Source organism: Canis lupus, chromosome 14, assembly GCF_048164855.1.
Source record: "Canis lupus baileyi chromosome 14, mCanLup2.hap1, whole genome shotgun sequence".
Classification (NCBI taxonomy): Eukaryota; Metazoa; Chordata; class Mammalia; order Carnivora; family Canidae; genus Canis; species Canis lupus.
In genome coordinates this window covers 53,628,029-53,772,207 of record NC_132851.1, presented here as the reverse complement: position 1 = coordinate 53,772,207, position 144,179 = coordinate 53,628,029, and the positions used below count along the sequence as shown (strand labels likewise).

Here is a 144,179-nt window from a genome sequence, read left to right as displayed (position 1 = left end):
AAGAAGGAAAAATAAAAAAGGAAACATTGCAAGGAGGAAGTAACAGACATATCTTTTCAACACAGAAGCAAAAGTCCCTAAGAAAATATTAGCAAACCCAAATATGTGATTTATTAAGTAATGAATGCCTGATGGCTGGCTTGCATTTATTCCAGAAATACAAATTTACCTGGCTATTTGAAAATTAATCAAAGTAATTTACTAAATTGACAGGATAAAAAGGAGGAAAGCATTTAAGCTTAAGATCTATGAATGTAAACAATTCTTTAACAAGTAAGAATAGACAGGACATTTCTTAATCTATTAAAAAATAGGAGGAAAAAAATCTCACTTCCCCTGGTTTGCAGTGCTTCAGAACCAAAAGCAGAGGCAAGCATCCAAGAGTAAATGGGAAGTAGTTTATTTACTTACTTGGTGTTTTAGTGAACACCAGTAAGAATGAGGGAGATCAATACAGGGAAGGAACTCCAGAAAGATATTTTTGAACTGGCTACTACATGGGTATTTGAAGCTTAATTCAACAGGGGAAACTCTGGGAAATGCTTCAAACACATGCCTCAGGGAAAAGGAGTATTTATATACCACTGTGATTCAGTAAGTGGTTAAGGGCTTCTTCCTTGAGGTGTTAATTTCCTGCATTTGGAAACCTACCAAATGGCAAGGCTTGGCAACTTTTAATAGAAAAACCCTCCCTATTAACTATACAGATATTGGCTGTTGGAATTCCAATGGACCACTATGCTAAGGTAAGGACTGTAGGACAAGGACAGAGTAATTCCAGTGTCGGTTACAATGTTTAGTGGCAAAACAAAACAAAACAAAACAAAAACAAAACCAGAAAACAGAAAACAAAAAACCACTAAACTTTCCTTCAAGATCAGAGACAAGAAAATCATCTTCACTATTGACATTTTAATTCAACCCTGAACAGTACAATTCATGGAAATAGAGCAAAAAATTAAAAAAAAAAAAAGTAAAACAAACAAACAAAAAAACGTTCAAGTGAAAACATTGCTTGCTGATAACATCATTATTTAATAAAAATATATTAAAATTACACATTCTTACAATAAATATGAGTCCTTAAGGTGGCAGAGTATATCAATATTTTCAAAATTAGCCATATTTCTATAGATAACCAATAAATAATATCCTTGGTTATAGCGTTTCAAATAATACATAAACAGCAAATACCTGAAAATGTAATTAAAAAAAAAAAAACAACAACAGGTGAACGACATCTACAAAAACAACCACAGAGCATTACTGAGAGATTTTAAATACCTAAATAAATAAAATTAATCCAAGTCCGTGGGTTGGAAAAATGAAATACTATAAAATGTTAATTATTCTCAAATTGATCTTTAGATTAACTGCAATCCCCAGCAAAACCCAAACAGTTTTTCTGTGGGTGATTGTAGAGAGAGGCAAATGTCCTGTGTTTGTGGAAATGCAGGAAGCTAAGAATACCCAGACTATCTTGAAAACAAACACATTTGGAAACTTTATACTAACAGAGATATTAAAATAAGTTATGTAATAGAATGTGGTCTTATCATAAGAATAGACAATATTTTAGTGGAACACAATAGAGAACCCAAGAATAAACTTACACATATATTGACAGGTGTTTTGCGACAAATATCCGTCATAAGTGAACTTAGGAAGAATACTGTTTTTAATAAATGGTGTTGGACTGATTAAATATTTATGGGGGTGGGGAATGACTCTTTACAAACAGTCCTAAAACCCTGATGATGGAAACATTCTACATCTCCTTGATATGGTACCTTTAGCCACATACTGTTGTTAAGTACTTCATATTTAGAAAAATTAGGCAGGAAGACTGAATGTTTAATTTTAATTAATTTTAATTTAAATAAATGTAGTGACTGTGGCTATCATATTCTATGCCTGTTCTACTTTGTACCATTGAGTACATATATATTAAATAGGTAGTACGTATAAATTGGAAAGAAAAAAAAACTGATAATAAAACATAGGTGCATGCATATCTTTATGTCCTTGAGAAGGCGAAGATTTCTGAAACAGGACAAGAGTATTGACTATAAAGAAAAAGAATGATCCATCGAAATATATTTAACCTATGATTTTTTTATCATTAAGTGTGAAAATGCAAATCAAAGAGTCACAATAATAGTTTCTAAAACATACATCTGACAAATGATTCAAATACAGAAAACATAAGAGACTACCACATATCAATATCAAAAGGAAAGCAAATCCAACAAAAATGGGGAAGAGGTTGACCAGGCACTTATATATTTGAAAAGATAATATTCAAATAGCCAAAAAAAAAATTCAAATGGCCAGTGAACATGTGATATTTTGTTCAACCACATCTGTTACCAGGGAAATGCAAATTAAAACCACATTGTATTGCTACCTAAAAGGAAGGGCTATAATTTTAAAAGGAAGCTTTGCCATTGTTATCAAAATGTAGAATAAATGGAATATTTATATACATCAAGTGTTAAAATTGACACAAACTGCTTTGTGTAGTTTCTTTATCTTTTTCTATTACACTAGATGTATGAATTCCCTATGACCCAATAAGTCCAATCTTAAACTAAAATCTGTGTGTGCATGTTTTAGAATGTTTATAATTGGATTACTCATATTAGCGTCAATCTAGATACAATGGAAAGAGACATTCAAAGTGAAATGAATAAACAAATTGTGTTATTGTTAGGCAATGCATACTATACAGAAATAAGAAAAAATGTTGCAACCTTTAATGATCTATATAAATCTTGCCAGGTAATATTAAATTGTTGAAATCAGACATAAAGTATGACATAACATAGGATTTCATTTATTTATAGTTCAAAAATATGTGAACTAATCCATGGTGATAAAAATCAGGCAAGTATTTACTTTTGTGTGTAGTAATAAGTCTCCAAAAAACACAAAGGTCTTCTTGAGGGCTGCCAACATTCAAATATTTTATCATAATGGTGGTTTCACTAGTGTGTTTATTTTATAAAAACTCACTGAAATTTGCACTTATAATTAGACTAAAGTAAAATACCATTAAATTTTACTTAGAAATGATAAGACAATCTTGAAAAACAGTTAGTGGAAGTACAATGAAAATGAATAACCGACACTAAAAGATGCATAGTGACACAGGTAATAAGTAATTTTCTGAAGACAGGTAACTTTGTTTCCTTTTACTGTATTCTCTAAAAACAGTGACTCACTGTGTTTTAGTATTTTGCTACCTCTTTTTTCCATGATGTCTGTACAATCAATGGAGAACTTAAAGATATATATATATATATATATATTTTTTTTTTTTTCTAGTTAGGAGAAAGAGTAGTACAGATGATGTCATTTCTTTGGAATATAGGATATATTTCAGGTTTAGGTGCATAAGACAAAATGAAGCACAGTACAAGTATCTCAAAAATTCAACAAAAATTGGCCAAAATATCTTAAGAAGCTAACATTTATGAGATAGTTATATTAGCAAAGAAAGTGTAGAAAAGTATGATGAAAGGTAACCATTTCCTTTCTGATTCTCATGTCTCTGAAGGGTTCAAAATCTCTGAAGCTCAAGATCTTCCCTTAGAGTTTCACAATACGTTGGATAATACTCAAATTGCCTTCAGAATTGAGTGTGAAATGGTTTTAAAGTACCGTACCACAGACATAGATGATACTGCATGCTGTGACAAATGATGTGTCACAAAATCTGTTTTTCTTGTTGATTGGAGATCTATTTAAACCTTCACAATGGAAGTTAGTAGCTCCCTTTAAATAATTATAGCCACATCATTAATTCCACTATTCTGCAAGTATTAATGTTTCCTTTATGTTATATGTGCTGCCTGTGTACTGAACATAGAGAAATAAATAAATTACCTCAGTAGTCAAGAGACTCATTCTCCTGAGAAGTCACATACATTGATGTGTATAGTAGAAAATGGGTGTTTTAACCATCCTGTGGGGAAAAAAAAAGTAGTATTAGAGGATTTCCTTTCAAAAGGTGAAGATTGGGTCTTGTAGATAATTGGAGAGTGACTGAATGAATTCTAGCAGGGGATTGACACGATCAGATTTGCATTTTTAATATCTTGCTCAGTCAACTGTAAAGACGATGAATTTTAGTGGAATAAGAGAGATACTGGGAATCCAGCTAGATTACAGTTGAAATGGAAGAAGTAAGAAACAAGAGTCTGAGAAGTGGAAAAGATAATGTCCCTAAAGTGAACAAACACATTCAGTATTTCTTTATGTGGATGTTTTGGTCAAATGAATCCCAAATGACACTTATCCTCCAACAGACTATTACATCAAAATAAAGACTTGGAGAATGAGCAACTATTTCCAAAAGGTGTGATATTGCAATGAGTGTCGTAGACTAATTATGATTTTTTTTCCTCAAGACTGGGTAAGATCTCGTCTTCTCTGAACTCATTTGTGCCTGACACCTGAGCAACACTAAGTTCCTGCAAGCTTAGAAATATGGACTAGGGAGGCCTGTGGTTAAAGTCACAAATAGTGTCTCCTATGGCACTGAAAAGTTAATAATTTCTTAAAATATTTTCCTAAACTATAAATAAACTCAATGTCATCTCAATGTTTGAGAAAATGTAACCATTTCTTATTTAGCTTTAACTTCTTTATACATTCATTACTTGGAATAAATTGAAATGGAATTAATTTTATGCATATAATGTAAATTCATTTTTATGCCCTTATTAGTCTTTAATATTAGTTTCTCAATTTTAAATTATATTTAAATTAATTTTTTCCTCCGTACATGACTTCTTTCTAATTAATGGCTTTCTCCCTATGTCAGAAGACTACACAGTCACTTTTTAGTTAAACAAAATAATTTGTATTCTTTATCTCAAATTACATATTTCTACCAGTCTAAGACTTCTACGATATCAAGCAAAAAAATATATTTTTATATTAGATTAAAAATTTCTGCAAACCAAGAATTCTTGAGATAGCAGAAAAATTTAAATAGTTAATGATATTTTCTTATTATTTTTAATGGATGTAGAAGACCAACATATAGAACTATGCTCATTCATTCTGTTTGTGCATTTGGTTTGTGTCAGTTTGCCTTGATGCCACTGTTATTGGAAAAAACTCCCACTTCAGTGAGCCATAAAACTGACAACTAACTGGAAATTCATGCTTGCAAGCCAAGAGTATGTTTAAAGAAAATGTTTCTGGTGAATCTAAAAGAAACTGATAATGAAAACTTAGTTAACATATGGCATACTTCATGGTCCATCCAAATATGTCCCCATTCCATTAAATTAAGATTATTTTACCCAATCACAATTAGGACACTAGTGTGTAGCATAGAGAGCTTTGCAGAATTTAAGCAACTCTGAGAACAGCTTCCATTTAATTTTGTACTTTCCTACCTCAAAGATTTTTTTTCACGTAGTACTAATTAAAACAATGACCTCCCGTTACTTTCCTTCATTTACTTTGAAGATACTTCCTCAATATTATCAGCAAATTGCTAATAAGATCAGCAGTTTCTAAATTTATGGAATACTACAGAGGCATTAGTTGGTTGTCTCATTTATTGACTGACAAAAATTATAATTGTCCCTGGGTCATATGTGTTTGCTGCTATACCAGAATGAACATCCAATACTTAAGTTATATCATTTTCTCTTGCTCCTGATATATGACTTCACTGTAAAGTTTGAGTATGGATAGTCATGTATGTGATTGTGTTTTCAAGATGTTGCAGATCATTTAACCTAAATATCCTGGTAAAGTAGGAGTTGAGCTATTTTTTAAAAATTCACTCAAGAAAAAAGAGTTAACATAAATTTTAAAAGTTTTATGACTCTTATGTGGTAACCTAATAATGTATTCATAGATAATAATTATTACATATACAACATAAATGATAAGAATTTTTAAACAACTAATTATGGCAAGTAAATAATATGAAAAGTGATATGGAAGGAGAAGAATATGGGGTTCTTTTCTTTTGTAAATTTATTTTTTATTGTGTTCAATTTGCCAACATACAGAATAACACCCAGTGCTCATCCCATCAAGTGCCCTCCTCAGTGCCCGTCACCCAGTCACCCCCACCCCCCGCCCACCTTCCCTTCCACCACCCCTAGTTCGTTTCCTAGAGTTAGGAGTCTCTCATGTTCTGTCTCCCTTTCTGATATTTCCCACTCATTTTTTCTCCTTTCCCCTTTAGAATATGGGGTTCTTATTTTCAAAGAAGTACTAAATATTTCAAAATTATGCTAAATATCCTTTCAAATTTTCCTGCAAAAAGACATTTGCACTGAAGTTAAAATACTTCTATAATGTAGATACTTTAACTTTATGCAGATAAAGGCAAAAATAAAAATTTGAAATTAGGGAAATTTGCTACATTCCATGTCTGATTTTATTACTCATAGTTTTGTTATCATATAAATATTTGAAGCACTGCTTGTCTGGCTTTCTCTGTGTTCTGACAGGGCCTATAAGGCTTGGAGGGGGAGTGTTTTTCCATCAACGTCTCTGGCTTTAATTATGTCATAGTATGGGCCACTGATTTATGGTATTCTTCCAAAAAGATATGTGATGTGCTGACGACTTAAGTCTGATACTGCTTACTTCATCCCAATAGTTATTCTTGCCATTTTCATTAGTCTTCTTATATCATATTCAATTTCCTTAATAATTATCGGGTCTTGACAAGCACTGGGCAATTCATTGTATTAGAGGCTATAAATAACTGTTTAAGATAATTCTGAAGTTTATACACAACATATTGACTTATTTTAATCTGCTTCTCAGGACTCAAGAGTGCTATAAGTTTTATTTGAGATATTCTTAGATACAACTATGGGGGAAAATGCATGCTCTGTTGAAAACAACACAGAAAATTATTATCTTTTTTCTAATAAATTTCAGTTCATTAATGAGTTGCATATGGCCATTCATTGCAGATACTCATAATTACACCATATATGAGTGCATTAAGCACCTAAAAAATATTGTATTTTTAGCCTATTTGCAGATGTTGTTAGCATTTTCAGAAATCCCAACCCCTCCCTATTTCCTTCCCCCAGCCCTCATTCCTGGCAGTCACACAATATGAAACTTTGGGCACAGCTCCAGTCCTTCTCTATCAGTTGCTATAACTGAATTTTTCATTTACTAGCCCATTTTGACTCAGATATAAATGCATTCTATCGTGGTTAGTATACTTAATTAGGTTAACATTTGTTTTACATATATTTTGATATTGGTTAAAGGACCACTGTTTGTGTCTCCTAATCATAGTAAATTATCAGATTATAATCACATTGGATATATGAGTAGCTCCCAGTCACTTTCTAACAGTAGATCTGAATGAATGGGTGAAATCAAACTTCATTTATTCACAGCAGGTCATCCATGTTCACAATTAGTCAAATGTTTATCAGTTTCTTGGGTAACGTGGCATTCTCATGTGTCATTCCTTATATAGGCGTAGTCATATTTTTTTAGGATGGGAAGGAGTTACTGCTATAACTAGGACTTTGAGAAAGTCCTCCCACATAGATACATTTGTAAAAGGAGAACATTTTACCTGGTCACTATACTTAAATTCTTGGACCTTTTTGGACAAACCACTGTAATATGTATGTATGTGTTCAGTGTATCCTTACTGTGTGAAAAAACCTGGGCCAGGTGAGTTTAATGGTAAATACTAAATGTAAGTAAATATTAGTAAATACTACATGTAAGTCTGGACTTATGTCTAATGAGAAATTACAGTTCTTTTCTTCATTGCTTTCTTGAAATTCTATTGCATTTATTTGACACAGATTTTTGGTCAATTTCAGAATAAACAAATATTTGGATTTTAGCTTATTTGAATGCAAATTAGCAGTTAAGTCTTTCTTGTTTGCCTACAGTTAGCACAAATAATGGCATTCAAAGAAGACTGGGATAAAAGCAAACAACATGACGTTTCCATCTTTCTAATATTGGCAAATAAAAGACGAAGAATGATTGCTTTCTATAAGTTGAGGAAATACATGAGCAACCAGAATGAGAAAAGAAATATTATAACCAAACAAAAAGCAATAAAGTTCTCTAGGGTTGTGGTAGATTCTAAAGAGTCATCTAGTATGTATTTTTAAGCTCATTTAAGAAAAACAACTCAAAGCCTTTTCAGTTATCTCTAAGGATGCTCTTTAGCAATGTTCCCACAGATTAGGATCCAAGGGAAATCATGTTTAAAATAAAGATTAAAGGATGAGCAGAAGTTAGACTAGTAGGGTTACCTATATACAAAATTTGGGAGCAGGTAGGATGTGATATGATGTGGATAAGTGTGGGGAGAATTCCAGGCTGAGGAAACAACATAAAAAACAGAATGGCACAGGTCATGCTGTGAACAAAGAGAAAACTTATTAGAATGCAAAAAGTCAGAGATGTACATTTTATATTTTGTCTTAAATCCCATAGAGTAAAATATAAGGATATGAAGTTCAGAAGTGTTTTGTGAATATTGACATTAAATAAATGATAATTACAATAGAAATTGCATTCTTAGGTGCTAACACAACTGAAAATTGCAAAGACCATCTCTGTATTTGACTTCCTGGGATATTTTAGATTGCTTTCCGGGCCAACTTCAGGAGCTATTCCTAGGACACTTCCGTTTCTCACACAAATAAAGACACTATCATAATAGAAGTTTAAAACAAAGAAGAAACTTTTAAAGCATATGTGTAGAACAAAAGGAAAATTCCCCCTACCCCAAATATCTAGCTGCTCATTCTTAACCTTTTTGTCCCATGAGACTCTTGAACTGTGGATATCTTGTTTGTACCTCCTCCTGGACCATCGTTAAACTGGATAAGTTCTGTGGTAGACAGCCACTAAGATGGCACCCAACGGTATCCCCTCCTGTTATATATATATATATAATATATGTTAATATATATATATTATATATATATAATATATAATACCTTCCACTGATATATATACCTTCCACTAAGTAAAAGATATATAATACCTTCCACTGAGTAAAAGTTTATTGACTGACTTTTATGAATATTATATAGCAGAAGAAATTGAATGTAATTTCTGAAATTAATTTATTTTTAAAAATGTGACTCCCATCCTAAGTACTCTCATTTTCTTTTGAAATCATTCACCCTAGGAGAACCCCAGTCCCATGTTGTAAGTCAATCTGTTGAGAAGGCCCTATAGCAAGTGACAAGGTCAGCAAACAGTTGTATGAATGAGTTTACAAGCATACTCTCTGGTCAACTCCTCACAGGGAACTGGAGCCTCAACTGAATGCTACTGCCTGAGAGGCCTTGAATCAAACATGCCCAATGAAGTTGTGCCCAGATTTCTAACCCATTTAAATTGTAAAATATGAATATTTGTAATTTTTTTGCCATGAAGTTTTGGAGTTTACTTAGAAATAGTTAACTGATACAAAGTTTGGTACCAAGATTGGAGTATTGTCATAATTAAAACTAAAATGTAGGTGTCTCCTTGCAACTGGGCAGCCATGTAAGAACAGGGTAAGTTGAAGACTAAAGTACCTTGAAAAAATTGTTACTAGAAGCCTCATAGTCTTTGATAAGGTGGCCAGTATGAGCTTACCAGAAGATAAAGAAAATCACCTTAAAAACTCCAGAAGGGTATCATTGCTAAAATAGTAGCAGAAATTTTAGCCATCTTCTTGCCTCCAGGAATTAATAAGGTAGAAAATGTGCCTTATTAACAGGGCAATCTGACTAAGGGTTTATTATTATTATTATTATTTGAGAAAAAGAGAATGAGCACAGGTATACAAGTAGGGGGAGAGGCAGAGGGAGAGGGAGAAGCATACTCCCTGCAGAGTGGGGAGCCAATGTGGGGTTCCATTCTAGGATGCAGAAATCATGATCTGAGCCCAAGGAAGACACTTAACCAGCTGATGCCCCTGACTAAATAGTTTTCTAAGCAGTGTTGAAGGTGTACTGCCTAGATTCTTTATGCTGCTTCTAGGAAAGTGTGAGATGAGAGAGATAAATTGAGAGAAAGACTGTTAAGCAGAGAGGAAACAGGACTTGATGGTTCTAAAAATTCTCAACCTCTACAGATGGCAAATGATGCTAAAAATAACAAATTGTTTTGAAGCAAAGATTAAATTCAAGACACTCTTTGAAAACTGTAGTTTAAAGATGAGATGAGGATGTGACTGTAAAATCCTTTGTTCAAATCTCAGAATGATCAAAGATGGTACCTTAGAGCATTGAAACAGAAAACACCCTTTAAAGGATTTTAAAGATATGCTTGATGGGTCTCTCAGTTAAACAATAGCTCTTCTAAGATGCTTAAGGGTGCTATCCTTCAGCTATCGAAGACAAAAGTTGATCTGTGGATGTGGGTTTGTCAAATGGAATGAATACCAGTAAGACTTCCAGAATACCTGAGAAGTTTTTAGAAGAATTATATCAGCAGAAACACCACGAGCCTGGACTGAAAGGCACAGATAGAAGGGCACAAATGGAAAAGGAGCTCTTGCAAGCCCTGAATTCTACTAGCATGTCAGAAAACTACCTCCATACATGTGCTATTTTTTAAGAAAATAAAAAGGATACATCCCTCTAGAATGTGAACTAACAGCCATGGAAAATAACTCCTGAGCTGAAGAATAATCGAGTTTTCATTAAGGAGTATCCAAAAGTTTCCTAGCTAGATTTCAAATCTGCTATGGATAAGTTATTCCTATATGCCTATCATTTTCTTCTTTTTTTTAGATAGGAATATTTCTGGAGAAAATCCTAGGCCTATTTTACTGTGATATGTTTGTGGTGTGTGTGTGTGTGTGTGTGTGTGTGTGTATGTGTGTGGTGTATTGTCTCCTTAGTTCCTAGGTTTACAAAATGAGAGGAAGTTTACCTAAAAAACTATACTTGAGAGACTATATCAAAAAAGCTACATTGGGCAGCCCCGGTGGCGCAGCGGTTTACCGCCGCCTGCAGCCCAGGGCATGATCCTGGAGACTGTGGATCGAGTCCCACGTCAGGCTCTCTGTATGATGCCTGCTTCTCCCTCTGCCTGTGTCTCTGCCTCTCTCTCTGTCTGTCTCTATGAATAAATAAATAAAATATTAAAGAAAAAAAAAAAACCAGAAAAGACAAAAAAGCTACATCTGACCCTTGACTTGATTTGATGACAGGATTCCGGGCATTGAATTGACCTTAAAATAGGATTACTCTCTTGTGGGACTTAGTATCAATGAAGAAGGATCATTGAGAAGCAGAGTATATTGTGGTATTAATTTTCATGATTATTTTCAATGATCCCCACCTCTATGTACTCATACTCTTGTGTATTCCTCTATCACATCATCCTATGGTTTGTCTGTAAAAATAATACAATGTAAAGATGTGATGTTATGTCACTTCTGAAATTAGGTTATAAAAGTCATTTTGGCTTTTGTCTTGGCAACTTGGTTTTTTTCTTTCTTGGATTACATTTCTGGGAGGAATCCATTTGTCACATTATGAGAAGTCCTTTTTTTTTTAAGATTTTTATTTATTTATTCATGAGAGACACAGAAAGAGAGGCAAAGACATAGGCAGAGGGAGAAGCAGGCTCCTCTCAGGGAACCTGATGTGGGGCTGGATCCCAGAACTCTGGGATCAAACCTAGAGTGGAAGGCAGACACTCAATCACTGAGCCACCAGGCATCCCACATTATGAGAAGTTCTATGGAAACTCCATATAGTAGGATACTGAAGCCTTTTATCAATAGCCATATGGTGAGTTTGGAATCAGTTGCCTAAGCCCCAAGCAAGCCTTTAAATAATTACAATCTCAGGGCACCTGGGTGACTCAGTCAGTTAAGCATCTGCCTTTGGCTTAGGTCTTCATCCCAGGGTCCTAGGATTGAGCTTCTGATCAGACTCCCTGAGTCTGCTTCTCCTTCTCCCTTTGCCCCTCCCCCTACTTGTGCACTTGAGCTTGCTCTCTCTCTCTCAAATAAATAAATAAATAAAATCTTTAGATAAATAACTACAATCTCAACTGACAATTTGACTCAGAGTCAAAGAGACCTGAAGAGAGATTTTGAGCCAGAAACAGCAAGCTAAACTGACTCTAGATTCCTGAGCTTCAGAAATCTATTGAGATAATAAATGTGTTTGTTGCCTACAGCTAATAAGTCTTGGAATAATTTGTTATACAGCAATAGACAGCTGTAATAACCCAGATAACCAGAACCAGAGAAATAAAACCAATAGTGATATATATATATATATATATATATATATATATATATATATATATATAAAAGAGATCTATTATGAGATTTGGCTCGTGCAATTATGGAGGCTGAGATATGCCATGATATGCCATCTACAAACTGGAGAATCAGGAAAACAGTTAATATAATTCAATCCAGCTGAAGACCTAGAAACCTGGGTGGGAAGTGAAGGAGGGGTGCTAGTGTCAGCTTTGGAATTTGAAGGCCCAAGAATCAGAAGCTCCAGTGTTTCAGGGCAGGAGAAGATGGATACTGCAGCTCAACAGGACAAAATTCACCCTTCCTCTGCCTTTTTGTTCTATTTTGGCCCTCATTAGATGGAATAAGTCTTCCCCCACCCCCAAACATTGGTGAAAGGGATCTTGTTTACATGGTTAACTGATTCAAATGCTGCTCTCTTCCAGAAATATGCTCACAAACACTCCAAGAAATAATTTTTTATAAGCTATCTGGGTATCTTTAGCCTAGTAAAGTTGACGCATAAAATGAACCATTATAATAACATTAGAGGTACTAATATGGCCAGTTACATGAAAGCCAGAGAAGTAGAATTGTCTTGATGTTACTCATGCATTTAACTTTCCTTACATTTTCTTCTCTTTTCTTCCTTTTTTCCTTCCTTTCTCTCTCCCTTCCCACTTCTTTCTCCCCTTTTACTCCTTTTTGCATGCCTTTTTTTTTTAATTTCTATCTCTCTGAAAGTATTTTTTGAGCTTCTTCCATGTGTCAGAAGCCAGAAATGCAGCAATTATCAAGGCAAAGATATCTTAAGCTGCTTGGATTCTGGTAGGAGGGATATATACAGAGTGCTTTCAACCTAGTAAATAAAATGGAAAATAAGTATGTACATACAGTAATAAATAATGTGAATTTAAAGAGCAATGCGTTATGAAAATCAATATAACATGAAATGTTAGTTGTGGTAGGACACCTAGAAAAGAAGTTGTAGAAATACCAATTTTAATGGGTAACAAATAAATCCATATCTGAGTAATACAGAGGAGGAAATGTGACAGCCTTGGGAAAAAGTGCTCAGGCAGTGGGATCTGTTTGTGCAAAATCTATGATTATAATTCTCTCTTTTTTATGTTGTTGTGGTCATCAACAACCTCTAGGCCTTCCTTCTGGTAAATGTTATTGGTTCAGGAGTAAAAAATATGACTTAGCTTGAATGATTTGGGATCTGTCTTCTTTTGGGCATGAACAAGAAAGCACATTACCTTATTTGTTGCTAGCAGTCTTCTTAAAATCCTGATAGAAGCCAGGCTGGGAACAAAGCCAGCCTGGTGGGCAGACATAGGCCATATAATACAGAAAAGCGGAGGAGAAAACTTCATGGTATTTTACCCTAATCCCACATAATTCAGAAACTTCTTTTTTTGGGAGATAACTGGTTGAATTATTTTCTAGAACACGTTTGCAGCATGTTTCTGTAATGTGGTCAAAGTATCTACCTGATTCATTTGGGGTTCATTTATTCCACTTCTATAAATTTGTCATATGAAAAGTATTATTTCTTGAAGTATATGATTATAAAGATATAAACAGAATACCAAGAAAAAATTTAAATATCTATATAGGTAAAATAAATAAATTATGAAAACAATCTAAATATGTTTAAAGTATAAATTATTTAACTAGGTAAAATTTATTATTATTATTTTAATTTTATTTTTTCAGAGAATTTTAAGATTCACAGGAAAATTGAAGAGAATGTAGAGAGACTTCTCATATACCCCTGGGTTCACACATGCTTGGCCTCTCTATTATCAACATTCTCACCAGAGTCATGCATTTGTATCACAACTGATGAAACTACATTGATATATCATAATCACCCAACGCCCATAGTTGCACAAGGGTTTACTCTTGGTGTTGTATATTTCATAGATTTGGGCAAATGGATAATAACATGTGTTCATCATTATGGTATCATATATTTTCACTCCTGTAATATAATTATATATATATTTTTAAATTTTTATTTATTTATTCATGAAAGACACAGAGAGAGGCAGAGACACAGGCAGAGGGAGAAGCAGGCTCCATGGAGCCTGATGTGGGATTTGATCCCGGGACTCCAAGATCACGCCCTGAGTCGAAGGCAGATGCCCAACTGCTGAGCCACCCAGATGTTCCTATAATTATATTTTCAAATAGTGTTTAAAGACAGGATATGATGCTCATAATCTAATGCTTAAAAGAAGTTGCAAAGTACTGTATATACACAGACATATACACATGCACACAAATACAAACACTGGGGAAAATATGCCAAAATATTTATTAAGATGATCCATAGGTTCTGATTAATTTTTATACTTGGTATATTTTCCATAGTGTCCACTTCTCCAATTAGCTCATATTACTTTATAATCAGAAAAATTCAATACTGTGCATAAATAGAGAATACTACATTCACTAAACCTAGCACAATGTTAACTTACTATTCAATTTAATTGCAAGTAGCTATTTGCTAATAGTAACAAGTAGGCTCATGTCTAATACTCTTGTAGTAAAAATAAAATTAACTTTGTTAATACCGACACTTACAAATGGTATTCATTTCATAATCCATCCTTTATTTCAATACTTATTTGATCACTTTGTATTTTATCTTGAATAAGTAAATATAGCCAAACTCTTATATAACTATTCTGAACATAGAAATAAGAGCGAACTGGATAGAGAAATAAGTGGAAGATGATTTTCAAGAATTTACTTAACATAGAAATATAAACCATGAAAAATTTTAACAAGCTAAGAGAAAATGAATCAGCACATTCTGAATATTATGCATATGTTTAGACCTCTCATCCTTTCCCTAATATTAAATTATGATTCTTTAATGCTTTAATTGTCTGAAAATTCCTCCTGGGGAATTTTTGTCCCAGTTTTCTAAAATGATTTGGGAGTATAAATTTATAATTACATATAATTTTGCATATTTCATGGATATAAAAGTAAACTAGATCAGAGCCTTGAAGTTAAAAAGATGAAGAAAATAAAGTCAAAGGATTAATATGTTAATAAGCAGAGGAGTAAAACAGAAACTTTTTTTTTTCCAAAATTCTGTAGCATTCCCTTTTGCACTGTTGGTGGGAATGTGAACTGGTGCAGCCACTCTGGAAAGCTGTGTAAAGGTTCCTCAGAGTTAAAAATAGATCTGCCCTATGACTCAGCAATTGCTTGCTGGGGATTTACCCTAAAGATACAGAGGCAGTGAAATGCCGGGACACCAGCACCCGGATGTTTATAGCAGCAATGTCCACAGTAGCCAAACTGTGGAAGGAGCCTCGGTGTCCATCGACAGATGAATGGATAAAGAAAAGGTGGTCTGTGTATACAATGGAATATTACTCAGCCGTTAGAAACGACAAATACCCACCATTTGCTTTGACGTGGAGGGACCTGGAGGGTATTATGCTGAGTGAAATAAGTCAATCAGAATAGAACAAACATTATATGGTCTCATTCATTTGGGGAATATAAAAATTAGTGAAAGAGAATAAAGGGAAAGGAGAGAAAATGAGTGGGTGGCTTTCATATGTTCATATATGACACAAATCTAGTAGAGGATCCAAATGGCACTGTGAGTCCTGTAATACTGTCAAATCAGTATCTTCACCTAATAATTTCTGAAAGATCTGAGTATTCTCTTTTTCCCTAATACCTGAGTAAATTTCCATAATTCCCTTTGTGGAAAGACAAAGGCAACAACTTCTCAATGCATATGTCACGGTATTGCAGGGTACTTCCTCAAAAGGGCCTGTTTAGTCCAAAGGGTTCCAGGTTGGAGAAATAACTCAGATCTAAAAACATAGCCAGAGACAGTGACTTTTCACTGGAGTTTTCAGTTTCCTGATCATTCATCCTTGATGTTTTTTCATTATATAAAGTAAACAGCCCTCTTGTTGGCTGCCCATCTGTCTTGCCTTGGGGGATTGCCATGTCCTTTTAATGATTTGATGTCTTTCTGCATGACAGCCCCCAATGGCTACCCTCTGATTTTGAGGTTTATTATAATATTTGTAACCATTTTGCTTCTGATAGATAAGTGCCACCACCTGCCTTCTGTTTTTTAGGGTCTTATCATTTCTTTGCTATCAGGACATCCTGTTTTATAAAAGCATCTCCTCTTATTAGCCATGGCCTCCAGAGAGGTACTCAATGATACTTATATATTCCTTACCATGGTGGTAAACAGATGGTCTTTTCCTTTCTCCTAGAGAGCTTTGACAGCTGATCATTTTCCCAGCCTTCCAGAGTGTACCTATTCTGGTATGCTCGCCTCTCTGACCTTTGGATTCCATCTTCTACCATCTACCACTACACTTAATATTTCCTCTTTACTTAGTATGTTCTATATTTTTTCCAAGTTCCAAAGATCTATCTTGTCATCTTGCAAACACTATTTGTCTTTGACAAAGCACCAAATCCTGCTCCATGGGATGATGTTCTCTTATCAATAAGCTCTTTCTTATCCATCTTGATTCCTCCCTACGTTTTGAGGCAGCAACATTAGGATCTAGCCCCATATATTATTTCTCTTCTCCTATTGGAATACTTGAGCAAGATCCTGCAGCTATCTCAAAAATTCAGTACATAACCCCACTTAGTAGGCCTGGTATAGCCTGAGAAAGGTATTGAAAGTATTTGAAACTTGCTATGATTCTGGTTTCCAGAAAAGGAAGTGGAAGTAGGTGCCAAGAAGTTAACAGAAATTTTCATATAATACCTTTTACTTATTTATGTCTTTCATTCGTTTCTAACAAAATTTTCTTGTGGTCCCCTAACTCATAACCTTTAAGTAGCAAGATATGTGTGTAGGGAAATACTACTATCTTTCAAAGGGATAGTAAGCCATATCTGCAGGCCTATCTGTTCCTGGGTAATCTGTGAGGTTAAGGTTCTCCTTTGGATATTAACAGATATCTCTAACTGAAGTTTAATGTTTCACCCCTTCTCTGTTAGATCCAGATTTTGACATCAGTGAACTGTCAGAACTGAGAATTCTTAATTCTCTAAAGATCTATTACATTTAGATTTTAATCCTGAGCCTAGCTTTCTTTTCTGCAGGAGATTGGGATTTCCTTTATGGCTGCCAATGGGCTCTTGTTCTTTCACATTTTGGCTTGAATTGGTGATAATTTCCAATAAATCTGTGTTGCTTGGCAACAATCACTTCATGTCAATTTTCCTTATAGGTAACATTTCCCCTGATGCCTATCAAGGGCTATTAACATTGTACCAATTGGTACATCTTTTTATGCTATTATCCCATCACCACTGATAAAAGTTTTAACAGTCGTTGGGTGTGATTTCTCCTCCACTTATCAAGATGAGATCCTCACTGCAAAATGGGGAGTTAGTGATCTATCTTAAAAATCCCATATTAGATTCTACTTCTCAGGACCATTCCAGGTTCCAAATGCATCAGACTAAATTCCCTGGGATTGAAGTTGTGCATAGGTGCTTCATTTAAGTGTGTCTTGGAACATATAAGTACAAGGAAGTGGGGAACGTAGGAGAAAGTGGAAAGAAGGAGAAGCTGAACCATAATGCAGTTGCCACTGAGGCTGAAGCCAATCTTATGTGGGGCTACAAATCTGGGAGGATCCTTTGGAATTGTCCAAACTAACACAAAGGGGCTAAGACTTTGTTTCCTTGCTTCATCCCAGTACTTGTCATCCATCAATTCATAAGAAGAAACATAAACTTCAGCAAGACAACTTCCTGTGTCTGAAGGCAATGCATACTGAAGAAAATATCTGTCAATTTTTAGAAGGTGCTGGATAATTTTGTTGTCCTTGAATAAGAGGACTGGTTGAAGCAGCACAGATATCCACTACAGCAAGGAATTAGAAAAACTAATGGAAAAGTTGGCTTCCTAACAAAATGATAGTAAATGAAATTAACACAAGAAATGGAAAACTTATTTAGGACAACCACTATCAAGGGATTTAGAAAGCTGATTTAAAATGTATCATTGAAAGATATCCAAATAGATGATCATAGGGCTATGTCCATGAACATTTAAAATTTTTTATGGAAAAATTTGTGATGAAGAGAACCACAAAAAGTGGAGAAAAAGAGGACAATGAAAGAGCCTGTTTAATCTGATTAAAATTCCATTTTTATAGAAAAGTCAAATATTTAGCATGTCAGCAGAACAAGCTAAGGAATTGAGAAATATATCTCAGAAAACTTGACATACATATGTATCCATATGTGTACGTATGTTATTTAATTCAATAGGCGGAGGATGGATTTGAGATAATTTGTGCTGGAACATTGATTAATCAGTTGGAAAATATCGATGTAAACCCACTTATAATAGAATTAAATTCTTGAGTATTAAATATAAATATGAAAAGAAAATTGGGGTACTTCTATTTGGACAAGTTATCTCAGAGTTAGACCCTGAATTTATAAAGTAAAAAGTATTCATCTATGACTAAAATTTAAAAAAAAAGTTTTATGTTTAAATATATAGCAAAGAAAATAAGCTATGATAGGATTGGAGAAATGTGTAATGTAGATAATAGAAAAAAAGAATTGCCATCTATAATATTAAAAAAAAATCATGTATTTTTAAGAAGAAGGCAAAACCAAAAAATTATAAGGATATTAATAGACAATTCACAGAAGTTCAAGTTAAAGCACATAAAATATGCAACCTCAAATTTGCACTTATTATTAGAGAAGTACAAACTAAAGCAGCAAAGATGTAATTTATACTCAACAAACTGTAAAAAATTAAGAGCCTGAATAATCTAATGATTTGGACTTCTTTTCTTTTCTTTTCTTTTCTTTTCTTTTCTTTTCTTTTCTTTTCTTTTCTTTTTTTCTTTTCTTTCTTCTTTTTTTTTTTTTTTTTTTTTTTACTCCTTATTCAAGTATCTATATGGAACCAGATGACTGTATGGTCTGATTTTGTCAAAAGAACTGGCCTTTTCAAAGATATCATTTAATCTGCCTCTTACTTGTCATGTCTCAGCTCTTCTGACCTGTATTTTAGTATTTTCCATGGCTTTTCACAACCTTTTGTGATCTCGTTTCAAAGGGAGGTAAGGGAAATAATTTAAGTTTCATGTCATTCTTAGCATACTAGACGATTTTATTCCATTCTTACTCTTCCACAGCCTAAAATTTGTGTATTGTATATTGTAAATGATTTTACCACACAGTCACCAATTTACAATTTTTCAAAAATAATGAAGGAGTTCTAGAAAGCAAGTAATTGTTTAGATTTTTTTTTCTGAACATGCAAAACAGGAAAACTTCTCAATATATTTCTAGTGTTTCACCACTATGTTTGCATTATCTTTCTATCTGAAAAGACTGATTTTATTCTCTTAAGAGTCAGAGAGGACAAACATCTACTCATTTAAATTGACTAATATTATTTGGAGCAGGAGCTGTAATTTTACATAGAATACAATTAGTTCATCAATTTAAGATGAACTAATTTAAGATGAACTATTCAAGAGGCAACTATTTCTCATCCATCATGTAGATAAAAGTTTGCTCTGCAGAGATCAAGGCTATACTTTCCTTATTTTGAATTCTCAGTAGAGAGAACATATGGCGTATAAGTGCTTGTAATATTAGTTACATATTTACATTTTTAGCACAACAGGATATTCAAGAGAGTTGTACACTAAGTCCATGATTGCCATCTATGGTTCATTATTAAGCCAATGGTAAAACAGGTATTCATTCATTAAGGAAAAAATCAATTACGATTAGTGTTATATTTATTATTTTTTGTTTCTATCTTGCTTCTTTAATTTCTTTCAGCTATGGCAATCTAATAGCTTGGACAATCTTCTTTAATAATTTGCTTAATCCTTCTTTTCTGCTTAATGTTAATGTCTAATTCCCTAACAAAACTGTCAATGCCTTGTAGCAATTTCCATTAAAACAGCATTTGTTTAAACCCTTGTATTTTTCAGCTTTATTGAGGTATAATTGACAATCCAATTGTAAGATATTTAAAGTGTATGTGATGATTTGATACACATATACAGTTTTTTAAGATTTCATTTATTCATTCATGAGATGCACAGAGAGAGGGAGAGAGAGACAGAGACACAGGCAGAGGGAGAAGCAGGCTCCATGCAGGGACCCCGATGTGGAACTTGATCCCAGGACTCCTGGATCATGCCCTGGGCCAAAGGCAGGTGCTAAGCTGCTGAGCCACCCAGGGATCCCCACACATATACATTATTAAAGGATTTATACATCTATAAATTCTAGAACTTTTTTGCCTGTGATGTATCTTATTTAAAAATGCATATATGATCAGGGTGCCTAAATGTCTCAGTTGGTTAAGTGTCCAATTATTGATTTTGGCTCAGTTGTGTTCTCAGGGGCATGAGAATGAGCCCTGCTTTGGGCTCTGTGCTGGGCACAGAGCCTGCTTAAGATTCTCTCTCTCCCTCTCTCTCTTTCTCTCTGACCATAAACCCTTCTCCCATTAAAAAGAAAAAAAAGCATATGTGATCATATCACCCAATGATTCAATCTTCTCTAAGGGTCCTTACTGCCTAATGAAGAATTCACAAACTTTTTAGCATGAGAGAAAAGATGCTCTAAAGGACTTGACATTTGTTGATGTTCCCATTGGCATTTCTCACCAATCCTCATACAGCAGAAGACCAAATCCAGTGCCAATTATCCAGTTTTTCTCTACACTTAAACCACTGCAGGTTTGCATCATTGTTCCACATTCAAATAACATCCAAACCCATACTTGCTTTCTGAGGCCTTTCATCCTCTGAGAAACCTTCCCTGATGACTCACTTCTCTTTCACTATTTCAGATCTTTCTACTCCATGGCCATGCCTTTCACATATATTTCTATCATAACGAGTATTGTAGTGCATTACAACATTTAGTTGACTTGTCTGCTTTCCCTATTAGACTTGGAATTTTTATTTTTATCTTAATAGTACTAGTGTATGGGCATAATAGCTAAAAATTGATAAGTACTCAGTATTTTGAGTAATAGGATGAAGGGAAGAAAACAGAATATTTAGTAAACCCTATAATTTCTTAAATGTGTACTTTATATTTATTCATTTTATTTTCTATGATTTTATTTATTTATCTGAGAGAGAGAGAGAGAGAGAGCAAGCAAGCCAGAGGGAGAGGGAGAAGTAGACTCTTTCCCAGGACCCTGAAATCATGACCTGAGTAGAAGGTAGATGCTTAACCAATTGAGCCACCAGGTGCCCCAATTAATTAATTTTCTTAGTCATTCTCTTATATATTTCATATGCCTATGAAGAATAAACAAGAGAAAATATTTAAAGGCTAAATATATTAATAATATTAGCTACCTTGATAATGTTGATTTTGAACTCTAAAAAGTTTTTACATCCTAATTGTTACTATTGACATTTTACAGATTAAAAAAAATGAAGTTCAGTGGTGTTAAATGCTTAGCATAGGGCTAACCATATACATCCATTCAGAGCAATTAAACTACTTTCCCATGGTCACACAAATACTTTGTGTTTCCACTGGAATTTGCTTTCACTAACTTTGAATCTATAGTCTAAGGTAAAATTTGGTAAAAGTAGCAAGTGAATTTTGTTTGGATGGAAAATGGGAAGAAAATTTTTATAAACAGAGTTCTGAGTTAGCTACACTTAATATCCTATCAGCTAACTTGGGGCTAAAATTTAAAGGTTTAATAATCAGAAATGATAGTTTTTTTTACATTTTGTCCATCATTTCTGTTTTAGGCATATGCTAAGGAATATTTTCCAGGCTGTATCATCAAAAGGGCAAATGATAAAGAAAGGATTCTCTCCATTTCTAAAGGATATACACTAGTAATTACATAGGTATTTGGATAAATGCATGAAGTATATGTGTATGCACACACACACACACACTGCACACACACAGAAACTTGTGAGCTTATACAACTCTCTGAGGCATACAGAGATCCACAACATTGTAAGTTTATCTGGAGAAGTTAAACTGGTTAAAACTTATCTCTCTCTCTTCCTCCAAAACCCAATCTTCTAGATTATAAGAATTCTTAGATTCTTAGATTCAAATTATATACTAGAATAAATATATTAGTTATCCACTTGACTTCTAGATGGAAAAGAATCTTTAATTTCTTTGTAAACTTCCTTTATAAGGGACATTAATATGATTTTTTAGTGGCTCTGAAACTAATAGAAAATAGAGGATCAAAATTAGAAAATTTAAAAACATATTTTTGAGAGTCAAAAAATCAATTACATTCAGGGATTATAAGAAAAAGTAATTCTCTGAACTTTCGATTTCACTGTATACTGCCAATCTCTTGATTATGTATAAAACTTAATTTCTTGTTTTAAGGATATATTATATTTTTATATTATTATTATTTTTAATATTAAGATTTCTTTTTTTTAAGATTTTATCTATTTATTCATAGACACACAGAGAGAGAGACAGAGACACAGGCAGAGGGAGAAGCAGGCTCCACGCAGGGAGCCCGATGTGGGACTAGATCCCGGGTCTCCAGGATCACACCCCAGGCTGCAGGCGGCACCAAACCGCTGTGCCACCGGGGCTACCCTTAAGGACATATTTTAATGGTACTTCTTATATTTTATTATTACTAATTATATCTGTCTTTCATTGATTCTGAACGCCTTTTCTTACATTTCATTGTGATGTGCCAATAGGATGGATGGAGATTAAGTATACTTACCCTAACTTGTCACTATGTTATCTTACTAACTCCTGTGTCATCATTTTTATACAAATTCACTATTAAGTTAGAAAGTTTGGGATGCCTGAGTAGCTCAGCAGTTGAGAGTCTGCCTTCAGCTCAGGGGTGATCCAAGGTCCAAGAATCAAGTCCCGCATCAGGTTCCTGAGGGGAGCCTGCTGCTGCCTCTGCCTGTGTCTCTGCCTCTCTTTCTCTGTGTCTCTCATGAATAAATAAATAAAATCTTAAAAAAAAATGTGTGATACACATATACATTTTTTTTTAAAGAAATGTATGTGTGTATCATATTCATGAGAGACACAGAGAGAGAGGCAGAGACACAGGCAGAGAAGCAGGTTCCATGCAGGGAGCCCGACGTGGGACTCAATCCCAGGACTCCAGGATCACGCCCTGGGCTGAAGGCAGGCGCCAAAACGCTGGGTCACCCAGGGATGCCCCCTCATTTTTTTTTTAAAGAAAGTTTAACTGATATTTAGATGGAAGAGGTCAACAAATTCCAGTTCAAGAAATCTTTAAAACGAAGGTTAAAATGACAGTAGATAAATTCATGTACTCATTATTTATTTTCTAAAAAAAAAAAAAAATTGTCAAGATTTTCCTGGTTATTGGTCAAATTGCAGTCTATGTTATCAATCAATAGATAATATTTTTAAGGTTCAAACACAAAATTAAGGTCAAAAGCAATATGTAAAGTAACTAGAGTATATTATATATTCTTTAGGTCACTAACGGACATTGAGATTAAGACTTCAATTTATTTTTTAGGCTTGCAGCATAGATACAATTAACTAAAGGACAGGAATATAGCTTCATTCTTCTTGAAGGTAAAACATCCCATAGAGTTAATATAAATCTCAAGTATTTAGAATGACATTCCAGTTCTCCCAGAACTCTTCACTATTTCCACTTTCCTAATTTTTACTGCAACCATATAGCTAAAATTTGTAATTATAGTAGTAGAATAGTTTTCAGATCAATATTTATTTACATATTTTAGATAATCATGTTCATGCAGGCAAAAATTTTTGTAGAATGTTAAAATGTTTTTTATGGTAAATCACACATATTAAAAGACACAAACATTGTAAGAGTATATACCTATGAATTTTTGAAAACTGAACACGTCCGTGTAATGTGTACACAGATAAAAAACAAAAATAACAAAATACCTAAAATTAAAGCAATACAGAATATTACTAGTATCCCAGAAGGTTACTCATGCCACTTTCTAGTCACAAACCTTCCCCCAAAGGTAACCAAACTCTAGACATATAATAAAAGCATAATTTTTCTTGTTTCTGAATTTTACACAGATTGAATCTCACAAGTTCCTCTTTGGCTTATTTCATTCTCACTTTGTTCTTAAGATTCATCTGTATTGTTGTGTGTAGATGTGATTTTTCATTGTCATTGGTGTATGTCCTTTAACTGTGAGATTATACCACAATTTATCTCAGTTTCACCGGTGGGAATTTGGGTAAACTCAAGATTGGGACTACTGTGAGTGCTGTTTGTGAACATTTTTATTCCAGTCTTCTGGTGATATTTGTTAGGTATATACCTAGAAGTAGAATTTCTGGGCATTACAGCTTGCCTATAGTGCCATTTTTAAAAACATCACCAACAGTTTTTTTTTTCAAAATGGCTGATGATTTTATAGTCCCTTTAGCAGTATACATGAGCCTTCTTTTTTCTTTTCTTTTTCTTTTTTTTGGGGGGCGGGGGGTCTTCTTTTTTCTACCTCATCTAAACTTGGTATTTTGAACCATAGTCTTGTGGATACGTACAATGCACAATAAAACTCAGTCCCAGCCCTCTTAGGATATCCTGGTTTATGAAATACCTATTCAAGTAGTTTGTCTATTCTTCTATTAGTTTGGCTGTTTTTTTCTTTTTTTCTTAGCTAAATTCGTAGTAGTTTTTTATATATTCAGGATAAAATCCTTTATCAGATGCATGGATTGCAAATATCATCTCCATGTCTATTACTTACCTTTTCATGGTCTTCATAGTGTTTTTTTTCACAGCTCAATATATAATTTTATAATCTCTATGGATAGTGTTTATTGCATAGTGTAATATATCTTTGCCTACTTTATGATTATGTAGATTTTCTCCAGTGCTTTCTTTTTTAAGCCTATTATTTTACTCTTACCCTGAGATCTGCAGTCTATGGAATATTACTCAGCCATTAGAAATGACAAATACCCACCATTTGCTTCAACGTGGATGGAACTGGAGGGTATTATGCTGAGTGAAGTAAGTCAATCGGAGAAGGACAAACATTGTATGTTCTCATTCATTTGGGGAATATAAATAATAGTGAAAGGGAATATAAGGAAAGGGAGAAGAAATGTGTGGGAAATATCAGAAAGGGAGACAGAACATAAAGACTCCTAACTCTGGGAAACAAACAAGGGGTGGTGGAAGGGGAGGAGGGCGGGGGGTGGGAGTGAATGGGTGACGGGCACTGGGGGTTATTCTGTATGTTGGTAAATTGAACACCAATAAAAAATAAATTTATTATAAAAAAACAAATTATTTGCTGTTTATATAATGAAGTAGAAGTGAAGGTGAAGACTGTTTTTTTTGTTTTGTTTTGTTTTTTTGTTTTTTTTTTTTTACATGAACACCTATTTGCTTTGTACCACTTACTAAAAAGTCAATCCATTCCGCATCCCAATGCATGGTCACCTTTGTCATAAATCCTATAATCACATTTTATAATTTAATATATATTGAACATCTGAGATGACTGATTCTCCATTATAGATGCTTGAGGGGAAAGTTATAGAGATAAAATAATAATAATCCTAATGAGAAAGTCATAGTAAGAAGTAAATTTAATACAAGACAGACTAATAAATGTTGCAAGAAAATCATTACAGAAGTGTTAAAGAAGCACCAAAGTTATTCCTAGTAAATTAAAAAAAAAGTCCTTTTGGTTCTCTTTGATGGATGAGATTGGGGAAAGGAATGAAGCTTGTTACCCGCTGCACCTTGATTAGGGTGCATGTCTAGCAGGAGGTAGAAGAGCCACAGGGAATGAAAGATTAACTATCATAGATAGCAGAGTATCAATGTGACGCCAAGTCTTCTAGGCTTGCTTTTTAAAGCTACCTTTGTAAACTTGTAGCTGTTGAGAATTATGTTTTAAGGGTATTTATAGTGGATAGTAGATTTCAGTGGATAGTAGTGGATAGTAGATTTTAGAAGGTAGTAGACACAGAGAGATCAGCTAGGAAGTTTTCCAACTGACAAGAGGAGCCAATTGGCCAGGACACATACGTAAAATATAGAAGAACAGGTATATTTTTAGAAGCCTTTTAAGGTCTTGAGGCGTTGGTGACTGATCAGTTGTGAGAATGGAAGTGATGGAATTTCTGGCTTGAGCATTTGGTAGATTTAATGTCATTAATAAGAGAGCACAGAATTAAGGAAAGTACAGAATCCCAGAAGGGTGGTGACAGGAGGACAGTGACAGTCTCAGTGTGACATTGGAATATGAATCAAACTTGGAAGAGAGCCTAGAGTATAAAATTTGAGATCATCTTCAGAGTTAATCCTAAAAAATTAGAATGAGAGCACAATGTAAGAGTGTGCATTTAATTAAAAAAAAAAAGAGTAAGCACTGCATCTTTTGTTACTTTTAACCACTAAGCTTTAGAGTGGTTTGTTCTGAAGCAATAAATAAACATAAGAGTTTGTTTCGAAGGAAAGTATATAAGTACATGTTTATAGAAGAAGGAGAAGGAAGGAGCTGAAATAGGGACAGTCTATATTCATCGGTGGAGAGTTGAGAGGAGACAGTTGTGATCTCACAAGTAGAATTCTTAGTATTCTTAGAATTCAAGTTATTTTCCTAAACATTTACTCCTTCTCTGTACAAAAATACATAAAATTTGTGGATAGGTCTCAACATGTTGAATTGGAATCTGCTGTCATTTCAGTCTAATGGGAATTTCTCATGCTGATTCATAGCAGTGATGGAGCAGGTGCTGCTGCTATCTGCACATTAACGGATAAAAGCCTGTCTCCAATTTAGTTATGACCTTTCATTTCCATTATAGAATGACACTTAATGGGCCTATATTCTTTCTGCAAGTGGATAAAATGCAAACTTAATTTTTTCAAAAAAATTAGCATTTGATCCAGTAGCTTTTGAAAGAGATGATATTTGAAATGTTCGGGATAATTATCTTTTTCTGCTTATCACTAATTATTTCATTCTGCTTATTACTGCTCTTTGCTCTTAAATCAGTAGTTCTTGTCAGTGTCACATGAGTAAATACTGTGAAGTGGAAGTTGAACTTGTGACTTTCTTAAGAAATTTGAGGAAGGGTTCGAAGAGATTTAAAAGGAAAACTGGCCTTTATCCAAGAGAACCTTACTTAAATCTGAATCATCTTTGGAACTATAAATTTGTAAGGCATTATTCTGATAAATAGGTTTTTCTGACACAAATTGTTGAACATCATGGTAATGCATTTGAGTCTATATATAGCTCACTTAAAACTAAGTTGTTTATTTTCTTTATTTTTCCCCAAGAGTAATTTTAAAGCAAGGTTTAAGTTATTTTATGCATTTAAATAAAATGTAACATAAATAAATAAATTAGAAGTGAGCATTAATCCCTTTCTTCTTCCTCTTCCCTTCCCTTCCCAACAATTCAATCCAAAAGAATTAGATGGAATAAAGTAAGCATTACTGCATGCAGGTATGGGGAGCAGAGGTGGTCCAAAGCTGAGTGTCAGAGTACAGGCAGGCTGAGAAAGGGTCTCTAAAGGGGATTTGAAGCACAGCTTGGCATGGGGTATCAGAGCATAAGTTAGTGTGCAAGCCTTCCCACACAAGAGGCAGCCTAGTAGGCAGTAGCAGAGTCTGTGCATCATGAAAAGATATTCATATAAGATGGCTGCCCAGCACAAGCAGCTAGATCTTGAATAGGATAAGAATAGCATCCAATATGCAAGGAAGAAGGGCTGGCAGAGAGTGTAAAAACCTGAGAAGGGTGATGAGGGTGACAATATGGGGACTGTCATGCAAGGTGTTGGAGCTTAATTGTGTCAAGGAGAATAATACATAAGAAAGGCAGCTGGCTTGGCTTGGGAGAGACAGAGAGAGAGAGAGAGAGAGAGAGAGAGAGAGCATCTGACTAGTAGGGTAGCTCAAAGTGGAGTGTCAGGGCCCAAGTGAGGGATGGGTGTCCCCATGGTAGAGAGTTGCCCCATAGGGGATCATGGAGTCCACGCATAGTGAGGAGAGCTTTCATGGATTAGGGGATAGCCAGATTCGGAGCATCAGAATCCAAGCAGAGTGAGTAGGGCTTCCATAGAGGGGATAGATTGCTGTGAAATGTCAAAACCTATTAAAGATTTTTAAAAACATCAATGCAGGGCATTAAGCCCAGGCAGGTAGCCAGGTTGACTTGGAGTGTTTGAAGTAGACCAGAATGGGGTAAAAAGGCAAATGTCATAAGAGAGGTGCCATTTCAGGAGCCAGAGACTGAGAGGTATAAGGTCATTCATACAGTGAGGCAGCCCAGCTAAGGGGTCTGAATCCAACTGAGGTGAAGAGGGCATTCACATGGGGTCAGCTACATGTGATGGGTCACAGTATGAGGGCTGTGAGGAGATTATCTATATAGGACAGTGGATGTTGGTACATAGTAGGGGAGAAGAAGGAAGAGCTTCACAGGAACCAAATTAGATGATCTAAGTCTCTTTAGTAACAAGAAAATTGAAGCAATGCCACCTGATAAGATGAAATAAGAAGTCTCTTCCTGCGAAAGGTGTATAACCTGTATCTAAACATGGGGAAACATTGGACAAACCCAGATTGAAGAACATTCTACAAAATAACTGGCCTATAATCTTCAAAAGGTGTCAAGGCTATTAAAATCAGTTATTTTTCCTGATTGATGGAATCTCAACATGATTAAATGCAACACACTAGTTAGAACTGAATTTTTGTGATAAAGGATATTGCCACAATTGGAGAGACATGAATGGAATTTTAAGATAAGGTGTTAGGAATGGATCACTGATATTTTCCTCATTTTGATGACTGAATTGTGGTTACATAGGAGAATGTACTTGTTTAAGGAAATCCACATGAAAAAACCCAAGGATGATACAGCATTATGTCAGCAAATTTTCTCAAATGGTTCAGAAAAAGAATACTCTGAATTGAATTCAATCTTTTGGTAATTTTGAAATTATTCCACAATAAAACAAATTAAGAGTAAGTAAGAAGCAAAGAGAAACTAAGGATAAAAATGAAATATTCTGTTAAGGGTAAAGATATTTTAAAAAACTCCATCACTTAATATGAGTAACTCTCAAATACAGTGTCATTGTTCTAGCCAGAACAAAGGATGAATCTGATTGTTTTATGTATATTCTAAGGTTTTTACAGTTCTCCTCAATCTGTCTTCGTGTTCACTAAAGTGCTGTGCGTTTGTGTGAGCAAATTATATCTAATTATTTTTTCAGGAATCTCTAAGCATATTGGTGTAATACACAGAGCAATAATTTATTCAGACTCTTGAATCATATTAAAGTGATATTCCTTATATTTCTGGATAATTAATTATATCTCAAGTATAATATTATAATGTAGGAGGGTCTCTATATGTCCATACACAATCCCTAGACTTAGTAATAATTGATTTAGACATTTTTTTCTTCACCTTCATTAAAAGTGATTTGTATATAAGAAATAGGAGAGATAATTCACATAGTTGAGAAAATACAATAGAATCATGAATGAAGATGGACAAAGTTTGAATCCCAATTCAGCTGGGGTTTTTATTATTTTTTTTAATTCTGTCTTTGGAAAAATATCTTATTGTCCTTAGCTTTCATTTCTTCCCTCATAAAATGGAAACAAACATATCCAACTAGCAGAACTTAAAGATAATTAGCTATGCAGAGACATACATATGGATCTATAAAAGATCCATATGTACAAAGATATTTGTATGGAGATATTAATATATGGAAATATTCATATATATATGCATATATATATAGAGAGAGAGAACCTGCGATGTGATATCCTAGGAGGTGGAGATAGATCTGTCTATCTCCCTGTACAGATATAGATACAGATAAATAGATGTATCTAACCCTTGGGTATATCACATCACAGACTTCCACAGCTCATAATAATTGTTGCAGTTTTTAAAGGCTTGAATTCTGAAAAAAATACTGAATGAGACCATTCAGAGTAGCAGACAATTCTGAGCTCTTATGAAAGCATAATAATTGTTAAAACATCTCCCTTAAGTTTGTGTACAGAAAGTCTTGTATACAGCAAGGTGTGATTGGAAAGACTAATCCTCTAGCAAGCTGCCCACCATGCCTTCCTGGGGACTGATGGACTATGTTGATTGGAAATTGATAGTTGGAATGACTCTCAGAGCTTATATGAAGCTAGTTGGCCAGGTAGACATCCTCTAAAAATCATTTTGACTTATACACAAATGAATGGTCAGAGTTGTGGATTCTGTGGATAAAAATAATACTGACATTTACTTAAATATATACTTCTCTTTGAATATGTATGTCTCATTTTAAGGTGAGTGTATTCTGCTAATAGATAGCATATTAGTCAATTTTTTGAAAATTAGCTTCTATTTTAAATTCTAACAAAGGAATTTGTTTTGAAAAAATCCCTTTGTTTAAAGTCAGTAATAATGTATTAAAGTATCCATTGCATAGTATAAATCCAGATGTTTATATTGAGTTCATTTAAAGTGATGCAAGCCAGGATCAATTCTGATGAAAAGCAATTATTTTCAGAAGATTAGATAGAATTAGATACTAATCAGATTATTCTTTTTACTATTAATGCATAATACAGCTATGAATTATAAAATACACAATTGTCCATTTTTATTTATTTCATATTCATGTATAAAATTAGATAATCTTTAATTATATTCCAGGACTTAGGGCCTTATGGTACAAAGAGAGACATCCTGGACTTCAAAAACTTTGCTATGTCCTAGAGAGACATTCCAGTAAACAGACATAGAAAATCAATATATGCACCATGAGAGAGATATGGAACATACATAAGGTGCAAGGACGAGCTATTAAAGATAATACCACTAACCAGGGAAATAGATAGAAGATTCCAGGGAGACATGGCATAGAAGCTTCTCCTGGAAAACCTGGTAAGAATCTCATGAAAAGGAGAGAGGCTTGCAAGGGTGAGCCACTGACGAGGGAGCCTGAAGGAAGGTGATCTATCTATGAACAAATACACAAAGTTGAGAGAAGATCTCACAGTTAGGCAATAGCAAGAAGTTTAGTTTAGCTGGATTGCTGGAAGGCAGAAGTAGTGATAGAAGAAGACATAGAAAATGAGTCTGAAGTATTAAGCAGGGTCAGTTCATCACAGGTCTTTTATGGCACAATATAATGATGCCATATGATTTTTCACCCCAATAAGGATACATCTTAAGAGTAAATGAGGCACGATTAATGATAATGCTGACATAATAAGCTTAAATCAAGACAATCTTTAGCAAACTAGACAAATGATCACACAACCTGTTAAGAAAGCGAGGCATTATCCTAATGAGAAATCTTCTAAAAGTTTTCACTGCGAATTGGATTTGTAAAAACTATCTTGCCTACTCTTGAGAACAGTTATGCTGGAAATATGTGCATAGATCTCAGACCTTTTACAAATTTGCAATAAACTGGGAAACACCTGGAGAATTTACGTGAGCAAAATCTCCTGCAGCTAAAAGGTTGATGGGACTTGTGCCTTCAAGAAGAAAGGCAGATATATGGGAAAGCTGCATAGCCTTTTAGGCCAGTAGAGTAGTATTGGGGAAATTACAGCACTGAGAGTTAATGCGTTTTTCAAACTTGTTTAAAGGGAATGCTTTGAGTAGTTGGATACTGAGAAAATCTGGCCTATCATCACTGTATCTGAAAAACACTCAGACTCTAGAAATTGAAATTGTGTGAATGAAATCGAAGAGCTCCTTGGTTTATACTAGAGTTGTCCTATCATCGCCTAATATTTTTTTCCGTTTTGACTGGTTAGTACTGAAAATTCACAAAGGGCAAACCACGGAGTCAGTTTTTCCTATGTTTCTGCCAATATTAACTGTAAATAGCTTTAAAGTTTTATTTTTAAAGGGAAAAGAGAATTTGACTTAAGAGGTTTTTGTTTTTTTTTTTTTTTTTCCTGGCAGCTTCATTAGTGCCCCATATAGACAGCTTCATAACTCACTGTGTGAATCTTGATTTTAACTTTAAGCAGTTAAACAGATTTTGGGTCTCTCCATGGTGTTATATGAGAAATCAGAGAATTCGGTATTGTTTTCCTACTTACTCTATAGGCACATTTGTTCTGGTTTTCAGATTCAGTCGGTAAATTGCTTGGCTTCCTAGCTAGACATTCTCCATAAAGAAGGTTGACAAATTTACTGAATATATGATCAGTGGGCGGTTTATAGATATGTCATATTCTATTTCACATATCAAGAATTGTCAGAATGGAAACTTTTCCAAAGGCTCTATGAGAAGAGAAACAGCTGGCAACCTAGAGTTTTATTTCCCTAACGCAAGTGTGAAGCAATTTGAAGAAGCTTCTTGAGATGTATGTTTTTAAAGAACCATGCTGCAGATAGTTGCCATTATAGGCTGTTAGAGAGACCCCATCGTGACTCGCAGGAGGAGCTGCTAAAAAACTTCTGGTAAGAGCTTCTGAGACCTGTGACCCCCCAGGGAGCAATGCCACCGACAGCTGTGGGAAATGTCAGGAGTAGCAGAAAAAAACTAGTAAGAGACCTCAGGAAATGTTGCAGAGAACAACTGACATGCTTGCTGGAAGCGAATAAAGGGGCTGATGAGAACTGCCATCACTGAAAGAAGAAATTGAGGTAATCAATTGCTTAAGAGACAATTTTGGTTAAACACTTCATAGAATCTAGTGAGGTATGAAACTAGACACTCTTGTTTGGGAACAAAAACAAAATAAAGTCACTTGACTCCTTTTAAACCCACACAAAGACAGTGAATTACATCTAAGCATTAGTTTATCAAAATGACTGCCCAGTTTAGGAAGTTTCTCCTATGTTGGCTTTGTTCAATCTAATTATGTCTATGAAATCAATTGTTAAACCATCAGGCATACCAAAGAGATTCACATGTGAAGGAAATAAATCATTATTTAAATAGTGTTGCAACTCAGTTTTACCTTCCAAAGATATAGCTTTAATAACTTCAGACAGATACACCATTAAATTTAATTTACAGTTATAGCAATAACAATTGTTATTCTAATATTCAAAAACCTTTTCTTCTTTCGTGACTTTTGTCATGATTCTTGTGTTGAGAGCATTCTTTTTCTTTATAGTACCTTTTTAATTCTCATTCATCTTTCGTGTGTCTGCTTAAATAACGCTTCTTCACTGAAGGTTTTCCTCAACATAATTATCACTTGGCACCTTTTATTTCCTCTCAAAGCACATATCAAAAATATGCAGTTACCTACTTATTTTACTTATATTTGCTTTCACTAACTTGTTAGCTACATTAGGCCAGGCCCATCTAGTTTTCTGTTTGGCAGGGTTTACTTAATACCTAGCAAAGTGTTTATCTGACTGGGTCCTGGATTAACATTTATTTGAAATATGAATAAAATATGTTTACAGAGATGCTGCAGAAATTAAAATTCATCTTCAGAGTTTGGGAAAAATATATATGAATGGTAAGAATATAGTGCTTCTTGGTGAAGTTGAACATCCTAGACCAAAGGACTGTGAGTAGGTGAAGCATGTTATAGAAAAATGCTGGACTCCTCAGTCCTCACATCCTTGATTTCAATAGCCAGCTGGTCTCCAAGAGAATTACCTCTAACTGAAAGAGAGAGAACTGCCAATAGCTGAGCTGGATCTTCCTATGAAGACTGACTCCATTACAAATATTTTACTCAAGCAACTATGGGATTTGGGGTGACATCAAAATTTTCCCTTACTAAAATCTCCTTATTCTAGATGAGAAAGAGATAGTTGGAGGGTTATATGGTTTGGTCCCTCACCTTCAACATCCTCCTCCAATATCCAAAATAAATACTACACGTGTAAAAAAAATCCAATCTTTACTGAATTAGTTTTTTGTATTTAATAGCATATTTAATAAAGAGCTGTCTTGGGAGAGGGTGAAACAAAACGTGGTATGGGAATCACCTCTACTAAAGGACCAGGAACTGTGAAGTTGTTTCTTTTCATGGGTTTTTACATTCTCTTACTTTTATTAGCACATATTTTCCCAGAAGAGCTTTGAGATTGAAACACTGAGTTGGATTTAGAACATTGAACAGCTGAATTATTACTGAGGAAATATGATTGCATTGAAACCACTAAAATAAATCATACATATAAAAGTATAAAAATGGATCTTTACATTTACATATTGGGGATGTGTCTGTGCCTGAAACCTGATCACAAAACAGTGAAGGTTAAAGAGAAGGAAGAGTGGTTTTTCTGTTTTGTATTATTTCATCCTGTACTAGAGTTGTTGATTAAGTAATATTTTGAGACTCATAAAAGTAGGAAAATGTATGTAAACCAACCTCAGTTTGATACTCTAGCCCTAATTTTTATGATACTTATTTTATCAAAATACTACCTTTGTCACCCAAACAAGCTCATCACTTTCATAAAAAGCAGCAAATAACACAAACTTCAAGATTTTCTTAAAACAAAACAAGACAACAACAACAAAAAAAACCCTCAACTCTTTTTAATTCTTTTTTTGACATTTTCTCTAATTGTAATTATAAAGAGGAGTAGAGAGATAATTCTAAATTATTTTGCATTTGCTCATAAGTATAAATGTCCATATAAATGAGGTTACTGAAGAGGTTCATAACAAATCTGAAAGTCATTAAAGCATATTAAATAAATACAATCAATACTGAAAATCATCTAATATACTAATTATCAAATTACACAATTATTGAGCCACTTGATAATATATAATTATAAATGGAAATTTGGAAATTCTGCATAAATTTCAGGAGGTTACTTAACTTAGCAACAATTCAGGAAAAAATGGCCTGTGTTTGTGGCTGGCTATAAGATTAATATAAGACATGAACATGATATAAATGGTACAAATCAAATGTACAATTAAGTTGCATTACTAGAAGTATGATGTGGAGATTATGGGAAATATATTTCCCATTATATTTGGTACTAATCAGCATACATATAGATTATTATATTTAATTTGAAAATCTACATTTAAAAATTTTTACTGTATAAAGATGAGAGCAGTATGGATGGTGAGGGTTAATACACTTGGTGGATTCAAGAATTATTAGCTTTTAAAAGAATAAGACTAAGGAGAGATTTTTTTTCATATAGCTGAAGGGCTGCCATATCAAAGTATGCAATAACTCATTGTCCATTGTTCTCAAAAACATCATAAAGATTGGCATATGAAAATAATTAGGAAGCAAATTTTGCTCAAATTAGGAAAAAAAATTAAAAACCTATGATAGATTTTTAACTTCTTGAACACAGAGCCATGTCTTAACACATCATTATGTCCTCTTTAGTACTTGGCATGTTGCCTTTCACATAAAGGTACCTCAAAAATGAATGTTGAATCAATAAATGTATTAAAGGACATGACTGACCAATAATGAAATAATTGGCAGTGCAAGAAAGTGAGCTTTCTACTCTAGAGAATATTGAAGCAAAGGCTAAATGACTATCAAATTGGAATGCAATGCAGGTTGTGGTTGTAAAATACGCTTGGTATCATTTGTGCCTTCTAATTTCCATCTAAAACCCATCTTATTATTGTATAGTGTATTATGTTGTAGACATTTCTATTAAGTGGGAAGTTGCCATATTTTGCTTTCCTGCACCTTAACATTGGAAGGTATATTGGTTATGAGCACAGATGTTGGCGTGAAGGTAGAGTTGGTTCCAAATTGGAATACCACATAAAGTTGTATAATCTGCAGTATGATTGTTTCTGTCTATAAATGTGGATTATAGCCATAGAAAACTTTCTAAGGTGTAGTGAAAATCAACTGAGATGAGATTTTTAAAGTCTCAGGCACAGAATAAGTTATTGGAATAGTCTATCTCTTACTAGTTACTTCCTGATTTTATGTGTATTTAAAATTGTTCCCTTGGTGATAATATATGCTTACTTTTGATTGTATTGTCATTATAAACCCATCTATTTAGATTGTCATTTCAAAGTGCTTAGTAAAAGTGCTGTGTACAAAGCAGGTGGTAATTATATGAAGGGATTCGTGGGCACTCAATACATGGGGTTTCCAGTACAACTTAATGTAGTATAGATCAACATCAACAAGGACACACTTAAGTGTCTCTTCTATGCCCCCGGACCTTAGCAAGGTCTGAAGGCTGAGTGGAGTCTTAATAAATATTTGTAACATCATAACCCCTTCTTTTGGCTTTGCTATTTTTAATTAGCTATTATGTGGGACAGACTAAAAAGATGAGAGGGTAAAGTAATGAAAAAATGGTGGGGTAGGTACAATTGCGTTAGAGATGAGGAGAGTTTTCTTAGAACTGGAGTCAGGGTTTAATACTGAAAGTGATAAGGCAAGAGAAGCGATGAGTGTCAGGTCAAATGATGGCACATTTAATGGGGGAGTACCTTAATTAAAAGAAGAAAAGGGGAGGGTAGTCTGAGTGGGAAAAAGAAATTTTAAAAAATGAGAAAGCTAAGGATTGGGGGGAAATATTTAGATCAGTGAGAGAAAATGTTGGATATTATATTTTCCTCCAAAAGCTATGATACCATTCGATGTGCTACCTAAAACTGTAGGAGGAAATGGAAGTACTTTGTAGATATATGATATTAACAATAACACTAGGAGTACTTAAGCAAAGCTGTTCGTATGCTTAATAATAAAGAACACCACATTCTATCTCACCACTGTGCTAGCTGAAAGTCACAAATATATATAATTATTAAGGTCTTTAAATTCAGTAAGTTCTTAGGCAATCATGTAAGTGTGTGTTGGTGGGCATGCTAAGCCCTGCTATCTGGAAACAATGGTACAACAGCTACATTTCCTTTATCATGCAAAATCAGTTACTGGAAATCACAAAAGAAAAGGAAATTAACTGCGTGTTTCTATTTTTTATATCATTAATAACTCTATGAGTAAAGTTTGTTTGAAAATAAAAGCACAAGTTTGAGAGACCGGAACTGAATGTGAACTCCTTCTGTTAAATATTGATTGAATTGATTGCTAATTTCCTGAATGATGATGAGTCAGAATTTACAGTTGGATTTTTTAAAATATAGCTTGCAGACGTTTCTGCTTAAACATCATAGTTTCAGATTTTCTACCGTTTGGGGAATTTAATTTACTTTTAGCCACTGGAAATGGTGTCAGTAAAAGATCAGTATAGAATTGCCTACATTAAGAGTATTCATAGTCCTTCTACAACCATGTATTTAAAATTCATTTCAAAGAAATGAAATACCCAATTAAAAAATGCTCTTCAAAAACACTCAGGTTTTAGAATAGAGGAGAAGAAGGATTGGGGCCCAACCGAGGATTCAGTTGAATTCAAAATGGCTTCAAATCTGAGAAAAAGCATCATTTATTGAAACTGCACCACTAAAGTATTTGCACTGAGACAGCATTCTCACTTGGTATGTAATGATAAAGACGTAAACTTTCAATTAGATAATTTTTTTCTAGCTCCTCTCATTGTCTAGATGAGGAAATTGATGATTCCAAACAACAAAACAGTGAGGAAAAAACTAGCACATGTGATTATAAAATAACCATTCCTCTACTGTCCAGCTACCTCTGAAACAAATTAGTTGTTTGAGAGGATCTCAACTATTCAATTTTCCCATCCTTTAGTCACAAATACAATACACAATAGTGAGATAATTGAAGTGAAGGGAAACCAAGTGAAGTTCAAAATGGGCTTGGAAATACCTAAGAAGTTACTTATGGTTACCACATTGAAATGGATGCCATTAAGCCACACATTTTCTTTATCACAGTGAACACAGTTATGCAGCAAAAATTGACTGCATGTACTTTCTCTTTGCAAATGCATAAAGATTTACAAGTCTTACAATGATGAAAATCTTACATAGTATTTCACTTGAACCCTACTTAATATAAACATAGAAAATATACTCATTTAAAAGAAAGCATGTGGTATAGTATGGTGATAGAACAGTTGTGCTTCATGTTTGTGGTAGTGGTCATATGAAAATATGAGTGACATAGCATCATAGAATTACACATATGCAGCTACATAAAACTAACATGATAAAATTTCATAGAGCTTCAAAATAGAGACAGATGTATGCACACACATACATACGAGTGCATAAAAAACATGCATGTGATACTTGAATAAGTTCTGTGGATTATATTAATGTCAGCTTCCTAGTTTTGACATTGTATTGTAATTTTGCAAGAGCCTAACATTGGGGCAAGCTTGGAGAAGGGTACATGTGTCCTCCCTGTACATTCTTTGCAATGTCCTTGAATCTATAATTATTTCAAAATATACTGCAAAAAAGAAGGAGAAATGCTTACCATAAGATGTACCACATGCAACATTTGAATTAGTATTTATGGATTATTTTATATAAAAGTATTTTAAAAGAACTAAAAGCATTTATATCTTAAAAATAAACATCAAAAAAAATGAACATTAATACCATAAAAGCAAATTAATCAATGTGAAGTTTTGACAATCACTCACATAATTTTATTTCTTTTCTTTTTTTCAAGTTAGTTTTAGTCAGGTTAAAACAAGGTCAATGTTTTGCTTCTGGTGGATAGTATCTTAAGTCTTTCTCCCCCATCTTTCTTGAAGTTAAATAGGTGATGATCGCCAGGTATTGTATGGAAGTGTTGAATCACTATATTGTACACCTGAAACTAATATTACACCATATGTCAACCAACTGGATTTTTTTACTTACTTACTTACTTACTTACTTATTTAGAGAGTGCATGACCTGGGAGGAGCAGAGGGAGAGTGAGAATCTTAAGCAGGCTCCACAACCAGCACAGAGCTGAACAGGGGCCTGTCTCTCACAACCCTGAGATCATGATCTGAGCCAAAGCCAAGGGCTGGACACTTAATCAACAGAGCCATCCAGATTCCCCACCCACTGGGATTTCAATAAAAACTATAAAGTTAAAAAAAAAAAAAAGCATTCTTTCCCTGGTATTAGAAGCTTAATTAAATTCTAAAACTCAACAGAGTAAAAACTCTAGCTCTTTATTTATTTGAAAATTCACCAAGGTTACCTCAAAAGTCAATTTCAGTCTAATTTGAGACTAATCAGATCCATGTTGATTCTCAACAAAACTCATGGCATTTTTTTTAATTAAAAAAAATTTATTGAAGTTCGAGCAATGGGTGTTATACTATTCATGACATTTCTTTTTTAAAGATTTTATTTATTTATTTATTCATGATAGACAGAGAGAGAGAGAGAGAGAGAGAAAAGTAGGCTCCATGCCGGGAGCCCAAGGTAGGACTCGATCCTGGGACTCGATCCTGGGACTTGATTCTGGGACTCTAGGATTGCGCCCTGGGCCAAAGGCAGGTGCTAAACCACTGACCTAACCAGGGATCCCCTATTTGTGATATTTCAAAGCATAACTTATTTGTGTGTTTGGGGCAGTTGGCAACAACTGAAGGATCTCTCTGTCTGTCTCTATCTCAGCTTTTGGCAGGTTTCTTCTACATTTTGTTTATAGGCTTGAAATTTGCTTTGGACATGGTTTACTTTTTTTAATTCAGTTGTTTACTATTACTATTAATTCAGCTGTTTACTATTACTACTAGAGTCTGATTTTTTTTTAAATTTTATTTATTCATTCATGAGAGACACAGAGAGAGAGAAGCAGAGACACAGGCAGAGGGAGAAGCAGGCTCCCTGCAGGGAGGCTGATGAGGGACTCGGTCCCAGGACTCTAGGATCACACCCTGAGCTGAAGGCAGAAGCTCAACCACTGAACCACCCAGGCGTTCTGGAGTCTAATTTTTAAATTGAAGCATTTGCATCATTCTTATTTAAATATAATCCATTTGTTGTTAATATTTTCCTTATAATTTTACAGTTTCTGAGGACTAAAGAAAATATTTCATATAAAATGTCTAGCCCAAGGTCTATAATAGTGTGTGTGTGTGTGTGTGTGTGTAAGGGCAATAAATTCCAGTGTACTGTGCAGAATCAGTTCTCACCTGTCTTGGATAATTAAAGTTAGATTTGTCAACACAGAACAGAAAGAACCAATGACTTAAAATAGGCAATCATTCCTATTGGCAAATATTATGGTTAATCTTATATGTCAGACGGACTGGACAAGAGATGCGCAGATAGCTGGTAAATGATTATGTCTAGGTGTGTCTATGAAGATGTTCCTGAGAGAGATGGCCATTTATATCTAAACCAAGTAAAAGAAGATAGATGTGAATGGGCATCATCTAATCTGTTGAGGGCCTGAATAGAACAAAAATCTGGAGGGAAGGAGAATTTGCTCTCTTTGCTTGCACTGTGAAATCCGTCTTCTGCCCCCATTGGGACACCTGGTTTTTAGGCCTTTAGACTCATACTGAATTATACCAACAATCTTCCTAAGCTTCTAGCTTATACGTGGCAGATCATGGGGCTTCTTGGTCTCCATCATCACAGGGGATGATTTACAGTAAATCTCCTCTTATTTATATCTCTATATAACCCTGTAATACAGCAGGGAATAGTAATAATGAGTGCAAACTTTGTATATTACTATGCCTTTGCTTGAAATACCAAAACAAAATAAACAACAACAAAAAAAGATATTATTGCTATGCTTGGAAGCTCTCAACAAAACATTCAGTAAGGGTAATTGATAAAACTAAAATCTTACAAGGAGTGAAAGTAAAGTCTGACCTTGCTTTTAGTCCATGAAAATGATATATGCATAAAATAAATAGCTATAGCAAGATGCTGTACCAGGACATATATTCTAGTACCTCATAAAATTAAACAAACACATCTTATACAGTTGAGAGTTTTAGGAAAACTTCACGCAAGAAATGGAATTTAAAGATATCTATGGGGAAAGAAATTACTCTTTCTTCATTCTCTTTTGATAAGAGGCCAATGTATACCACAATTGCCCTGTTTTTTTGGTTTTTGTTTTCCTTTTCGTTTCTGCTGTGATTGTACTCTATTTGCTTCAGGGAAGATGAAAATAACATTTTTTTCTATATGAACTACAATAGAGAACAAGTCATACTTGCTTTACTGGGGAAACATAAAGGACAAAAAATGATCAAAATAAGAAAAGTTAAAATGGACTTAGCAAACTAATTACAGCCATTGCCTTTAGCAGATAATATTCACATTTACAATGGATTAATCTATTTATCAATATAGCTATAGATTTTGGATGACCTATGTTATTTTAATATGAAAAGATATTATTCTCCATAAATATATTTATCACATTTCCTGCAATGTGATTTTTTTATTGATTTTTAAATAGGAAGAACTAAGCCTAATGCTTGTCAAGATATTTCGCTGTGATAGATTTTTCTCTGAATATCAGATGGATGTTGGACTATAAGATAGGCTATTTGGTGGATTTAGATAATTCTCAGGGATCTTTTTACCATAATTTCTATAAACATATTTTTTTAGGTGGGATATAAAGAGCTTCTGTTACGTATGAATGGATATCATTGATGCATTGTTTTTAACTTTTAAATGATTGGAATGATTAAGGAAATATATGAACTATGTTTCTTAGCACCATATTATGCATGAGTGATAGAGAAGCAGGCCATTGTCACTTTCTTCACAGAGCTTACACTTTAAATACAGAGACATAATTAATGTGCTTGGATCTCTATTTTCAAAGGACACCAATCCTACCTTGCCTTTCCTCCTGCTCCCCAGTGAACAAATAAAACTGTTTTATGACTCACAGAAAAATAAGATATTGGGCACTAAAGTCTTTAATTGTCAAACAGTGACCACTAATCTTCAATCTATATCCATAAGTCACTCTCACTTTTCCCTAATCTCAGTGGGAGAGGTATTTTCCTTATTTTACCAGCTTCTCAATGACCCTTGATGCTGTTTGAGTAAACTTCGTAAGCCTCCCCAAATATAAAAATATTTGTCATTTGCCCCTTCTAGATACAATATTATTCTCCTCTTTCAGATAAACTTCTTTTTTTTTTCAGATAAACTTCTTGAGAAAGGAGTCTATGCTTATGAATAGACTTCCATGACTTCCAAATCAATATGACTTTTTTCATAAATAAAGATTTTATTTATTTATTTTAGAGACAGAGAGAAAAAGAGAGAGCACGAATGATGGGAGGAGCAGAGGAGAGGGAGAAGCAGACTCCCTACTGAGCAGGGAGCCCAAAGGGCTTGATCTGAGGACACTGAGACCATGACCCGAGCCAAAAGTAGATTTTTAACTGACTGAGCCATCCAGGTGCCCCTAATCAATGTGAATCTGATAAATGGTTCCATCCCACTAATAAAATTGTTCTTACCAATGTCATTAATAAATCTGTATTGTTGAAATAAAAGGAAACTTTATAACTTAATAATTAATAACTTACTTGCACTTCTCATAATATTTAAATAGTTGACCATTCCTTTCTTGCAACTCCTCTGTATCCTTTCTTGGCCACTGTTATTGCCTTAATTTAAACCATTGTTAATATCATTGGATTTGTATCTGAAACCTCTTAGAGTATCTACACATTCTAGTCTTTTGTACACAACTTTCAGAATCTTTCTTCTAAGGTCAGATCTAATAATTTCATTTACTTTCTTGAAATTCTGTAAGGATTTCTCTGTAGTCTGAAGGGTAAAAACCAAATACCGTGCCAAAGAAAATATTTTGTGATCTGAACCATGTCTATCATTCCAGCTACATCTCCCAAGACTCCCTTACATTTACCTTCTTAGACTATGTTTCACAGCCAAAGACATCAAACTATATAACAACTTTATTTTATTCACTGGAGAGTTTTCATTTCTTTTAATTTTCTATCCATGATTTCCATTTGGACCTCATTAGAATCTGAGCCTCTCAATGACCAGATATAAAAATTAGATTTTTATATCTAATGCCTTACTTAGTCTGAGTTATACAGTACATTTAAAGTACATATAATATATAAATATATGTATATATGTTATTTACAATAGTATATGTATATTATATATAGTATTATATATATATAACATACTGCATATATATATAAATAATATTCCATTGACGTTAACGTACATCATCAATGGTATGCATAAAAATGAATTTTAATTCCTGATTTCTTTTTTTAAATGAACTGGTGGTAAGATTATTTTGTCTTATTGATAAAGTTGATGGAAAATTTATAGCTGTAAATTTATATATTAACATTACAGCAGTGAAATTGCTGAGTGAGTGTATGTGCATGTTTATGGACATTGACAAATTTCTCTCTTCCAAAGAGAAGGATGAACCAATATACCCTACATTCCTAACTATAATCTCTTTTCAAAAAACAAAATCTTGCAATTATTGTACATGACAATCTGATAGCAACATTTTCTTAGGCTCAGTTAAGATTTGTATTTCCCTATTAGAAACATATTATTTTTATTCTTTAGTATTTTCTTGGATTTTTTTAAATTTATTATTGATTTATAAAAGCTCTGTGAATAGGGCAATTCAGAACTTTTATCCTGTGAATGATTTTCTCACACAGTTGGTTATTTGTCTTCTGACCTTGATGTATTATTGTCATGTGGAAAATTGTGATATTCTTGAATTTATCAATATTGTCCTTTATTGTTTTTGAGATAGGTGTTCTAATTAAGGTTTATCATATAAATGAATAAATAAATAAATTAATTAATTACAGAGGTAGATAAGCACAGTATATTAATCAAGGTTCTCCAGAGAAACAGATCTAGCAGATCAATAGATAGAGACAGACAGAGAAACAAAGATACACAGAAAGAAAGACAAAAAGAGAGAAAAATTGGTTATACAGAATTAATGTAAGTTCTAGTTCAAAAGCTGGCAGGCCTACAATCCAAGAGGAGCCAATGTTTTAGTTCAAGTTCAAAGGCTAGAAAAGACTTATGACAGCAAAAAGTGTGGAGGCTGAGAAAAATCAAGGCCATTCCACCTCAAGTTTAGCTTTAGCACAAGTACAGCCATCTTAGGCCCCTGTGAATAAGAGCTGAACTTTACAGGAAAAACTGCAGAATGTCTCAGCAGGGAATCCCATATCAGAAAGACAACAGATCCCACGCCTGTGGTAGAAAGTCCCATATTAGAATGAGAACAGAGCTTAATGCCTTTGAAAGCCCCATATCAGAATGTAAATAGAACTTGAGAAATTCCTCCCCGCCTTCTGAAAATCCCCTAGACCACCCCATAAAAAAACCCAGCTGTAACCCACTTCAGAGTCCAAGTCCCTGCTCTGCTGTGTAGGGTATACTTGGACCCAAGCTCGAGCTTGCAAATAAACCCTTGTGTGCTTGCATCGGTGTTGGCTCCTTGGTGGTTTCTCGGATTTGCAATCTTGGGCACAACAAAAGCAGTCAAGCTGCAGAAGTTCCCTCTTAGCTTTTTTTGTTCTATTCATATCTTCAGTTGATTGGATAAGGCCCACCCATATTAGGGAGGGCAATCTGCTTTACTCAGTCCATAATTCAAATGTTAAACACATCCACAAATACCCTCACAAACATATTAAGAATGTTTTTCAAATGCCTGGGCACTTCATGAAATTAAATATTGTAAGGCTAACTTATAAATAGCAAGTGTATATTTCTATAACACAGTAAGTTCATAGTCTTTCTAGATTTAAATCTCAATTTCATATCACTTATGTTTTTATAATAGTTGATGTTATTTAATCTCCCTGGCCACAGCTTTTATATCTGCAACATAGAGATAATATGACTAATCATTATTCTACAGACTGTTATGAAAACCAGATGAATTAATTTGTGTCAAGTGCTTAAAGCCATACCTGCTTGACACATAAGTGATCAATAAATATTAGCAATTAATATGTTTTCTCACAGTGATATTGTAAATTACATGCAACAGTAACCTTTAGCAGATTATGAAAAGCTCAAAAGTTAATTGAATACAGCGATGACATGTAAAGAGCTTGGAATTGTCACTCATCTGTACAATAAGAAAAAAATAAGTTGAACAAATTAAAAATCAATGATTTCTCTTGACCCATCCGAGAATAGAGGTCACAAAATAAACCACTATTGGGAAATATGGAAAGACAGGTGAATCTAGAGATTATAGCCAAAATTTGCATACTTAAAGCAGAAGTTTCTGGAACCATAAGCTGGTCAGAACACTTTAATAGTATTTTTTTATAACCTACTGAAAGTTGAGTGTAGACAAGAGTGAGAGAGAGAGAAACTCCTGGAGTTATAGTCATAGTGGGTCCTCATACCTTCATGAGCTTTATTCCAAGATAAAGACGCTAACATGATGAACAGCTAAGACAGATACTCTCTTGCCTCTGGCAGTTCTAAGGAGTTCTTCATAACAAAGATCTACACTTCGAGGAAAAAAAATTCTACCAGAGTCTTATTCCATGTGTAGAAAGAGTATTTCTTCAATTAGAAAACTCCAGCCTAGAGACAGCTCTCCTAAGTGGAGGCTCTGGGGCTAAGCTAAGAGACAGTTGTCAAGGTCATAGCCTATTGACACAGGCCCAACTAAAAAACTGAAATTTAGTTATAAGAATGCTTTACAACACCATAGAACTATAGCATACTTCCCTTTTCCCAAGCTTTACCACATTAACAAGGATCTAGTATAATAACAATAGACTCCTTCCTCTTATAAGAGGGAGAATGTAGGGAAGTTGAATTTCAACAGAGGAGACAAAAATAAAGTTACAAGAGGGACTTGAAGCCTCTGGCACCTACAACTATAGCAAACACCAAGCACATCTAAATTAACCTCAGCTAGATTAACATATAACCTCATTCCAAAGGCTTATATACCTATTTTCCTGTACTTAATATATAACAATCAGCTTCAGAAAAGATTTTAAGATATAATAAAAGGCAAATCAATAAAAAAACTAGTTTTTTTTTAAACAATAAAATTGATAAAACTTTAGGCAGGATAATAATCTAAAAAGTGAAGAAGACATAAATTATATCAAAAAATGGTACAGGGATCTGTACTGGTGATCCCATGAATCAAAAATGGGTAATTAAAATATACTATGAATAACCCCTTGATAATGTACAGGAGGTGGATGAATTCTTCCAATACGTAAATTATAAAAATGCACCCAAAGAGATACAGAAAATCTGAAGATGCTCATATCTGTTAAAGAAATAGAATAAATAAAAATCTCCCAGAAAAGAAAGTACTAGACCCAGAAAAAATTTATTGGTGAATTCTATCAAACATTTAGGGAAGAAACGATACTAGTTCTCGAAAATCTATTCCAGAAAATAGAATTAAGAGGAACACTTTCTAACTTTAAGATCAGCATTATCCTATATCAAACACAGATAAAGCCATTACAGAAAGAAAGAAAGAAAAAGACAGAAAGAAAGAAAGAAAGAAAGAAAGAAAGAAAGAAAGAAAGGGAGAGAAAGAAAGAAAGAAAAAGAAAGAAAGAAAGAAAAAGAAAGAAAGAAAGAAAGAAAGAAAGAAAGAAAGAAAGAAAAAAGAAAGAAGAAAGAAAGAAAGAAAGAAAGAAAGAAAGAAAGAAAGAAAGAAAGAAAGAAATTAAGAAAGAAGAAAAAAGAAAACTAAGGCCAATATTTAAGATATTAATGGATGAAATCCTCAAAAAATATTAGAAAATAATTCCAACAATATACACAGAGAACTATACATCATTAGTAAGTGGTATTTATTCTGGGTGTGTAGGTCTGCTTCAACATTAAAAAAAACCAGTCAATGTAATCTATGACATAAGCTAAAGAAGAAATATAGTCAATTGGTCTTTGACACAGAAAAAAGACAATTTAAAGGAGAAAAGATAGTCATTTCAACAAATGTTGGAACATTTGGAAGTCCATGTGCAAAACTTAAGTCAAAATGGGGATAGACCTTTGCAAATATCTTCTCGCATTCTGTAGGTTGCCTTTGGGTTTTGTTGACTGTTTCCTCTGCTGTGCAAGTTTTTATCTTGATGAAGTACCAATAGTTCATTTTTGCCTTTTCCCCCTTGCCTTTGGAGATGTGTTTAGCAAGAAGTTGCTGTGGTTGAAGTCAAAGAGGTTGCTGCCTGTGTTCTCCTCTAGGATTTTGATGGATTCCTGTCTCACATTTAGGTCTTTCATCCATTTTGAGTCTATTTTTGTGTGTGGTGCGAGGAAATGGTCCAGTTTCATACTTCTGCACATGGCTGTCCAGTTTTCCCAACACTATTTGTTGAAAGACTGTCTGTTTTTCATTGGATATGAAATCTTTGTTGAGGATCCATTTCTAGGTTCTCTATTCTGTTCCATTGATCTATGTGTCTGTTTTTGTGCCAGTACATACTGTCTTACCGATTACAGTTTGTAATAGAGCTTGAAGTTTGGAGTTGAGGCTACCTGTTTTTGTTTTCTTTTTATTTCTTTTTCTTTTCCTTTTTCCTTTTTTTTTTTAAGACTTTATTTATTCATGAGATAGAGAGAGAGAGAGAGAGAGAAGCAGAGACATAGGCTGAGGGAGAAGCAGGCTCCCTGCAAGGAGCCTGATGTGGGACTCGATCCTGGATCCCAGAATTATGCCCTTGCCAAAGGTAGATGCTCAACCACTGAGCCACCCAGGTGTCCCACAGTTTTGGTTTTCTTTTCCAACAATCCATTGGCTATTCAGGATGTTTTCTGGTTCCATACAAATTTTAGTATTATTTATTCCAGCTCTGTGAAATAAATTTATGGTATTTTGATAAGAATTGCATTGACTATATAGATCACTCTATGTAGCATAGACACTTTAACGATATTTGTTCTCCCAACCCATGAACATGAAACATTTTTCCATTTCTTTGTATCTTCCTCATTTTTTTTTCATGAGTGTTCTACAGTTTTCTGAGTATAGATCTTTTACCTCTTTGGTTAGATTTATTCCTAGGGAAAAAAAAATAAATAAAAATAAAAAATAAAAAAAAAAGATTTATTCCTAGGTACTTTATGGTTTTGGGTACAATTGTAAATGGCATTGACTCCTTAATTTCTCTTTCTTCTGTCTCATTATTAGTGTATAGGAATGCAGCTGATTTTTGTGCACTGACTTTATATCCTGCCACTTTCCTGAATTCCTGTATGAGTCTGTTTGAGTCTTTCAGGTTTTTCATATAGAGCATCATATAATCTGCAAAGAGTGACAATTTGACTTATTTGCCCCTTTGGATGCCTTTTATTTCTCCTTGTTGTCTTATTGCTGAGGCTAGGACTTCTAGTACTATGTGGATCAGATAAAGGGCTAGTACCCAAAATCTATAAAGAACTTAACAAACTCAAACCCAAGAAACAAATAATACAATTAAGAAATAGGCAGAAGACATGAACAGACATTTCTCCAAAGAAAACATACACATGGACAATAGACATATGAAAAAAATACTCCTCAACATCACTCAGCATCAGGGAAATACAAATCAAAACCACAATGAGATACTACCTCACACTAGTCGGAATGGCTAAAATTAACAAGACAGAAAATGACAGATGTTGGTGAGGATGTGGAGAAAGAGGAAATTTCTTACACTGTTGGTGGGAATGCAAGCTCGTGTAGCTACTCTGAAAAACAGTATGAAAATTCCTCAAAAAGTTAAAAATAGAGCTACCTATGACCCAGCAATTGCACTGCTTGATATTTACTACAAAGATACAAATGTAGTGATCCAAAGGGGCACCTGCACCCCAATGTTTATAGGAGCAGTGTTCACAATAGCCAAACTATGGAAAGAGCCTAGATATCCATTGACAGGTGAATGAATATATATACAATGGACTTCTATTCAGCCATCAAAAAATAAAAATAAAAAGAAGAAATCTTGCCATTTGCAGTGGTGTGGATGGAACCAGAGGATATTGTGTTAACTGAAATAAGTCAATCGGAGAAAGATATTTATCATATGGTCTCACTCATGTGGAATTTAAGAAACAAAACAGAGGAGCATAGAAGAGAGGAGAAAAATAAAACAAGACAAAATCAGAAAGGGAGACAAAACATAAGAGACTTAACTATTGGAAACAAACTGAGGGGTGCTGGAGGGGAAGGGGGTGGGGGTTGGGGTAACTGCGTGATGGGCCTTAAGAAGGGCATGTGATATAATGAGCACCGGGTATTATATAAAACTGATGAATCAGTTACCTCTACCTCTGAAGCCAAAAATATATTATATGTTAATTAATTGAATTTAAATAAAATTTAAAAAATGGGTATAGACCTAAATGTGAAAACCAAAGTTATAAAATTTGGGTGAGAATATCTATGTGACTTTGAGTTTGATGGTAAGTTTTTAGGTACAAAAAGCATATGCCAAAAGTATAATCTATGAAATAATTTAAAAAATGAATTGAGCTGTATTAAAATTAAAAATGACTGCTCTCTGAAAAATGCTGTTAAGAGACTACAAGTAAGCCACAGACTGGGAGAAAATATTTGCAAAAACTCATGTAGTTAAAGTAATTTCATCCAAAACATATAAAGAACTTTTAAATATCCACCTTATGAAAACAATGCTATTAAAAAATCATTGAAAGGTGTGAAGAGATGCCTCATCCAAAAAGATGTAAAGATAGCAAAAAGTGTGAACATATTTCTATCTTATTTGAATGCTCACCAAAAAGTGATGTCAGCAGAGGAGGATTTTAATAATAAAGTGAGTAGGATGGCCTGTTCTGTGAATACGAGTTAGCCTCTTCCCTCAGGCACCATTGCTATTACCTAGTGGGCTCATGAATGAAGCAGCTATGGTGTCAGAGGTGGAGGTGATGCATGGAGTCAGCAGTATGGACCCGCTCTCATCAAGGCTGACCTGGCTATGGCTTTTTGCTGAGTATCCAATCTGCCAACAGCAGAGACCAATACTGAATCCCCAAGATGGTACCCTTCCCTGGGGTGACCAGTCAGCTACCTGATGGCAGGTTGATCACACTGGATGGTTTCCATCATGGAAAGGGCAGCCTTTTGTTCATCCTAGAATAGACCTTTAACTCTGGTTATGAATTTGACTTTTCACTATTATCATCCATAGGCTTACAGAAAGCCCTATCCATTGTCATAATATTCCATAGTGTATTGCTCTTTCTAGGAACTCACTTTACGGCAAAATAAATGAGACAATGGTTCCCTGCTCAAGCAATCACTGGTCTTACTATATTTTCCACCATCCTGAAGCAGCTAGCTTGATAAAATAATGGAATGGCTATAATTTTGAAGATTCACTTATAATGCCAATGAGGTGACAATACCTTGCAGGCTGGGAAATGTTTTCACAAGGCTGTATGTATACTGAATCAGCATCTAAAATGTGGTACTATTCTTTTCCATAGCCAGGATTCATGGACCTAAGAATCAAAACAGTGGAAATGGAAGTGGCACTGTTCATTATTACCCCTAGTAACCCATAAGCAAAAATGTTGCTTCCAGTTCCCATGACCTTATGCTCTGCTGGCCTAGATAGAGGTTTGAATTCCAAAGGGAGGAATGCTTCCACCAGGAGACAAAGCAATGACTTCACTGAATTGGAAGCTAAGATTCCCACCTGGCCACTGTGGGCTCCTGATACTTCTGAATCAAAAACAAAAAAGGAGTTATTGTGTTGGCTGGGATGATTGACCCTAACTGCAAAGGGGAATCTGGATAACTTACTACACAATGGAGGTAAGGGGAAGTATGTCTGCAATATAAGAGATCCCCTGTACTTTTCTTAGTTTTACCACACCCATGAAAAACTACAACTACAGCAACCCAATCCAGGCAGAACTTTTAAAGGCTCAGACCCTTCAGGAATGAAAGGTCTCCTCCAGACCTCAGGAGGAAAAGAACCATGAGAAGCCAAGGTGCTTACTGAAGGTAATGGGAGTACAGAATGGATAGTGGAGGAAGGTAGTTATAAAAATCAGCTACAGCCCCATGACTAGTTACAGAAATAAGGACTGCACTTGTCATAAATATTTTGTCCTTATTTTGTTATTAATGCATTTGTATGTGTGTATATATATTCAATATCTTTGTTTTTGTTTTTAAAGATTTTATTTGTTTATTCATGAGAGACACACAGGGAGAGGCAGAGACATAGGCAGAGGGAGAAGCAGGCTCCTTGCAGGGAGCCTGATGAGGGACAGGACTAGATCCAGGAACTCTGGGATCATGCCCTGAGCCAAAGAGGCAAACAGACACTCAACCGCTGAGCCCCCCAAGTGTCTCTCAATATCCTTGTCTTCTCTCCTTTTATTGTCTTATCATGTAACATAATATAGGTTGCCTTTTATGATAATATTTAAGTATTGTTAATTTTATATCATAATATTTAAATTATAGGATATCAAAGTGACATTATTTCCTTTTGAGGGGAAGTGGCAATTTTTGGCAGTAGGCAGAACAGATATTTCATGGTAGATGGAATCATGACCCTGTTATTGTCTTTAGGAGTTAAGTATGGCTTGAGATGTGTAGGAGTGCCAAGTTGATGAGATGTGGGCTTTTGGTGCTTAATTTCCCAAGTCAGCTTGACTAGGACATGAAGTGTCCAGATTAATATTATTTCTCAAGGTGTCCCTGAGGGTATTTAGCATTTGCAGTGGTGGACTGTGTAAAGCAGATGTTCTTCCCCATGTAGGCATCATCCCATCTTCTGAGGGCCTGAATAGAGTATAAAGACTAAGAAAGAGAGATTTCACTCTCTGCCTGAGGATATCACTCTTCTGCTCTCTACTAAGATTTATACCATTGGCCCTCTGGCTCTCAAATCTATGCTACTGGCTTTCCTGAGTCTCACCTTACAGAGGGCAAATCATAGGACTTCGCAGGTTCCATAGTCTCATGGGACACTTCCCTACAATAAATCTCTTATTCTGTAAAACTGTCTTATTGTTTCTGTTTATCTTTAGAAAACCCTGATGAATACAATAAACTTTTTCTTAAGAAGCAACCACTGAAAAATTATGGCACAAAGAGGCATATTACTATATATGTTCTACTCTCAAATAATTCAGAAAAAATGTACATGAATACATAAAAATGTGTGGATATGGACACACATATAAGTATAAATTTATATATTTGTAATATATTATATATTATATATAGTATACATGGTATATAATAACAATACATATTATATAATGAATTTTATATATGAGTGTTAAAATTGAGGAAATTGGTGAATCTGGGAATAGTTTAATATAATTATATGATAATTATATAATTATAACAAATATTATTCTTTGAATTAGACTTGTAACTTTCTATAAATTTGAAATTATTCCAAATTATATTTTAAAATTAAGTTGAATTATTTGGGGTTGTTTCCCAATTGGCAAATTGATTCAAAAACCAAACTTAATTCCTCATTTGGTTCTGATGCACTTTTAGTCACCCTCAAGTTTTCTGGTTGAATTTTCTACAACAGGAAAGACAATTTAGGCAACAAAAGGGGAAATGTTATTTTTAAAGAGGTTGATTTAGGACCAATCTCAAATTATCAAAATAGCATTTTTTAAAGATTTTATTTTCTTATTCATGAGAGACACAGAGAGAGAGGCAGAGACATAGGCAGAGGGATAAGTAGGCTCCCTCTGGGGAGCCTGATGTGGGACTAGATTCCAGGACCCATGACCTGAGCCAAAGGCAGATGCTCAACCACTGAGCCACCCAGGAGCCCCTCAAAATAATGTTTTAGTAGCAGTGGCAAGGAAGCCCCACTAGGCAAAATAGGATGAGATATAATTATATATATACACACATATATATATAGTGATGTCAACACAAAGGCAATCTTTTAAGGAGAAACATATTTGGTTAAATAATAAAAGTTATTACATTATTAAATTTGAGCTACTACACGGTTAGCAGCTGGGACTAAATGATTTACTACCTTAAAAATGCTTATCTCAGACCTCATATTTATCTTATATCTCATATTAGGTCTTAGGTGGTCATGGAAATGAATAGTGATTTGACCAAATAGTCTTAAGAGCATATTTTTTTTTAAATCTTTTTTAGAGATGTGTTTCTCCTTAAAAGATTGCCTTTGTGTTGACATCAGTATATATATAATTATATCTCATCCTATGGTAATTTGTTATAGCAGTTTCGGATGACGAAGACACTTTCCTTGTACATTTTGGGATTGTATTTATTAATATAATTTAGTTGATTTTCACAGCATTTATAGGAGTTAGACAAATATACAGTTCTATGCACTTACATTTAAGAAAGCTGAAATAGCATGGACTATATTCCCACATCTCACACAATCAATGCAGCAGACAATTCTTATTTTTAACTGAATCAGAATGCAGTGAAATCACCTGATGTGTGTGTGCATGCATGTGTGCACACATATGCACCCATGTGTGAAACTAGGTGTACAATGGAAAGGAAGATTGATAGAAAATTTAACCTTTTAGGGTATATATTATAACAAAGAGCCACATATGTACAATAAGAACATTGTAAGTGTCATTAAGAAAAGCAAAATGAATTGTTCTAAAGTAACTGGAAGTCTATTTATTTCGGGTGGCAACGGAAATTTTCTGTGAGGAGGCAATTTTAAATATTAGACACAAGGATTTCAGGGATAAGCCATGCAAGGGTCTGGGTGGTCAGGTGTGGAAAGGAGAGTATAATGTTTTATGAAGAGGGAACTGCTAAAGCTGAGGTCTTAAGACAAAAATGAATAAATTGAATAAAGTTAGGAGCTGTGCAAGATAAGGCTGATGAGATAGGCAAAAAAAAAAATGTGTAATACATCCTACTGAGGACTATAACCATTACATTATATTTTAGCCTCAGTATGATAGAAAACCTTTCAAGAGTTTTAGGAAATAGAATAATATTTACTTATTCAACAGATATTTATTGAATATTTACTATATACTATATAATAAAACTCATTCTATAAATTAAGAATATAGTAATGACCAAAGTCAGGTAAAACTTATAGTTTAATTTATATTTTAAAAAATTTCCCTGTCTGAGTTATGAAAAGTGGATTTTAAGAAGAATGAAAAAGGGGGGTAGTTGGAAGGCTTTAAAAAATATGCCAATGGAGGGTTACCTGAGTGGCTCAGTCAGTTAGGCATTGGACTCTTAATTTCCTTTTTTTTCTTTTTTTTTCCTCTTTGAGTCTGGGATATGGAAGTGCTTGAATCTTTAAATCTTAACTTTATTTTCAAACCTTTGCAGAGCCATCTTAATTTTTTAGTAGATTAGCAGTTATTTTCAAATTCTATGCATTAGTATTAGATTTAAGTCAATCCAATATTTTCCCCATTTAGCTTATACTCCCTAACCATCCCACACAAGTTCTGCAGCACACCCCTTCATAATCTATTCTAATTTCTAACAATTTCATCTCTAGTCTGGGCATAAACATTGTGTTTATGAATATTAGTTTTCACCGAAGAGATCCCCTTTCAGGACTGAAAGAATGTTCATCTAGTGTCTGGGAATGGTTTTGCTATAAGCCTTCAGTAGCAGTCCTCTCTTGAATTTTCCTTTGATTACACAGAGTTAATTTACCTTCTTGGGATAGCCTGCTTAAAATGCCTGATCTTTGTGGGGGTATATAGGCTTGGCCCCTTTACCATCTGAAATAACTCTGAGGGGCTATTTTAGGTTCACAAATTCTTGTGGGGTCACTTCATATACTTTCACTACATCGTAGCCCAAATTTTCTCTTTGCCTGATTTTGCTTTCTTTTCATACCCCTCAGGTGTTTTTTCTGAGACTATTTCTAGAAAAATCCACCTATTGAGGAACCCAAATAACTTAATGAAGGTTATACAATAGTTTAAGTAACTTTTTCTCTATTTATAAGCATCTCTGTGTAACACCTAAAGTGAAAACAGATCTATAAACTAAAATAGTTCCTAAATTCTGAACTGAGATAGCGCCTTTCCCAAATTACCTATAATTTTGAGTAAGAACCATCAGTCAAAGCAGTTGACTCAGAATATACAGACTTTTATAAAACAGAACCAGTAACCTAAGGGTTGGTGCAATCATTCCTGCCCTGTCGTTTCTGGTCTTCTGTTTCTCTCACATGTTCCCAATGTTGACTTGTTCATTGCTGGTTTGTGGTCTGCATGTTTGTTTTCTATTCTTCCAAAAAGATGACAATATTGGGAAAGTAAATTGTGTTCTTGCTTGAGACTACAACTATCCTCTTGTCATTTGATTCTAGGAAATGGATAAGGAAACTAGAGGGACAAGGCATCGAGTGAGTGCATTTTTTTCCTTTTTTAAAAAATGCAAGATTTCTTACCTTATTTTCTGTGCCTCAGTTTCTTGACTATTTTTTTAACAAGTTACATAAATAAAACATTTATTTTGTTAATGTTAAATATAATCCCAAAGTGATATAAATACAAGATATTCAACAGAAGATGTTTTTCTTAAGTTTTAACAGTTACCTTACTGAATGGACTTATTTTGTACTGTTTAAAATGAACTTATTTCACAAAAGTTTTCTTGAGAAATTGTCAAGTAGGAAGACTGAAGCATATGAGCATATCTGAATGTATTGTGAGGTTTTCTTCTTCTTAAAGGAAAAGATACCAAAATCAGGGTTTGCAGGAGGAGAGAGCTCTACATTTAAGGTTTAACATATACAGGGATATAACCTATGATTTGACTTTTGGAATGCTAATAAAGATATACCCAAGGTAAATTTGTGCCTGCAGAATATATAAGAATCAGTCTCTGTCCACAATATCCTTCTTCCCCTAAATATCTCTTCAGAAGAAAAAAATATATTAATAAATGTTAAATATTTAAGCTGTGGAGGGGGAAAGTGTCACTATACCTATGATATGAGGTTAGCTGTTTTATATTCCATGGCAATTGAGTTTAGTAGTAACCAGATTTGTAAGAAATTTGTGAAATGTTTCCTTGGACAAATTTCAGTTAAACAAATACCTAATTTGTTGCATAATTATAATCAGTTAAATAATGCCACTCAACTATCATGAATAATGCAGTGCATTTCATTCATATGCACTGCAATGAACTAATGTTCTGACTTCTCTCAGTAAACCCATTTTTGTCAGCTGAGAAAAGTTTCAAAAAGATTATCTAGATTTTAATTTAGAAATAAGAACGATGCCGAAAACAATTATATTATGAGGGGAAGGCTTTATTCATTATATCAGTTTTTAAATTTTGAGGAGTTCTTTCCATTTTCTCATTTTCATTCACCAATTTTATGTTCTAAAATTGAGTACGCTGATCATTTCTATGTGGCTGATCACCTCAATCACTTACAACTTGAGATCTGAGCACTGGATAAGTTTATGAAATGGGCAATTTGAGTCATGAGGTAATCAAAATAACTGGACTGTAAATGATTGGTCTGGTCATCCTAGCAACCAGATTGGATAAACCAATCAGCAATCAAATTTCTCTGCTCAACCACCCAAGCAATTGGGCAAAGCTAATCAAGGATCTCAATGACCAATTCCATGTGCTTCATAGGCACCCGCTGTGTTTCTAATCATGTACAGCAGTATTGCTTGTATTTCTCTTTCTATTCCTTGTTTTTCATGTGATTCATTTTTTCTACCCTATTTATTTTATGGTACTCTGATTATTTTGCTTAAATATGTAAAAGGATGCTTTAAAAAGTGAACCATTAGTTTAGTGTTTTAGCGTCTTCATATCATAGCTACTTATTTTACAACGTTCTGGGGAACATTTAGCATTCAGGATAATAAAGATGACACTTTGTATCTAGTTGAAATTTACCCACTTAAATAAGAAGCCCAACAAGGCTGATATCAGAACAAATACTCTGCTTGCTCAAGGGAGTGCACGGATGGTGATGCAACACTTTAGGGATCTCCGGCAACTTGATCTTTTCCCTTCATTCCCAGAAGCAAACACACTGACAACCTGAAGTGATAAACTGTTACCATCTCCACACTAGGGATTGTCAATGTGATTTATCCTCAAAAGGTTTTGCTCACTGCAACTTTCAGCACTGGCACGGAAAATGGAAATGCATCTTATGTTCAAACTATTTCTGGTCTGCTGAAAGTATTTTCTTTACTCTTTGTTTGTTTGTTTTTTTTTTTTTTTAATAGTTTATTTATTTATTCGAGAGAGAGAGAGAGAGAGAGAGAGGGGCAGAGACACAGGCAGAGGGAGAAGCAGGCTCCATGCAGGGAGCCTGATGTGGGACTTGATCTCAGTTCACCAGGACCACGCCCTGGGCTGAAGGCGGTGCTAAACCACTGAGCCACCCAGGTATCCCCTACTCTTTGTCTTTTTATTTTCACAGCATACAAAGAAAAATGGATAGCAAAAAGAAAACAGAAATAATTAGGTATAAGGTATGCATGTGAATATATATGCTCCAGTGGCCAGCTAAAAACCTTATAACCCAGTTGATTAGGTTAATATAAGAAAAAGTTAGAGTCACCAAGACAATGATGAGTAGTATTATCTTGTATTATTAGTTTCTCAGTGTTTACTTCCTAGGCTAATGTATGTATTTTTATATATGAATGCTACTCTCCCAGTAGAAAACTTTCTTAAGTACGGGCGCCTGGGTGGCTTAGGGGTTGAGCATCTGACTCTTGGTTTTGGCTTTGCGGTGATCTTGGGGTCCTGGGGTCAAACCCCACAATAAGCCCCACAACCAGCCCTGCATCCATACTCAGGGGGAAGTCTCCTTGGAATTCTTTTTCTTTCTCCTTCTCCCCTTGCTCTCTTTCTCTCTAAATTAAATAAATCTTTTAAATAGATTACATTTGTCACAAGTAGAGATCATTATTTTTAACATTTTGTGATTTTTCTTTTTTTTAAGATTCTATTTATTTATTCATGAGAGACACAGAGAGAGAGAAAGAGAGAGGCAGAGACACATGCAGAGGGAGGAGTAGGCTCCATACAGGAGCCCGATGTGGGACTCGATCCTGGGACGGCAGGGTCACGCCCTGAGCCAAAGGCAGATGCTCAACCACTGAGCCACCCAGGCATCCCATTTTGTACTTTTTCAATTTTGTGCTGTGTTGGATCCAATTTTCTGTGAAATGATCACACACACACACAAAAAATCACATTCACTGATAAATGTTTCAAGAAAGTTGTGAATAATGGAATACCATTTTTCTATTAAATGATTGTTTAGTGGCCTTTCATTAGTAATGAAAGTTAAAAACTGAATGTCATAATGGCTGACCCAATTGGTTCTAGAATTACTGTTGCTGTGGCTAAAGATTTAAAAAAAATCTATTTTTTGTTTGCTTGTTTGTTTCAAGTTCATATTTAAATTTTAGTTAGTTAACATATAGTGTAATATTGGTTTCAGGACTAGAATTTAGTGGTTCATCACTTACATATTGTACCCAGTGCTCATCACAACAAATGCCCTCCTTAATACTCATCACTTATTTAGCTCATTCCCACTCATTTCCCTTCCACCAAACATTAGTATGTTCTCTATAGTTGAGTCTCTTATGGTTTGCCTCCCTCTCTTTTCCCCCCTTTATGTTCATCTGTTTCTTAAATTCCACATATGAGTGAAATCTTAAGGTATTTGTCTTTCTCTGATTGACTTGTTCCATTTAGCATAACACACTCTAGCTTTATCTATTTTGAAATCCAGTGATTTACATATATTTTTTATTTTTGTCTGGTTTCTAAACTATATCTTTAAAATATGACAATAATATACAATAATATTATTAAAAAGAATACAAGGAACAAAAATGTTGCAAAAGCCGGAGATGAATTGAGGCTGGATGGGTTGTCATATTTATGTTCAAAATGGTTTACTGAAGCTTGCCTCAGAGATAACTACTTATGAAGGATTGTAATTCTGTGTATAGATGGAGAGGGATATTGTTTTTTTTGTTGTTGTTGTTTGTTTGTTTGTTTTGCCTATAAAGTCAGAGAATTGGTAAGGAAATAATTACCAAAATGATTAAAATAGTTTTTTAAAAGCATTTGCAGTTTGACTTCTCTTGAAAACAGAATTCCAAGGAATATCTTGAAAATAAAATTAAAAATAACCTTTAATAACTGATCTTTATTGATATTTAAAAAAGCTACTAAGTTGAACATCAATTTATCATTTCCACTATTCTTTCTCACCCATCCTTCCTCTGTCAAAACAGACAGATATACACACCCAACATGACTAAATGATCATTAATTTAAAAGTGATAATTTAAGTGTGGAAGATTAAAATAATCATAATGTCATAAATTCATGTCTTGAAAATTTGCATTCATTCTGTATATTTTGATCTCTTCAAATTTTCATATTTTAATCTGTTTTCATCATAGAACATTGTTAATGTATCTCAATGCCATAAATCATAATGAATTATTATTTAAAAGATTATTTATCTTAAAGAAAGAGAGGAGGGCACATGAGCTGGGCAGAGGGGCAGAGAGAGGAGAGAATCTCAAGCAGACTTCCCACTGAGTATGGAGACTTACGTGGGAATCAATCTCAGCACACTGAGAGTATGACTCTGAGATCACTACCTGAGCTGACATTAAGAGGCCCACACTCAACTGACTGAGCCACCTAGGCACCTGTAAAATGAATTCTTTTTATATAACAAGGACATAATAAAATTATTTTAATATCATCATGGTTGCCATAAACACTTTTGTAGATTAGCTATGAAAATGTAGTTATTATATTAACATAGTATCCACCAGTACTTAAAAAGTACAAGTTATTATGTATTAAATTATTAGATGCTCTGGAAAGAATTATTGAGTGCATAAAGGATAATTTGGCACTTGTTTATCACTATTTCAGGCATTTTATCTCTGGTCTGTTTTTTGTTTTTTTAGATAGTGAGGAGAGGCTGAGGGAGAAGAAGAGAAAGAATCTTAAGCAGGCTCCATGCCCATGTGGGCTCACTGGGGGCTCGATGCAGAGCTTGACTTCACAACCCTGAGATCATGACCTGTGATGAAGTCAAGAGTCAGATGCTTAACCGACTGAGCTGCCCAGTTTGCCTTGTTTCTGTTCTTTAAAGAAGACTTTTGGTAATATCTCTTGTTCCTTTAATATAAGGAACAAGAGATATTCTTGTTAATAATAAGATGCTTGCATGATTAAGTGTCTTTATTTTGTTGTGTATTGCAAGACACCAAAAACCTATTTTAAAAGAGGTAAGTGTATGATACATATATACTAAAACACATTTAAATGCATCCTAAAATTATGATAAAAACTCTAAGAATTAGAATAGTTTGTTGAATCATTTATGTTTTCCCAGAAAGACATTCTAGAAATGCAATTATACTATCTGGTAGAAATTAAGTGAGAAAATAAAATACATGAGGTGTGAGGATAATTAACATAAGTGCTTTCTTATTAAAATACTTTTTTTTTCTTAAAATATTATAATACTCTTTTATCTCTTCTCATGTAAAAGTATTAGTAAATATTTATGAATTTTATGTAGATTGCCCTCATCATTAATCTTGAAGCTTTTTCAATAAGATGTCCAAATAATATCAGGAACATCTAAGCACCCAATAGCAACAATAACATCATCTGATATTGCTATTATCAGATAACTTCTTTTGTCATTTCTTTCACATAAATTCAATCCATGGTCGAATCCATAGCACATAATTACAATCAAAGTTGTGGGATTGGATTCAGAAATTGTTTTCATAAGAGTACACAGAGAAATTGTTTTCATAAGAGTACACAGCCTATTCTATTTGGTTTTGTGTTGTGATTCTCAAACAAAAGAACAAATTCTTTGATGAGGGATGATTTATTTTTTCCTTTGTTAATGGAAAATTTAAAACATGTACTAAAGAAGAATAGTAAAATAAAACCTATATAAAATTTACAAAACTTCAGAAATTATAAACTCATAAGCAATATGCTTTCAAAGGTGAAAAGAAAAACAATATAATTTCCCATCTACCGCCAGCCACAAGCTGCCTATCAACATTACTGAAAATCAAATTTCAGAAATCATATTATTTTATCAAAAAGTGGCTATCATGTATTATAAATGGCAAAGATTCCATTTTGTACACATAACCCCAATGTTGTTTTTGTCCACATCACAAATCAGCAATGAAACAATAATTCTCCATTACCAGTTTTCACAATATTACCAATATTCACATTATTCAAATTGTTATATAAAAATTTTATTTTTGGGATGCCTGGATGGCTCAGCGGTTGAGCATCTGCCTTCAGCTCAGGGCATGATCCCACGGTCTCAGGACCGAGTCCCACATCAAGTCTCACATTGGGCTCCCTGTGTGGAACCTGCTTCTCCCTCTGCCTATGTCTCTGCCTGCCTCTCTCTCTGTGTCTCTCGTGAATAAATAAATAAAATCATTTAAAACAAATTTACTTTTGGTCCACATGTTAGGGTTAGGTATTATGTCTAAAAGTCTGTTTTAATCCTTCACATTCCCTTTTATTCTCCTTGCAGTTTTTAAAAATTGTTTTTGTTGAAAAAGCCAAATAGCTTTTCTTGTAAAGTTTCCCACAATTTGGATTTGCTTCCCTATCTAATGGGTTCACATAATTTTCTTTTGAAGTATATCCTAAAAATTAGTATTTAAATCCAAAGAAATGATTACTGAGTTTAAGGTTTTCGCAAAATTACTTTATAGATGTTATGTGTTTCCATTAGAAGGTATAAAATATATTATTTATTTTTATATTCTTAGCAGCCTTTGATAACCATTGTCCAGATTTAATCCATTATGTGATACAAAATTCTTTTTTTCAGATATGAGGGAGAATATTTTTATAAAGAGAAACTCCCTCTCTTCAACTACTTTGCTACACTTAGATAAAGTTCATAAAGGAAAACAAGATAAATGGTTCATCCTCTCCAATAATTTGTCAATTTTCCAAATAATGAATTGGTTTCCTAGTATATTACAAAAGTGATCAAGGAACGAATGTGTGTGTGTGTGTGTGTGTATGATTAGGAATGTGTGTGTTTAAGATATTTAATGCACTATAATCCATTATATTTGCAAACCTTATTGGTGATCAAAATGTTCTTCTTTAGTATAGGAACTGATTCCATTTGGGTTCAGAAAAGATTGAAAACATAAAGTTGGGAAAATAACATTTTGAAACTAAGTATTTGTCACAAAGATATGGCCTTAAAAACTCTTGGAATTTAAAGATAGCAAAAGAATGCCTTGGACCACTGTAAAGAAGAAGCTGACTATAATGAAGATAATATAGGGCAACCCTAGATTTCTTTTACATAGCATTATTCAGTGCTATATAACCTACAACGTCCTTAAGAAAAGGAAGTGACCCAAATACTATGTGCACATTCAGGCTATTATTCATGTAAGGGGCAATAGATACACATTTTTGCCATACATTAGTTGAGGATATAACTTTCCCAGGTGTTCTTGAAGAAATATCTAAAGTTCAAACTTCAAGCAACTCATTTGTTAAGAAGAGCACTGAAGCAAAAAGACTGAAGCTTACCCAAAATAAATGTAAATATATAGTATTAAATAAGAATTTAAGCCATATTAATAATATTGTTATACTTAAGAGAAGTTAATGTGTTAATTGAATAAGAAGATAAACTAAAAAGTATCAGGGGAAAAGAAGTGTAAGTATGAGATAATATGATTATTTCCCCAGTTATATTGCCAGAAAGGAAAGTAATTTCCCTATAATGTATATCAACTATGTTGCAGAAAATTAAAGATAAGAAAGCCAATATAACTAACTAAATTTGCATTTTTTCCCAGAGGAAAGTAATAGGAAGACAGTGGGAAAGAAAATATACTCATTATACCAATAGTCATGTAGGAGGTTGATAGATTCTGTCTAAAAAATAGAGGATTAAAAGGAAACATGAGAGGTGCCTGGGTGGTTCGGTGGATTAAGTGTCTGCCTTGGGCTCAGGTCATGATCCCAGAGTCCTGGGATCCAGCTTACATCCAGTTCCCTGATCCCAGGGGAGCCTGGTTCTCCCTCTCCCTCTGCCTGCTGCTCTCCCTGCTTGTGCTCTCTCTGTCAAATAAATAAATAAAATCTTTAAGAAAAATTTAAAAAAATTTAAAAAGGTAACATGAAGACTTAGTATTATGAAGTTAACTGCTAGTAAAACAAACAGTAGAAACCAAACAAATTAGTAGAATAAATATAAACATATTGAAACACAAAGGAAATAATTTTTGTGAATTTTTTAAAGCTTTCAGAGGGGAAATTATAATAAACCTATAAGACACAATAAAACAATGTCTATCAGTGAACATATGTAGTCTGAACCCACTTACTGAAAGTTAGCTTTCCATTTTCTATCTCAAGGCAAAATTTCAATTTTCCTCTGGTTATAATATTCTAAAAGTCCTTCAAAAATATTGAAAATGTAAGGATTGGGAAAAGTACAGCAGGCAAATATAAAAAAAGAAAACCAAAAAACAAACAAAACAGAAACCATTATTAATTACATTAAAATTGGACAAAAAATATACATGCTTTTTTAAAATGGCACTTTATAATAATATTTGAGGAATAATTTGTAATTGTACGAAACAGTCAAGGATATCTATGCAACATTCTATAAAACTTTAAATTCCATGAAAAAAAGCTAAAAATGTAAAAGAAACATATTACTAATATCTTTATAACTATCATGATCCTTAATAAAGAAGATAAAATGAATAAAATCTAAAGGACATAAGATAACGTAGTTAAAAGTGTTGACTTCATTAAAACATACTAACATATCATCTTGAGAAAAGAAATATGCTAGTACATTCCATCATATCAAAACAATGCACTCAACAAATAACAAAACTTTGAAATTAGGTAGACAGCATTTTTTGATGACAATGCAAGAATAATGATAATTATTAATTATCAGTTGTAGATCAGTTGTTGCCTATCTTTTTGTATTGGTTCAGTATCCTGAGTCCAGGAGATTTTTCCTGGCCCTCTTTTAGAGAAAACACACACACACACACACACACACACACACACATGAGAAGCAATGGATTTTTGTCCTGTTTCTTGGGACAGAATATATATACTTTTTTTTGTTGTTCAGATGGGCATGATATTCTTGAGATTACTATATCCTAAGCAAAAGGAAATCCAGAAGCAACTATATTCAGCTTTGTTTTGAAGAAATAGGAGACAGAAATAGTGCTGAAAATAGAGAATAGTTATGTAGTGAATTATTTTGGTTTGCACATTTTTCTTAGTATGCTATTCCTACATTTATTATTCATTCATTATGTAGTCATCCTATGGCGTCAGGATGACCCCACCATCCAAAATTTGGTTCAAGTGTCAATACTTAGACACCACGCATGCACAGGAGTATGAAAAAGCTTATTACTCATAAAATGAGGCTTTCTGAGGAAAGTAGAGAGGCTTTTAAGAAGGTTTGAGGGTGGCCCGAGAGAACAGGGAGAAAAGACTGACTTAGGTTTTATATCTTTATATCTTTCCAAACTTGGGCTGTGGTTTATGGTTTTTATTTGCTGACACCAATGGAGGGGTATGTGGCCTTTCTTAACAGCTTGTGCAGATATGGAGCAAGAGGTTTTGAATAAATTGTCTAGTCTTCTTGATATTAGCTTTTATTTTAATGTTTTTTTAAACTTAAACCAAAGAGCATTAAATAAATGACATCATAAGGCAGATCTTTATAAATACCTCCAAAAACTCCTACAAGAGCTACTAACAGTCTATTGTGATATTTATCAATCCATAAGAGAACTCAATCATTCTTCACAAGCATCTTAGGAACATCAGAACTATTCCAAATACATCTGTAAAATGTTATTGCTATATAGCACCTTAAGGGTTTTGTGGACGATTCCAGAATACTACAGGGATGACTGAAGTTTATGGAACACTCTGTGTACTCAACAATTTAGATGACCATCATAAATTCCCATGGGGGAATCTAAGTCCTAGTGTAACTCTGACTCATTTAGTTTACTGCCTGAGATACCTCCTGCCACTCTAACATGACAGAGTTTGATGGTTAGCTTTTTAGGTGTTTAAATATAGGAATATTACAGAGACATCAGTGGTAACATGCAAGTCCATCAACTGATTTACACTTATTCCACTTTTTAGATTTTACCATTGTTTCATTATCATATAAATGCATGTGGACCAAAAGCTTGAATAAATGAATTTACCAGTTGTCATAGAGAAATTACCTAAGTTTGCTTCTTCATGCTGCTCATAAGTAAAAATTACTTATTTATAATTTGTATTTTAATAGCATGGAAGAATTGAATAAGTATTTAACTTATAACCTTAGAATCACTTAAGTGTGCCCACATAAGTATAGCAACCACAGAAATCACTTGAAGATTAACTTCCTCTATTTCTCAGGCAGGAAGTTATATTAAGAAGTTCGATCAGATGGATCAAATGAAAAAGTATTGATTTCATCCATAGAGATACATATGAATACAGTTATGATTCATTATAATATTGTCCTAACATTTAGAAGTAAGTTTAGTAAAGGATTTTTTCTTTGCTAGACTATTTTTTGATGTAAACATTAGTATAACTTTGGATTTTTCCCAACTTCAGTATTGTTAATCTTGCTTAAGGTAAGTATATTCAATTCTATTACTATATGGAATTATAATTTATTTATCTACATTTTCATGGAACCACTTTATTTGAAAAAAAATTATATTAGACATCATATAAAACATATGTTTAGGAGTGCATAAACAACATGTATAATTTATAGATGGATAGTGTTTATCTTTTTAAATACACAGGGTGGGTTGTACCCTACCTGGTAAATGATAACACCTTCAGGGTATCTCAGTCTAACAAAAATAGGAATTTTTCTATTTGTCTTGTGGCCCTGATAAATGACATATTCCAGAATGTTTGTTATCATGTGTTTAATGTAAGTTTAAGAAATTGTCTTTTCAATGTCCCTCTGTTATAACGATTTCAATGCTACCCAACTATGAATAGATCTGATCATTTGTTTTGCCTTTTATTTGTTGAGTACTGCAGCATATTGTTGAAAATATCATAAAACTTTATGTATATAAATATAAATATATTTTATTGAAGTTCGATTTGCCAACATATAGTATAACACCCAGTGTTCATCCATCAAGTGCCCCCCTCAGTGCCCATCACCCAGTCACCCTATCCCCCCGCCCGCCTCCCCTTCCACTATCCTTTGTTTTTTTGTTTTTCCCAAAATAACCTTATACTTACTGAAATCAGCCACTTCTCCATCTCCCCCAAAGCGACTAGGCAGCCTTTTCTCAGTTGTTTATTTAACTCTTGGTCACATTTCCAATAGAATATATTTCTTCCTTTTTTTATTTTTTCCCCTTCCTCTTGGTACCTGTACTTAGCAAAAGTGTTGGTTATATTCTTTTTTTTTTTTTGGTTATATTCTGTATAAGATTGGCTGTGTGTGTGTGTGTGTGTGTTCATTCTGATCATCTTTTATTTACCATGATGGCATTGAAAAGGTCCCCACCCTAAAAGGTATGAGGTGACCTAATACACAACACCTTACACTTGACAAATGAGACTGGCAGCAGTTTTTTTAGTCACAAATATTGATAGTCTGGGGAATAAGGACATTGCATGGCAACAGAGGGGTTGTACTCAGGATGAGAGTGAATCAGCAAAGGTGCTGTAAGGCAAGCTTTTCAGTACCAAGGTGGTAAGGTGTCGTCTGGTTGCTGGGGGTGGGTGGGTGGGTGGATTTCATTGGCTTATTTGAATAACAGGGAGATAAAGCCCATCAGGGGGAGGACTTTATGAGATATAACTGGTCAGAAGAATGGAGGAAAGGGTCTGATAGCCTTTCACCCTGGGTGGGGAGCATATCCGGTGAGAACAGGGCAACTCAGTTAAGACGTTGGTGGCTCATGGAGAAGCTAAGATGGCAGAGTAGTAGGAGGACCCTAGGCTTGCCTCATCCCCCAAACACAGCTAGATAAATATTAAATCATTCTGAATACCCAAGAAACCGATCTGAGGTCTAACAGAACAAAGTGCACAACTAGGAGAGAGGAGGCCACATTGTGGAAGGTAGAAGTGTGTAGATGTGGTTTGGGGGAGAAATGGATCACAAGTGTTCCAGAGGGAGGAGCCCTGGTCAGAGAAAGGAGAGAGAGGACCACACAGGGAATCAAATAAGAACACTTCCCCAAAGGCATTGGCTGGGATAATGAGAGGGGCTGATTTTCATGAGTTTTTACAACCAGTAGGGCTCAAAGGCTGGAGAATCAAAACCAATTGGCTTTAATGACTTCAAGGATGGAAGAAGGAGAGAAATTAACAAGTGACATAGAATTATGAAAAATAATGAAGCTGATCAAAAGAGGGAAAGAAAAAAAAAGAGGGAAAGAAAAATATTGGATCAAAAAAAAAAAAAAAGAAAAATATTGGATCATGAGAGCTGACTTAGGGAATTCAGTGACTTCATGAAATGTAATGACATTCATATCATAAGAGTCCCACAAGAAAGAGAAAAGGAAGCAGGTTATTTGAGGAAATTATAGCTGAAAACTTTCTTAATCTGGGGAAGGAAACAGACTTTCAAATCCAGGAGGCACAGAGAACTCCCATCAAAATCAACAAAAGTAGAGCAACACCAAGACATACTGTAGTTAAATTTGCAAAATATAAAGAAAAAAATCCTAAAAGCAGCAGGACAAAATAAGCCCTTAACTTATATGGGAAGACAAATGAATTTAGAAGCAGATCTCTCCACAGAAACTTGGCAGGCCAGAAAAGAATGGATGGCATGGTATATCCATTGTGCTGAATAGGAAAAATCTGTAGCCAAGATACTCTATCCAGTAAGGCTATCATTCCAAATAGGAGGAGAGATAAGGAGTTTCCCTGACAAAAACTAAAGGCTTTCCTGACCACTAACCCAACCCTGTAAGAGATATTGAAGGCGACTCTTTAAATGGGAAAGACCAAAAGTGACAAAGACTAGAAAGGAACAGAGAAAATCTCCAGAAACAATGACAAAACAAGTAATAAAATGGCACTAAATTAAGGTCTACTGATAACTACTCTGAATGAATGTAAATGGACTAAATCCTCCAATCAAAAGATATAGGGTGTCAGGATGGATTAAAAAAACAAAAACAAAAACAAGACACATGGATATGCTGCCCAAGAGACTAATTTTAGATCTAAAGACACATGCAGATTGAAAGTGAGGGGATGGAAAACCATTTACTATGTAAATGGATGTCAAAAGAAAGCCAGAGAGCCATACATATATCAGACAAACTAGATATTAAAGCAAAGACTGTAACAAGTGATGAAGAAGAGCACTATATCATGATAAAGGAGTTTATCCAACAAGATCTAACAATTATAAATATTTATGTCCCAAATTAGAGCACCCAAATATACAAAAATAATTAACCTCAAGCATAAAGAAATTCATTGATAATAATACATCAATAGTAGGGGACTTTAATACTCCACTTATGTCAATGGATAGATCATCTAAGCAGAAAATCAAAACTAGTGCTTTGAATGACAAACTTGACCAATGGACTTCACAGATATTCAGAACATTTCATCCTAAAGCAGCAGAATACATATTCTTTTCCTGTGCATGTGGGATATTCTCCAGAGTAGATCACATACTAGGTTACAAATCACGCCTCAGCAAGTAAAGAGATTGAGAACATACCATGCATATTTTCTGACCACGACACTATGAACCTTGACATCAACCACAAGAAAAAGTTTGGAAAGACCACAAATACATGGAGACTACAGAAAATCCCTCTAAAGAATGAATGGGTCAACTTTGAAATTAAAGAAAAAATTAAAAAAAATACTTGGAAACAAATGAAAATGAAAACATGATGGTCCAATACCTTTGGGATGCAGCAAAAGTTGTCATAAGAGGGGAGTATAAAGCGATACAGGCCTACGTCAAGAAGCAAGAAAAAGTCTCAAATACACAACCTAACTTTACGCTACAGGAATAGAAAAAGAACAGCAAATGAAGCCTAAAGCCAGCAGTGGAAGGGAAATAATAAAGATTAGAGTAGAAATAAATGATATAGAAACAAACGAAAAATCAGTAGAACAGATCAATGAAACCAGCAGCTGTTCTTCGTTTGTTGTTGTTGTTTTTTTTTAAGATTTTATTTATTTATTCATGAGACACACACATGCCAACAAATTAAACAATCTGGAAGAAATGGATAAATTCCTAGAGACATATTAACTACCAAAATTGAGACAGGAAGAAATAGAAAACTTGAACACACTGATACCAGCAAAGAAATTGAATCAGTAATCAAAATCTTCTGAAAGAAAAGTCCACGGCCATATGGCTTCCCAAAGGAATTCTACCAAACATTTAAAGAAGAGTTAATATCTATTCTTTTCAAAATTACTCCAAAAAATAGAAATGGAGGGAAAACTTCCAAATTCATTCTATGAGGCCAGCATTACCCTGATAACAAAACGAGACAAGGGCGCCACTAAAAAAGTGAACTACAGGCCAATATCCCCAGTGAACATGACTGCAAAAATTCTAAACAAAATACTAGCAAATTGAATCCAACAGTATGTTAAAAGAACCATTCATCAAGATCAAGTGGGATTTATTCCTAGGTTGCAAGGGTGGTTTTATATTCACAAATCAATCAGTGTGATACATCACATCAATAAGAGAAAGGATAAGAACTATATGATCCTCTGAATAGATGCAGGAAAAAGTATTTGACAAAGCACCACATCTATTTATGATAAAAACCCTCAACAAAGTAGGCATCTATAGAGGGAACATACCTCAACCTCATAAAGGCCATATACAAAAAATCCACAGCTAATATCATCCTCAGTGGGGAACCTTAGAGCTTTTAATCTATGAACAGGAACGCAACAGGGATGGCCTCTGTCACCACTGTTATTTAACATAGTACTGGAAGTCCTAGCCTCAGCAATCAGATGGCAAAAATAAATAAGAGTCATGCAAATCAGCGACAAGGAAATCTACTTTTACCATTCACAGACGATGTGACACTTTATGTAGAAAACCTAAAAAATTCCATGAAAAAATTGCTAGAACTGATGCCCAAATTCAGTAAAGTTAGGAGGACTTAAAATCAATGTACAGAAAGTAGTTGTATTTGCATATACCAATGATGAAGCAGCAGAAAGAGGAATCAAGGAAGGAATTCCATTTACAATTGCACCAAAAGCCATAAGATACCTAAGAATAAACCTAACCAAAGAGATAAAATATCCATACCCTGAAAAATATGCAACCCTGATTAAAAAAACAACAACTGAACATGACACAAAGAAATGGAAAAACATTTCATGCTCATGGATCCGAGGAACAAATATTATTACAATATCTATCTTACCCAAAGCAATCTACACATTGATTGCAATTCCCATCAAAATACCATCAACTAGAACAAACAATCCTAAAATTTGTATGGAATCACAAAAGATCCTGAATAGACAAAGCAATCTTGAAAAGGGAAAGCAAAGCTAGAGGAATCACAATTCCGGACTTCAAGTTATATTACAAAGCTGTGGTGATCGACACAGTATGGTACTGGTGCAAAAAAAAAGACACATAGTCCAATAGAACAGAATAGAAAACCCAGAAATCAACCCACAACTATATAGTCAACTAATCTTCAACAAAGTAGGAAACAATATCTAATGAAAAAAAAAAAAGTCTCTTTGACAAATGGAGTTGGGAAAACTGGAAAAGCAGTATGCTAAAGAATGAAAGTGGACCACTTCTTATACCATACACAAAAAAGAAATTCAAAGTGGATGAAAGACATAAATGTGAAACAGAAAACTGTAAAAATCCTAGAGGAGAACACAGGCAGTAGCCTCTTCAACATAGTCAGTAGAAACTTCTTTTTATATATGTCTCCTGAGGCAAGGAAAACAAAAGTAAAAATGAATTTTGAGGACTTCATCAAAATAAAAGCATTCTGCACAGATCAGGAAACAATAAAACTAAAAGGCAACCTATGGAATGGGAGGTGATATTTACAAATGACATATCTGATAAAGGGTTAGCATCCAAAATCTATAAAGAATTTATCAAACTCAACACCCCCCAAAAACAAATAATCTAATTTAAAAATGGGCAGAAGATTTTTCTAGGGAACACATACAAACGGCTAACAGACACTTGAGAAGATGCTCAACATCACTCATCATCAGGAAATACAAATCAAAACTACAATGAGATATCCCTCACCTCTGTCAGAACGGTTAAAATTAACAACATAGGAAACAACAGATGTTGCTGAGGATACAGAGAAAGGGGAATCCTCTTAGACTGTTGATGGGAATGCAAACTGGTGTAGCCACTCTGGAAAACAGTATGGAGCTTCCTCAGAAAGTTAAAAATAGAACCATCCTACTACCCATCAACTGCACTATCAGGCATTTATACAAAAGATACAAAAATACTGACTTGAAGGGACACATGCATCCCAGCAAACTCACAGCAGCACACTATCCACAACAGCCAAACTATTGAAAGAGCCCAAATATCTATCAACTGATTACACACACACACACACACACACACACACATATACACACAATGGAGAGCACCTGGATGGCTCAGTTGGTTAAGTGTCCAACTCTTAAATTGCCTCAGGGTGATGAGACTGAGCCCTGCCTCAGGCTCCATGCTCAACCAGGAGTCTGCTTGAGATTCTCTCTCTCTCTCTCTCTCTCTCCCTCTGCCCCCTCCATGCTCACTCTCTCTCTCTAAAATTAATAAATACACACAAACACACACAATGGAATATTACAGCAACAATGTGAATAGAGCTAGACAGTATTTTGCTAAGCAAAATAAATCAGCCAGAGGAAGAAAAACACCATATAATTTCACTCATATGTGGAATTTAAGAAACAAAACAGATGAACATAGGGGAGAAAAAAGAGAGATGAGCCATAAAAGAGACTCTTAACTATAGAGAACAAACTGAGGGTTTCTTCAGGGAAAGTGGGTGGGGGATAGGTTAAATGAGTGATGGGTATTAAGGAAGGGAGTTGTGATGCACACTGGGTGTTGTATATAAGTGGTGAATCACTAAATTCTACTCCTGAAACTAATATTACACTGTATGTTAACTAATTGGAATTTATTTTTTAAAAGATTTTATTTATTTATTCATAGAGACGCACAGAGAGAGAGAGAAAGAGAGAGAGAGGCAGAGACACAGGCAGGCTCCACACAGGGAGCCCAATGTAGGACTGGATCCCGGGTCTCCAGGATCACACCCCGGGCTGAAGGCGGAGCTAAACCACTGCACCACTGGGGCTGCCCACTAATTGGAATTTAAATAAAACTTGAAACTCTCCCCCACCCCCAAAAGACCCTGAAGACATTGGAGGGTGAAAGATTTCAAGACAATAATTACAATTTCAGGCCTGATATAACATGTACATGTCTTCAATGATCCCTTCTTTCAGTTTCTGCACAGTTGAAAAGCATGGGATTTGAATTCAGAAGACAACTCTCATGAAGTAGCTCCACAAATGACTAGGTAGGTACATGACCTCATCTTTCATTTCTACCTTGGCAATTCCTCAGTATGGGTAACCTGTGCTACTGGAAGAACAACACAACTGGGAAACGTGGATAATTGCTTACCCTGAAGACAAACTCAGGTGTGATCTGATGACAGATCTTCTCCAAGCAGTGATCCAAAGGGCCTACACTCCCTCCATTTGTAATGGCTGATCCCAACATGTGGCCTACCATGTAGGATAAAGGAGAAAAATGAAAAAAGTGTCACGCCTTCTAAACCATCTCTGCCAGACAGTGACACATACCGCTTGTACTCCTGATCTATTTGTCCCAAATAGAAGCCTGATTCTAGCCTTACTAGAATGGAGGTTGTACCATGGGGAACACTGGACATATAGGGTGAGTGGTAACAGTGAGTGTGTTATTTTCTACTGTAAGTGCAACTCTAGAGATTACCACACCCATATAGATGTTGAGTTCTTCTTTAAAGATTTTATTTATTTATTTGAAGAGAGAGCACAAGCAGGGGGAGGGACAGAGGGAGAAGCAGGCTCCCTGTTGAGCAGGGAGCCCAACTCAGGGCTCAATCCCTGACCTGAGCCGAAGGCAGATGCTTAACCAACTGAGCCACCCAGACACCCCAGATGTTAACCTTTTATTTGCTTTTTATAACATCATATTTTCTAGAAGTTAGAAGAAGACATAGCATTGTATAAGATTTTTGAGAATTTTCCCAAAGAACTGAACTACACTCTTTTTTAAGCTAAGATAAACACAGTGGAAGCTATGGATCTAGTAAAGTCTTACTTCAATGGATGGTTTAACACAAATAAAGAATAATGCTTTTTCAAGGGAAAGCACGATTGACTTTCTTTTTAAATATTTTATTTTGTTTATTCATGAGAGACACAGAGAGAGAGGCAGAGACATAGGTAGAGGGAGAAGCAGGCTCCCTGTGGGGAGCCTGATGCAAGACTCGATCCCAGGACCCTGGGATCACAGCAAGAGTCAAAGGTAGATGCCCAACCACTGAGTCGCCCAGGTGCCCCAAAATATGATTGATTATAATGATGGTTGATTGCTTTCCTGGCCTAGAGATCACATGTTGGCTCATTTTACTTATTGTGATTAATTTTAATGTGGATATTGTAGAGGGATTTGAAGCAATATTTCTTCACACAAATGTCTTGATGGTCCGTAAATTCGAAGGAAAATATCGCAATGCTAAAAGAGCAAGCCCACAGTCACAAAATGGGATTGTTTTCATGAAGCAAAAAATCAGTACATTTCTTGTGTCTTGCTGAGAAAGCTTTGTTCCTCAAACTGATTTCAGAGTTACTTGTTTATCAATTTTCTTTAATTTACCACTGAGTCAAACATTGTGGTTTTAAAATATAGGTATTTGGAAGTGTTCCATTTTCATTATGGTTTGGGCAGAGAGAGAGCCTCAGGGGGCACATAAAATATCACCCAAATCTCATACTTAAGTACAACTCATCCTCATACAACATCGACAAACATTGTGCTAAGATAATCTAAAATAAATAAAAGTCTCCTGTCACTTGCTCAATTGCACATGCTGTTTGTAAGTGGACCAATGCAATTAAGTATCCCAAATCATCAGGGTTTCAGCACACCATTGAATGAATAAAACATAACTCTTAGTGAAGTGATTCTTTTGATGAAACTGGAAAATTTTCCAAATATAAATCGTGTTGCTGGGTCAATTACAGCATGCTCATGTTTTCACTCAGTTGCGATGCTCACTGTTTTCCAGATTAATTGCTTTATTCATTCTAATTAGGTACAACAAAGCAAATTATGTTTTTCTTCCCCAATTTCTTACAATTGTATACATCATTTTATACAAAATGATTTGCATTTTTCTTGCCTTGAAATGGACAAGTTAAAATGTGCGCCATCAAATTTGGCTAATATAGAATATTCACTCTTTTTTTTTTTTAAAGATTTTATTTATTTATTTATGAGAGACACACAGAGAGAGAGAGAGGCAGAGACACAGACATGGGGAGACGCAGGCTCCGTGCAGGAACCCGATGTGGGACTTGATTCCCGGACCTAGGATCACACCCTGAGCAGAAGGCAGACGCTCAACTGCTAAGCTACTCAGATGTCCCATGAATATTCACTCTTAATAAAAAAACTGATGGATTTCTAGTTGTTTTTTTTTTTCCTTTGAAGTTCACAGTCAATTATTTTAGCCATGATAATACTTTAAAACATCTATTAGAACAAATAACAGTGGTTTCAACACTATTCAGTTTGGCTTTTTTTGTAATATAAACAATCAGATCATTCAACATGTACTGAGTTACTGTGTTGGCTTTATCCTATTTTCTGGAAGCCCACCATGTACCATTAGTCCAAGTGAAATAGAGACCTGTTGAATAAGTGGTTCACTTCATTTACTTAATAAACCTTTTAGGGATACACATTTTTTAAGATGCTTTGCTAGGAACTGAAAATTCCAGATATGTATGGCATATGTTCAGTAGCCTCAAAAATTTCACCATTTAGTGTAAGATACCCTCTGTGAGCAAATAATTGCAATAGAGTGTGGTAAGTCCTATAATAGCATTCAGAATAAGCATTTATGATAAGACAAAGAGTGGACATGGAAACTGTGACACTTGAGGTGACACTGGAATTTCATTTAAAGGAGAGAGAGGAGGAGTTGACCATCCTGACGAAGTGAAAAGATGTTCTGCTCAGGAAGAAAGTACATATGAGAGATCATAAAAGAGTACCGCAGCATGAGTGTAAGGATGGAGACTTATTGAAAATGTGTGTTTTGTCATTATTAGTTGATTTCATTGCCTCAGAAGCACCGTAATTTTTCATCCATGTTTTAGAAAAAAAAAAAAAGTAACTGAACTTGAGAGATCTCGTAAGTAGCCTTGCTAAGATTGCATGTGCTGCAATTGTATGTGTTGGTTGGGTACTTATGGTGCTCATTGTCTGACTGTAGAACTCCTGGTCTTTCCATGCATGCTTCCTTCCAGGGATGACTCTTTTTTTTTTTTTTTTTATTTTGGGAGGACTCATTTTTGTCCTAAATCCACAAAGCATGTACACAGTTGTTATCTCATCTAATGCTCTTAGCACACTACGAGGTAATCACTCATGTTTCCTCTTCCTCTGGGGCTGCTTGTCCTGCTTCTGAGGAAAGGCTACCAAATAGCCAGCAGGTTGGTGACTGTTATATTCAATGAGCCTCTGTAACATGATCTGAAATTTCTTCTATTCATGACACATATTTTCAAATTTAGGCCACATCACTCCTGCCATCTTAGGCTGCAACTTAAAACAGAAGTCCTCTGTTCAGCATCCTCTCATAAGCTCTGCCTTTGCTCTTGGCTATGGTTTGCTTGCACTATTTCTCTTTTATTCTGTTGCACTGTGCCATCTGGAACCTTCAATTCATTGATTTGTGAAATTCACTCTTTTAATAAATCCCATTCTTCTTACTCCACAGTACCATTCCTCTACCACTTGTACTTCATATAACTCCCCTCAAGAGTATTACATGTACTGTAGCTCTGAAAAGGCTAATTATTTTTCTTAGAAGCCCCTTAAGAATGGACCAAGTAGTTGCAACATTTTATTTTAACTCGCATTGTTACAACAAAGCTTTATTTTTTAAAATATTTTATTTATTCATTCATGAGAGACACAAAGAAAGAGAGGCAGAGACATAGGCAGAGGGAGAAGCAGGCTCCATGCAGGAAGCCCAATATGGGACTCAATTATGTGACCCTGGGATCATGCCCTGAGCCAAAGGCAGACACTCAACTGCTAAACCACCCAGGCATCCCACAACAAAGCTTTTTAAGAAGAAACATGCTACCTCTTGGATGTTAAGATCATCTTATTCTGGTTCATATTATCTATGTATTTTGTTGTTTCTCTGAACAATTAGAATAGTTAAATACATTGTATTTGTGATTCTTTATTGACCATCGTCCTCAATCACCTATCCTCCATTCATGCATACTCATTCATTTCCGACCCATTTAAACTATATCTTCCAAATATTGTGTAACTAAATCTCCCATTCACTGGATGATTTTCCACATTTGCATAAATACATTTTTAGCAGTCACATAAGAGTTGATACCATTCATAGGTATCCATGAGGTAGTTTAAAAAGAACAAGGAGAAAAAAAAAAAAGTGTGTATTTGACATTGTATGTACTACATTGCCCAGGAATACACCCTCCGTTTCAGGTAAATTTGTGTGTAATTTTAGTTTTTGTTTTCTCAAAGCAGTAGAAAATAAAAGAGATAACATAAAGATAATAAATCTTAATCTTAATTTTCGCAGAATTTTGACTATTGCAGTTGCTTTGTAATTCCTGGAAAAGGGATTTTTAAAAAAAACATATAGCTGACACATAGTGTTGCATTAGTTTTAGGTGTACAACATAGTGATTCAACAAATTTCTGACATTTTGCTGTGCTCACCACAAGTGTAGCTACCATCTGTCGCCATACAACATTATTACAATATCATTGACTATATTTCTTTTCCTGTGCTTTTTATTCCCATGATTCCATAACTGGAAACCTGAGTTTCCCATTCCTCTTCATTCACTGTGCCCATCCTTTGACCCCTCTTCCCTCTGGCAGCCATCAGTTTTTTCTCTGTATTTATAGGTCTGATTCTGCTTTATAATTGTTTGTTTATTCTTTTTTTTTTTTTTTAAGATTCAACATATGAGTGGAATTATATGGCATTTCCCTTTCTCTGTTTGACTTATTTCACCTAACAGAATACCCTCCGGGTCCATCCATGTTGTGGCAAATGGCAGGATCTCATCCACTGATGGACACTTGGGTTGCTTCCATATCTTGACTATTGTAAATAATGCCACAGTAAACATAGAGATATGTATTTTCTTTTGAATTAATATTTTGTTTTCTTTGGGCAAATACCCAGTAGTTGAATTTTTAGATCACATGTACTTCTATTTATAATGTTCTGAGGAACCTCCATGTTGTTTCCCATAGGAGATGTACCAAGTTACATTCCAAACAATAGTGTATGAGGGTTCCTTTTCTCCACATCCTTGCCAACAATTGTCATTTCTTGTCTTTTTTTTTTTTTTTTTAGCCATTCTGATAGGTATAAAGTGATATTGCATTGTGGTTTTGATTTGTATTTCCCTGATGATAACTGATGTTGTTGAGTAACTTTTTACATGTCTGTTTGCCATTTTTATGTCTTCTTTGAAAAAATGTCTTTTAAGTTCCCCTGCCCATTTTTCCAATCAGATAGTGTCTTCAATGAACTGTATGTAAAAGAATGTCACTATGTAAAAGAATAAAACTGGGCCACTTTCTAACACTATACACAAAAATAAACTCAAAATGGATCAAACACCTACATGTGAGACCTATACATAAAAATCCTAGAAGAGCACACAGGTAATAAATTCTCTGACATTGACTAAAGCAACATTTTTTTAACTATGCTTCCCAAGGCAAGGGAAACAAAGGCAAAAATAAACTACTGGGACTATATCAAAATAAAAAGCATCTGCACAGTGAGGGAAACCATCAATGACAACAAAAAAAGGCAACCTACTGAATGGGAGAATATATTTAATAATGATATATCTGAAAAGGGGTTAATATTAAAATATATAAAGAACTTATACAACTCAACACCCCCCCAAAAAAAATCTGATCACTTTTTTTAGTCTACTATAACTTAACTCCCATATTGCTATAGTTATATTGTATCTGGTAAGTTCTTTAGATAAAGACTAATTTCTTAAAAGACTTTATAAGTATCTCTTAATAAATGCATATATTTTAATTAAAATATGTTAGAACTCAATTATTTTAATTTCACTAAACCAGCAAGCCAAAAATTCTCTCTCAAAAAAAGTAAACTCTCCCACTTCTCTTAAAAGACTTAATAGCCTTGTGCTACTTAGAAGTCTTATATTCTGTCATTAATTTTATACACTATACTACAGGACATTAATTGGTATATTATGAAGTATTATCATAAATAATTAAGACTAATAAAAATAAATGAGCAAAACCTATTCTGTAATGGTGTTTCCTTCCTTAATTTTATTGCTTTTATCTTATTAATTCTGAGAATTCAGTATTTTTCCATAAGCTTCCCAGACATTAAAGAAAATTATTCAGATTCCATTGAATACTTAATTGTCTGATTTCAGCTCCTATTTCTTGCCACCTAAGCTCTTAATTTGTCTGCTGTTCAGTTTTCTGGCTTCCTTACTGGGCCAGATATGGTAATTTCCAAAATTCTCCACTACTTACGAGAGTTTGGGGGTGCTATATAAATGACCTAATATACACTAAAAATGTGCTTAGAGTCTGCCAGATAATAAGTTCTCAACAAACACTTTCTATTATAAATATGACTACATTTCAGTGAAAATAGTGACTCACAAAAGAAAATCGTTTTTTCAGGGATGAAGCTGGAAATTGACAGAGATGAGAATCAAATTCAGCTCTGATTCTTCCAAAGTCAGGTACTTTTAACTAATTCACAAATATTCACAGTCAATAGTGAATATAAATTGATTCCAAACTTAGGCCAATGTGGATTCATGCTTTTATTTGGTATTTATGATTTATCTATCCACAAATTATGCAAATGAGAATCAAGCAATCACTTTATGGATTTGATCAATGTCATTCCATATGACTCAAGATCCTATATGATTTCTCCATAAATAGTCCAGCTGACCCATTATTCTACTATGTTTGGTATATTTTAACATTTTGAGAATGCTTTTTAAAAAATTTTTAGGGCAGCCCTGGTGGCTCCCCGGTTTAGTGCCGTCTTCAGCCCAGGGCGTGATCCTGGAGACCAGGGATCAAGTCCCACATCAGGCTCCCCGCATGGAGCCTGCTTCTCCCTCTGCCTGTGTCTCTGCCTCTCTCACTTTGTGTCTCTCATGAATAACTAAATAAAATCTTAAAAAAAAAAAAGGTGCAGATTTTTTTTTTTAAATTTAGCTACTAGAACTATCATGTGCAATATTTTCACATTTCCAATAATGAGTTTAATTTGCTTGTTCAAAGTGATGAAAATAATTGTATTGGTGGAAATAGTGGTGTATAGAGATAATCCTTCTTGTTTATTTTCTCATTTATTCCAATAAACAGAATTCCTTCTAGTATGCTCTACCAGCCATTCCATCTCAAAGACAAATAGACTTGTTACATATGTAAAAGATACATAATCTAGACCCTCTCTCTAGAAATCTCAGTCAAGTTTTATTTATTTAAAGTACGTTTATATCAGGTTTGGATCATTCACTGTACAACTTAATGTAAATATAATTTAAAAATGAAGACTACTTTTGAACACATATTTTGGTTTTCAATTATTTAAGTGTTCTAAACCATTCAATGTCATATTTCTATGTACATGAGAATCTTATGAATAGAGGTTCAGAGTGGTTTCTGGCACAACATTCACATCATTTTTAATTTGATTTCTTTCTGTCTGGTGCAGCCCCACTGTAACTTGTCAGGAAGAGCAATTTGTAGACACCATCAGGTTATCTTTGCTATTAATGTGTACCTAATTTTTAATAGACTATTTGTTTCTCAGTCTCTTTAGGGCATCCAAATATAAATTTCAGTTTTCTCCTATTATAAACATCTATGCTTGTTCCATGAAAAAGAGCATTACTTTTGAAACTGGTTTGATATTTAAAGTTCCACTAGAGTCAGATAATTAGCAGCTGGCTTCCCTGATGCAATTGCATACCTGCTTGCCTGCCTGCCTGCCTGCCTGCCTGGAATCTAAATGATGCAGTTACTTGCCTTAGGTTGGCAACATTGAATGATAATTTAGCTTGTGGCTTGTTGTAAAAATAATGTGTGGACATTAATTTGCAAGTGATCTAATTTTGTTGTTTTTGTTTCTAGCACTTTAGATGCATTGGTTTCTGTAGAATCACTTTTAACCCAGTAAAAATGAATAATTTATGATTCTTTATACCCCAACCCGATATTTCAAATAATAGCAAACATTTACTGAGCACTTAATTTTGTGTCTGACTTCAACTTGAGTTGTCTAGTTGTTGTTGTTTTTTTATATAATAAGTCCATAAAAAGGTAATGTGATTCTTTTTAATTTATAGATTAAACATCTGGGAACTAAGAAGGTTAAGTAGTTCAGCCAATGTCACACAGCTAGAAATATTTAGAACTTGGATTACTATGCAGGCAGGCTAACATCAAAGTCCTCTTTCTTAATCATTTTGTTATATGGTTGTAAGTATATAGTTCTGGGTCCTAGCTGTATCCCGAGGTATGAGAGTGACGACATAATGGGTTTAGGAATAAGGCTTTGCATTCAATCTATGGGAGTTTAGTTTTATTGTGTAATCAATACTGTAAATTATCATGTGGCATGAACTACATGGGTTATATAATAACAAATATTTCAAAAAAAGCATTTATAAAAATAAAGTTTCTTAAGAAAGCCTGGTGTTGAATAAAGCACTGGTTTTTCAGTGGAATCGTGTCTTCTTTTTAATACACAAGTATTCATAGAAATATCAATGGTGACTTTATGAAGAAATGTTAGAGAGGTATTTTAGAAATGCTAAATGTCATTATTTGACTCACATTAGATTTGAGGCTATTGAAAGAGGAGGAAAACAAAGCTTACTTAGTTTATAATGAAAAAAATTTACAATACAAAGTATTAGATAAAGAAAAGCTTACATTTTATGTCTATTTAAATGAATGTCTAACTTGACCAAGGAATATTTGTCTGAAAGCAAGCTGCCATCATCAAAGCTATTTTGAATTCAATTTAATGGCCACTTACACTCTAACCTTGACATTGAACAAAAGCCAAGAAAAGACTGTTGCTCCTCTTCTTTTTTCTTTTCTCAACATTCTGTCCTATTAGTTAGTTCCACAATTCTAAAATTGTAGAAATTCAATACATGCTACAGCTTTCCGACTTCTATGTTTTTAACCAATTCTTAAATAAGCCTTGGGAGACAGACAAATGGTGATAAGCTGTCAATCATCATTTTGATCATTTCATTGGGGAATAAAGCTTGTGTTTCCAAAAGGACTGCCTACCATTACTGAGGCATCTCCCGGCTCAGTCAGTAGAGCATGTGACTCCTGATATCAGGGTCATGAGTTCAAGTCCCCATGTTGGGAGTGGAGCCTGCTTAGAACAATATAAAGCAAAGCAAAAACAGCAACAACAGAGAGACTGCCTACCATTACCAATTCTCAGGCCTCATCTCAAACTAGACCTAGGGAGAGTTCACCCAGACATAAGCTTTTATCAGCAAGGTGAAACATGTAACCATGATCACTTCCTCATGGCATTCAATGTAAAGGAAAGAAGAAACTAGTGAATTTCTCAGAGGTTGGCTTCTTAATATTTTAACTCCATTCTAATTGGAAGTCACCTAAAAAAAATGGGGGAAAAAAAAAAGGAAATAATGGAGGAAGGAAAACAACTCTTTCCCTTAAAAGCACAAGGCTTATACTCAACAGAGTAAGAAGTTGGTAAGGGGTGCCTGGGTGGTTCAGTTGGTCAAAAGTCTGCCTTCAGCACAGGCCCTAACTTCAGAGTTCTAGGATTGAACCCCACGTTGGGCAGCCTGCTCAGTGAGGAGTCTGCTTCTCCCTCTCCTCAGCCGCTGTCCTTCTCCTCCTTTCCCATTTGTGCTCTCTCTCTCTCTCAAATAATATAAATAATATCTTAAAAAAAAAAAGGAGTTGGTACAATATTATCCACCACATGGTTGAGTGTGCTATGGTAACAGAGAGGGGATTTAATTTTGTTGAATTACTTCTCTAATGGGTAACAAATGGGTAGATGTCAGATTGAACTTTTTTAAGTATAGAAAGGTGAGTGAAAACTAAATTATTCCTCATCTCATCTATTTTTATTCAGAAAACAGAAAAAGTAGGTATTTAACATAAGAACAAGTTAGTGACTTACAGAACTGTTTAAATTTTGATAATCTTGCCAAGTTTGAAATATTTGAGCCTTCACCATATTTTAACACAACTCTTATATTGACACCTGGTTGTGGGTTGTAATATAATTCATTATTATTATAATTGTCTAAAATAAATATTTTCTTTGTAATTAAATTTTATCCTTTATTTTTTTTTTCAAAAGATCCCCAAATCATCTCATGGTATACTGTATTAAAAAATTTTGAGTAGGAGTTAGATGAATAGGCCAAAGTAGGTCATCCATTTTGGTAAGCAATTTTCCATCTGTGAATTTAGTTCAGTATTATGTTCTACCTGGAAGTTTCATTTATTATAAAAGTGAGAAGCAAAAATAATATAAAAAGATATTCTGGAAAAAAATACATTTTAAAAAGGTGAAAAAAATCTTTGAACTTAGAGAATGCTTTGTAGGCCAACTGAAAATTAGAATATCATGGAGAAATTCTACATAATACACTAGTATTAAGAGTTTCAGTCATTAAATCAAGTGGCAGACATTTTAAGCATTGTTAGATGTCAGACACTGAAAATTAAAAGAAGAAAGTTCTCTGTGAAAAAGTTAAATATCTAGGAGGACAAATAATAGATGGAGAGGGAACAATAGAAATCAGTGAAGAGGGCAGCCCGGGTGGCTCAGAGGTTTAGCACCGCCTTCAGCCCAGGGCCTGGTCCTGGAGACCCGTGATCGAGTACCACATCTGGCTCCCCCCATGGAGCCTGCTTCTCCCTCTGCCTGTGTCTCTGCCTCTCTCTCTGTGTGTGTGTGTGTGTATCTCTCATGAATAAATAAAATAGAATTAAAAAAAAAAAGAAATCAGTGAAGACTACAGGTTTCTGGTCTGAAAACTGAATAGATAGTGGCCCCACTATAGACAATAAACATGAGGACATACATATTTGGAAGGGGAAAAAATATTCAATTCAAGTTTGGAAATGGCAATCCCACTGTAGATATCCAGTAGGGAGGCTTGAAATTCAAGATAAAGAAGATATCATCTCTATCTTGGAGTCATCAACATGACAGTTACAAAAGTAAGAGAGAATGTGAATACCTGGGAATAAGAAGTGAAAAAGAATCTGTATAAATACTAAACTTTAGAAGAAAGCATTAAAAATTAAACATTAAGAAAAAAATGATAAGAAAACCAAGGAGAATGGTGTCATGGACGTTTAAAGAAATAGTTTCAGAGAGGAAGGGTCAAGATCTTCAAGTTTAAAGAGAGGTCAACTAAGAAAAAGATTGGAGAAAATGTCTATTATGTTGGTCAATTAGTTAATTCTTGGCATTGACAGTTAGGATTTGGAATTACGGAAAGTCTGTCACACTATGGTTACTCACCAACACAGGATGTTAATCACTACTGTGGTTTTCTGTGGAAGTAAGCCCAGTTTGTTTCTGTATCCAAAATAGACAACAGAATGTTTTATATTGGAAATAAAACAGAAAACACTTTCCTTTTTTTTTTTTTTTTTTTTTTTTAATGATAGGCACACAGTGAAAGAGAGAGAGAGAGAGAGGCAGAGACACAGGCAGAGGGAGAAGCAGGCTCCATGCACCGGGAGCCCGACGTGGGATGCGATCCCGGGTCTCCAGGATCGCGCCCTGGGCCAAAGGCAGGCGCCAAACCGCTGCGCCACCCGGGATCCCCAGAAAACACTTTCCAACCATTTTGTAAAACTGCTGGATTAGCATTTAGAATAATGTGAAGTTTTTCTAATAATGGCACTTCGATATAATCTTTCAAATAATAATGCAATTTATTCCATCCTAGCTTCTTCTTCTTACTTATCAAATAGTTATGATATCTGTTCTTCCTGTTTTCCAAGGGTATCAAAAAGAGTTTTAAAAATAATAATGCAACTAGAGAATGGTTTTCAAAGAACAACTAAAATAATTTGCAGTCTCAGTGGTTAAGACCGTGAGTGATCATTTCAGGAGACAGTAAAGGAACTCACCCATTCTATTTGAAAGGTAAAGGTAAAGTCTGATAATTGACATGAGCAAAATGTCTGAAAACATAAAAATATACAATATGCAATGTATTCATTTACATGGCAGATTATAGATATGAAATTTGGTACTTTAAGAGGTGTATTTGACAGAAATTATGAGAGGAAACCACGTCCATTTTATAGTGTCCACTTGTTCCTTGGAGTTTTGTATTATGTCTGTCACCTAGCCGATTGTTAATTATTATTTGTTGAATGAAATGGATAATATATTAACCATCCAATGAGAATATAGCAAAATATGTCTTTTCTGTGAAAATCTGGATTAACTTTGTTATGTTCTTTACCCCTATTTGTAGCAGTTTTTGTGAGATGCCTAGGACTCCCAGGTCATTCTTCATCACCTGTATTCTTATCCCCATAAGACCCCTTCTTCCTTCCTTCCTTCCTTCCTTCCTTCCTTCCTTCCTTCCTTCCTTCCTTCCTTCATCTAGCTATCTAGTTATCTAGCTAGCATCTATCATCTAGTTAGTTAATTAGTTAAATAATCTCAACTCACCCTTCACTCACCCTTCTCTTAAGTTCTTTTTTTTTTTTTTAAAGATTTTATTTATTTATTCATGAGAGAGAGAGAGAGAGAGAGGGAGAAGCAGACTCTTCCCAGGGAGCCGAAATTGGGACTTGATCCCTGACCCCGGGATCATGCCCTGAGCCAAAGACAGACACTCAACCCCTGAGCCACCTAGGCATCCCACCCTTCTCTTAAATTCAAAAAATGATTCTACCATGACATGTTTAACCCAGTTGATTTTTCAGATAAATATCCTATCTCTCCCTGAAGATTGTCTTTATCTTATTATTCCAACTGAAACATGGCTCTGCCTTGAGGACATGACTTCCCATGCAATCCTTTCCAGGAATGGACATTTGTTTTCTCAACATCTTATTCTACTGGCTGCCATTGCCAGTTCTAAAATCTGAAACATTCTCTCTCTTTCTCTCTCTCTCTCTTTTCCCCCTAAAAATGTCCCAGCTTTGAATTTCATATCACCAGACTACACCACTCCTTACCCATTAGTATAAAGACTAATCATCTCTTGTCACCTTGGCCATTCCTCCTCATCTCTAGCTCACTTTGCCTTTCTCTAATGCTGTGTGCTCTTCCTTCACTCTTCCTCAGCCCTTCATTTCTGGTCAAGAGCTATATATAGGTCCTTAATTAATAGTAGTTAATTCCTTAGTTACACTAGCCACATATCAATGATTCAGTAGCCACATTTATTAGTGGTTATTGTGGCTCTATGAACTTTCTAATCATCACATAAATTTTTACTGGGCAGCACTTCTCTAAACCTTCTTATTCCCAGTAACTATATTGTCCCCCTACCCTCAAATTCAAAGGCCCAACTCTCCAGTTACTAACTTGTTTTGATCTTATTTCTTGTAGCAACATGATTTCTATGACATACATCAAATATTTCATTATAACATACATCATATCCTCATTTTCTTGATGACCTATAATTTATCATTATAATCATACCCTTGCAAGCACCATCAAATTATGCTTCTCTAGTATGGTCCATCTCAGCTGGCAAAATTCAAAGACAAATGCAGACTTCTAGCAGGACGTATGCAGCTCAACATGATTGGGTGGCAAACAAATTTATATGGAATAGCTTCACATTCTAATCATGACTATTAACCTCAAGTGGATCCTTCAAGCTGCTTGGAACGTCTATTATATTTTCCAAATCCTTTCAGTCTGCCACTTCCTGAGATGTCTATTTTATAACATTTCTCTCCCTTGTCTTCCCTCCTCTCATGTTAATTTGAATGACTGTTCATGTTTCCAGATGATGTCACCCCTCTATTTATGCACTATTTCCTCTCACCTAATCAAAGACATTGCTTCAGTGCTTCTCATCTTTCTGTCTCTAGAATAATGAATATTCCTAGGAGTATAAAAAAGCTGCAAACCCCCCCCCAAAAAAGATTCTGCTTTAAAACAAATAAATATAAAACCAGCAATAAATAAAGCCTTTCCTGACTTCATTTCTCTGGTCTCTTTTAACTTTGTACTCCTTAAAAATGTTAACTGCCCCTTTTATTCTTTAATATATATAATCAATTCTGACTACTAGTTTACCATTTCTAGTAACTTACTCTTCTCACCTTCTCATTACATTGATAAATACAATGGTCAAATTGCATTCGATCGTTTCTTAGCCTATCACCAACTTTTGCTTCAGTTCATCAACTGGAAGATTTGCATTATTTGGATTCTGGATCAAAATATCTTTTCCTATTTCACCCACTTCTCTTTCTCACCTTCCATTGGTGATTGCTCCTTTAGTTATCAAAACTTTGTGCTGTTCCAGTAGTCAGTCCTTGAAAAACTTTTCTTCTTTATTTTTATTGATCCCCTAATTGTTAACATATAGACGAATGGCTTTAAATAACATCCATTGGAGGAAAAGTTTGTTTTGTCCCTTTGTTTAGAAACATACCTGATATCTAATAAGTTCTCAATAAGTCAAATTTATGAATAACATAAGTGCAAATATTTGCTAAGAGAAACAGGAAGCTATATAACATTTCAAATTGGATATTAAAACAACACAAGAGAAACCCACATCCCTCAGCTTTATCTTTTGATTCCTTTTCCCTCAAAAAAGGATTAACTTCTGTATGCTTCATAATCCTAACTTGTGTTTCTAGAAAAAATAAAATTTCTCCCAAAAACATGATTGATGAGGAATGAGTTCCCAAATAATACAAAATAGTATATCATTCTCTTCACCTTCATGCCCTTAGCAGGTTAGCTTTAAGTTTCATTTAAAGAGACGTTAGTAATTAACAAACGCAATGAGGTGCAGATGTTTGCTAAAATTTTTTTCTTTCCTTACCTTTTAAACCTCTATTTCCATGTAAATACATAAATCCAAGTAGCAGTCCCCTGATCAAGGATTTATTAGACATTATTTTTAAAGATGCTTTGACAGATAAGGATGATATAAAACACATGTTATATAATATCTAATTTATTTAGTACATTGATACTTCAATGAATTCAAATAAAAGGAATATATAACTTATATAGTAACATACATATGTCATGTGTTTAACATCTAAGTAAAATTTTGGCTACTTTAGAATATATAAGCTAAAATATTTTTTTTGTATCTTTCCCCACTTTTATCCGTATAAATGCCAAATCCTTGCAACAAACAATAGCAAAATATTCTTTGTTTTCCAATTGTTTCATTTTTTATTGCTACTTTTCTGATTGAATACATTATATGATTTAAATCATTTCAGAATGTACCTATGAATTTCATGGCTTCATTACTTCTTAAAATTTTAACTTTTAAACTTTTCCCCTCAAACCTCACTATTGCTGTATTCTAGGAATCTAATAAAAAAAAATTGTATCTAAGGCTATTCATCTACACATATATGCATATGTAATCACATGCACAATTATAAGTGTTATATGTCAATATTGGATAGGAGCTTTATGAACTAAGATGGTAGATGCACGTTCCTTCTAAGAAGGAATATCTATATCTTATTGTTATACTATTGATTTGAGATTCATTTTATGTTTTTCATTAATATATATGTAGATTCTTCATGGTTCCCAGTTCTCACTTTTTTCAATTAATCCTTATATAAATTTACAACTAATTTTTATTCCTAAATTTTCTAAAAGCTGTAGGAGGACATTTGAAGATAAGAATCTTCTATTTATTATAATCCCTATGTCTTCAAAGTAATGAAAAAAGGAGAAGAATCCAATATACTAATCAGGAGATGAAAAGACTATTTAGTAAAATTAATAAGGACATCTTTAATGTAGTAATAATTCTGTGGCCTATTCTTTGTAAAAGAGTCATAACACTGTCTCTAATTCCAATATTCTTGCTTTCTTAATCATTAATTGTGTTTAATTCTTGCTCTGTCCAGGCTTACTATTTTTTTTTTTACTAATAACTAGAAAAATAAATGACTAAAAATCTGATGTCATAAGTTATAATTATAGCCAATTACTTTGGTGAGACAATGAATATTATGATAGCTGAAATAAAGTGAAATAATCCAGTCATAATTTGTTCATGTGATATCTTTGTAGAAATGAATAGTTACCATCTCCCCTCCTCCCATGGAATACATGTCATTGTTTGTGTGAAATTATCTATGAATATATTTATATGCATATATGCATGCATATGTGTCTTATAATTTTCTTCATTTTCACTTAGTTTATTCTTTCAGGTTTACTATGACAAGTCCCTCCTTCTGTTTACTTTAGATAAATGACAATGATATTGATTAATCCATCAAAAGTGGAGCATCACTAAAATATCATTCATATAGTGTAGTTATTCTGAAACTGACTCATCAGTTAAGTGCAACATAGAAGTTCATTTTAGAAGCAAATGCCACCTCTATTTACCTTACATACATACCGAATGGAGACTGGAGGTACAATCCAACAATATGTGAAAATCTGTATTTTAAAAACCTTTTCGGTTGGGAGATGCTGAGGCATGCTAGTTTGAGAACTAATATGTTACGGAACACACATTAAAAAAATCATTCCATTTGACTTGTTAACATTTCATTCTGGGGTATTTTCAATCCTGATTCTCCGTGTAACATATTTTTTCACAAATATCCTGACTCCAAAAGATTCTCTTTGTCTTTTTTTAAATTTACACCCTCTCTCTGGGAAATTTCATCTGCTCTTTTAGGGTCAATATTCAACCAATGTCTGTTTCCTGAGATACTTCTCCCTCTTCTTTCCTTCTTCTTTCATCTCTCTAATTGCCACTGACATTGTCTGGTTGTTAAAGCCAAAACTCAGGTAGCGAATCTTAACTCTTTTCCATCATCTCCCCCTTCTCTATTGCCTACATCTGAGAAGGAAACCATTTTTAATGATTTTCTATCTTTCAACCTTAATATATTTCTTCATTTACTCAGACCTAGAATATAGAGAAGGTATAAAAGAATGTCTAATCCCCACTGCCCTTAAAATGCAAAAACTGAATCAAAGGTTAAAAAAAAAGTGAAAGTGAAAGGCAAAATTTTAATTGTAAAATACAGCTAATCCTAACATTCTCAAGTATAGCACACTTCTGTCATTCCCTAGGAACTTCTCTTTTCCTCCTACCTAGTCATTCAGCTACACTCGTAGAGGCTACTGCTGTTCTTATTTTTTTCCTGTCAATTTATTTTAATGTTTCTATTCTACTTTACTTTATTTTTCTTCTTATGGTGAATTATTCTTAGTATTCATTTTTACCATTCTTTAATCATTATTTTTTCCCTATTGGCTATGCCATTTTTAAATTTCATTATTCACATTTTATATATCATGCTAAGCAAACTAGGTCAATCAGAGAAAGACAAATTCCATATTATCTCACTCATATGTGGAACTTAAGAAACAAAACAAATCAACATAAATGGGGGGAATAAAGAGAGGCAAACCAAGAAACACTCAACTATAGAGAACAAACTGATGAGACTACTGGTGTTCTGATATTTTATTTTTCACATCAAGTTAGTCTTATCCCTTTTAAAACTTTATATAACTAGAGTCATACAGTATATACTCTTTTGTTTTTGATACATACCTGCTTTAGCATGTATCAGGAATCTGTTCGTTTTATCTCGAAGAAGTACTCCCCTGTATGAGTGTGCCACAGCCTCTGCCTATATACTACAACCCCAAATAACTCCCAACCTTCCCTTTGGTTTGGTTTTCCCTTCTGCATGTATCTGTGACGTTCTGTTATTACTTCATCTGAGTAATTTAGTGTCCTTTTAACACATAGTGAAAGTCAGTATGACAAAATGGTTAAGTGAATTTATCTGGACTAAGGAAATCTGAGTTTAAATTCTAGTTCTCCAATTTAATTAATTTATTAATTAATTCAAAACTTTATTTATTTATTCCTGAGAGACGCAGTGAAGCAGAGACATAGACAGAGGGAGAAACAGACTCCTTGAAGGGAGCTTGATGCGGGACTCGATCTCTGGACTAGGATCACACCTTGAGCCAAAGGCAGATACTCAACCACTGAGCCACCCAGTGTCCCTAGTTCTCCAATTTAAACACTGCTGTTATCTTAGACAAGTCGTATGAGCTGTTTCTCAGATTTCTTAACTTTAAAGCTGGTATAATAATAAGTACTTCCTTATGTAATTAATCTCAAAGCTTATAAAACTTAAAAACATAAAGCAATTAAATAGTATGACACACATATATGGACTCAAAAGATAACTATATTGTATTTACTGTCTACTTGCTTGTCCAAAGCACTATTCTCTAAGCATCCTGCAGGTAGAGACCATTGTCATTACATAACTAGAATATGATAGGCACCAATATATATTTGTTCAAGGGCTGCATGGCAGAAATTATGGCAACTCAGCATGTATTGCTCATGTTCCACTTTTAAAAACAGAATTTATCTTAACTTATTGAGACAGATATTGCAATTCTCCCATTATTTGTTGTGGTTATAGAATCCCCTGAGGTTTCTCACATAGCACACGTTATCCATTTGACACTGCATTTCCTAATTTACTTTGCACCGGTTGAGGCTGTATGACTAGGTTATTACCAAAGGAATCGGATAGAATTGGAAATCACAACTTCTGTATGTCTTTTACACAAGGATATTTCTCCATATCTACTTTTGCTTTTCCAGTCTGGAATGCTGATAGGACCCTTATGAACCCCTTTAGCCAAACAGAGGTCAGTACCTTCAGGGAAGACAGAGCAACAGAAAGAAGGAAAACAGGTTCTCTCTGGAGGGGCATGCAGAGCAGATTTTTCTGGGCTATTTACCTACTTTTGGACTGTTCAGTGAGAGGGAAAGAGAAAATATTTATTATGGCTAACACACTGGAATTTTTCTTTCATTTTGAAAGCAGCTTAGGCTATACCCGAAATAATGCACTGGTTCAAGAAAGAAAGAAAGAAAAAAGAATGTAAATGGCCAGAAAAGTAAAGAAGATTTCTGAATAAATACACTACAGATACAGTTACCAGGATTGACTTGAGAATGATACCGCAGAATTGGACCACCAGAACATTACCGCCTTTTTTACTATCATAAAATTACCTGATTATTGAAAAGCTGTTACTACAACGGCTAGTTTCAGATTCACAAGCAGGTGCTATAATCAGGAACCATTCATGATCAGGAAGCTTTTACTATCAAGAAGTTGACAACAAAAAAATCAGATATCTTCATGTTGGACTTGCTAGCAGAAACTGATTAATCAGCAGAGCTTGGCCTCTTCGAGATTGCAGGGAATTTGGGAAATTGAGCGCTGATACACTCAATTTCTTGCAGAGGATGTGAGTCTTGCTTTTACAACAGCTTTTTAGGTTGTTTCCTTGGTTGTTTTTGTTTGTTTGTTTTTTATTTAAATTCAATTTGCTGCCATATAGTATAACACCCAGTGCTCATCCCATCAAGTGCCCTCCTCAGTGTCCTTCATGCAGTCACTCCATCTTCCCCCCCACCTCTCCTTCTGCAACCCTTTGTTTCCCAGAGTTAGGAGTCTCTCATGGTTTGTCTCCCTCTCTAATTTTTCCCACTCCTTTTCCCTCCTTTCCCCTATAATCCCTTTCACTATTTCTTATATTTCACGTATGAGTGAAACTGTGTGATGATTGTCCTTCTCCGATTGACTTATTTCACTCACTCTGTGAAACTTATAGCTAACAGTTTTGCCTAAAGTAACAGTTACCAATGGAACGAATGATTATTGCATATGACTAAGTTACATGAATGGTAGAATAATCAACAGGAGGCAGGGATTGTGAACACTGTTAAAAGGTATCTGTACTATATACATGAAATGGTATAGATTATTTGAAGATGAATTTAGATCGGTTAAAAATGTATATTGGAGAATCTTAACATCTAAAATAAATACCAAATGCCACTTTTATCAACATGAGAAGACATAATCTGTGTGATTTCAATTCTTTTAAATTTACTAAGACTAGTTTATAGCTCAGTTTATAGTTTATCTGGCTGGTCACTCCTCTTTCTTTAGAAAGAATTATTCTACAATTGTTGCTTATACTGATCTCTATTAATTAATTTGAATTCGTTGTAGGTCTTCTTGAAATTTTCTATATATTTGCTCAGTTTTCTATTTGTTCTGTGAAATATTGGACTATCCTGTAATTGTATTTCTGTCTCTTGGTTCTTTCAGTTGTTAGTTTATATTTCATATATTAAGTTTTGATATTAGGTGGTTCATCTATATTTAGGTTTGTAACATCATTTTTGTTGTTGTTGACTTGATTTTACTGTGGTGATTACTATGAAATATCTTTCTTTATCTCTGGTAATACTGCACACGTTGAAGGCTACCGTGTCAGCTATGAATATAATTGTCCAGATTTCTTATGATCTGTATTTTCATAAAAATCTTCTTTTCAATATTGTTTACTTTTAATGTATATATATCTTATTTTAAATATTTATCTCTTCTTAATGACACACGGTTTTATTTTGTTTTTTCTTCTTTAATTGAAGGATTTAGTCCACCCCTATTTAATATCATTTTTAAATGTTTGGAATTAAGTGTTTCATCTTGCTGTAGGTTTTCTATTTGCCACATCAGTTTTGTTTTTCCTTTATTTACTTTGATGGTTAAGTTTATGTGTCAACTGGGTCTTGGGGTGCTCAGATATTTGGTCAAACATTATTCTGGCTGCTTCTGTGAGGAAATTTTTGGATGAAATTAAAATTTAAATGGACAAAGCAGACTTTTTTCCCTAATGCACATGGGCCTCATCCTATCAGTTGAAGCCCTGAATTGAACAAAAAGCTGACCCTCCTCCAACAAAAAGCTTTACTCCCCTAAGTAAAATGAGACATTTTTTTTTCCCTGCCTTTGGACTCAAAATGTATGTGGGTGCTTCCTGGGTTTTGAGACTGCCAGCTTTCAGACTGCAGCTCCACCTTTGGCTTTCTCTTGGGTCTACAGTTTACCAACTCACTCTGCAGATCTTAGGACTTGTCAGTCTCCATAATCACATGAGCTAATTTGTTATAATAAATCTTTGCCTCTGTCAATCTTTCTCTCTCTCTTGTGTATTTATATATATGTAGTGTACATTATACACTATATATAGTGTATTTATATATAATATGTTTTTATTACATTTTAAATGTATATCTCTCCTTAATGACACATAATTTTGATTTTTCTCTTTTAATTGGAGTGTTTAGTCCATCTGTGTGTGTGTGTGTGTGTGTGTGTGTGTGTGTGTATAGTTGACCCTTGAACAACATGAGAGCTAGGGGCACCAACCTCCGTGCAGTAGAAAATCTATGTATAACTTTTGACTCTGCCAAATTTAATTATTAATAGTCTATTGTTGACTAGAAGCCTTGCCAATAATATAAACTGTCAATTAACATTCATTTTGTATGTTATGTGTATTATATACTGTGATCTTATAATAAAATAAGCTAGAGAAAATAAAATATTACTAAGAGAATTATAAAAAAACAGAAAACACATTACAGTATGGTACTACATTTATTAAAACATAGCCATGGATGACTGGACCTGCCAAGTTCAAGTGCATATTGTTCAAGGGCCAACTATATAGATAGATAGATGATAGATAGATAGATGTTCTGTTCATATATATATGTTCTGTTTCTCTAGAGAACCCTGGCCAATACCCCATCTTTCCTTACCTCATTTGTACTATTTGAGAGATGTTTTAGAATTCAAGTTCATGTCCTTTATAACTTTATTAGATTTACTATCTGTGTATCTATTTCTTTATATAGTTCTTTATTATGTATTTATTTATCTTAGTAGTTATATTGGTTCAAAACATGAATTTGGTGCATTCTGTGTATGTTACAAAAGCTTTTTGATTCTTCCCAGGTCCTTCTTTCTCTTCCTCAGTTTTAATCAATCTTTCTTAATAATCGTATTTCCTTCTCTTAACATTTTTGGATCACATGGAGTATTAGTCTAGCCTTTAATCCTTTGAGGAGCTGAGCCTTTGTCATTCCAGGCACCATACACATATAAGGTCATTATATCCAATTGAATATATATCTCCTTCTGGAAATTCATTATCATGATCATTTTTCAAATGTAAGCAAATCATTTGAAATTTTGACAATTCTACCTCTATTACGGTCCTCATATCCACCTACACATATGTTTAATTCCTTTACTAGTGTCCTAGTGTAAGCCTTAATTTCTACCTGGAATGTTGTATAATTCTGTCTCTAAATGTGCTTTTCATCACATAGAGACAGTTGTGATTTCAATAAAACAAAATGAATTAAATGGGCTCTTCACAATACATTTGTTGTTGTTTTAAACCTAATCAGAGATTCAATAGAGATTTCTGAAAGGTAAGTGCCATTTCAAATGACATTTCAAACTATAATACATGAGTTTTGAAACAGTTTTATGATAATACCCTCATTCACAAAATTTGAGTAACATGCACACACACATTATTTTTTTTCCTGTGGACAAACTGATTTTTAATACATTTCTAACTCCAATTTTATTTATTTTTATTTTTATTTTTTTTTTATCAAGACCTGAGCTGAAATCAAGAGTCAGATGCTTAACTGACTTAGCCACAAAGACCCCCAATATTAACTCTGTTTAATGTGAGGGGTCTCTGATGTCTTTTGTTTCTGCTTACTAATAACTGAGCACAGAAACTCTAATACTCTATTTCATGCTTTTACATATCAGTTTTCACTGACATCAAACCTACCATAATCTTCAATATGCTTTGTAGTCACATTAAGTAAAAAGGAATGACAGAAATTTGTAAGTGGAGAAGTCCGGAGTTAAGCAGACTTTATCATCCCATTCAATTTTATCTCCTCTGGGTACAGCTACTTCACCAAAGTGTTTTATTCCTCTGTGTCAGCCACAGGCTCTGCAGCTCTTTCTCTAGAATTTCTTTTTCTAAAACCAGTCTATATAATGTCGTCAGCATAATCTTCCAAAGTTTCAGAGCTGTTCGTGTCATTCTCCTACTCTATCTAAAATAGCCTATGACACATTTTTTGCCTGCAAAATAAAATTCTAACTTCTGGTTCTGACATTGAAGAATGTACACAATCTTGCCACTGACTCTGCAGTTTTTTGTTTTGTTTTGTTTTGTTTTGTTTTGTTTTTACTCTGATAACCTTTTTGTCCCTCTGCTGTATTCCGGGTAAACACCCATCTTAAGTGTGTTTCCCTGGACCATTTCCTCATCTCCCTTGTTTACTCTTCCTTTTTCCTTGGAATATCATGAACTTTCTCTGTATGTTGAAAGTTAATCTTACCTCCTTTCTGATGAAGCATTAGCCTGGTCTGGGCTCTTCATCATAAAACAAAAAATGATGTTTATAGAAAAAAAATCAGAAATACAAAATGGGGAGGAGGAAATCAAACAGTAAAAATAAACAATTTATCATGTCATACAATTAAAAAATATAGCAGTTTCTTTAGCTATCTGCCTACAGTTACAGAAATCATATTAGCAGATCAAACCTCTTTGGTCTTCCTCCTCTTCTTTTTCTCTTTCTACTCCTCCTCCTTCTTCTTTTCTAAACTGCTTTCACTTTCAGAGGAGTTTTGACCATGTGATGGATTTTGGAAATTCTAGGCTGATGGTCTCATCAATGAGAGGGTGCTTGTATTTTCCAGAGCCAGAATTCGGTCTCATTCATTTGACTTGAGCCATGTGCTCGTCTTAAAACAATGAATGTGCCCAAGGAAATATACACTGTTGATTGGTTTGGCCTTGGTCGTGGGTTTATTCCCAGAGCCAGAAAATGAGACCTGGGAAGGAGAGACTAAATCCTATTAAGACTGCATGACCTGAAAGTGGATTAGGGATGATTTCTTAAAAGAAAATCAGAGTGGTATTACTAGAAGGGAGAATAGACATGGGCAAAAGGCAAATTTCATTTTAGGTGACTTTTTGTATCATTCAGGAGAAATAATTTTTTTATATCTTGTAGGACGCATTCACCCAGGTAATGCATCCTATTCTACTGTGATTTCAGTATATTATACACACTTATGTTTTGTTCTAAAATGAAAGTTCCTTTTGGAACTTTGGCTTTATTTTTTAATTGTTCATAACACTGTAGTATTTTATTCAAACACTCAGTATATATTTAGTTATTATGTAATATTTTATTGAAGTTTATCTAATACTTTTGTTTAACAATGAAGAATCTTACCTGAAAATTATTGTATGAATGTATTCAAATTACTATTATAACAATGGAAAATAATAGCATGTTCACCTTCATATATTTTGTGTTAAGAAGCTTAAGGGAGGATATTATATGTAAATGATGAATCACTAGATTTTACTCTTGAAACTAATATTACACTATATCTTAACTAACTGGAATTTAAATAAATACTTGAAAAAAAAAAGCTTAAGAAATTGTACACTTCCTTCTTTACTAGCAAAAGGAAGTTGCTTCAAAGCTTTAAGGAAAAGCCAGCAATAATTATATGTTGAAGGAATGAGAGAAGGATTAACTTTACAATGAATGGCATATGCTTCATGTGGTATTTATTTAATATTAGGGTGAGGTGGGAGAGTAATGAATTGTGAAAATGTGAGACATTCAGAGAATGTTATGTTAAAATGATAGCTGATATCCGACATTGTAAAAAAATAATAATAGCTGACTTGTTTGCAAGGACTAGTGCAGGTTAATGGTAGAGGATCTACGTAGGGTATTTTTGGTTTGCCTTGGTGTAACTATAAACAATAATCCTGTAAGTCTCAAAAATGTTTGCAATGATAATTTATGATCAGTCTATTTAAGCAGCACTCCAGAATCCACAAGTCATAGAGACAGTATTTTTTCCAGAAGGCTCCACTTTTAAAGGATGAGTGTATTAGACCCATGTGTATTCGACCTACATGAACCTATATGAGCCAATTCTCTAGTTCATGTATGAGAATCCTGAGAATCTTTGTAAAACCATAAACTTTTACTTACTTAATTTTGAGCATTTTTTTGGATGGGCCATTTAATTGCTATTACTTAATATTGGGATTTAAAAACAAAAACACTCTTCGTATGTGATGCTGTAAATGAATTTCCAAAAAAGGGAATTTCTTTTTATTTTATATACTTATCTAAATCTCTGTCTCTTTGTATACATATTTTTCTTTATAAAACTTCCTTCTCTATTTTTCAAGTGAAATAATTGAGTCCACAAGCTGTTCATGTTAAGTGAGAACACTGATCTTGTGTCCCTAAACTTCATTTGCAAAATTTTAAATTTTAAAGGATGAAAGAGATTATTATTTTTGTGTAAGGTGATATGGTCTAAAGTTTTAATGTGAAAATGATTGTTCTAGATAATTAAAAGGCTTTATAAATTATCATGTTAGCTGACTCCTTTAAGGGGACTGAGGACAAAAAGAAGGCCTCATGGACATTGATATAGCATTCTGTAAGTTGTTCTTATCTATCCATGGCCAAATGAAGTGAAAGGATCCTTCTATTTGAAACTATTCAGAACAGACTATTTGTCACAGTATCTATTCAAAAGCCCGATCACAGGAATGTGAAATATAAAATGTGAAATGGGCTTGACTGAAAGATAAATTTGGAGATAAAAAATAGTGAAGTGGAAATTGTTTTTAAAATTTTAGCAAAGGCACACAAATTATTAAAGTCTGAGAATTAATTGAATCATTTCATAATCAATATAGCTGACTTGTGGAAGAGTTTTACCGATCATGTTGTTCATTATTATTAGGTATAAAATATAATAATTTACCAAAGTCTGTATATTGAAGCATAATCTAGTGATTCTGGACCCCAGGATTTTTAGAGTTTTTAATGAGAAGAAATGTTAAAAAAAAATTAGGCTGAGTTTTGTTGCAGCTGCAGCTGAACGGGGCTGCAAATGTCCTACATGTAGCTTTTTATTTAAACCTGCTTCACTGAGACTTGAGAAAAAAAGCAATGTTGGACTACATTCAGCTGGAGCCATAAGTCTACAGAATATTCCTACGTGTGGAAGAACAGATTTTCTGGAAGGGAAATTATCCTCCTCTTCTTAATTACTCTGGAAAGCCACCAATAATAGGCCAAGAAAACTAAGGTTTTAGACTAAATGTAAGAAAAACATTCTTTTAACTTTGAATTTGGAGACAGTTTGGCCTGGCTTGGAAAGTAAGGGAGACTGAAGTATATCTCTGACTGTAGATGAAGATCCCATGAGTCTGGGACTTAGGGAAGCATCAAGCCTGAGTGGATGAGGTACCTTTCGTGGGGCGGGGGGGGGGGGGGTGGCAGTTAGTTTTTATTATTCCCCATGTTACATTCCCTATCATTATTTCTGAACATTCATTAAAACTCATTATTAGTTACTATGGTATCACTACTGTGCTGTGGAAAAGGGTTTATCTCACACCTGGTTTGAAGAGAGAGGAAGTTCCTTTATACCTGCTCCAAATGATGCTGTGAGAGATTCCTGAGGGCAGGACTGTTCCTGCCAAAGAACAGAGATTTCCTGTGGGTCACGATGGCAGGTGACAAGGCCATAGCGATACCAACAGAGAAATCTGGGCCTCACTTTCTGTGGATGGCACCATGCAATTATCTCAGAAATGACTAAGAACCTCTCTGAGGAGTGCTATTCCTGAAAAAAAAAATTGAAAAATATAGAAAGAATGTGAACTTGTATTTGAAATAAAACATGTAAGCCTCATTCTAATCATAAATAATAAAATGAAGAAGGTAAATAATTTAAGTTTAAACAGTAGGCTGGTGCACATTTTTATCTTGGAGCTTCAGTCCTATCCTGATGTGTCTGGAAATATGCTCTCTAATGTAGTGTCCCTTAGCATTAAAAAAAGTGAGTTAAAATGTGGATGCATAATAAAGATGAAGCTCTTTCATCTCATTCAGAAGATCAGTGCAAAGCCAGTCCTTGGGTGCTCTCCCATCAGAAGGATAAAATGTGAGCTTCATCTGCCCAGATTCAAGCCTCTGGCTTGAATACCTGAAAAACAAAAACAAATACAAATCCCAAAATGAAAACAAAAAAACCCTTCACCACTACTGGGCTATTAGGAGTAATTCTCCGTAGGAAGCTTTACAAGGACACTATTCAGCCCTGACTTTACAGCAGCTTTATGCATTGTTAAAGGAACATAGGTATTAAAAGATTAAGCTAGTGTTGAAAAAAGCAAATTAAACGTCTGCCATGGAAATTCTGGGATTACAGGGATTCTGTTTCCTCCATGTGTAATATTTTCAGAAACATTTTCTCTCACCTATTGCAATGAGCATTTTATGTCCAGGTCCTATAGGGCTGTACTTGGGCATAAGGTGCTAAAACTGTTTCTTTCATAATGTTTAGTGTGGCATGTTCTAGAATTCTATGCTGTAAACACCTGGAGGAAACCACTGGTTGATAAAATAAGACCAAGTACCAAAACACTGTGAAGCAATGTTACCTGAAAGTTTAAAATTGTGATAGGCTAATTTGTTACATTTGTCATAGATACTTTTTTAAAAACCACAACAACTCTCATCCTTTAGTAGTTTAAGTAAAATGAAAGAATACGACATGTGATGAGGGTGGATATATTCTTTATTGTGATAACCACTCTATAAATAATTTTGTTATGATCTGTCCCTGATTTACATCTCCAGTCTTGATTTTTAACATTCCCTTCTTTGCAGTCGATCATATAGCCTCAGTACACTTCTTTAAGATCCTTGAATGACTTTTTTTTTCATCATTTAGACTTTTTAGTTGTTTCTTTTACATTTCCTTCAGTTAGATATATTTAAAAATCATACTTTAGATCTCTGACATTTCTTCCTAGAAACCTTTCCTCCTTACCCCCAACCCTAGATAAACTATTCCTTCTCTGTGATTTTTTAAAAAAAATTTTAAATATATATATATTTTTTTATTTGAGAGAGAGAAAATGAGAGACCACAAGAAGGGAGAGTGGCAGAGAGAGAAATGGAGAAGCAGGCTCCCTATGTGGAGCTCCATCCCAGGACCCTGGAATCATGATCCGAGCCAAAGGCAGATGCTTAATCAACTGAACCATCCAGGTACCCCAAACTTCTCTGTGCTTTTGTGGTTCTACGTGCTACCTTTCCCATCACATTTATTATTATTTTTATTTACTTGTTCAGCAAATAATTATGTGCTGTTTGTGTCATGTCAGGACTATTGAAAAATATAAGATCCCTATTCTTACTGAGATTACTCTTTGCAGATAAAACATTAATAAATAATATTAGCAAATAAAGAAGTAAATAAATAAATAGTAAGTAAATAAAGAAATAAGACTGTGTTGAAAGTACTAATTACAGTTAGTGGTTATTAATATTGGATGGGGAGAAAAGGCAATGAGAGCAATAGCAATTAGTATAATTTAGTTTAGGTGGTCAGGGAAAATGTTTCTAAAGAGCTAAAAACTGGATAAGGAAAAAGTCCCAACCATGAGAAAGATGCAACCATGCGAGAAGATGTGGTACCAGTACAAGGAATAGCAAATCACAGCATGTAAAGGTCCTACATTAAAAACAAGCTTGGTATAGTGACAGAAGGGAATAGAAAAAAAAAATTAGTTTGTATTGGTCTAAGTGGCAAAGGTAGAGGATGAAGTCAGAGAGGTGAGAAAATATAAAGCCTTCTAGGTCATGGTTAGGAGTTCGTATTTTATCGTAATTTTAATAAAAAACCATTTGAAGAATTGAAACAGAGGACTTATAGAGACAACTAATCATCTCTCTCTTTCTCTAGGTCTCTTTAATCTTTTGAAGGCAAAACCTCCACATTTTATTTTTATTTTTATTTTTTTATTTATTTATGATAGTCACAGAGAGAGAGAGAGAGGCAGAAACATAGGCAGAGGGAGAAGCAGGCTCCATGCACCGGGAGCCCGACGTGGGATTCGATCCCGGGTCTCCAGGATCACGCCCTGGGCCAAAGGCAGGCGCCAAACTGCTGCGCCACCCAGGGATCCCCCACATTTTAGTTGGGCATATGATTACTCAGATTTCCCAGCTTTTCTGGGAATGTCCAGCAGATTTCAACATTGAAGTTTGGTCCAATGGCTTAGAAAGAAATATCTATGCAGGTTCCAGATAAAGTTCAAGCTCTTCACTTTAAACTTTTTCTCCCCCTTTCATAGGCTGAACTGGTCAGTGGAGATAAGCTCATTTAACCATGCAGGTGAGAAAAACACCATAGTAAAGAACAGAACAACAAATGGAAGGAATCTGTATCTTTGAATGATTTTAATTGCAGAGTCTCTCCACCTACACCATGCCAATGACCTTTAACTTCTATTTTATATGTATTTTTGAGGGCTTCTTTCTTCCTTTCTTTTCTTTCTTTGTTTCTTTTTCTTTCTTTCTTTCTCTTTCTTTTTCCTTTAGAAACATAATTTATTTTATTGATCTTTTCAAAGAGCCATCTTTTGGTTTCATTGATTTTCTCTATTGATTTCCTGTTTCTAATTTTATTAAGTTCTGCTTTACTTCTTATTACTTATTTTCTTCTCTCTACTTTGGGTTTAATTTTCTCTTTTTTCTAGTTTCTTACAGTTTTTAAAATTTATTCATTTTGATAAACATTTCTCTTGTACAAAGGCATTTGCTTTTATTGTATTATAAAATACATAAAAATAAAGACAAAATGATCTGTTTATTGATTATTTATATTTGACTTTCAACATATCAGGTCTTTACAAAAATTCAGTATCACCTAAGGGCAAGATTAATGTTCCCGTGTATATTGATGAAGAAATGGAGGATCAGGGACAACGTATTTTAAGACCTATCAAGGATGTAGGCCTAAGATAATGATCTTTCTACTAGACTATACTGTCTCTCACAAGTAACAAGAGAAATGTCCCCTTAGATATATCTTTGGAGAGAATAATGAAGTTTAAAGAAAGAGAATATTCAACATATATGTCCTTGACATTTCAAATTACCTAAATAAAGAAGACTGATTTTCCCAACTTTCTATTAAAGGAAAAATCAAAGTAAGGTTAATATATATATATTTTTATTATATTATTATTATTATTATTATTATTATTATTATTTTACTTTCTTTTTTGGAACCACTTATTTTTCAAGGTCAGTTCACCCTAATGATTTTTAAAGAATTTTTTTTTTTTTTTGCTTCGTTTTGTTTGTTTTTGTTTTTTAAGAGAGAGGTGGGAAGGGGCAGAGGGAAAGGGAGGGAGAGAGAATCCAACACAGGCTCCACACTCAGTATGGAGGTCAAAGTGGGGCTCAATCTCACAACCCTGAGATCATGACCTGAGCCAAAATCAAGAGTTGGATGCATAACTCATTGAGCCACCCAGATGCCCCTAAACAAATTTTTTAATAAGCATTTATATTTTCTAGGGATTCCCTATGTCAGGCTGACTTGTGATATCCAATCTTTAGCAAACAATAAACTCCTTCTTTCTTTATATTTAAATTATTTTTTAAACCCTAGAATCTCCAAAAGGGACAATGTAGCATAAAGAAACATTGGTCAAATTGCTAAAGGTTAGTAAAAGACGTTTAAGTCTTGGGGTCCATTTAGAAATTTCTGTCTGAATGGAACCTGGAAATACCTTAATCCTTATTTATTTATTTATTTATTTATTTACTTACTTATATTTATTTTTGTTTTCTTTTTTTTTTCAAGATTTTGTTTAAATTCCAGTTAACATACAGTGTAATATTAGTTACAGGTGTACAATATAGTGATTCAACACTTACTGCTCATCACCTGGTGCTCATCAAACATGGGCTTTGAAATCAACATCACTAGAGACTTTGTTTAATATATAGAAAAAAAAATCAGGATGAAATAATGATACTCTGCTTGTGTTACTGAGGCATTTTCTAACCTTACTAATAAAAACTCTATAGCATCAAGGAAATGATTAACTATGTAGTAGAAAAACAAAAAAAATATAGTATCCAAAGTTCCTGGCTTAAAAAGTCATCCAAAAGTCTTACAATTTCTTGATAGCATGACCATTATCTGATAAGATAAACTCAATGTATTCCTTTAAAAGACAGTTCCCAATTTTAAAAATGCTGTTACTCAGAAAGTTTAACTCTTTGAAACAAACAAATAAATAAATAAATAAGGCCTTGTCTCTTAAAAATGATTCTTTGTCCTAGCTGACTTTCTTTTCTTATCCCATTAAAAGAAGAGTACCTTGGGGATATCCTTTGTTGTTACTGCCCATCACATTTGGGACATTGACATTCTCTTCCATGAAGTTGAAGTCTTCTTTTTACGAGTAGTTTTGTTTGACACATTCTAAAAGTGACTTATGTTTCATTTCTTTATCAGTTTCTAGTCTTTCACAAGGAAAGATGGGACTTACCTTTCTCTGTTTTCTTCTGCATAGTTCTATAAGGTCTTTTCACTGCCTAACTGGCTATAATGTCTTCTGTCTTTGCCAGATATGCTCCTCAGTTTTCCTATCTGAGTAGAAACTTCCAAGGGCCCAATTAACTTATCCTAGTCACTGCCGGGAAGTTGGGACCACTGCTGAAAGTGTGTCTCTTCCACCACTGACTCTGGAGAAACATTGCTGAAACTGTAGCGAAGGGAACATTTACAATCATTCACTAGTGGATATTTGTATCCCTGGCAGGAGCAGCAGCTTTTTCTTTGGAGGAATGCCAGCCTTTTCCATGGTAAGAAGATTTGAAGCCACCAGCATTGTTCTTGCTAATCCAAAGTAAGAGTTCAACTTAGTCATGAAGAATATCAGTAAGTACCTTGTTATTCATTTTAAATGCATAAAATCAAAGAATGTTAGAGCAGTAATTGACTGAAGAGTGAGGGTCTAATGTTCTGTTTTCATAGATAAGGAAACTAAGGCAAGTTTCATCTTATTCATCCTGTTAATAAGAATAAGCTGTTTTCTGCCACAGTATATTGCCTTCTCTCTGTAAAGTGGGCCTTTAAGGATTTTACCACATATCTTTGAGAAAAAAATTAAATATTTGAATATGTTTAATGACAAGAATTCAAATGAGCCTCGTTTAGGTCACTAAAAATTATTGAAAAATTAGCATGGTAGAAAAATCACAGGGTGGACATAGAGAGGAGAAAAAGAATTATACAGTTTTTGTGAGTCTATACTGTGTAGGAAGAAACATATTAAATAATATTTAGTGTGTTCACTTTGATTAGAACTCACTTAAAATTAAGATTCCAATTAATTTATGACTTCAACAGATGTTTATTTAGCAAGCTCTATATGTCAAGCCCTATCTGGCCCTCAGAATAAAAAGCCCAAGGAGCTTAGATTCTAAAAGGAAACACACACACATACACACACACACAAGTACACATGCATGCATGTGTGAACATGCATCCTTAAAAAAGTAAACAAGGATCCTAAGCTATTTTTTTTTTTTAATTTTTATTTATTTATGATAGTCACACAGAGAGAGAGAGAGAGAGACAGAGACACAGGCAGAGGGATAAGCAGGCTCCACGCAGGGAGCCCGACGTGGGATTCGATCCTGAGTCTCCAGGATCGTGCCCTGGGCCAAAGGCAGGCGCCAAACCACTGCGCCACCCAGGGATCCCAGGATCCTAAGCTATTTTATAGTTCTTTGCCATTTGCATAGTATTTAAGTATCCTGTATTGATACTTTTCTTGATTAAAGTATCTAGTGTCTAGATAGGAAGGCTCTGAAGGCTTTTACATAATCAGCCTAGCCTAAAATGATTAGAAAGTCACTATTTTTTATTTACTTTTCATTTTACAGTGTATTTTAAAATAATAAAAAAACTATCTTTTTTATTGAAATCAGTTAGATAGTATTCAGTATTTTATAGTTCACAATTTTATTTCCTTGGGCTTGAATAAAGATGTACACTGTCAATAAATATGATCTACAGGAAATATTACTATACTAAAATAAAACTAGGCAAATGCACAGACAACAATAAAAATATGTGAGTTTAAGATAAATACATGAATGAGATCATGTCAGAGGCTGACAGATTCTTTAACACAATAAATGAAAAGATGCAATAGAGAGATACTGGGGTGGGAAGAGTGCGGTTGGGCTGGTACATATGAGGGCTGAAATTTTAGATTTGATGAACCATGGTATCTATGAACTGGACATGTATTTTGAGACTGGAATGATGGAACTGATTCAGCAAAGCACAAACCTGGGTATCAGCATTCCAGGTGAAATATGAATTTCCAAGGCTCTAAGATGAACAAAAAGCATGCCTTGTTGGAGAAAAAATGTTACTGTGGATATCTCATTGCGAGTGATAGAAGAAGAGAGGGAGAGGGGAAGGTGGCTTGAGATGAGATTGGAGAGTTTGTCATAGGCCACAATACGTACAAACTAACTGGTTATGGTAAAATATTGGGCCAAGTGAAATGGAAAGCCGTAGGAGATGTGCGATCAGGAAAGTATTATTATCTAATACGTGCTTTTGAAAGATCACTCTGGCTGCATATGGACATTTTCACTTTTCTTTCATATGGTTGATATAAACTGGCAAATGCATTCCTATGAATGCAATCTTTCTCCTTTTTTCTCAATGTCTCTCTTATTGCATGTGTATGCATGTCTGGGTGTCTGGGCGTATGCTGTTTTCCTGAATAATCTTTGCAAATTCCAGTGGAATACTCAATAGGCACTGGATAGGCAATAGAGTAATGGAATATTATAAAAATTCTGTTCAGTTTCATTTCTCACTGATTCCAGAGACATTCAGTGAGGGGAAAATGGTATCTTCAATAAATGGTGCAGGAGAAATTTGACTTTCCTTTGGAAAAACATGAACATTAACCTTTTCCTCATTCTGGACCTCAACATTATTTTTAAAAGAATCATACATCTAAATGTGAAATGCAAAACAATAAAGCTTTGGAATTAATTAAATTATAGGAAAATATCTGTATGATCTTTGATGGAGGCAAAGATTTTTAAAACACAATTCAAAAAGCACAAGCATAAAAGAAACTTCATTGAACCTCAAACATTAAGAATATTGATTTATATGGAAAAATAAATGGAAAGATAGATGATAGATTTGACAAAGGACTCAAATACAGAATATATTAAGATTTCCTAAAAACCAGAGAAAGATAAAAGATAAAAGATCTGATTTTTTCAATGAGCAAAAAACTTAATACATCAAAAAAGAGGGTATTCAAATAGCCAATAAACATTGTAAACTGTGTGAGCATCATTACCCCTCAGTGAAATGCAAATCAATACCACAATGAGATTCTTTCACCCACTTACCCAATAGCTAAAAAAAGGACAAGACTATTGATACCAAGTGGTGGTGAATTTGTGAAGCAATTGGACTCATATGTATTGCTATTAGAGTGTTAAACGTATCAATACTTTGGGACACAGCTTGGCATTATTTACTGAATTTATTTGAGTGCTTACTCCATGACTAACAATTTCACTCTTAGGTTTATTAACAAGTAAAAACAGTGCATATGTTCAGCAAAGACATGAAAATAAGAATAATGATACAGTCTCTTTACACTTAAGACACAAAAATGAATAGCCTGAAATTCCATCAATAGAACAGTGGATAAATAAAATATGGTATATTCTAAAATGAAGCTATACTTAGAAATAAAATAAAACTCATCTACTGATTGGCACTACAGCACTGACAAATCTCAGACATTATTTTGAGCAAAAGAAGCCAGAAAATAATCAGTATGCTTTTATGTAGTTGAAGTTTAAGAACTGACAATTCTGATTGATAGTATTATAGTTCAGATTAGTGGTTAATTTGGGGGTAATATTGATTGGCAGAGGGTAAAGGAAAACTTATTAAGGGCTCTGATGTACTATATGAAGACTTAGCTAGGGCTTACATTAGTGCACGTATGTGTAAACATTCACTGAGAACATGCACTTATGATTAGTGCAGTTTTCTGTATGTATTCGATACTTCAATTAAAAATAAGCCAACCCATTTGAATCTTCACTTTCTCAAATTAGAACTCAACAGATCTTTTGAATAACCCTACCTGGATTTCATAGCTATGTAAGAGGGTGAGCTAATGGCTGAAAAACAAAATGGAACAACACCAGATCTATTTGTAGGCCAGTATATTCCAATTTATTGTCATCAAAACAAAACAGAAAAAAAAAAAAAGAAAGAAAAGGAAAGAAAGAAAGCAAAACAACTACAAAAAGCAAATAACCACAAGAATAAAACCCCTGCAAATTCTCTGAGGAGGGACAGGTATGATATCAGTTTTTGTCCTCGACAGGTGAGCATAAATTTGAAGATCCAGGGTGGTTAACCGCTGGTTTATTAAGCAATGCATGGTTGGAAGAACAGCCAAGATCAGAAAGAGACATGACTGAAGAGCTTTATTATCGAAGGATCAGGGAAAGATAACGAAAGAACAGTATAGAAATAATCAAGATTACTCAGCATCACTAGTTAATAAAGGCAGAATATATTAAATTCTTGTATGACACTTTTCAAAAAATTTTCCCTTTATTGTCTAGATACCAAATTAGTAATCTTCCAATCTTTAAAAACAGATGCTACCATTAAGACTGTGTTTCACACTGTTTTTTTTTTTCCCCCTGTATCTATGCTAGTTCACACTTATTTCCTTCAGAAATCTTGGATATATACCATATGGTCCTGGTGATTTATTGGACTTGAATCACTCTACTTGCTCTATAACTTTCTCATTTTAGACGTCAATCTTTGTCAAGGGCACCATCTGATGCTCTATGAAAACTGCCTTAGGAATAGAGATTTCCCCAAAGTTGTCTCAAGTATTCTAATACGAAAACCATTTTCTTTCTTCTCCTTTCTATTAGCAACTTTTGAAAATTATCCTAAAGAACTTAGAACTCTCATTATGGTTCATTTTTTCTTAATGTGCATGACTTTCCAACTTTTCTTGGACTTTTTGTGTTTCTTACTGCAGTTTACTAGATTTGACTAACCTTCTGCTAAACTCTTACTGTTGTTTGATTTAAATAAAATCTGTACAATGCTGCACCTAATCCTTCAGAAATTTGAAATATAATACAAATAATAATCCAATTAAGTAAACATAATTAGAATAACAGTTCATATCCTCTAAGTTGAATTGATTTTTATCTGAGAAAATTTTCTAAGTTCCTAAAATTTTTAAGCTATGTCTTTGAAGCTAGGACAAATCACCCCCATTGTAATTATAAGCCAACTGAATAAAAATAGAACCCATGTTATCTAAGTAATCTATATATTTCAATAACTATTTTAAACACAATGTGCCTGAAATTTGCATATAACTTAAAAAAAAAGATTCTTCAATTTTATAAGAAAAATATCTCCTATTTATTCATCACCCATGTTTATAAACCAGTGTATTTCCATTCATACCATTCACAATTATCAAGCGTCAGCAAAAATTAGATATATTACCTCTTCACAAGTGACTTACATATATCCCATATACTATTTAAAAAAAAATCATACACATATTTATTTTGTGTTCAGTTTACACGTATAAGAGTGTCGGGTAGGAGTATTGAGTATTTTAATTGTAATTTGACACTCATTCCATCCTGAGCACCTACTAAATCACTTCCTGCCTGCTTTCTTTCCTCTCTTTTTAAAACAAAAAATATGACCATATGTATCTTAGCTTAGGCCTGTCAGTAGTGTTTACAAAAACACTGCATTAGAATATTAAAATGTGTTAGATAACCATTTTAAGGAACATATGGATGAAATCCAAGAGTGACTTTACTCTTCTTGAATCCAAAGAAAACAAGCCTTAAAGTTATCCTAAATTCCTAAATGATTCAGCTCCCCCCTCACCCCCGTTAATAGCCAGCATTAAAAAGAAGTGTTACTAACTTTTGTGCTACAAGTGTTTCTATATTACCACGATATTTTCCAATTTTAAGGGAAAATACTTTGGAATGTGTTTGGGAGCTTCCCAAAGACAATGGACAGATATCTTTCCCTGAAAAGCCCGAGCAACTTAGTCTCTGTGAAAGTGAGTTTGGAGAAGAGATGCACCTTTTGTTTTTGTTTTTTTTTTTTAAATAAATTTATTTTTTATTGGTGTTCAATTTACCAACATACAGAATAACACCCAGTGCTCATCCTGTCAAGTGCCCCCCTCAGTGCCCGTCACCTTTTGAAGGCTGCCTTAGTCAGTTTAAGAAGGACAGATACTGCATGATTCCACATATGTAAGATATCTGATATAGTCAGCCCATAGAAGTAGAGTAGAATGGTGGTTCTTTATGGTTCCCTGTATAGAGATTTTTTTTTTCTTATATGAAGAAGAATAGGATGGCACTGAAAGTTTTAAGGGAGGAAGTCGTTATCATTAGATTTGCCTTTGTGGAGATTACTTTGGCTACTGTGGGGGTAAAGTATCAGAAGAGGAAAAAGTGGATACATAGAAGAATTTTTGTAAATGTAGGTGAATTTCTAAAATGGTGACATACATTGTTATAAGAGTGGAAATATAAGGAAATGAATATTGGGAGATAATAATCATTAGTACTTTGTGATACACTGGGGACGTTAGTTGAATGAGGATGAGGTGGCAAAGATGGCTTTCTAGTCTCTAGCTTCCATAACTGTATGAATAGGAGAGCCATTTCCTAAGATAGGTAAAATAGGAGGAGGGACATTTTGTGGTAGGTAATGGGAGAGAGATCTGGGGTTCGGTCTGGGATGATCTGAGTCTTTTGTTGACATTTAAAGAGATATAATAGGCCGCGAGAGATATTACTTCCATTCCCCTGTAAATGAAGGGCTTGCTTTCCTGTGAAATCCTATCCTATCCTATTAAGTTTTTGTTGATTCCTTATTTTTTGTATGACATATTACATTAGCTCTTAACTTACCTGTCTGTATATTTGTTTTTATCATTTCATTTCTTCTCAACTAGAATGAATTTGTGAAAAGAATCAAATTACTTTCCAAGATCCAACTTCTTCCTTTCCTTGTTCATCCTTTTAAATGTATGTTGAGGAGTTTCTATGGTCCAAGAATGATGCCAGGTCCTTGGAATATAGTGTGTGCCCTAAATGGAGTTCCGGCAACACCTGGCCTTCCAGGGACGAGTAGCATGTCTAGAAACCAGGTATTTTGATTATTAGCATGCTCCCAAAAACCATACTAACTCCTAAGCTGATACAGATCTGCTTTTTAACAAAACTGAAATCCAGGAAAATAAATGATCTCAGCAGAAGTAGTGATGGCAATAATGAGTAACCAGTGGAGGCAGAGAGAAGGGACAAGAGATTGATGAAATAAGATCTGAGACTACTTCAAAGCCCACCCTATTGACAGAGGGGGATAGAAAATTTATTTTTCAGCCCTTTTTGTGGAACTTGGAATTGTCTGATACAGTAGAAGCTAAGTAAGTTAGTTTTAGGGTCGGGTCTAATACTGAAACTAGATTTGAAACAGTTTTAATCTACATTCAATTTTTAGTAAACTTCAGATGCCTTATACATTTTATGTACTCCAAGAATAAGTATTTACCTATTATTTTTTAGAAGAGAATGATGTAGGAAAAAGTTAAGGAAAGTGGTTATTGCCCCATTACATTTTTTACAAAGGAACCAAGAACAACACGTAGCATACTTTAAAGTGCATGTTAATTCTGTTCATTATTTATCTAGTTTTTGTATTCTAAATTATATCATAAGTTATAGTTTGGGTTAAGATATCTTTGTCCTATTTGGTTTTGTTGATTTGGTTTCAATTTGCATGGGTTTTGTCGCATGTGCCAACACACGTCTTGAATTAGAATAGTTTCTGTTGGGATCCCTGGGTGGTTCAGTGGTTTAGCGCCTGTGTTCAGCCCAGGGCGAGATCCTGGGGTCCCCGGATCCAGTCCCACATCAGGCTCCCTGCATGGAGCCTCTTCTCCCTCTGCCTGTGTCTCTGCCTCTCAGTGTCTCTCATGAATAAAAAATAAAATCTTTTTTTTTTTTTTTAAAGAATAGTTTCTGTAGGATACATCTTATTTTCCTTTTATCTTTTTGGAAGATTTTGTTTATTTATTTGAGAGAGTGAGTTAGAGAGAGAGAACATGAGAGGGGAGAGGGTCAGAGGAAGAAGTAGACTCTGCTGAGCAAGAAGCCCAAAGTAGAGCAGGATCCTGGGACTCTGGGATTATGACCTGAGCCTAAGGCAGATGTTTGACTGAGCCACCCAGGCATCCCTAATCTATCTTTCTTTCTTTCTTTCTTTCTTTCTTTCTTTCTTTCTTTCTTTCTTTCTTTCTTCTTTCTTTTTCTTTCTTTCTTCTTTCTTTCTCTTTCTTTCTTCCTATCTTGAGATGGCTTAGATTTAATGAAATTGCTTAGATAATCAAACTCCTTAGCAATATCTGAAACATCTTGTTCATCCAATGGATGTCATAACATGGAATATCTGTACTCTTCATCTTCACCCCACCCTACCTCCAAGTTTATAGTCTAATCAACATCAGATCGTGATCCTAAAAATCTCCATCTATCAAGTTTCTTCAGTTTATTTTAACCCAACCATAACTGTTGGATCTCTGATTTTTTTATTGTGTTATTTAAATAAACTAGAATGCATAGGCTATTTCTCTAATATGTTGTAGTGATATCAAATCGTAATAAATATGCATCTGAGGGAAGTATTACACTTTGAAAGGCCTTAATGTCTGGCCAAAGGGAAAGGGAAAGATAATTTTTCTCTATTTTTAGACAATGGAGTACGCAGAGGCTGAATCCAATGTGGAAGAGAGCTTCACATGGATGCAAACTGGTTTATTCATCAAACTGAAGTTTTGGATGAGAGCAATAAATAAATCTATTCACCCCTCATCTTTAGAGGGTACCTGCAGTGCACTGGGAAATGACTTCAATAATTGTATCCAGACTTTCCTGCTTCAACTAGCACATTGAATATTAGTCCCTGTGGAACTTCTGCAATTACTAACTGTCATGCGAGAATTTCCATCGTTTTTCATGGGGAGAATAGAAAAAAATATATATAGCTGACTCGTTTAAACTGACAATTGACAGGCAGGTGCAAGTGAAAAGAGCAGGATTTGGGCTCAGATTATGGAATCATTTAGGGGGGTATTAGAATCGGGGGATGCATAGATTTTATAAATCTTGCCCCATCACTTCTTTTTTTAAAAAAACACATTTATCATTTAGGAATAGGAATAATCACAAAATGCAATGGATTTATCAGTGGTGTTTACTATAATATTTAGGGATGGTCGCTAAAAATAAAACTCTTAAATTAGTATCTTTTTTTTTTTTTTTTTTTTCCAGAAAGGAGAAATTCCACAAAGAATTCTTTTGGGGGGATTGGGAGTGGGTAGTGCAATTGCATTAGGAGGCCAAAATCACACTGTTTAATTTTGCAAAAATCACTTCGATAAAGTACACCAAATCTCATCTCCTGTTAAATAAGTAAGAGAAACACCATTTTCTCGTGACAGTTTCAGTTTCAACAGACATATAGGTATGATGTGAACCAAAGTTCTCCCAGATACCTTGGGAGGTATTCCCAGAAACCCATTCCACTCTCACAACAGCTAAACGCATGAAATCATTTTGATGTTTACTTTTTTCTGTCAACTTTCCCAACTCTCATAAAGAATGTGCTAAATAAACTTGAATTATATTGTAGAAATATTTCCTGGTATGAAATGGTATGACAACCATTACGAGAAAAGATGTTGAATGAGAGATGGCATATTTATAGCATATATACAATACTGAAACCAGTACTAGTTGACCATGTTTAAGAACATATGCATGCATAATGGAGGATCAGAATTACTTGCTTTTTGTATCAAATAAGTCACTTCCTTACTCAGCGAACTTTGATAAGTAACTTGATTCCACTGGGTCTCAGCAGCCTACTTACAAAATGTGGGGTAGCATAGTGTAATGGCCAAGAGCATACAGCTTGGAACCTGATTAGTTTTTGTCTAAATCAGATCCTCCTTGTACTAGTTGTTTTACCATGGTAAAATCACTTACTCTCCTCTGCTTTGACTCTATATATGCAAAATGATAATAATAGTAGTAGCTTTAATAGGGAAATAAACTTCGTTCTTTTGGAATCAGGTAAGTCAAAGATATAGTAAGTGTGATACTTTCTGATCTGCATACAGACTTAAATTTTACAAAACAAAGATATTTCCAATGATGTTTAAAAATCTTGGGAATCTAAATATAAAAAAATGAGTTTATCACAACCAATTTTGTCATGAGCAAGCGATCTCAGAAACTGGAAAAAATATTGTATTCAAATATCTCGAGAATTAAAACTAACTTTAAAGGATTGTCAATTACAAAGCTATTCCAAATTAAAATTAAAAATAAAATTTAACTACTTATACTTTCATAATTATAAATATAATTACTTTATTGAACTTACTACTATTTATCATGAACTAATAATCATTGTTTAATCCATTACATATTTTACTAATGACCTTACACAAAGATATGGAAAGAAGTCGAGAAATCTACTTTCCTCAAAATTATAATTGTGTTTTATTAAGCCTCTCCCTATAGATATCTGTTTCTGTTTTTCTGTCTCTATCTTTTCTATTACTTTACTTTAGTTTGGGGTGTTTTTTATTTAGCACCAGATTTCAAACTAATGCTTGGTAATTTATAAAACATTCAGCCAAATAAATTTTGGGGGGAGTTAGAACAGATAAATTCTGTAGTATGATTTCTACCAAGATATTTGAAAAGTTTTTCCAAATAGATTGGAAACAACAATACAGAGAAGAAAATGCAAGAATTTATTTCTTAACAGCAATATCACTCAGTGACCATAATTGAAAGCATTGACCTCACAAGAAAGAGTCCATTAGCTCTCTCTATGCCTGAAGTTTCCTGAGTATTGCCTGTTGAGAGGCAGGTGAACTTTCTGAGAAACCCAGAATTAGCTTTGACCATCCAAGGAAGAATGCCATTGGACTGAATTAGTATAAGAAGTAAACCACACTTTAAATATCAGGGACTATACTGTGTCTTTCCATTTCCATATTTAAGTGGCTGAAAATGGCATCAGCAGTACTTCGGATTATCCATCAGCATTCTCTCTTCTGGCAGCTGAGCTGGCATCAATTGTAGATGATCAAAGTGACACAGAAAGCCAAATTCTGTCGTTATTGTCACTTGGTCTCTGATATAACTTAGTTTAAAAATGTAATTATCATTTTAGTAAAAACTTGTTTTAGCCTTTAAAGTCCTGATTGATAGGTTTCCACTTACAAAATCTTCTTTAGTATGGATTTTGAAGTGTTGAGATTGGTATAAATTTTGAAACATTATATGTATTTGCATATTGTTATTTTAATTATGTAAAACATTGGTTTTAGAGACACATTTTTAAACTAATTAAAGCACTTAAAAACAACATTTGTAGCAACAATGACATAAATAATGTCATATTTAAATTCAACAGAATAGGGATGCCTGGGTGGCTCAGTGGTTGAGTGGCTGCCTTTGGCTCAGGGCGTGATCCTGGAATCCGGATGGAGTCCCACATTGGGTTCCCTGCCGGGAGCCTGCTTCTCCCTCTGCCTATTTCTCTGCCTCTCTCTCTTTGTGTCTCTCATGAATAAATAAATAAAATCTTTAAAAAAAGGTAAAAAAAAATAAATAAATCCAACAGAATATTCCTCAGGACCACATTAAGGTATAAGGCAAAAGACACTAAATGTATCTCAGACAATTTTCAAATTAAAGTGAAAATTGATATTTCTTGGAGGGCTTATTTTATTTCTCAGTTTTTCCCCTCATGTTTTCTTGCATAATGACCATTATTTTAAGTACCCACTTTCTCCAGGAATATATTTCATGAGCACAAGGAAAACTGCAGATTAAATGAGAGATATATGAAAGCCAATTATTTTATTGGTACTTATCACTATGGAAGTGTTCAAGCTTTCTCCACAAGTTTTGCTTCATTGGTATTTTTATCTTCTAATCTTTCAGTTAAAAAAAAGCAGTTATGGGAGCACATGGGTGGCTCAGTGGTTGAGCATATGCCTTTGGCTCAAGTCATGATCCTGGGATCCTGGGATCAAGTCCCACATCAGGCTCCCCGCAGGGATCCTGCTTCTCCCTCTGTCTATGTCTCTGTCTCTCTCTGTGTCTCTCATGAATAAATAAATCTTAATTTTTTTAATTAAAAAAGAAGTTATAATGTTAATGAATATATGATTTTTTAAGAATCAGTAACAGAAGCATATATTTGGGATTTTTATGACTAAATATTGAGTTGAAAATAAGAATATATTTAAAAGCTGAAATAGACAAGTGGAATTTTCTTTTTTTTATTTTTTAATTTTTATTTATTTATGATAGTCACAGAGAGAGAGAGAGAGGCAGAGACACAGGCAGAGGGAGAAGCAGGCTCCATGCACCGGGAGCCTGATGTGGGATTCAATCCCGGGTCTCCAGGATCGTTCCCCGGGCCAAAGGCAGGCGCCAAACCACTGTGCCACCCAGGGATCCCAACAAGTGGAATTTTCAATTTAATGTATCTTATATATAATATTAGATATTTACCTTTAATTCAGCTTGTTTTTATTCTAACTGGTAAAAGTTATGGTTAATTAAATTAAATCTGTATATAATAAATGTGGTTCCTAAACAACCATTATTTAAAAATGAGAAAGCAAATCACAGCTATTTTTTAAATATCACCAAAGCTCAGCCCAGTTCTGGTCATATTAGACACTGAATATATGTTGACTACAAATTTATAATTATTTTCAGATTATGTGAAAATGAATATCATGTTATAACAGAATTTAGTTAAAGCTATTCCTTTCCCAATTCCCAGGGTTAATCTTATAATTAAAAACTGAAGGGATCCCTGGGTGGCACAGCGGTTTGGTGCCTGCCTTTGGCCCAGGGCGCGATCCTGGAGACCCGGGATGGAATCCCACATCAGGCTCCCGGTGCATGGAGCCTGCTTCTCCCTCTGCCTGTGTCTCTGCCTCTTTCTCTCTCTCTCTCTGTGACTATCATAAATAAATTAAAAAAAAAAAAAAACTGAAATGGAAACAACAAAAGAGTGGCTAGCAGCTCAGACTTTGTTTAAATTCATAGATTGGTTCTTAGTGATTTTATAGATATAATTCTCCAAACTCAGCTTTCATCATAGTAGCAACTTGGTAGAATTTTTATAAACATTTTTTTTGGAAAATTTATATAAAATATTTATAATGTATAGCATATATCAGGTATTTAATAGGTACTAGCTACTATTGTATATAATTCTTGTGTTATCAGTTTTCCTATCCATGAAAATAGTCACTCTCCTTACTTTGAAGAACTTCTCTTCTGTAGATTAGCAGTTTTATTGCTTATTTTCTTTAGGAACAATATATTTCTTTTTTTTTTAAGATTTATTTATTTATTCATGACAAACACAGAGAGAGAGAGAGGCAGAGAGAGAAGCAGCCTCCATGCAGGGAGCCCCACACGGGACTTGACCTGGGACTCCAGGACCATGCCCTGGGCTGAAGCCAGGTGCTAAACCGCTGAGCAATCCAGGGATCCCCCAACACATTTATTTTTATCTTTATTTCTAGTTAGTTTATATTATGTTTGTCACTGTAAATGTAGGTTTTTATTATGTATTCAAGTTGGTTAATGTTAATATAAAGAAAAAATATATATTTTCATATATTTATTCTGTAGTCATCTTTTCTAAATTCACAAGTCTGTTTTTTTGTAGTTGTTTGAGTTTCCACTGTGCTTCATCTAAGCTTATTTTAGTTATGTGTCTCTTACTTCAGTGTTATGACTTTTGAGAATAATATTAGATGAAATATATATAATGAAGCAACTTTATTCTCAATATAATGATAATGAAATTATGATTTCATAGCAATTTCAATATTTGCTGTTGATTTGAGATAAGTTTATTTACATACTATACAAATATTTCTATTCCCAATTGCGTAGCCATTTTTAAAAATCAAGAATATATGCATTTAAGACATGAAGTTTTAATACTTTTATGAGTAGAGAATACTTTTTGTTATCTCCTGTTCTGTTTTTATATCCTTCACTACAGAGTAGGGAAAAAAAAAAAAAAAACATGATCAATAGAATTGACCAACTATGATCAGTATGAATTAACGCATATTTTATTTAGATGTAGAAATTGTATTGATTGTTGAATCAATATTTTGAAATCATTAACTTGACTGATTTTTCTTTGCTCTACTGTGATCTACATTATTGATAATAAACTGCCATCCTGTAATAAAGCCTATAACTATGACTTTTTTATATTTTATGTAAGAAGGCCTCATCTTAGTCACTGTGGGCATTATAACCAAATACTGTAGACTTGGGAACTCAAACAACAAAGATTTATTTCTTATAATTCTAGAGGTTGAGAAGTACAAGATCAAAGTGTTGCTTGAATTTGATTCTGGAGAGAGCCCTCTTCGTGGTTTGCAGATGGCCACCTTTTCTCTGTATCCTCGCATTATGGAGGGAAGGTTTGTCTTTTCCTCTTCTTTTATGGGCACTAATCCCATTATGGATGCTCCACCTGCATGACTTCATCTAAATCTAATTGCTTCCCAAAATATCATTTGGAGAATCAAGATTTCAACATAGGAATTCGAGAGGTAGGGGTGGGATCCAAACATTCAGTCCATAGCAGAGCTGCAGAGAGGTCTCCTTATCAAACAAGAAAATTCTTAATTGCTTATTTATATGTATAGCCATGATCTCCAAATCATATTGGAACTATTATGTTGTAAAAAGAAAATCTATATGCTAGACTTTATTTGAGTGACATTTGCTAACATCTGTAGTCAGTTTTGACTGTTTCCACAGGATTGGGAATGTGCAACTAACTGCACAATGAATTAGCAATGCCAGGGACACTGATAAACATTTACAGTGCACAGGACAACTCCCTGCAACAAAGAATTATCCAGTCTAAAATGTCAACAGTGCCACTTTGGGAAACATCAATATAAAGAAAAATAAACTACAGTTTGAGGTATCATTTTGTTTATCCTATTTTCAGATTATATAGAAATTTAAGATTGGTTCTGATCAAATGGCACATTTTTTCCTTCATTTATGCTTTTTTTTTTTTTAAAGATTTTATTTATTTATTCATGAGAGACACAGAGAGAGGCAGATTCATAGGCAGAGGGAGAAGCAGGCTCCCTATTGGAAGCCCAGTATGGGACTCGATCCCAGGACCCCAGGATCACGACCTGAGCCAAAGGCAGACACCTGACTGCTGAGCCACCCAGATGCCTCTTTCATTTTGTGCTTTTGTAAGTATAAAGAAAAATAAAACAAGGGTGATTTCTACAAAGTTTTAATACTTATGACTAGCCAATTAAACCTTCCCAACACCTATATCCCATGTACCTATGGGGTCTGGTGAGCCTCAGTCATACAGAGCTTACCAGCTATGAGCTTTTTGTGACCTACCTCTGAAAGAGGTCTCACACACATGAGGTACAGACAGTTGTTGATTTTACCTTCAGAAATTTTATTCTGTTACTGTTTGCCAGGAAACTTTTTATAGAGCTGCACATAACACTTTATATCTGAGTTTTGCTCAAGTAGAATTTCATGGTTGGAGAGCATTGCTTAGCAAACATTGTATCTTATTTAAAAGGAAGTTAGAGAAGTTCATGAAGGTTGGGAGAAGACTTCAAGTACAGTAGGTAGGATCACCTATTGAATTATATCTTACAAAGACTGTTAAGTGTCCATATGATGGAAACCTAGATTCTGCATTGTGCTTTATCAGGGATGCTATGTCTATTTAAACAATTGCACACTCTAGCTGGAAAAACACAGGAAAAATGTAAGTTTGTAAGTGAGCCACGTTTAAAATGATGGTATAATCTCAATCATGTGGATGCTTATGTATTTCCCCTATTAGGTTTTTGGCTGTCAAAATTGGATTCAAGCATTTCTTTCAATTGAGGGCCTTCTCATAACAATAAATTAGTATTCTTTGACAACTAAATTATGTTAAATTCAAAAGCTGAGAGATATGACCATTAAGATTGTTTTGCCCCTTTTAGAAAATAACACATTTAAAAGAAGAAAATCTTAGCAACTTCCTAAATATAGCTGTCATATATCTTAGGTATTCCCGAAAAGTAAATTTTTAAGCATGTTATTGTTTGGTTAACTATTTTTCCCAGACCATATGGTATTTGTATCTATAGTATATGAACAAGTATACTCTGAATGTTTTTTAAATTATTTTCTCCATATGTTTATTCTTACTTTTTAAAACTTTCCTGTCTAAAACATACTTTTAGAAAATCTAGGTTTTTTGGGCACCTGGTTGGCTCAGTTTGAATGTCTGCCTTTGGCTCAGGTGGTGATCCCAGGATCCTGGGATCCTAAGCTTGAGTGCATAAGTAGCCTAATATCTAATTATTTAACACAACCTACCTATATACTTTTTTAGTGGGAAGAAGTGACTAGATTTTATGTAAAAGGCAAGATAATATTTTCTCACCTGTTAATGTTAATGTGGCCTGTACTCTGTGTGTGTGTGTGTGTGTAGGTGTGTAGAGGTGAATGAGATAGGAAGGAGCGATCAGTTTAGAAATTTTGCCCTTCCATTTATCTTGAAATTCATTAATATTTTCTAATAAAGTTTAATGCTTTTTCCATTAAAATCTGTTCCTTTTCTGTCAAATTTATCTTCAAGTATGTTTTTGTTGTTTTCTTTCCATTTGTATAATAATTTATTTAATTATAATCTTGCACTGAATGATGCTGTTATATATACAGTTATCTGTTGCATAATGATTTGCATCCAATTATCTTGCTATTTTCACTTACTAATGCTCAATAACTGAGTACTTGGAGTTTCCTAAAGAGGTAATTACAAAAACTCTTGGATATTTAACCATTTTTCCCCTCAAAAATGGCAAATCCATATGGTTATAGCATAATATATATGAAATCATGTTATTTGACTTTCTGATATGAAAAAAAATGTGTTTCTTAATCTCTCTTTTCTATATCTGTCTTACCATCCATTCAAAATAAAATATTTGAACCTTTCTTCCAGCTACAATAATCCTATCTTTGGGTATGTATAATACAATGACTAACATATTCATTTAGTTTTTACTTTCAATATTATATTTTCCATTTCTCATTTTTGTGCTTTTAAATCCTCGTGGTGATTTTTACTTGCTCAGTTTCTGCCTTATTTTCAAGCTTCATTTTTATATCATGAAACATGGGATTCCATTTTTCTTATCTGTGAAAGATAAGGTCAATATTTGAAGCATTCATTTGTCTGATTCTGCCGGTTTTCATTTGTGGTATGCTTCTACTATGTATTCTTGTTCTTATTAGTTACAATGCATACATTTTACCAAGACTTTTATCTAAGGGTTAAAGTTGGACTTTTTTCCAGAAACAAACTGTGTTTTCTTTTGCCTGTTGCCTGAGAGCTCTTCTAATGCAGGACCATAATCATCATTCCCACAATGATTTTTAGAACATGTAGGTAGCATGACTTCAACTGCTAACTTATATGGTGATGGTCTCCAAAGGCTTGTCAAGGGAGATCATTTTCATGCCTTTCATGAATGTCAATGTCAAGACATACAGAAGGTTTATACCTAGGAGAAGGTGTGGTCCATTTGATGATGCTTTGTATTTTGCAAAAGATCTTCCATGTGATAACTTAAATATGAGATCACACTTAGCTTTATTTCCTTATTCCAAAACCTCATGTAACTCTAAATAAAAGAACACACAGGATCTTCAGAATTTGGCAGAACTCAAGAGAAGTGTTTTTTAAAGTTTGTTCTCGGAGAGCGTGGATGGCTCAGTTAGTCAAACATCTGGCTCTTGGTTTGGCTCAGGTCATGATCTCAAGGTCTTGAGAGAGAGTCCTCTTTCAACTCTGTGTGAGTGGGGAGTCTACTTCAGATTCTTTCTCCTTCTCCCTCCCCCTCTCGTCCTCCTTACTTTCCCTCTCTCCCCCTCCTCTCATAAATATATCAAATCTTTAAAGTCTGCTCTCTAGCAATGTTCTGTCTTTCATTTGTTTTGCTTGAGGCTACATTCCTCCCAACTGAACAATTTTTTTCAGAATATTATTTTTATTTTTCCCTGTTTCCATTAACTGTTTGATTGCTGAAATCAATTAAGTAGGGGAAACTCTCCCTCTCTCCTCCTCTTGGTCACTAGTTAAACTTATCCACTTGTATCCTCCAGACTTTCCTATCTTTCTTTCTTTTCTTTTGTTTAAGATTTATTTATTTATTTATTCATAAGAGACATAGAGAGAGAGAGGCAGAGACACAGGCAGAGGGAGAAGCAGGCTCCATGCAGGGAGCCTGATGTGGGACTCGATCCCTGGTCTCCAGGATCAGGCCCTGGGCTGAAGGTGGCTCTAAACCTCTGAGGCACCCGGGCTGCCCCAGACTTTCCCATCTTAGTCTAAATTCAATCTATCCTTACCATAAAGTAGTTTAATGAACTGAAAGTCTAAATTCCCCTCAGTATTAGCGTGGCTACACTCTGCTTCTGTTGAATTGATTATTAACAGCACTGGGCTCACAGTGTAAGGTGAATTAGGGGAGAAAAAAACTCAATAATTACATAAAACTTTGGAAGTTTGAAAAAATTAAGCCAAGCTGCCTTTAGATGATTCCCATGACTAATGAAATGAACTCTGCTATATTTATACCTCTGCAAGTTATAAATAGATCATGAATAACATGAATGTCTCACAATGACATTAAATAGGCTGTGATTATTCCGTCAGGAATCATGACGTTAATGTAGGTAACAAAACTGTTGTTTTATGACATCATGAAAACTTAATTCATAGTGCTTCTCTACTGTCAAGGCAAAGGACACCGAGGGACGGAGTTTCAAATTTCATCCATAACTCGGTCAGAAAGCCTGAAAGTGTAGACATCACTTAACTTTTCTGGGTATCATTTGACCTCTTGGTCTCATGAATATAAAATGATGTTAACTCAGGTGCTGAAAGAACTGAGTAATTCATATTCTATCTCATAAAAAGACTGGTAGAAGAGAAAACAATAACTACAACAGTGGATTAAACACCTAGCTAGTGACATTTAAATAGAGGACATTTGGCCTGGATATGTGTGTTTTTATTATTATTTTTTTTAACTCCAAGTTGAACTGGTAACTTAATAAAAGACCTTAAGATTTATCATAAGCACTTGTAATGGTAGTCAAATAATGTGAATAAACAGGGGTGGGGTGGGGGGTTGGGAGCCCAGGCTGTGTTTAATATTGACTGTTACTATTAACTGCCCCATTACAAGAAATTGCTTATTTAAGTGACTTGTGAATAGGGGTTTCACTTTATGGAAGCTGATATTGTTATTTCTAGCTTTCTCCATTTGCTGTTTCTTAAGGTTGACTTAACCGATCTCTGGTATTTCAGCAATATTATTCCAAAGAACTTGTATTTTGAACAAGTCACTGCTTGTTCAATGTACTGTATCTTTTCACTCTGACTTAGTCTCCACAAGGTAAATCTTCTTGCTGCATTGCCTATGAATTGCTAGGATTTATTCATCCAATGAAACTAAAAAGTTAATATTCTTAGCAATGAAAAAAAAGTGAATCTTGGGATTTTGATCCTCTCTAATCCTGATCTGTATTTTCCTTAAAGACAGTAACACTGGACAATTATATATAAAATAAAGAGGAAAATCTCTCTGAAGAATTAAAATCCTTAGCACTTTATAATCAGTTCAAAACACTAAAGTTATATATCCAAGCTGTCCGTATATGTGTACACTTTCCTTGATGATATGGGCCATTTTTTTCAGGATTATAACTCCGTGTTTAGTGAAATTTGAACACACTGTTTGTTGAATGAATAAAAGAGCTCTTTACAATCTATAGATATTTCCCTTTGCTATATATAATTTGATTTTTTCAATGACTTTATTTATATATTCATGAGAGACACAGAGAGGGAGGCAGAAACACAAGCAGAGGGAGAAGCAGGCTCCATGCAGGGAACCCAACGTGGGACTCGATCCCAGGTCTCCAGGGTCAGGCTCTGGGCTGAAGGCGGTGCTAAACTGCTGATCCACCCAGGCGTCCCTATAATTTGATTTCTAATAATTTTTCAATAACAATTCATTTTGATGTTTTTCTAACGTAAAACATTAATCTCTCTGCAATATGTTCTATTTGTTTGCCTTTGTGAATATAGTTCTATTAATCTAGCCTTGGAAAAATTATCTTGGTGTCAGAAAGAACAGAAAGATGGATTAACCATAGGGCTTGTATCTTTTGCTTCCCCTCTTTCAGGGGTCACTGTCCTTTCTTCACTAATGTTTAGTGTTTGAAATCCATGATATTTTATCTAATTTTTTTAGTTGTTTAAGGCAAAACATATAAATCTAGCCGTATTACTCCATTTGATCAGAAGGAGAAAACCTGAGGATAAAAAAGCATAAGAAATCTTCTGTGAACATCAGCCAAAGTAGACTTCAGAGGAAAAACCACTATCAGGGATAAAAAGAAACATTTCATAATGATAAAGAAACAATTCATCCAGAAGACAAAGCAATCTTCATTGTGTATGCTCCTAAAAATACAACCTCAAAATACTTTGAAAAATTTTTTATATCACTTAAAGAACAGACAACACTATAATTGAAAGAGAATTTAATATCTTTCTAACATTTTTGATAGAACGAATACCCCAACATACCAGCAAGTACATGGATGGATTGAAAAAAATAAAACAAAAATAAATGTGGATGTTTACATTGAATAACTCTAAACTACACATTTTTTTCAAATACTTATGAAATATTCATCAACATTGAATATACGATGGGCCACAATCAAGTCTCAATAAATTTTTAAGATTTGAAATCATAAAGAGTATATTCTCTGATCACAAGCATATTGTTAGAAATCAATAAAAACAAGATATCTAGAAAAAGAACAGCACTTTGGAATATACACATCACACTTCTGCACAGTCTGTACAAATGTGACCTTCAATTCTGATATTGGTATTTTGTGGGTTTTCTCCTTATTTTTCAAGCTTAAGATGTGTTCAACACATATATTTGTCTGTTCAAAACTGAAATTTATTTTTTTTTATTTTCTCTGCCTTTAATTTCTACTTTTATTTTTATTGTTGCTATTCTTCTTTTTACTTTAGCTTTGATTTTTTCCTGTCTGGGTAACAACCTCTTGTTCTGGATGCTTAGATCACTTATTTTGTACCTGTCTTCTTTAAGTATGCAAAATTATAGATTTTGCTTTTATAGATCTCTAAAAACTATACATTTCCGACAAGTTTGATATATTTAGTATCACTATGATTCATTTCAAAATAATTTTTTAAATTTCCTGTGGGTTTTCTTTCCTTTAATTGATAGGTTTTATAGAATTGTGAGAGATGGGTCTTTGGGGAAACACATACTGAGATATATCTGGGGATAAACGGACACCATGTCTGCATGTTATTCTAAGGAAAGACCAATAAAGCAATTATGGGGAAGTTTCGGTTTACAGTAATTATTAATACTATTATGAAAACTTTTCTGTAAGTTTGAAATCATGCCAAAATGAAAATTTAAAAGAAAATAAAGCTGTTAGGAAAAAATATTTATCTTAGGAACAAAAGAATGGTTCAACATTAAGAAACCAATAAGTGCATTTCAATTTATTAAAATATTAAGACAGAAGAATTACATGATTACCTCCATTGTAAAAGACAATGTTAAAATTAAATATTCCAAATGAAAGTTAATAATAATTTTTAATGACTATAGAATAGAAATAAAGTCCTTGTTTTGGTAGGCCACATTTATGAGAAACATACTGTATGTAATATTTATAGCAAAATATTAAAATGATACTTTTAAATTTTAAAAAATATAGATTAGGATGCCAGTTACCATAACTACTATTGAATGATAAACTTGATATAATTGTCAATTAAATAACGGAAATAAAACGAAAAAGTATGCCAAAGTGCAAATATTAGAAAGGATCAAGTTTCTCACTTTCAGCAGTCATAATAACTATTTAAACTATTAAAAACTAATAAAGTATAAAAGATGGCTAATTACAGGATCACAATAAAACATTTTTCTCATATAATATATATTATCATAATGAGATTAAAGGTATATAAGAAATTCATTTCATAATAGGAAATATGTACCTATATACATATTACCTAGGAATAAATTTGACAAGAATAGGAATAATCTATTAATGTTTGCTAGACTATATAAAAGAAGCAAAAAATAAAATAATTACATTTAATGGATGGCAAACTCAATATTTCAGTACCTCAATTCTTACCAGTCTATGCCATTAATTCAAAGCAATTAGATCCAATACATTTTTTGGAATCCAATAACCTGTTTCTAAAATTTATCTATAAGACTAGATGGAGTGGGAATTGCAAAGACACTTTTGCAAAGAGTATAGTATTTTACCAAGCTTAGGATCCTTGTTCATGTTTACTAAATATATGATATTGATCCAAATATATGATATTAATGTTGATTCAAAACAAAATATTAATTCTAGAACAGAAAAATGAAGTAATAGAAGAGAGGCATAAGAATAAATATATGTATAATAGTTTAGATTTTGTTAAATTTGGTCTTTCAGAACATTGCATTCATATTATCTGATTATATTTGTACCAGTTACATGTGAATGTATACCTCAAGACATTTAACAATTTTTTTTTCCTTCAGTAAAGTGATCATACATTTTTATCATTACAATTTTTGTTTTTCTTTATTGGATCATGTGACATGATAAAAAAATCTTATTTTTTTGAGCTCACTTATCAATTTTAATTTCTGTTGTTTTTTTTAGATTTTTAGATTTTTCTGCATTCATATTTTAAGTGATATTAATTTGGTATACATGTGCATGAACATGCAAGGCACAAGCATTTTTTTTTTTAAGGAAGGGAAAGGGCAGAGGGAGAGGGGGAGAGAGAGAACCTTAAGCAGGCTCCATGCCCAGCACCTAGCCTGACATAGGGCTTAATGTCATAAACCTGAGACCGTGACCTGAGCGGAAATCAAGAATCAGCTGCTTAACCAGCTGAGCCACCCAAACATGCCAGGTGCATGCATTTTTTGAAGTTAATATTAGCTTTATAAAAACTTATTTCTAGAGTTTTTTCCTATTTCTCTTTTTGTTTTGAATCAATTTATATATTAAGGCAATTATCCATTTTTCCTCTTTCTGAAGTATAAATTCTGGGCACAGAGACTTCATTATGGATAATTCTTTGTTAAACTTATTTAATTTGCTCATTTGTATGTGTTTTAGTATTGATTACTTCTAGAGTCAATTTTGATGCTTTTAGACTATATAATTTTAAAATGGATTTGAAAATGACATTTATTGTTAGTTTTGAGGATTTGGTCAATTATATTTCTATACTGTTTTTTTTTTTTTCCCAAACACATCTTCCATATTCTGTTTATATCTTTGAGCTTTTAATGTAGCTAAATATTTTTAACAAAACATTCTCATGATGTAGAAGAACCTACGTACTCTCTGTAACTCATATCATTAAACCAATTTATACATCAAAGAAGTGAAAAGCACTATTAGTTTATCAGCAAATAATTTCTCCACACTAGATACCAAGTGAGTGATGTGAAGTATAAACCAACCATCTGCTGTGTTTTATGTTTTTGTAATACACTTGTTTCCTTCATTATAATGCTAGCAAAAATTCTGTGTGCAGTCATTAGATGATTTTCTGGGCATGGTGCTCCTTCCAGATGTAATTTTATGATCATCCATTTTTGGTTTCCCTTGCAATATACTCATTTAGTAGGAATTTGGTGAGTATCTTCTATGTACATTGCTCTGTACTGAAATTAGTGATTAAAAAAAACTATAAAATATGTTCTTTAGTTTCTGGCAATATTCTTTGTTCATGGACACCAAATAAATAGAGATGTACACAGGAAGAAATTGTAACAATTTAAATTCATGTATAATACAAAGTATACAAATGTATGATACAGAAAATAAATACCCTAAGTGACAGACTATACTTCTAGGAACTTGATTAGAAAGATAATAGAATCAAGACTTGGGGCACCTGGGTGGCTCAGTGGTTGAGTGTTTGTTTGCCTTTGGCTCAGGTCGTGGCCCTGGGGTCCTGGGATCCAGTCCTGTAAGGAGCCTGCTTCTCCCTCTGCCTATGTCTTTGCCTCTCTCTGTGTGTTTCTCATGAATAAATAAATAAAATCTTATAGAAAAATCGAGACTTGAACTGGACATTGAATAAATCATTTTTGGAAGGCAAAGAGAATAGAGAGACCATTGGAAAATTAGGCACTTGAAATTTTTTTTTTTAATCACTCTTCTTATTTTTCACTCCAATAAATCTTGGTAATCTTGGCCCAATAGAAAACTAAGAGCTTACCATGTAATAGTAAATATGTATTTACAGACCTTAATTGTTTTATTAATGCAAAGCTGTATGTTGTTGGTTTGTTTTTATTTAAGAAAACTAGGCATTATTTTAATCTTTACTCTCTCTGATGAATCATTTATTTTCCCTTCAGAAATATATACTATATCCATTTTATAACAGGTGCCTATGTAGATAACTGAGCAAAGCCATGACAAGAAAATTGCTTTAGCTCTTGTGGAATTTACTTTCTAGCAACAAGAACAAAGATTTAACATATAAACCAAATACTATGTGTTTATATGACAGGAGACATAAACTAAGTCTAAGGTCATAGAAAGTCACCTGGATATGAACTTGATATGCCAACATATGCATTATAGAAATATCATAGGACCCTCAGTGTGGAAAATAATTGGAAGAATCAATCCTGGACACGGAGAAATATGTAAAAAGTTTTTGCAGAACTCCAAGCAGAAGATAATGATGATTTGGAAAGACAAGTGAGAAGTGACTTTGGAAAATGAATAAATTAGGAAAACATTTGAGAGAAATGCATTCTTTGGCCCTTATTTTTTATTGAGAGGAATCATGGAAAAGGTGCAAATGCTGACTTTTAGTCTTCTGGCCTAAAACTCTGCTAGTCCATTGCTTGGCACGGGGGGTATTTGTTAAAACCACTTAGGTTGCCAGCTAAAAATCTTGACTTGGTCAGGATGAGGTAGGAACAGATATACTATGGTCTGTGGGCCAAATTTACTCTGCCACCTGTTTCTGCATATCAAGTTTAATTCCAACACAGCCCTGTTCATCATCAGAGTTGAATAGTTGCACCTGAAACCATACAGTGCACAGAGTGTAAAATATTAAACATCTAGCCTTTACAGAAAAAGTTTGCTGACCTTGGAGCAAAATAAAACAATGAAATTCATTGGAATCATTTGGCTTTAGATAATCATATAGTGTTATCAGGTCTCTACCTCTGTATCTTTCAGTTTTGCATTTATGTTGACTCCTTTTTCATATGGCTCAGCAGCTTGCTGTACAAAAAGACAGATAGATTACCCCACCAGTTTAAAAGTGGAGTCCACATAGAACAAATCATTTCCCCCCAAACTGGCAAAATTCACAGAAGCCATTTGCTTCATCCAGACTTCGATTGTGTATCTTTACAGTCATAGATGGAATAAGACTCCAAACTCACTTGGAGACTAAGATTTGGAGTCTCCAAAGGAAAATTACGGTGCTATTAACACACCAGTAAGTAATGTTAAGAGAGGTCTAGTATATTGGGAACTAAGAAGCATTAGATTTTGAAAAAATAAAAATTTGAGAAAAAAACTTTGGGGAATTTTTTTTTTGAGAAAAAATACTGTGAATCATAATGACATAAAGAAAAGAAACAATAATAAAAATTCTACATATGTAGTGCATATTATGTGCTAGTCATAGTTTTGCTACTTGGAGAACTTTACCTATATTGGCTCTTTTATCTCTCACAATGGTGCTATGAGGTAAATATTTTTATTCTCTTTTTGTAGATGAAACAATTGAGGTAAATGGAAAATATCCAGGAATAATAGGAGCCAACTATTTATTCACTGTACGCTGCACACTTCAATCAGTAAAAGGAATAGTAAGTTAGTGTTTCTTAAGATTCTCCCTCCTGACAACGTATAATTATTGATGAGTTACTGCTCTAAGCATCAAGTGCTAAGCAATTTACGAAAAGACAAAGTCCCTATCGTCTTGGAAATTACAATCTACTATGACATAAGAGGAAAAGGCGGAGAAATGCTAGCTTTCAGTATCTATATAGCATTAGCAAAGTATAATAGGATGCTTTCCTTTTAAATAAACACTGCATATTTAGCTCGACTCTCTCTATGTAGAGGCGATCAATGAATTAATATTACACTGGATATTCCTTTATCTTGAGTGTCAGCATAAGTTTTGAGGGAAGGGAAGAGAAACATACTTCTTTACCTGCTATATGATGTTTCCTTTACTGGACATCAACCTGCAAAAGAAAGTAACCAGGCCACTTTCTTATACCATACACAAAAATAAATTCAAAATGGATGAAAAACCTAAGTATGTGACCGAAACCATAAAAACTCTAGAAGATAGGCAGTAACCTCTTTGACATGGGCCATAGCAACATTTTCCTAGATACATCTCCTGAGGCAAGGGAGAACAAAAGCAAAAAATAAACTATTAGTACTGCATGAAAATAAAAAGCTTCTGCATAGTGAAGGAAGCAATCAACAAAATAAAAGGCCATCTATGGAATAAGAGAAGATATTTGCAAATGATATATCCAATAAAGGATTAGGATTTTTTTAAAAAACGGTAGTAATCAAAAGAAGGGATAAAATTCAACACTCAAGAAACAAATAATCCAATTAAAAATGGACAAAAGACATGAACATACATTTCTCCAAAGAAGACATACAGATGGCCAACAGATAGATGAAAGGTGTTCATCATCACTTCCCATCAAGTAAATGCTAATCAAAACTACAATGAGCTATCACTTCGTACTGGCCAGAATGGCTAAAGTCAACAACACAAGAAACAAAAGGTGTTGTTGAAGATGTAGAAAAAAGGAACACTATTAAAAAAAAAATAAGAAGAAGAAAAGAAAAAAGGAACACTTGTGGACTGTTTGTGGAAATGCAAACTGGAGTAGCCACTGTGGAAAACAGTATGGAGCTTCCTCAAAAAAATTAAAAATAGAACTACTTTATGATCCAGAAGTCACATTACTGATTACCCAAAGAATACAAAAACACTGATTTATATGCACCCCCTATTGCAGCATTGTTTTACAGTAGCCAAATTATGGAAATAGCCCAAGTGATCATTGATTGATGAATGAATAAAGAAATTATATATGTAGATATTTAAATATATAATATAATTAATATATAATATATAATTTAATAATATAATATATTAATATTATATAATATATTAACATAAAATAATATAATTTAATATAATAAATTATATATGTTAAATATATATCACAATGGAATATTATTTAGAAACAAAAAGAATGACATCTTGCCATTTGCAAGGACATGGGTAGAGCTAAAGTGTATTATGCTAAATAAGATAAGTCAGCCAGAGAAAGACAAACAACCCATGATTTTACTCACATGTGGAATTTAAGAAATGATACATATGAGCAGAGGGAAAAACAGAGAAAGAGAAAAACAGAGAAAGACAAATTAAGAAACAGACTCTTAACTATAGAGAATAAACTAATGGCCACCAGAGGGGAGGTGGATGGGGGTGGTGGTGGTTAAATAGGTGATGGGGATTAAGGTGTGCATTTGTTGTGATGAGCACTGGGTGTTGTGTGGAAGTGTTGGATCACTATATTGTACACCCGAAGCTAAAATAACACTGTATGTTAACTAACTAGAATTAAAATAAAAACTTTAAAAAAAGATGTTTCCTCTGTGTGTATAAAAAAAAGGAACTTAATTTTGTTGTTTCAAAAAAAGTAAGGTTCCATTTATTTGATTTAATAAATGTAAATGATCATTTATTACTGAAAGTAGGGAAGAGGAAGATAATGACTACAGTGAGTTATTAATTATTAATCCTTGCAAAATGCTAAGGATTCTTCAGTTAACCCACCTCAAAATAAACTGACATTATTACTAACCTATTTTAACAGCATAGAAATTCTAGTGGTCACTTGGCTGGAGATATATCATAGGCTGTAAAGGCAGGATTTGAATTTGGTTGAATACTGCTGGAGTGAACAGGCTTCTCTGCACCACCCCATGCTGCCTCCACGGAAGCCTATCATCGCCTTATACAAGTGCTGATTGCTCACCATCTTGTGGAAAGATGGAGGCTTTGCAGTTGACTCAGAGAAGGAGGAAATTACTATCCCTTTTCTGATATTACCAAGGATGGGAGAGTGGTTGAAAACATTCTACACAATTGTAAGGGTAAGAGATCTTTGAACTCACTGTTTCATCACTCCCAGGATAAAGAATGGGAATTCTGGCCAAGACTGGCTTTGTTCCCCAGCTGTAGTCATGGACTGCAGCCTCCAGAAGGGAATTCTAGGTTGGTTTTTCTGCCTATGACACCTGGGTGTCAAGTGGCTGTGGTCCTTTTTTTGCACTAAGCAGATTACAGAGCAAATTGATAGGTAGGAAGTCTTCTATGAAGGAGATGGTTGGTTATGGAAAACAGACTTCATTTGTGAAAGAAAACAAAAGCCAACTTCTTACAGTCTGTCCTTGCGAAGAAAATACTGTCTCCACAGTCCTCACAGTTGCAGAAATCACAGGCAGAGAAAGAACCCTGCTCTTCTACCATTTTGTGTCATGTTTGCATTATCCTCTAATAAGACTGTTTAAAATGCTATGAGGAAATGGAGATGTAACACCAATGTTTAAAAAGTAAAGATAAAACAAATAGTGAAGATCATACATTGTGAGATATGGGGATATAGTATTTTTGTTTCAAATATTTAGAACATGCTCATTACTCTAGATTAATTATATATTTTCTTCGGAAAGAAACTTTCCATTTGATGATTATATAAGAAAATAATTTTAAAAAGAAACTATTTTGAAGGATTGTTTTTCTGATTTATAAGTTACTTCCTGAGATGCTAAAATCAAAATTTAGTCTTGATTGTCTTATTACATTAGTTCTTCTATTCAGACAGTTATGCATTTTAAGTCATCTAAGCAGCATCCAGAATTTACATAAAGTTTAGCAGAATTCTAATATATGTATTGATATTCTCAGAAAACAATATTAAATAAAGAGGAATTAATAACAACAATCGTGCAGAACACTGATCATATTAGACTCGAAATGCCAAAGGATTTAAAGGATGATGTTTTTATTTCAGATTGGATGATCTAAAGAGTTGCTTCAATATTTTATTTCTGGTTCCTAAGCTAGTTTCTTAAGGCCATTCTCTATGTGGCAGATAGGAGTGTACAGAGTGGATTAAATAAACCCCCAGGAAACTGCTTGCTAAGCTCGATTAGTATAGTTCTCATTTATAATCTAATTCAGGCAACCGTAAACAAGTATGTGTTTTGAGTCAGTGTTCGGGCCTTAAACACAAAAACAAAAACAAAAACCAAACAAACCTTAGTTTGTTATATAATTATGCTTGAGGTATAATTATCAATATCACTGTCTCATACATTTGCTAATATTTAGAGGTTGATATAGATGCATGATAGATATGGATATATCTCTTCAAGAAAGTTTCAGTCCATGGCACCAGAAGCACAAAGAGAGGATGATTGTGTTTGCATTATGCATGTTAACAACACACAGAAAGAAATAACTCTAGTTCTAGTTCACTGAAGCAAATGTAGGGAAGAAGGACATTATACAATGCTAAAGGTCATAAATTATAACTATCCTGGTGAATGGATTTGCTATATAAAATAATTACGATGTTACTCGGTGGAGAGGTACTATTTAACAGTTTAAAATTGCATTTTTCTACTAACCTCCAACCATATTTTTCTATTGTTTTTCCTGGGAATTGACTTCTCAATTTGGGGAACTGTCATTTTGACAGGGGTTAACGCCAAAGATCATCTTTGTGCAGGGTCATTTTACTAGAGAGCTTGAGGACAGCTGTGGTGGGATTTGCTTTATATTAAACTTAGTTTAGAGGAAAATGCAAAGCCCCCAGGTATAGTGTGAAAGCAGGACATTTCAAAGGACTGCCTAGCCCTTGGCACTTTGAGCCGCTATATGCTGATATTGCTGAAGTGTGTTTCTTTTCCTCTGCCATGAAGGGTATTAATTGTAAATGTATCAGAGGCACTTTTTACAAAGTAGAATCTTCTATCAATTTTTTTTTTTTTAGTTTTCAAAATACAGAGAACTAACTATAGTTTTAATTTTATGTAACGGTATTTTTAAATGTTTTTGTGCTGTCCACAGGATCATACAATAAAATCATCTTCCGTTTTTTTTAAACATCAATAATGATACATATGTACTGAATTTTTTTTTCAGTGTATAAGTATATGCTGGATGAAAATATATATGCCTTGAAAGTTTCAGGGTTTCCATACAGTTTTTACCAATATAGAAGAATGTGGATATACAAAATCTCTCTAAATTGAAAAGGTTAAAAAAAAATCTGTGTGGCTTAAGTAGCCCAGACTCTCAGAACCCAGATACGGATGAATTAATCATCAATGACTAATATATATTTTGTATAGTTTGAATTTTATTAATTTGCATAATGAAGGGAACTTCAGCCTGTTGTAATCCATGGGAAATCAATCATCTCATGCACAGTGTTCACTTCCCAGCTTTGGAACTATAATGCCTGGAAATGATAAAGTAGTTCCCAGAATTTCAGTGTTAATTACAGTGTAGTACATCACTGGGGCCCTCGTTTAGGGAAAAAAAAATCAGAGATCTGCTTTACATTTCCGACCACTTCATATACAGTGTAATTGTAGAAGAAACACATTACTTCTTCTAATTTTGATTTTAAGTATTTTCCTACTAACATATCAAAGATACTTATCTCATGTTGTTTGTAAACATGTTTTAGGGAATAAAGTAACCCCAATACATACCTTAAAATTGTTTTGGATCCCAGGATATTGTGGTGGATATTGTGAAATTGTCCTGATTCCCTCCTTGATGACGTCAAAGCACCCGTTTTCCCAGCTTATGAGAATAGCTGAGACCATTCAGAGCTCTACCACTGTACGGGGGACTGTCCTCAACCACAGGGAGCTGCACAGCTGAAGATGATGCCCTTGCTAGAATCCAGCCTGAGGCCAATTGTGATCCAATGGAAGGGAGGGGATCTAAGAGTCTAACAACCTTACCCCAATTTGGGACAATGTCAAAGGCCCACCCCAACCCCAAAGCTCATTATAGAACTAGCTGAATCCTCTGATATCTTATTGTTGATCAGCTTCTCTCTCTGCCTACTCATGAGTATCAGTTTTTGACCGATGTGTATGTATGTGTATGTATCTCAAAAGCACTCCAGAACAAATCTCCTTCCCACAGCACCCCCACCCCACCCCCGCCATTTCACAGTTTGTTCCCGAAAGCCCATATAACACAAGAATGCCTGGAGTGGTGTTGGGAAGCAGACCCTAGAATGCAGATTTAGAGCTGGATCTCTTGCCAATGTATTGGATATCCAAAATAGCATATGATCACTTTGTCTGCCATAGCATGTCCTCTCAAGTAATCCTCAAAGTTTCCTTGTAAAACATCAGTTTAAAATTAAGGTTTATGAATATTTCATATCAGTTATTCAGCCTTCTGAATAGCAGAATCCAAATGAAGCTTTCATTCTGCTTGTATATAAATTCTATTGTTTGTTGTCAGATTCCATAATTTATATTTCCAGACATTTTAAAATAGGAAATACCAACATAAAAATAAATCCTTTGAAAGAAGTCACCTTGTTGTCCCATTTCAAACATTACTTACATGTAGAAAATATTACTAACAAAACAATGAAAGTAACAGACACTCTCATTTATCACTGTCTGATACTTATTAGGAGCTTTACATCAATTCTCTTAATTTTTACCCTTACGTTTTCAAAGAAATTTTTGTTATTGTTAACTAATTTGCATTTATCTAAACCTCAAAGCAAATTGTGGATGAAATTTTTAACAGATTAAAAAAATGATTTGTGGAAATGTTGATTAAGTGACAAATGCCATAGAGATAATAAATGCCACACGACAATATCAACCCCCTCCCAAGACAGTATCAAACCCAGATTAGAGAGATTCCAAAACCCAAGGTCTTTCATGTGCTACATAGCTTCTTAGAGTGTAAAGAAATTAATAGTCTAGGAACCATTTATGGAATCATTTATGTCAGAAGAAAGATCGCATATAGCTAATAAATTTAGAGCAGGAGAGGGAGGAAGAAGACAGGAAGACATTAAAGCTCAGCACACTACTCTAGTCCCCAGGATGCTCAATGGTACCTCTTTCCCATCTAGGCCTAGAAAAAAGGATAACATTCATGAAAGACATTCTCAAGGATTCAAGGAAATTCCCTGGGACACAAAGTGGGGTGGGATACCAAGAAACGGAGGGGTTTTTTTTTGTTCTTTTTGTTTTTTGTTTTTTTTTTTTGCATGTGTAAACATAAACAGATGAAAAATCATTGATGCATAATCCTTTTTTAGAATCTCTTTCTTTTTCTTTATGTCCTCCTCCACCCTCTATCTTCTAGAATACTGGTGAAGTAAGATAGAATAAAAATAAGCACAGGAGTTTTCTCTGCCTCAGTAGATTCTTGCTCCTGTTATTTATTGCTCGATCATAAACTGCCCTGTTAAAATGTGGCTTCAAAGAAAAATAACTTATCTTGTTCTTAAAACTGTATTTTGGCCAGTCTGAAGGCTTATCTATATGTCAGGTGGGTCAGCTGGGGAAGGTTAATGGGGGCTGGAAGTTCAGCTTCCAAGATGTCTCACACATATGGTTATGGAGGCTGTCACCTGGTATCTGAGCCCTGACTGTCATTCAGAAGTCTCAGTTCCTCTCCAAATTGGAGTCTCTGCAAAAATTCTTGTGGTCCTAATGGTATGGTGACGGAGTCCTAAAAGTTAGTGTTCCAGGAGACAGGAAATGAAAGATGCCTGTTTAAGACATGGAACCAGAAACTGGCACAGCATAGCTTCAACCCTGTACCATTGCTCACAGCAATCACAGAGCCTTTCAATATTTAAGAGGAGACAGACCAAATTTATTGATGTGAGGAGGGTCAAAAAAATTATGGCTACCAATAGTCCACAATACTCTTAGAGGAACGTTGGCAACAACTACATAAACCAGGCAGCAGATAAATGCCAGGCTATTCTCCTGGAGATGCTGGGGCTCTGAAGCATGGCAGAGGGTGAGTATGAAGATAGCACCCACTCTCTGAGGTCTCTAGATAGGATTTACAGTAAAGTGTTAGATGTATTTTTAATTACAAACCTCCCCACAGGCCACAGTCTTGATGATTAGCTAATAGGCCTCTTTCACAGAAAGAGCTTCTGAGTCTATTGCCTCCAGTGCCCTGGGGATGGTAGCTGTTTAGGAACTCTTTTTGTTTGGTTACAGTCCTTTGGGACCCACAAGCCCAAGCCCCATTGGCCAGCAAAGCCAAACATGTGGAAGTGTCCCAAAATCAGAGTGTCAGACAGGGTTATGAGCTCTTTTCTGGGTGACAGTGATTACGACAGTCTCATGTGAATGGGAATGCAAGCTCCCTGGTCTCCAGAGTCAGGTGATCAAGAGACATCCCCTGGGTGGAAGCTGTAAGGAATGGGGCAACAGATGCATGTGAAGGCTTCTGTCCAAGAGGTACTGATGCTCTGGGCACATTAAAGGGAAAATGTGAAGATGGCACTCCCACTGCGTATCCACAGAGAATCTTCCAGCAGGCTCTTAGGTGTGTGTGTAGAATCAGATGCCTGCCCTACAGGCTCAGGTTTTAACATAAGCAGGTGAGCCCACTTCATTTTAAGCTTGGGTGCAATTAGCTGCCTCTGAGTGGGGCCCTGTGGTGTAGGAGTTGGAGGGCATTAATGCTTTAAGAGGTATTTCTCGAATTGCTCCTGTCTGTAAAGTTTCCAGACACAGCCCTGTTGGGAGCCTTCCATGGGTGCCACAGCAGGGGTGGGCTTTATGGTGCGATTGTGTGCCAGCTTGTGCTTTGATATGGTTTTCTCCCCCCTTTGCCAGGTATGTAGTATCACTCAGCCAGGTTCTAGGGTTTTAAGAGCATATCGTTCCATACATAGCTTTGTATGTAGTGGGAGGAAGGGAGTTAGGATCTGCCTAGGTTTTTTTTTTTTTTTTTTTTTAATTTTTATTTATTTGATAGTCACAGAGAGAGAGAGAGAGAGAGGCAGAGACACAGGCAGAGGGAGAAGCAGGCTCCATGCACCGGGAGCCTGATGTGGGATTCGATCCCGGGTCTCCAGGATCGCGCCCTGGGCCAAAGGCAGGCGCCAAACCGCTGCGCCACCCAGGGATCCCCTGCCTAGGTTTTAATCTGAAAATTAAACTTTCCCTTTAATATCTTCATAGATCATGTATTTCCTGGATTACCATAGGCCTTCCGCTTCCCAATGTTATGCATTTGGTCCTTTCATCATCTGCCTGACCCCAGACTTCATCTAAGTTTGCCATCCCTCTTCTTGTGCTATTTTGACCAAATTCTGGTTTCTCATAAAAGGAAACCAACTTTTCCTCTGTGCATTTAATCCTTGGAAACTTGTGGCCATAGTAGGTCCCAGGATTCAGAGATCTTGTTCCCAGCCATCTCCTTCCCTCAGGACAGTCAGTAATCCTCATACATAAAACTGACTTGGGAATCTCATCTGTTAGAGACTTCTGTACCTGGGTATGTCATCCCAATAGTAAACATATAGCAAATGGTGAAAATGGTTTCCAACCAGGATTCACCAGGTTTGGTCTCGATGTAACACATTTTCTAAGTGAATCCAGATACCCACTAGTAATTACTCTAATAACATCAAAATTTTCAAGATAAGAATGGGCTTCAAAGCATCTAATTGAGTATTTCATTTTACAGATGGTAAACCGGAGTTCCAAGGAAATTAAGTGACTTATCTAATCACAGATTCATGATAAAAGTAGGACTGAAAGTTAAGTATCTTATTACTATTATGGATTTATTAGAATATAGCTTAATATTCCACGATATCCTCATTGAAACATCAAAACAACTCATGTGCCAATATCCTTCTAGCTTCTAGTACATAGTTGGGAAATCCATTTCTCTTTATATAGAGATGTATTTAGAACCAGTGTAACTTCATTTGAGACAATATTTAGTATCCCTTTTTATAGTTTGTTATTCCAAAAAGAGAATATAAATTTATTTGGGAATGCTGGCATTTCTCAGAACTAAAATAAATCTGAAAGGTGAGTGTGTGTATGCATTGTCTCCATTTTAGTATTCTCACATTTCCATGAAACCAGGAAAGCAACTTTATGGAATTAATCTATTTTCTAATAACTTCGATTGAGACTACAGAGAAGCAAATTATATCCCCTTTCTAGGAGTAGTGATAGGATGTCATGTACAGAATTTAAAAATCACAGAAAGTTATACTAAAACATCAGTGTCTCTGGCTACTTTACTTCTCTGCTTCTCAGGTTTCTAACCTAACATGGTTGGTTGGGGAGTAGAAGTAATATATCCAACTCGCTGGAATATCAAGTCTCTAAATGATATATGTATGTTACCTTTCTATCATTGTTTCTCAGAAACTTTAAGTTTACCTAAGCAGATTGTGTGACTACTTTAAGATGTTAATACAAAACTATATACCAACATTAAGCTACGTTAATAAACAGAAATACAAAAAAAAATAAAAAATAAACAGAAATACGGGTATTTGAACAGCCACATTATTTAGGAAGAACCAGTCCTACAGTCAGGAAAAATATCTTTTACTTAGATGATGTCCTATGAGGAACAGATAATGGTAGTTATTAAATTGTAATGGCTTTAGAAATCACTGGAATCTGTATCACTCAATAAGGTCTTTCTCAAAGACACAGGTTCTGACTGATTATTAATCTCTGAGCTAATACATCAGTAGCATGAAGTTCATTAACCGGTCAGGACTTTTGAGCCTCATAACACTGATGTTAAGTCTCACAATTATCACTGCTTTTCGAAAGTATCAGGGAAAATCAAGTTTCTGATTGTGATTCCGGAGTCAACTCTTCACTTTCTTTATTTGTATGAGGAAGAATAGAAATTTTAGCTATGCATCTAATTTTAAGGGAATCTAAGTCTTTTGAGTTGATTAGAGCTGGATCCATGAAGTTATAATCACTAATTATTTTAAAAAATTGCTATGACTTATATTTTTAAGTGAAGAATCTTGAAGTAAAAATAGCTAACAAGTGAAATTTCCTATTATAAGCATAAAAGCCTCAAGGTGACCAGGAATGATCCTTGGAGGTACAGAAATATTATTTTAATAAAGTAGGAAAGATATTTGCCCCTTTAGTAAGTAGATTAAGACATAAGCTCAACTTTTTAAATGACAAAATAGAAAATAAGTATAAAGGCAATAAAGTTAATGAATATTGATTTTAAAATTTACTTTTTCTTCATATTTTTCTTTTTTTCCCTTTGTATTTCTTTTTAAATAAGAGTAATGATTAATGTGCTGTTTTCAATTCTCAAAGCACTTATGTCAACAGTTCTTCATACTTACATGTTTCCTGCTAAACCAAAGAATTTTGGAGTGGAATTAAAAATATTTAAGGCATCATCATACTTTAAAGTATAAAAAAGCACGTGTTGCCCCCCACAAAAAAAAAAAATTCCTAACTACTAAATTCTAAGAAACCTGAATTCTAGGAAACCTGAATCTAAATCCTAGCTATGCCAGGTACTGTCTGGGTAATTTTGTGCTAATCTATCCCTACTGTGACTCAGTAGTCTATGTCTATCAAGTGGGGATAATAATAATAATGGTACCCCATACTGATAATAACAATATTTGACACATCCCATTTTAAAGATTAACTGTATATCTCAACAGGTTTTCTAGGTAAATGTTCTTGTTTTTACAAGTGAGGTCTTTCTCTTCATTCTCCTCTATACTTTCCTACCCTGGTGCGTAGGGCTGGAGTTTCTGTGAGCTCTGAAGACCTATTCTACCTAAATAAGAGAAGGCTTCTTTTTCCTTTGCATCCCATTTTTGCAAGGCTTAAGAGCAGGAAGACTTTTTTCTAGCAGGAATAGAATCCACTACAAATCACTCCAAACATGAAGAGTCTGAGAGATCATGTATCTTAAAGGAAGGCTATATTTGAATTGTGAGTTCAGCAGAAAAGAGGGTAAGAAGAGAAGTGTAAGAGGGAGACAGAGAAAAAGAGGTAGAATTTAAAAAATGTTTAGAAATCTTAGTATTTAGAAATCTTAGAAATCTTAGTGATTTCATTTCCTCAAGTAAACAATTCACCCAGAATGTTTCATGATTAATTTATTCTGAGAGTTTGCAAATGTATTTTGGTTACTGGGCCCTTACTTCATGAAAACAATAGAAAGGAGCCTCTACTATTATACAGATAAACTGTTCCCAAGGAGCTATAAATGACATGCGAGTCTCCAAACCAGCAATTTTTTGCTTCAATTCCTAGGAAGGCAAAACCTTAGGAACAGCAGAATAGGCCTGTAAAAGAGACATGCCCTGTGAAGAAAGTGTCACAAAATTAGTATTGGGATCCAATCTAAAGGATCTCTGTCCCTTTCTCATGCAGTTTGACATCTGGACACCTGGTCCAAAACATCCTTTTCTTTCTGCTTTGTCTTCAGTACTATGTCAATTTTGAGTTTTCCTCCAAATACTGATTTTTGATTTGATTCTATTAATATATTCACTGGCTTGGCCTTCTAGCAGTTTCCTTTTCCTTTTTCTGACCATGATCCCAACAGAACTGTTCTCTAAAGTTGACTTGGATAACTTGGCATAGTGTCTTCCCTGTAACTTTGCAACTGTTTTCTCTTATGAATCTTCAGTGGGATATATTTCAATGGGTTTCAATGACACCTTTATTCTAGGAGAATACAAACATGAGCAAGCTGGTCTAATGACTAATGAATGAATTTCTTTCCAAAAGCATTCATGGGCACGCTGGGGAAACATATACACTCGTCAGGTGTGGTCATTGCACAAGATCAAGAGTTCTACAGAGCAAAGCAATCTGTGATACCTGTAGTGAGAAAACAACGTCATGTGGATTAAAAATGTTTTGTTTAGGAACAAAGAATGCATCAGGCATTTCTGACCCAACTACAATGTGGAAACTTACCTGGGACTTGAAACTTCATACGACACCAAACATTGTGCCTTCTCTGAACTGTGCCATGTGTTGGTCTCCACACCTTCCTGAGCCAGCTCCCATCCCCATGGCCCATTTCATTCTCAAGCAGCATGCCCAGTCACTGGTGCTAAGGACTTAAAGTATAGTGATTGCCTTTTGCCTTTGCAGATTGCATCAAAATGTCCAGAAACAAAATCAGCGGTGTCATAGTGGCCATATCGAACTGCTAAATAGCTGTCCAAAAGCCCTCACCGACTCGGTTCTACAGTAAGATAATTTCCCTGTTTACCATGAACAAGATAACTGACGCCTTCTGGAAAAGACAAAGGAAATACCTGCTCAATTTTCTTTTCATTTAGTTTTTTTTTTTAATTTTTTTCAACAAAATTTATATTCTTACTTCCAGTTATTGTGACCGTTGGTCTGAGATTTTAAAAAATCTACTTACAATGCAGGGTTATATCATGGAAATTAAATTGACAGGTTAAGTGATTTTTTAAAAAATTTTCTAGACAAAAATTCCTATCTAAATTACACAGATAATAGAGTAAAATTAACTCTCAAACAGAATTCCCTGTAGTCAAACTCCTAAAACCTTCAGAACTTGGTTGAGATCATGCAATTATTTCAGAAAATGGAAAAAATTCATTGTTATGGAATATCCTGCCTGTTTTGTTTGTTTTTTTTTTTTTTTTTTGTGGGTGACAGAGGAACTAATGATTTTCTCTGAAGTGATCATTGCCATAAGCCTTGCTTTCTGCCAACCAAACTCCAGCTGCTTTCTCAGACAAACTTTTTATTATGCTCATAATTTTTTTTGTTTCTTGTCTGCTCAAGTATTAGGACAAAAAGCAAATATGTTTCCTATCCCTTTGCCTTTTCTTGACCCCTCTCTTTACCTGTAGAACAATCAGAGCCTAACGAGTAATATATGAAATACCGCACTGAATATTAGCAACACTTTTCATTTATCACCTATAAAATAGATAGTGAAGGAAAACGTCTAACTGACAGCTGACAAAGCTTTTCTTGTCTTCACTCCCATGGCACAATTCTAACAGTTGCAGTTTTCCCAGATGTATATGGATGCTGACTGTGCTAGTTGACATGCTGTTCTTAGCAAAATGCAATGTGTTCAATCAAGCTGGTAGAGCCAGAGTCCATAAATTTATCATGCAAATGTTAGTGGGGGGAAAGCCTTCTCAAACGATGCTGATGCACAGGGAGCCAGGTCTGGCTCCTGTTTCCAACCCTACAGATTCACTGCTATTGTTTCCCTAGGTTGTGGCCAAGTTTCACACCACCGCTCAAAACACTGGTAAAATTTACTTACAGAGCAAGATTATCATAAAAGACTCCATTTATAAAATAAGCGTGCATCCGCAAAGCTTTTTCAGGCACATTACATATGCTACTACATCATTAGAAAATGCATGAGGACAATACTTTCTGCCTTCGCTGTAACAGAGGGAAGAGGTGATATATATATATATATATATATATATATATATATGAATATGAAATAGATATACATACATATTTGTATATATGAACAAATGCATGTATATTTCACACACACACACACACTCACACACACACACACACACACACATATGAATGTTAGAACACTAAACCATAGTAGGAAAAGATTCGGATTTAACAATGAAGTTTATCTACTAATGAACAATGGCTGTACTGTCTTCCAAAATACAGATCCAGTGTTACATTGTTTATTTGCCAAAATTCACATTAGTAAATATCAAATTTATAGACTATAGTCACCCACATATTGTATCTAAACTGCCTTTAAGATTCTAAGAAAAATGATCACCAGAATTACCATTTGTTTGAAATTAAATAAAAATAAATTTAAAATTTACATAGTTAGCATCTAATGCATTATAGCAATATTTCTTAAATTCCTTTCAAAATATTTTGATTTTTCTAAACCAGTGAGAATTAGAGAAACAATTGATTTTAATAACGTTTGTTAACATGGATATCTTACATCTG

At 34.3% G+C, this 144,179-nt stretch overlaps 1 long non-coding RNA gene across 1 annotated transcript; it reads left to right on the top strand.

Annotated features, from left to right (window-relative positions):
• Positions 1 to 75,470: 75,470 nt before the first annotated feature.
• LOC140603493 (uncharacterized) lies at positions 75,471 to 112,684 on the top strand. The gene is made up of 5 exons (XR_012006484.1): positions 75,471 to 75,563; positions 79,255 to 79,316; positions 100,754 to 100,895; positions 104,471 to 104,589; positions 112,551 to 112,684. It is a non-coding gene; the product is annotated as an uncharacterized lncRNA (long non-coding RNA).
• Positions 112,685 to 144,179: the final 31,495 nt, after the last annotated feature.